Here is a 144,179-nt window from a genome sequence, read left to right on the forward strand (position 1 = left end):
TATATGTCATATATTTTCTTGCTACCATTGCCTGTTTTTACATTTCCTTGCTCCCTTTGCCTATTTGTAATATTTCCTTGCACCTTTGCCTTTGTGTTAAATTCCCTTGCTCCCTTTGCCTATGTTTAATATTTCCACGCTCTCTTTGCCTATGTGTTATATATTTCCTTGCTCCGTTTGCCTATGTGTAATATTTCCTTGCTCTCTTTGCCTATGTGTTATATATTTCCTTGCTCCCTATGCCTAAGTGTAATATTTACTTGCTCCCTTTGCCTATGTGTGATATATTTCCTTGCTCCCTTTGCCTATGTGTTATATATTTCGTTGCTCTCTTTGCCTATGTGTTATATATTTCCTTGCTCCCTATGCCTAAATGTAATATTTACTTGCTCCCTTTGCCTATGTGTGATATATTTCCTTGCTCTCTTTGCCTATGTGTTATATATTTCCTTGCTCCCTATGCCTAAGTGTAATATTTACTTGCTCCCCTTACCTATGTGTGATATATTTACTTGCTCCCTTTGCCTATGTGTTACATTTTTTTGCCCACTTTGCCTATGTGTTATATATATCCTTGCTCCCTTTGCCTATGTGTTATATTTCCTAACACCCTTTGACTGCGTGTTATATTTTCTTGCAACCTTTGACTATCTGTTATCTCTCCTTGCACCCTTTGACTGCGTGTAAATCTCCTAACACCATTTGACTGCGTGTTATATTTTCTCTGTTATGTCTTCTTGCACCCTTTGACTACGCGTTTTATATCATTGAACTCTTTGACTGTGTGGTATATATTTCCTTGCAACCTTGGGCTATGTCTTTTATTTCCTTGCACATTTGATTGTGTGTCATATATCCTTACCGCCTTTAAGTATGTGTTATATTTCCTTACACCTTTTGACATTGTTTTATATTTCCTTGCACTTTTCGACTGTGCGCTTTATATCCTTGCACCTTTTGATTGTGTGCTATATATATATTTGTGCCTTTTGACTGTGTGCTATTCTCCTTGCTTCCTTTGACTGTGTGTTATATATCCATGCATTCTTTGACTTTGCGTTATATTTTCTTGCAGCCTTCGACTATGTGTTATATTTCCTTGCACACTTTAAATATGTGTAACATTTCCTTGCATCAATTGACTGTCATACATTTCCTTGCAACGCTAAACAGTGTCTGAAAAATTCTTGCACGCTTTTACTTTGTGTTGTGTTTTCTTGCCCCCTTTGACTGTGTGCTATATATCATGGCACCCTTTAAATATGTGTTATATGTCATTGCCCTCTTTGATAATGCGTATATTTCCCTGCAAACTTTGGCCATATGATATTGTTTCTTGCATCCATTGACTCTCTTTGCAACGCCGGTCTGTTTCTTAAAATGTCTTGCACGATTTGACTTAGTGTTATATAAAAAAAAATCCTTACACCATTTGATTATATTTAATGTTCCTTGAACCCGTTCTCTGTGAAATTCACCAAAGATGTAGACTTGGTGGTAATACAATGAAATGATTTCTTAATAGACCTAGTCTATAGGCATTTCTTATAAATTATTCAAATCCGTAAAACACGTATTTATGAAATTTTCGGCGACTGCACCGCAAAGGAATGTAAAGTAAAAATTGAAGCAAGAAGAGAAGCGATCAGCATCATTGTAGAAAATTGTAGTTCGCTAAATTGCACATATCTTCATCATATAACATTGAGCAAAAAAGAGAAGTAGACATCCATGTCTGGCATACATTTACCTTGTATATACTTAAACGTCAGAACTAAACTAAAAATAATGGATGATATTAACATAAACAAATATTTGACATTTTTATGTTACCACTAAAATGTCAAAAAACTAATGTGAAGCAATGGTAATAGTCTGGCTTAAATTCGTGTGGAGTAATGTCTTCGATCAAATGAGAACATATACTTTAATGATGTAAGTGATTTTCGGAATTTGGGGCTATTTATTCAAAGCGATTATATTTGTTCTGTATACGCACGTAAGTACCACGGGTAGTCCTTTGAAAACCACACAAGCACCAAGTGCACTTCTTGGAATACCATACAGACAACGTTTTTGCGGCAATAACAAAAATATTTGTCTCGTCGGTCAAATTTCGTACTCAGACTTGTCAATTGTAAAAAAACTAGTGGAATCTAATAAGCATTATACATGTGATAAAGATTGTATCAGATTCACGGAGTAATCATTGCCTCAAGTGCCGGGTGAATTTTCGAAAAAATGCAAAATTTGCGGGGTACAACTGCACCCCATCATTATTTCAGATTTTTGATGTTTCATTAAATATTCATTTTTTATTATGTGATAATGATTGAACAAAAAAAACATGTAAATAAGTTATCATAGCGTGCTCCATCCTATTATAACACTTATATACATTTATCAATAGAATTTGGTTTGAAATCCTATGAGCAGGCGAGTAGCCAGGGCCATTTTGGGAACACACAGATAGATGACGGACAGCATATTAACCACTTCACCCTCTCCCCCCTTCGGATTCAAATTCGGTGTATTTGGTATGACAAATACCTCAACCTGTCAAAATTTAATTGCCCAAATGCGTATTTGCGTACAGTCAGCTACACGCCTGTATGAATGTCTGTTAACAAAAAAGAATCCCTAAGGTAATGCAGCAAAGCAAGTAAAGCAAATATCTAACTTCTACGCATGCGCAACGAATAGCAATGGTATATACTCGCAATACCTCCCAATTCTGCGCATTTCACGAGCAAACGTTGCGCCATGTGGTCCCAAGATAATGTCGTGCGGTTGATTTTCTTGATCCTGCTAATGGACAAGAGAGTTAGTTCAAAGGAGCCTCAGTGTTCTTCCTTTCACTACGAAGAGCAGTTGTTGTCAAAAGTGATCCGGATGGAAATAGCGATGGAACAACAACAGCAACGAGTAAATGACGCTCTGGAAAAAGTGTCACAAACTATTGAAATATTTAAAACAGACGCAATTAAAAAAGAAAACCAAATGTTAGACAGAATAAGAGATGCTCTTGAAAGTGCTGATGCTACAATGGTGAATTTCTCTAATAGGACAATATTACTTGAGGACAACCTAAAGAACGCGGTCGATGACTTCGCTCAGGATTCTAAACTGCTGAGTTCGACATTGACTCAAAATGTATCTGAAGCAATCGGATATTTGCATACGTTAGAAGGTATGTCACTTTTTATCAAAAGTTAAATCCCCTATTCTATTTTACAAAAAGTGCGTTTTCTTGGAATTTACCGACGCTTGTATGTCGTAGAAGATATATATGGTAATTAAAACAAATTGCAATATGTACAGTAAAACTTTTATTCTCACTTTATTTATTTCTAAAGGGACACAAAACATGTTTATGCATGTTTTGTTAAATTTGATGCATTATTATAAGTTATTCGTTATATTACAATGTTCAAAACCAAGAAGGCATATAATTTGTGAACAGATGAATAAATATAAGCAATAGTTTGGCGCATATTTAGCCGGGGAATATTTGGCCACAAAGCAATTAAATACTTTTAGGCTAATTCTTATCTGTACAAAAAATATTTTCTTTTGTTAGTTTCGATCATTAAAATGAAATTAGTTACACCAAATACTACATTCAAATTTAAAAAAAAATTTTTTTATCCGTACGCCGTTTGTATATTTTCAGAGAAAGCTGGAACACCAACGATTGCATTTGAAGCAAAGGTCTTAAAGGATCTGAGTGTGTCACCCAATACAAATCTCGTATTCACAGAGGCCGTGTTCAACCATGGTAACGGATATGACGTCATAACTGGCGTGTTCACCTGCCCCCTCAACGGCACGTACTTGTTCACGTCACATCTCTGTAGTTACGGTAGCAAACTCTTTGGCTTCAGCTTAGTGGTGGACGACACTGCTCATACTAGTGGGCACGTTTATGGGAGCAGTTCTTCCCATTGTACGTCGTTTGATGCTATTGCGATATTGCAAGTTGCGAGCAGGGTGTGGGTTCAGACAAATGGTCATAGCGGTAATTTTTATCAAGACTCCAACATGGTGAACACATTTTCTGGTGTTCTTCTTCACCGTTAAACGTATCTATGGTGGTTTATACTAATTATAAAGGTTTGATAACACGTATTACCGTCATAGTATTACGGTGAATTTCATAAGGATCTGGCCGTGTTTGGTTTTGTAAATATACTTACAATGGTGTCAGTGCATGCATTGGCTAATCTCTGCACAAGGAAGATTAAAGTGTAAATGTCATCAATCAAAAGACGATAAAAAATCCTGTCATCAATATGTGTGTGGATGATTAAACTCGTTATAGCACCTAATTATACTTTAATGCGATATATGTTCATCAATATGTCTGTGTATGATTAAACTCGTTATAGCACCTAAATATACTTTAATGTGTTATATGTTCAAACTTCAAATTAAGGTTTCCGATAGATAAACAGCTTGTAATTTCATTGAGCCATGATTAGTAGTAATGTGTATTTGTGTTCCCTGGATAACACATATAAATTTGTTATGATTTGAAAGGGAATTGCGCACTGATTACTAATGTATGTTATATCAATTACTGACAACAATATAAAGATGATGTTATTACAGATAGTATATATGTTATTTATTTCGCCTGATATCGGATGTAATAAGACCTATATTGCATAATTTCAAGACCAAAACGTAATGTTTGTGATATTATTTTGGTATATATTTTATTGTTGCTCTATTCCTAAAACGCTTTGAATGATACAAAACTATTATAATATCATCAGGTTTTCAAAATTCTTATTGTGCGAAATTGAAATATTGAAACGAATGACAAATGAATCAGCTTACTATGATGGCTCATACTGCTCATGTCGCCCATAGGATTTTCAGAATGTTGATGTTTAATCTTACAAATTCGGTCCTTATATAGTATGTCGACAGGGTCATAAGGTGTTTCAATATTAGGTATTCAAATGGCAGCAGCCATTTACATGTATGTAACACCATTATTTAATGAAGGTACACTTTAATAATTCTTCCGCATTCTTTATAACAGTTATATTTCTGGGAAGAATAAAAATCGACAGACTTTTCAAAAAAATGAGCTAATAAAGATTTATTTACATAAGTATGTCTTTTGAATCGTAAAAAAACACATTCATCCGCTTTTCAGGGACACTAACCAATAAATGTTGTCATATACATTCAGCAACAAAAGAAAGTATACATTGTAGTGACATTAATGATTGTAGTGACATTAAGCAATAAATGTTATCATATGCACTCAGCAACAAGAGAAAGTATACATTGTAGTGACATTAAGCAATGAATGTTATCATATGCACTCAGCAACAAGAGAAAGTATACATTGTAGTGACATTAAGCAATAAATGTTATCATATGCACTCAGCAACAAGAGAAAGTATACATTGTAGTGACATTAAGCAATAAATGTTATCATATGCACTCAGCAACAAGAGAAAGTATACATTGTAGTGAACTTAAGCAATGATTGTTATCATATGCACTCAGCAACAAAAGAAAGTATACATTGTAGTGAACTTAAGCAATGATTGTTATCATATACACTCAGCAACAAGAGAAAGTATACATTGTAGTGACATTAAGCAATAAATGTTATCATATGCACTCAGCAACAAAAGAAAGTATACATTGTAGTGAACTTAAGCAATGATAGTTATCATATACACTCAGCAACAAGAGAAAGTATACATTGTAGTGACATTAAGCAATAAATGTTGCCATATACATTCAGCAACAAAAGAAAGTATACATTGTAGTGACATTAAGCAATAAATGTTATCATATGCACTCAGCAACAAGAGAAAGTATACATTGTAGTGACATTAAGCAATAAATGTTATCATATGCACTCAGCAACAAGAGAAAGTATACATTGTAGTGACATTAAGCAATAAATGTTATCATATGCACTCAGCAACAAGAGAAAGTATACATTGTAGTGACATTAAGCAATAAATGTTATCATATGCACTCAGCAACAAGAGAAAGTATACATTGTAGTGACATTAAGCAATGAATGTTATCATAGACACACAGCAACAAGAGAAAGTATACATTGTAGTGACATTAAGCAATGAATGTTATCATATGCACTCAGCAACAAGAGAAAGTATACATTGTAGTGACATTAAGCAATAAATGTTATCATATGCACTCAGCAACAAGAGAAAGTATACATTGTAGTGACATTAAGCAATGAATGTTATCATATGCACTCAGCAACAAGAGAAAGTATACATTGTAGTGACATTAAGCAATAAATGTTATCATATGCACTCAGCAACAAGAGAAAGTATACATTGTAGTGACATTAAGCAATAAATGTTATCATATGCACTCAGCAACAAGAGAAAGTATACATTGTAGTGACATTAAGCAACGAATGTTATCATATGCACTCAGCAACAAGAGAAAGTATACATTGTAGTGACATTAATGATTGTAGTGACATTAAGCAATGAATGTTATCATATGCACTCAGCAACAAGAGAAAGTACACATTGTAGTGACATTAAAAAATGTTTGCTCAAATATGCACTTAGCATCAAGAGAATGTATACATTGTAGTGGCATTGACCAATGAATGCTATCATATGCACTCAGCAACAAGAGAACGTGTACATTGTAGTGACATCAACCACGGAATGTTAAGATATTCTCTCAGCAACACAAATGATTATACATCGTAGTGACATCAAACATGGAATGTTAGGATATTCTCTCAGCATCAAAGAAAGCATACACTTATAAAGTTCCCAATATTTTTTTCAAAATTATGGATCTTTACAGTATGCTGGTTATTAAATATTAAAATGTCTTGGTTGTTATTCATTGTAGTGGACATTATATTGTCTTAAACACAGCTCTGATCATGTTTTATTTGAAATCTTATGAATAGGTTCGAAGGTGCAGTTAAATTATATGTTCACTAAGATTGGCGATCATTTTGGTAGTGAAAAGACATATTTTGAGCATCTCTGATTAAAAAGATGCCTTTAAATTTTAGAGTTTTAGGCAGCCCTTCTTTCACTAGGTAAATTTTCGTATCGTTATGTTTCATTTTCATACAGTTTTTTTTTCAAAAGACTTGGGGTAAAAAGAACGGAAAATATGCTGATACATTGAATATGGATAATCGTATATATATATAAACCGCTAAAAGAAAGAAATACAAGATATAAAATGAAAGGAGAAACCTTATACTTATTATTGTCGTTGAAGGTAAATCCCCTTGAAAAAAAAACATGTTTTAACTTTACCAATCAGTGTCACTATATCGGTTGAACTTGCAACACATACATTTTGACCTTGAGAATTAAAATATACTCAGTAATTTATATGAACATCCGTAAAATATCCTGAATATGTGATATCTTACAATTGCTGATTTTAAAACAGTTTCATACACGGGCTGAAATTCTTAAACCATCTTAAGTCATTTCTCAACGATTTCCTAAAATTGTCATAGTTGAATTCAAAGGAATGTACAAGTGCTTTAATATAAAACTTAAAGTATGTATATCTCATATAATTAAAAATAAATAAAATATTTGATATAGTATAGAACACATTGTAAGATAGTTTATCATATAACCAATGAGATACTTTTGTGGTCATAATCTGGTAACATAGACCACCAAGTCGAAACCATCGATTTGAAATACCACTTGACTATATATAATAAACAAAGTAGTTTGGCTTAAAAGAAAACGTCTTCAGTTCAAAAGAAAAGCTGGAGTAAAGGCTTACAAGACAACACTCAAAACTCGACATACAAACTGTTCAAGCTTTTAAACAAAACGATGACACGATGGAAACAATAGTTTCAGATGGACTCGTACGTTCCTAGTTCTGTATTTTTTTGAAGCTGGACCAACAGAATTATAGCATTCCCAAACATGAGCACTCCTCCAACAGCCGTAAGAATAAAGGACCATCCAAAATCGTACTCGTTCGGATCATGCCGACCTCCGAAGAAGCCCTGGTTTTTCTTTGCAGCATATAGAAATATGCCGGACATGGTGAAACAAACTGAAAGTATGTCAATAGGGTGGTTTATAAAGACAATGCACAATCGAGTTACCACCATGCAAACTCATTAAATAATATGTTAATAGAATTAAAACACGATAAACATTATTAAAGCACCGTTTTTGTAATGAAAAAAATAATGTATTTGGTGTATGAATACTTTGAACTAAAAGGGTAAATATGTTTGACAAATATATATGAACTTATAGTATTTAACGAAAAGCCTGAAGCGCCAAATGGCCTTGCTAGTTGACTAAGGATATAAGGGTGAATTCAATTATAAGTCCCTAATCGCTTAATCCCTTCCATCATCCCCAATCCCCGATTTAAATAAAGAGGATGAAAACCAAATCTTACAAGACACAACACAGAAGGCAATAATGTTTCGGATTCTGTAGAGACTCTGTGGGCCTTCATCTTGTCTCACGTAGTTTACCAACAGAATGAGGCCAACCAGTGAACTGAGAAAACCGAGAATGTCTAACACACGGACCGCCTGTAGCCACCCTGCAAAATCTGGAGAAAAAAACGTGATTCAGTAACTAAAATTCATATTCTCATTGAATTTTTAACATAGCTAGTTTTACGAACATATGAATTCATTATTTTAACTAAACGAATTACTTTAAACTATAATCTCTGACGTAGAGTCGATTTCACACATACATTTGAGATAAATATTGATATGCCCTATTAGCTTACTAATGTCAGGTAGCTATAGGTTTGCTTTTTTCTATTTGATCCTACAACTACGTTTTAACTCCCATGTATTCATTCCTTTATTTTTTTCATCCAATTCGCATAACCATAATAATATGCATATATTAATGTAACACGCTTAATAAACTAGTATACACGTATACCTGGTCCCCTCTCAAGCTTCAAGCAGGGGTTGTTATTGGCACAATACTTCCAGAGGCCCTGGTGGAACTGCCCAGAATTCCGGGTTATCCAATTAGGCGTAGCTAAACCAATCACGATGAATACTCCGCCCATCAACGTTAAAAATAAGGCTAACACAGGTAACGATTTAGACATTGTGAAGTTTTGGCCACTTTTACTGTTTCGTCGGAGTGGTATAACAATCACCTGATATAAATAAAGATTATCAGATTGACGTTTACTACTAAAGTAACTGTAATTTTATGTATATCATTGCATGTGTAACCATCGATTGCCCTTTATTATTGTGTAGCTACCAACTATTCAAAATCAGTATGACTAAAAAGTTAATTACTGTATATGTCATCAAATTAGTCATAATTTAGATCATTTTAGCACCAAACTTTCAATTTAGAGTCAGTTTTCTTTAATCTTCATAATTTATCCACTCTTGATTGATATAAACATCGTAATCGTCAGTCGTTTTTTGTTAAGAATTTACAAGTAAAATAACCAATATTTATACTTCCTGATTCTCTAATGTCATGAATATATATACCATGCTACAATACATGGATACTTAGAGATTACTACCTGCCATTCAATACAAATACACTTGTGCTATTGCACTTGATCGAAAAAGCAATATTCAATTATAATATTAACTACCAAATAATATAAAATCAGTTATTTACCTTACGACCTATTCAAGTCAGTCGAACAAGCAAATCGCAACTACGGTATCACGAAGGCATGGCGGTTATTTTAAGTGTTATAAAAATAGTTAATAACAAGTGTTTTCAAGGCCATCTGTGTTTGAATTTTCTATACTGTATGAACTGTGTTTATTTAAACGATAACCATTTGGCAAATAGATTATGCCCGAGTACTTATGCGTAACTGCATTTACTTCTCTCTTCCGTTATGCATGTATACATGACATGAGCGTTGAAACAATTACATAGGTTTATAGCCGCTTGCTCAATTTTATTAAATCGGGTTGATAAGGTTTAAGAGACTCGCTAATGTTTCATCACTAATTTTTGTTACTCCCGCTAACGCATTTGAAAGCATTAATTTATATTAAAATTATTTAACTCTTGAAGAAAATAATACAATCAAAGTTAAAAAAACCTGATTTACGCCAGTACGCGAATACGCCAGTACAGTAACAAATAGAAAACCGATACATTATCCACTCGCCCAAAAGGTGTCATAGCACCATGTTATAATGTCAATCAACCAAACACGCTGCAGCCTTTTCAAATCCGGTAAGTAACGCGTTTTAAAATTGAAAAGATGTCAAAGACAATATTTGAGCATATATCATCATTTATTGAAATATTCCAGCTGTCAGTATTTTAATTGTAACACTAATGTCATTTTTTTGTAATAAAATAAAACATTTCACAAAACACAAACTAATCTCTTTAAAAGGGATTATACACATTGCAAATTTACCGTTATATAATGCATAATAAACCTACATTGTATAGGAAGCGGCTGAATAACTGAACTTAAGAAATAAAATAGTTGTGGGCCACATGCAGTACTCATTGACGTCTAATAAGTTCCATCTCCTTTGTCTAGGTGATAAAACATTTTGAACTATTTTATTGTTAATGCCAGACGATCCAGTGGCGGATCCAGAATTTTCTAAGTGGGGGTGCACAACTTATTATAAACAAATCAAACTTTTTTTTGAATGCATTGTTTTTATCATATATATGACATGTAGTAAACATTTGTCTTCACTGTCAATGATGTTTGGCAGATCAATTGAATTAAAAAGATAGCATTAACTGATTTAAGATACACCTTTCAAAAATCAACAAAGGTATATCTAGCCGGGTTGGGGAATCGAACCAGGTTGGACTGATTAACAGGCTTAGTCGTCAACCACTCGTCCACCTGAGACACACATGTACATAACGTAGACTTAATGCTATATAAACCTACAGTATATTGCTTGCACTCAACGATACTGTAGGTAATTCGGATGTCATTGTTATTTAAGTTAACTGACAACAAATTCCAAAAACGGTTTGAAATAAAACATTATTACAAACTTTTGTTAGATGCATGTCATGCACCCGCATATCTTGTTGACACACAATGACATTATTAAAAGCAATGACGAACATATAATGTGCACATGTTAACAGTTTAAAATAACTTCTATTTCTGGTAAATGATATATTCTGAAAACAGTAAACTTACGCGTCTGTGTAAAATGCGGCGCCGATCTTTTTTGATCGAATGCTCTGGCCCCGATGTCATTTGAAATAAAGAGACTTTTTTCGTTTCGTATACTATATTATATTCGATAATCAGGTTCAATTGTTTATAGCTCAAACGTTTATATAAATATTAAATTGTGACCACACAACTTATTTGTACAGTTAAATCAATAAAGATGTGCCCCGAAAAAAATAACTTGCCGGCCCGCTGGGGGGGGGGGGGCAAGTTCCCTCTGTGCCCCCCGGTACAGCCGCCACTGTGATCATTGTTCCTAAATACGTATTTATCACGTGCTATGCCTTGTTTCATGTTCAATATAAATGACACTTTATAATGTTACTCTACGCGATTTTAAATAATAAAATTCGACACGATTATAGTTAATTGTTTATATTCCTGCATTATAATTTTTATTTTCGTTTTTTATGCAATATTTATTGAAATAAAGTAGTCCTCAATGTTTGTTTTTGATTTCATTAAAGTTCGTCATATTCTTTATTTAAAGCGGAAATGACGTTATGAACATAAGACATTCATTATGACGTAATATAACCGGGTGTTACCAGTTTTTCTTGTTAAAAGTATAATGTCTATGCTGTGATTCCTACTAGATATCATGTAACATCAGAAGAAACTAAACAAGAATGTGTAGTGCAAAGCATAATTTACAATTGTGTAAACTTAATCAAACGGAATGTAAACACACACTTGTTAAATATCTTATATAAAACTCCAGAATTGAACAATTACAAGTTGATCTCAAACTCTCTTTATAAAAAGTACCAATTTAAATTAATGATATATATGTATACTGCATCCGGAAATAACCTTTAGGTTGGAGTTATAACGCTCAACTTAAAACGACAACTGCTACAGATATTATTTTCCCGCTTTTACGTAGATAAATCAAGTAGTTTCATGCTTACTTGCAAACAATTACCTTAGTGTCTACGACACATTTTAAGGGCCTGTATTTGCATTTGATGCAAACAAGAGTTATCAGACGTGATTAATTAATGAGACTAGATGGTTGAATGCCGTTGTATAAAGTCTAAATGAACATCCCGAACTTGCTAGGATAATGACTTCAATTTGTTTACATGCAAAACCATAACCAAAATTTCCAAGTTGAATAATCAGGGCCATAATTTGCATTCAATGCAGATTAGAGGTATCTAACTTGATTAAGTACGGACGATGGATAGTTTGGAACACATGCCTAAACGACCAGTGCAATACATGATGCATTTGCTAAGATTTGAACTTAAATGTGGTAACATGAAAAACCTAAACCAGTTTTTTTAAGACGAGTTATTTGCAGTATATGCAGAATGCTGTTATCTAACTTGATAAAGTAGGTTCGATTGTTAAATATCGTTCACAGGTGATCGTCACATAGCTTGGTCACTACAATATGGCCCTTCAGTCCTTTGATATTGTTTAAAAAAATAAATGATGCCCTTATGTGACGATCACATGTGGTATCGTTGTATTACGTCTCAATGCAATACACCAGGTTATTGCTGAGTTATTAACCTATGTGCATATTCATGAAAACCCTTAAGTATGACGCCGGCAACGGCGCCGACGCCGAGTTGAATAGTATAGCTTCCCCTATTCTTCAAAAGTCCAGCTTAATACTATGTACAGTACATTATTGGCAGTTACAATGTATGCATTATGTAGATACCATGTCTATTAAATGGATTCATAAGTTCCAAGAATAAAATTTCTGTGTATTTCAAGTGTTTTAGGCCAATATGACAGAAGGTAAAGTGAACGGCAACAACTGTTACTATGAAGGACCAGAATTTTTAGTCACTTTCCGTCGAAATTTTCCGCGTTCTTTTAATGGCGCACAGGGTTATTCCCGAAAACCCTATGTCACCTGAAAAGAGAACGAGTAAACGAACCAATTGTAAGCATTAATGTTATGTTAAATGACCAAGCTTTTGAATCGCTTTATTTCTTTTAAACAGAAATACCAAGTATCTATCAATGTTATATAATATACAGATCTTAAAAGATCAATATATACACGTCTGCAAAATGTAAAATGTAATAGAAAAGGTATACATATCGTATATAAGAATAATATTATATAATATGCTTTCATATCAAACATAAACTAAATTAAACTTGTAAAGCATGCATAAGATTATTAAAAAGCTTAGAAAAATAAAACCGTTTCCTATTTAAAGAAGAACAACGTCTGAAATTCAACAAAACCACAGCAGTAAGCTGTATACTGATATTCACAATTCTTCCCCGCTGGAGGGACAAGCAAATCCCCACATCATGTTGAATCCAAATTGGCGTTTATACTTCTTGAATAATAAAAATGCAAAACGATGACACATTTAGATATTATTTCAGTACATACAGAAAATTTATACTTCCTTACTTCGAAATGCCTTACTCTCTGTAATTAAAAGTTTCTGTATTTTACGCGTTACAACAAGAATGTCGTCCAATCTTGTGACAAGAAAATCACGGCATATGAGTCTTGTGATCATTACTCTTTTGTTATTCATCAGGTATTTTTGTACTTCAAGGAAAATTATAAGTAATAGACAATTTTACATAAAACATATTCATTGATGAATACGCATCTAGCAATTTACAGACGGATGTATTATAGTCACGAATGTTATTATCTATTATATATTCCATTATCACTTTAAAATAGTATCTGAATTTGTGCACAATGATTTATTCATCGAGTGAAAACCAAATAAAGTATTGAATTTATGTTCACAGTATATAATCAAAATATTTACACAGTAAGGTTATTATGTGCGAGAATGACTTTATGATCATATCGATTACACCAAGTTAAACTAAGCTGTACAACTCTGTTTGTCCTGTTTATTAGATATTGAGTTATTATTGCAGTATTTCCCCATAACATCGATAAACACATTTTCATTTAGGACGGTTTATTTTTCTTATGAACTTCATACATGATACACAACGAAGCATAGTTTATATGCATTTTCTAGGGATGCAAACGAATGGCAAAATTGATATTCGAATATTCGGTAATTCTTTCGATCGAATATTGGAATATTCGAATACCAAAATGAACCTTTAAGTGTAGTAAACTATTATTCACTAACGTAATAGCCGGGGCCCTGTTACCCTTCTTTGTCGTATTCGGTACACGCGACGGACCCTTATTGTTCCACAAATAAGCCTCTGAATTTCCCCATTTTCAAAATATATATTATATAAGAAAAAGCGATATATCTTTATAAAAAAACGAATTGTACCAATTCCTCTGCGTTCATTTTTGTAAACAATGCAAAATAAGGTCAGGGAATTGCGTATTTCCTGGATTTGCAGCCTCGTTCTGGGATTGATGTTTACGAAATATATTTATAGAAAACGACACTATGGCAAAACGTCGATTTTGACTTATGTATTGTACAACAATACAGGACATATATCCTTAAACGTTAAACCATACATTTTTGTACGCAAGAGCGTTATATCGAAAACATGGAAAACAGTTTAAAGCACATAACTAGCACATGTCTTAATATCATCAAGGTGATTTTAGCAATATCGCCAAGCTTGATTAGCAGTGAAGATAACACATTGGTATCATTAAGGCCGATCACTTAAACCCTTAATTGGCATGGCCATTTAAATGTACCCAAAATAATTGGAATGTGTTTGATGTCACTTGTCTAACAGCCAGTAAATGCAAATTTACGGGGACTGTTTATAGTTCCCGGCGATATATCTGATATGACGCGTGTATAGAGTCATCAAGTTCAAACCTCTGGCATTAGGGGTCCATCGTTGTAAAAACAAGACAGGCAAAAACTTAATTAATTTATTAATTCAACAAAAACATCGAATATTCGAATACCTATTTTGACATTCGAATACCAAACCCTCGATCGAATATTCGAATATTCGTTTGCATTTTCCTTAGTATTTTCCAAAGATGCGATATACTACAGACATCCAAAGTGTAACATTACACGTAAATTGACAATGTCATCATTAAAATACATAGATTCAAGATCGAAAAGAAGCAAAGCATGCTCAACAACACTATTGATACACAACATTGTTATAACAAAGTGTTTAATATTGTCAGTGCCATGTGTTGTATCAACAGAGTTGTAGAATACTGTCCAAACAGGTTTATTTGTTAGGTATCGTTTTCAGCAATCTCCTGCGCAGTGATCTCCCCTATCAACTTGCATAGTAAGGGAAGTAACACTTCGTTGAATTTGTATTTTCAGTATACTAACATTGTGTCAATAGCTACACAACAGGAGTAAAACAATCGGGAAGCTCGCGTCAATTAATTCAAAGTGTATTAAAACTCAAAATGTTATGTATTGTACTGAAAAACGGCTTCGGATATATATGATCTGCAAACTCAAACAAACAGGTTATCAGGGCAAAGTTTATCTATAAAAGTTCATGTGTACCCAAAACCGTTAAAAAATCAATGACACACATAGAGTCGACATGCTTATGTACATTAGTGGTCATTTTTGCTTCTGTTTGTGCATGGCATTATTATGGTACTTCCGAATACCACTATTTTGTTAGTGCTTTCAAGATATGTGTAAATAAAACATCCTATCGGTCATATGTCTCATTTGAGTATGCATATTCTGTTATGAGTTTGGAAACATAATTATAAGGTCCATCCGACTGTTAACATACTGTGCCTATTGGATTCTTTGTATCGATAAATCGTGCTGTATTATATATCAAGACTTATCAAGATCGTATAACGAATTATAACGACAAGTTGAAATGAGAATGATACAATGATTAATCACATTCAAGAATAATCATATACCGCTACATCATTCTTCATCCATATCATCAGAGCCGTATATCTCGTATCGGATTTTGAGAAAAAAAGTACTTTTGTATCCATTGAATCTAAGAAAAACATGTGTTTGTCATAACGGGGAATTAAATTGTTCGTAATACAGAAAAAATCAAGTTTTTCGGAAAATGGTGATTTTGCAAAGCTTTTGGAATTTAATAAACTATGGAGGACTAATTAATTGATGAGATAAAATGTAACATTTTAAAGTTCCTTTTTAAATGTTAACGTTGCAAATTAAAATCTTTAATTGCCAGGAACTTGTCAGGATAATGGAGTTTATTTGCTATATTAGGTCGCTGTACGTTCACTTCACATCCTCTGCAGTAAGTGTTCCTCGATTCTGTGTAAGGGACAGCTAGCTTGGTCTGACTAGATTTAGATCGTAAGCAAAAGTACACATGTACCCAAAACCGTTTGTTTCTGAATTGGACCCATGATTTTTGCAGATACACTTTACTCTGTATTTCAGAAATTTTACTAATCCAGTGGATATTTGTTGATCTTATATTCACTACTTCATTACGTATGCTCTCCAGTACTGCTGATGTCACGGTGGTACACATATTATCGGCAATTTCATAATGCTCGTAGACAGCAGGGAGCAAATTATAGTCGGTAAACTGAATGTTAGTCATAATTCATGTTTAAGCGATAACTTTGTCATTTTTAATTATACACTTGACGAAAATTATGTGTGACAAGTTTAATTTTGATATTGTTTAGGAAAGAGTGAACGTATATCAATAAACATTTCAGGAGAGCTACATTGTAGAAGTACAAGTATATTTGAATAAATTGTATTGCGAAATAGGTATATTGTTTTTACATTACTGAAGTAAAAACAAAATTTATTATGTAACATGACTACCTTTGTGAGATTTTTTTACTCTGCTGGCTCTGTGAGGTATAAAGCGGTACCACTTTCGAACGGGTGAACCTTACATTAACGGTACAAAAGTGGTATGTTACGCATTAAAAAACTTTACAGGGTAGTAAGACAGTTTAAAACGTCAAATATCCAACTGCTACCCCTCTTTCTTGTAGCGACATCCGCACCATTTTGTGTTTTTATAAGGGTACGTAGATATACGGTTCATTTAGCCACGTGCTTTTATTTCACGCCACAGAACGATTTCTTCGCTCGTGCATTTGAAAGGTTTGCTATTTACGCACTGATGCAATTATTTGTCTAAATAATTAAAAATTAAATAGCGTATCATAATGGTATCGGTATACTGATTCTGTGTTCTAAATTGGGTTAAATACAATTGAGAAACAAGCTAAATAGTGAATATTTATTAGTGTCACATTTATAATTTGAGTGTATACGATTTAAACTTTACCTAACTGCACGTAATAATAAAATTATATTACACGTTGCATTCGTGCTCTCTAATTAAAGTTCAACCGGGGGGGGGGGGGGGGGGGGGGCTGGTATGGGATTTCATAGTTTGTGTCTTATCGGTAGCGTTGTCAATTTCAACCAGATTTTTATTCATACCTCACAGAATCTGAACACAGATAAGATAAGATCTTGACAAGAGATATTCTTGATCCTGGAACGTTCGCATGTTTATGAAACAGCCACCTATTTTAATGGCATAATGTAATCATTTCATTAACATACCCTCTAGATTCACCGCACTCTGCCAGCCTGGGGAGTCTAAAACATGTTTTAATCGGCCACACAAGTTGATAAAGTATATTTTAGTATTCTGTTATCTGTACTTGGAGTCTTTCATGCTGTGTTTCGTTGAGTATATATACGTGTTTAATTCGCGTACCTTAATTGCCTCCAACAGTGGAAAATTTGGTAAGGAAGGCCAACAATTAAAATGTTTTTTTGTGTTGTTTTTTCAAAATATCATGTTATTATGTTTTACAAAAAACATTCAGAAGTAGAACATACATCCTTTGCAATATGCTTTTGGTTAATAAGACGTTGAGCAAAATTTACTTATGACGATTTCATTAGATTTTTCATACATACGCATTCGGTCTTTATTACTTTTGCACTGTGGTGGGCACTTAAAAAGACCAAAGTATTTGCAGATTCCCATTGGCTGGTACCAGTTGTTTCAATTCATTTGAATAGTTCTTTGAAAATTGAATAAGATGATTTGACGGATAAGATGTTTTATTGAATTACTTAAACACAGCTGCATCTGATTCTTGTTTTAAACTAATTAGATTCATTGAAATTCGCTACGTATGATGCATGTTTGTCTTATCAAACTCTTTAGTACTCCTGTAATGACTTCAGAATCGGCCGACATTCATATTTTTGGGAGAAACGTGGCTATGTACCTTAAACACTCGGTTAAACTTAGTAGAGTCACTATCAAATTCGCTAAATCATGAAGACTTGGTAAATGAAAGAATTTCTAAAAAGCCCTAGCCCATAGGCATACCTTATGAACAATTCAAATACGTAAAACACGTAATAATTAAAACTTTTTACAGAAATAGTCGTCGACTGCACCATAAAAAATGTTAGTAAATAAAAAGCAAGGAAAGAAGAGACCAGCACCATTCTAGAAAACTGAAGTTTGCAAAATTTCACATATCTTCATTGTACGACATAAGCAAAACCTAAGAGTGCATTCATGTACGGCATACTGTTACCGTGCAAATACTTTAACGATCGAACTTATCTTAAATGTGTTGAATGCTATTAACATAAACAAAAGTGTATGCTACCATTAAAAGGTCAATAAATGTATTTGGAAGCAATTGTAATAGCTTAAAGTAGTCTTGGATAATGCCTTCCATCAGTTGAGAACATATTCATTCATAGTCCTTTTATCATTTAGCACTATTTGATTACTGCGAATCATTTTATTCAATATACGAACGCTAGTAACACGGACAGTTCTTTTAAAAAACATACTAGCACCAGGTGAAAACCGCACAGGCAAACATGATTTTATCAATGCAGGAATAAAGTATATTTGTAAGGTTTTGTCGGTATACGTTCGTACTCCTTATTATCAACTACTAAAAAAGCATATGCTTTAAAAAAATATTACTCATACGATTTAGATCGTATCAGAATAAAGAAATTATCATTTCACCAAGTGTCGGGTCAATTTTCGGTTAATGAATAAATGCGCGCTATGGCGGTGTGAAAATGCAATGCATGATCTCTTCACATTTTTCAAATGTTCATCAAAAATTATGTGATAAACATACTTGTAAAGAACTTTTCATGGCATACTCCGTCCAATAATAACACGTATACATGTTTATCAATATAATTTGGTTTGGAATTCAAGGCGTGTCGGTTAAACAGATAAAATCAACGGACGTAAAGCAGCAAAGCAAGTAATGCAAACATCTTTTTCTGCGCATGCGCGCCGAATGTCAAGGGTATATAGTCTCAGTACCTCATAAATTTTACGCATTTCACGAGCAAACGTTGCGCCATGTGGTCCCAAGATAATGTCGTGCGGCTGATTTTCTTGATCCTGCTAATGAGCAAGAGAGTAAGTTCAAAGGAGCCTCAGTGTTCCTCCTTTCATTACGAAGAGCAGTTGTTGTCAAAAATGATCCGAATGGAAATAGCGATGGAACAACAACAAAAACGAGTAAATGACGCTCTGGAGAAAATGTCACAAACTATTGAACTATTCAAAACGAACGCAATTGAAAAAGAAAACCAAATGTTTGACAGGATCAGGGATGCTCTTGAAAGTGCTGATACCAAAATGGTGAATTTCTCTAATAGGACACAATTACTTGAGGACAACCTAAAGAACGCGACCAACGACTTCGCTCAGGATTCTAAACTGCTGAGTACGACATTGACTCAAAATGTATCTGAAGCAATCGGATATCTGCATACGTTAGAAGGTATGTCACTTTTTATCAAAAGTAATATATTTTCTAAAAAAGCGCTTTCTTGGAATTTTCAGACACTTGGATGTCCTATGAGATAAATATGTTAGTTGATCTAAACAATTTGATGCAAAATGTGTACAGTTAAACTCCCATTCTCACTAATTATATTTCTAAAGGGGCACAACATATGTTTTTGAATGTATTTATTTTTAAATTATTATGAGTTATTCGTTGGACTCAAATGATCATAACCAAAAGGGCATAACATTTGTGAAAAGATGAATACATTTAAGCGAAAGTTTGGCGCGTATTTAACTTACGAATATTTGGCCACGTAGCAATTAAATGGTTGTTAACTCCATTTATATACTTTCGGGTCAGTTTATATCTGTACACTAATAATATGTTTCAGTGTCAAATGTGTTACACCAGATATTGCATTTACATTTTAAAAGAAATGCATCAACCTATATTGTGTCTCTTTAAAGCAAGCTGCTGTTTAGATGAAAGCACATATTTATGGGCGATAATTATTGCTTCTAAAATCAAAATATTCCAAACAAACCATTACATTTTACAAATAAGGTGTTGAAGGAAACAGATGTTGGTATTTCTCCGTACGCCTTTCGTATATTTTCAGAGAAAGCTGGAACACCAACGATTGCATTTGAAGCAAAGTCCTTAAAGGATCTGAGTGTGTCATCGAATATACATCTAGTATTCACAGAGGCCGTGTTCAACCATGGTAACGGATATGACGTCAGAACTGGCGTGTTCACCTGCCCCCTCAACGGCACGTACTTGTTCACGTCACATCTCTGTAGTGCCACTAGCAAAAACATTGGCTTCAGCTTAGTGGTGGACGACACTGCTCATACTAGTGGGACTGTTTATGGGAGCAGTACTAACCATTGTACGTCGTTTGATATTATTGCGGTATTGCAAGTTGCGAGCAGGGTGTGGGTTCAGACAAATAGTTATGGCAGTAATTTTTATCAAGACTCCAACATGGTGAACACATTTTCTGGTGTTCTTCTTCATCGTTAAAAGTATCTATGGTGGTTTTAACTAATTATAAGGGTTTGATATCATGTATTACCGTCATAGTATTACGGTGAATTTCATAAGGATCTGACCGTGTTTGGTTGTTGTAAATCTACTTACAATGGTGTCAGAGCATGCTTTGGCTAATCTCTGCACAACGAAGATTAAAACTGCACTCTCACAGATTTACCATTTTTACAACGTTTTTATTTTTTGTATTGGAAAGAGCACATTTTTGCATAAATATCTGCAACCCAATGATATAAGATTGTTGACAAAAAATCAGATCGTAGTTTTTCATATTTCCATTTAAAAATTAATGTTTTATAGCTTAAACCTTACTAACGGTTTAAGAAAAATGCATAAGACATCAATTTTTGAACTTAAATATAAAAATCTGCGGTCTCATTTTTTGTTAGCAGTCTTATATAATTGGATTCCATGGATGTTTGCAAAAATTGGCTCGTTCCAAGACAAAAAAATAAAAAAAAGTTGTCAAAACGTGTAATCTGTGAGAGTGCAGCTTTAAAGTAATAATGTCATTGAATCAAAGAAACCAGTGACAATAGAAAATCCCGTTATCAATATATGTGTGTATGATTAAACTCGTTTATGCACCTAAATATACTTTAATGCGTATAATAATAATAATATGTTCAAACTTCAAATTAAGGTTTCCGATGGATTAACAGCTTGTAATTTCATTGAGTCATGATAAGTAGTAATGTTAATTTGTGTTGCCTGGATAACATATCTAAATTTTTTATGATTTGAAAGGAAATTGCTTACTGATTACTAATGTATGTTATATCAATTACTGACAACAAAATAAATATGATGTTATTACAGATGGTATGTTCGTTATTTATTTCGCCTGAAATCGGATGTAATAAGACCTATATTGCATAATTTCAAGACCAAAACGTTATGTTTGTGATATTATTTTGGTATATATTTTATTGTTGCTCTATTCCTAAAACTCTTTGAACGATACAAAAATATTATAGGATCATCAGGTTTTCAAAATTCTTATTGTGCGAAACTTGAATATTGAAACGAATGACAAATGAGTCAGCTTACTATGATGGCTCATACTGCCCATGCCGCCCATAGGATTTTCAGAATGTTGATGTTTAATCTTACAAATTCGAAGTACCTGTCTATACTCAGCAGTCCTTATATAGTATGTCGACAGGGTCATTTGGTGTTTAAATATAAGTATTCAAATGGCACAACAGCAGCCATTTACATGTATGTAACACCATTATTTAATGAAGGTACACTAAAGTTTAATAATTATTCCGCATTCGTTATAACAGTTATATAACTGGGATAAATTAAAATCGACATACCTTTCAAAAAATATCAAATAAAGATTTATTTACATAAGTATGGCTTTAAAGTTGTAAAAAAACACATTCATCCGCTTTGTAATGACACTAGCCAATTAATGTTGTCATATACACTTAGCAACAAAAGAAAGTATACATCGAAGTGACATTAACCAATGAATGTTATCATATGCACTATGCAGCAAAAGAAAGTATACATCGAAGTGACATTAAGCAATGAATGTTATCATATGCACTCAGCAACAAGAGAAAGTATACATTGTAGTGACATTAGCAATGAATGTTATCATATGTACTCAGCAACAAGAGAAAGTTTACATTGAAGTGATACAAAGCAATGAATGTTATCATATGCACTCAGCAACAAGAGAAAGTATACATTGTAGTGACATTAAGCAATGAATGTTATCATATGCACTCAGCAACAAGAGAAAGTATACATTGTAGTGACATTAAGCAATAAATGTTATCATATACACTCAGCAACAAGAGAAAGTATACATTGTAGTGACATTAAGCAATAAATGTTATCATATGCACTCAGCAACAAGAGAAAGCATACATTGTAGTGACATTAACCAATGAATGTTATCATATACACTCAGCAACAAGAGAAAGTATACATTGTAGTGACATTAACCAATGGATGTTATCATATACACTCAGCAACAAGAGAAAGTATACATTGAAGTGACATTAACCAATGAATGTTATCATATACATTCAGTAACAAGAGAAAGTATACATTGAAGTGACATTAAGCAATGAATGTTATCATATGTACTCAGCAACAAAAAAAGTATACATTGTAGTGACATTAAGCAATAAATGTTATCATATGCACTCAGTAACAAGAGAAAGTATACATTGTAGTGACATTAACCAATGGATGTTATCATATACACTCAGTAACAAGAGAAAGTATACATTGTAGTGACATTAACCAATGGATGTTATCATATACATTCAGTAACAAGAGAAAGTATACATTGTAGTGACATTAACCAATGGATGTTATCATATACACTCAGTAACAAGAGAAAGTATACATTGTAGTGACATTAACCAATGAATGTTATCATATACACTCAGCAACAAGAGAAAGTATACATTGTAGTGACATTAAGCAATGAATGTTATCATATGCACTCAGCAACAAGAGAAAGTATACATTGTAGTGACATTAAGCAATAAATGTTATCATATGCACTCAGCAACAAGAGAAAGTATACATTGTAGTGACATTAAGCAATAAATGTTATCATATGCACTCAGCAACAAGAGAAAGTATACATTGTAGTGACATTAACCAATGGATGTTATCATATACATTCAGTAACAAGAGAAAGTATACATAGTAGTAACATTAACCAATGGATGTTATCATATACACTCAGTAACAAGAGAAAGTATGTGACATTAGCAATGAATGTTATCATATGTACTATGCAACAATAAAAAGTATACATTGTAGTGACATTAAGCAATGAATGTTATCATATACATTCAGTAACAAGAGAAAGTATACATTGAAGTGACATTAAGCAATGAATGTTATCATATGTACTCAGCAACAAGAGAAAGTATACATTGTAGTGACATTAAGCAATAAATGTTATCATATGCACTCAGCAACAATAAAAAGTATACATTGTAGTGACATTAGCAATGAATGTTATCATATGCACTCAGCAACAATAAAAAGTATACATTGTAGTGACATTAAGCAATGAATGTTATCATATGTACTCAGCAACAAGAGAAAATATACATTGTAGTGACATTAGCAATGAATGTTATCATATACATTCAGTAACAAGAGAAAGTATACATTGTAGTGACATTAAGCAATGAATGTTATCATATGCACTCAGCAACAAGAGAAAGTATACATTGTAGTGACATTAACCACTGAATGTTATCATGTATACTCAGCAACAAGAGAAAGTATACATTGTAGTGACATTAAGCAATGAATGTTATCATATGCACTCAGCAACAAGAGAAAGTATACATTGTAGTGACATTAAGCAATAAATGTTATCATATGCACTCAGCAACAAGAGAAAGTATACATTGTAGTGACATTAAGCAATAAATGTTATCATATACACTCAGCAACAAGAGAAAGTATACATTGTAGTGACATTAAGCAATAAATGTTATCATATGCACTCAGCAACAAGAGAAAGCATACATTGTAGTGACATTAAGCAATGAATGTTATCATATACATTCAGTAACAAGAGAAAGTATACATTGTAGTGACATTAGCAATGAATGTTATCATATGTACTATGCAACAATAAAAAGTATACATTGTAGTGACATTAGCAATGAATGTTATCATATGCACTCAGCAACAAAAGAAAGTATACATTGTAGTGACATTAGCAATGAATGTTATCATATGTACTATGCAACAATAAAAAGTATACATTGTAGTGACATCAGCAATGAATGTTATTATATGCATTATGCAACAATAAAAAGTATACATTGTAGTGACATTAGCAATGAATGTTATTATATGCATTATGCAACAATAGAAAGTATACATTGTAGTGACATTAGCAATGAATGTTATCATATGCACTCAGCAACAATAAAAAGTATACATTGTAGTGACATTAAGCAATGAATGTTATCATATGTACTCAGCAACAAGAGAAAGCATACATTGTAGTGACATTAAGCAATGAATGTTATCATATACATTCAGTAACAAGAGAAAGTATACATTGTAGTGACATTAAGCAATGAATGTTATCATATGTACTATGCAACAATAAAAAGTATACATTGTAGTGACATTAGCAATGAATGTTATCATATGTACTATGCAACAAGAGAAAGCATACATTGTAGTGACATTAAGCAATGAATGTTATCATATACATTATGCAACAATAAAAAGTATACATTGTAGTGACATTAAGCAATGAATGTTATCATATGTACTATGCAACAATAGAAAGTATACATTGTAGTGACATTAAGCAATGAATGTTATCATATGTACTATGCAACAAGAGAAAGTATACATTGTAGTGACATTAAGCAATGAATGTTATCATATACACTATGCAACAAGAGAAAGTATACATTGTAGTGACATTAACCAATGGATGTTATCATATACATTCAGTAACAAGAGAAAGTATACATTGTAGTGACATTAACCAATGGATGTTATCATATACATTCAGTAACAAGAGAAAGTATACATTGTAGTGACATTAACCAATGAATGTTATCATATGTACTATGCAACAATAAAAAGTATACATTGTAGTGACATTAGCAATGAATGTTATCATATGCACTCAGCAACAATAGAAAGTATACATTGTAGTGACATTAGCAATGAATGTTATCATATGTACTATGCAACAAGAGAAAGCATACATTGTAGTGACATTAAGCAATGAATGTTATCATATACATTCAGTAACAAGAGAAAGTATACATTGTAGTGACATTAAGCAATGAATGTTATCATATGTACTATGCAACAATAAAAAGTATACATTGTAGTGACATTAGCAATGAATGTTATCATATGCACTCAGCAACAAGAGAAAGCATACATTGTAGTGACATTAAGCAATGAATGTTATCATATGTACTATGCAACAATAAAAAGTATACATTGTAGTGACATTAGCAATGAATGTTATCATATGTACTATGCAACAAGAGAAAGCATACATTGTAGTGACATTAAGCAATGAATGTTATCATATACATTCAGTAACAAGAGAAAGTATACATTGTAGTGACATTAAGCAATGAATGTTATCATATGTACTATGCAACAATAAAAAGTATACATTGTAGTGACATTAGCAATGAATGTTATCATATGCACTCAGCAACAATAGAAAGTATACATTGTAGTGACATTAGCAATGAATGTTATCATATGCACTCAGCAACAATAAAAAGTATACATTGTAGTGACATTAAGCAATGAATGTTATCATATGTACTATGCAACAATAAAAAGTATACATTGTAGTGACATTAAGCAATGAATGTTATCATATACATTCAGTAACAAGAGAAAGTATACATTGTAGTGACATTAGCAATGAATGTTATTATATGCATTATGCAACAATAAAAAGTATACATTGTAGTGACATTAGCAATGAATGTTATCATATGTACTATGCAACAATAAAAAGTATACATAGCAGTGACATTAGCAATGAATGTTATCATATGCACTCAGCAACAATAAAAAGTATACATTGTAGTGACATTAAGCAATGAATGTTATCATATACATTCAGTAACAAGAGAAAGTATACATTGTAGTGACATTAGCAATGAATGTTATTATATGCATTATGCAACAAGAGAAAGTATACATTGTAGTGACATTAGCAATGAATGTTATCATATGTACTATGCAACAATAAAAAGTATACATTGTAGTGACATCAGCAATGAATGTTATTATATGCATTATGCAACAAGAGAAAGTATACATTGTAGTGACATTAGCAATGAATGTTATCATATGCACTCAGCAACAATAAAAAGTATACATTGTAGTGACATTAGCAATGAATGTTATCATATGCACTCAGCAACAATAAAAAGTATACATTGTAGTGACATTAGCAATGAATGTTATCATATGCACTCAGCAACAAGAGAAAGTATACATTGTAGTGACATTAAGCAATAAATGTTATCATATGCACTCAGCAACAAGAGAAAATATACATTGTAGTGACATTAGCAATGAATGTTATCATATACATTCAGTAACAAGAGAAAGTATACATTGTAGTGACATTAGCAATGAATGTTATCATATACATTCAGTAACAAGAGAAAGTATGTGACATTAGCAATGAATGTTATCATATAGAGTCAGTAACAAGAGAAAGTATACATAGTAGTGACATTAAGCAATAAATGTTATCATATGCACTCAGCAACAAGAGAAAGCATACATTGTAGTGACATTAAGCAATAAATGTTATCATATACACTCAGCAACAAGAGAAAGTATACATTGTAGTGACATTAAGCAATAAATGTTATCATATGCACTCAGCAACAAGAGAAAGAATACATTGTTGTGACATTAACCACTAAATGTTATCATATACACAACAAGAGAAATAATAGATTGTAGTGACATTAGCCACTGGATGTTATCATATACACAACAAGAGAAATAATACATTGTAGTGACATTAAGCAATAAATGTTATCATATGCACTCAGCAACAAGAGAAAGCATACATTGTAGTGACATTAAGCAATAAATGTTATCATATACACTCAGCAACAAGAGAAAGTATACATAGCAGTGACATTAGCAATGAATGTTATCATATGTACTATGCAACAATAAAAAGTATACATTGTAGTGACATTAAGCAATGAATGTTATCATATGTACTCAGCAACAAGAGAAAGTATACATTGTAGTGACATTAGCAATGAATGTTATCATATGCACTCAGCAACAATAAAAAGTATACATTGTAGTGACATTAGCAATGAATGTTATCATATGCACTCAGCAACAATAAAAAGTATACATTGTAGTGACATTAAGCAATGAATGTTATCATATGTACTCAGCAACAAGAGAAAATATACATTGTAGTGACATTAGCAATGAATGTTATCATATACATTCAGTAACAAGAGAAAGTATACATTGTAGTGACATTAAGCAATGAATGTTATCATATGCACTCAGCAACAAGAGAAAGTATACATTGTAGTGACATTAAGCAATGAATGTTATCATATGTACTCAGCAACAAGAGAAAGTATACATTGTAGTGACATTAAGCAATGAATGTTATCATATGCACTCAGCAACAAGAGAAAGTATACATTGTAGTGACATTAGCAATGAATGTTATCATATGTACTATGCAACAATAAAAAGTATACATTGTAGTGACATTAGCAATGAATGTTATCATATGCACTCAGCAACAATAGAAAGTATACATTGTAGTGACATTAAGCAATGAATGTTATCATATGTACTCAGCAACAAGAGAAAATATTAACGAAAAGCCTGAAGCGTCAAATGACCTTACTAGTTGATTAAGGCTTAATATGTAGGGTGAATTTAATTATTATTAGTGTATCGTGTCACATGAAGTCCCTAATCGCTTAACCCCAACCATCCACGCCCACCCCTGGTTTAAATAAAGAGTATGAAATCTTACAAGACACAACGCAGATAGCAATAATGTTTCGGTTCATTCGAGTCTGTGGGCCTTCATCTTGTCTTATGTAGTTTACCAACAAAATGAGGTTAACCAGTGAACTAAGAAAGCCGAGAATGTCTAACACACGGACTACGTGTAGCCATCCTGCAAAATCTGAAGGAAAAAAAAAACGTTATTCAGTAAATAACATTTATATTCACTTTGTAATTTTAACGAAACGCAGCTCGTTTTTTGAACATTTTTATTTTTATTTTAAACTAGACGAATTATTTAAATCTATATTCTCTGACCTTAAGGACCTTTCACATTGCAAACGCCGCTGTCATAACCCAATCATAAACTGTTCAAAAATGATATTTTATATAGCTTTGAGAATAAATATTTAGCAAGCACAATACATATATTAGTTGCAACATGTGTAGCTGTAATTAGGAGTTGAGCAAATTTTAAGAAGGAAGATTCTATCAGATTTCTGGTCAGATCAAATGCTTAACAACAAAAATCTGATAAAATATTCTTTCGTAAAATTTGGTCAACTCCTTATTAACCCTAAGCAAGTCACAAAGGATGTTTGTTTTACTCAATCGAAGCTAAATAAAACTTTTGACACGTTTTAATTTTTGGCGATTCCAACCCACTTTTCTACTTATGGGAGGCACTTAATTAGGTTTCACACATAGAGCTGAGATGAATATAAAATGTGCCATGATCACATTAACGTCAGATAACTATATGTTTTCTTGTTTGATCCAAAAACTATATTTTACCTACCATATATTCGTTATTTCGATAGTTGGCTCTCAATACGCATCAGCATATTAATTATCTTCTATTAACGTAACACTCTTATTAAACTACCGACTCAGAAGCCTACACGTTTATCTTGAACTGCCCAAAATTCCGGTTATCAAATAGGGGTAAATAAACCAATCACGATGCAGAATCCGCCCACCAACGTTAAAAATAAGGCTAACACAGGTAATGGTATATTGAATACGCCCCAGCACTGATGAAAACAAATAAAAGGACAAAATGATAAAATGTAGCAAATATTTATTAACTGGTTGTTTTCTGTATTCTTATAATTTAATAAAGATTCATCCGTACCATCACATTACAAATATATCTAACAAAAGGCATACAATACATTATATGAATTCAAAATATTAATTTTAGTCCAACATGTCCAGTCATAGACGCCTACCCACTCATATTGGTACAATTTATATGAACTGCAACTTATCGTGAACACATAAGTGATACTGATACAATACAAATGAAAGGGGACTCAGTGTGTCAAACTTACAGATGTTGTACAATGCAACTCGGTATATCAAACAAAGTGGTTACACCTTAAATGAACTGCAACTGGCTGAAATTATATGTTTTAATCTAGTCAACGTGAAGGGATACCTGCAATTCGTCCACAGCCATTGAGGGAAACTTGGGTCAGCCAGTAGGAAAGGACTTGCTCCAGGACACAGCACACCACGCCGACTACACTGATCAGTACAGACACCGCATACCGACATGGGAAACCGCGAAACAATCAAGTACAACTAAGATCAAATATATTAAAGTTCAAACAGTCTTATATTATGTTAGTTATCCGCAATAGCTAGCGGGTTGTTAACGGGTCGCCTTTATCTCTACGTAATATATCTCCGTAGCAAATGTATTTTGTTTCAAATTAAAAGAACAACAACGTCTGAAATGCAATAAACACAATGCTGTATGCTGATATTCGCATTCCTTCCTCGGCGGAGGGACACCGTACCTACCACAATATGTCGAAGCCAACTTGGCATATAAACTTTTTTAATATATAATGCCATTTTCAGCAAACTCCTACGCAGTGATGTCCCCTGAAAATACATACTGAAAGGGATGTTACACTGCGTCGAATTTGCATTTGCAATATAAAATTGTAATGCATTTTTCATAAATGGCCACATATATATAATATGCATTCTCAAAAGAATATTCTCCGAGAAAAATGTCTACACAAAGGTAACGTGTACCCTAAACCGCGACATAAATCAATACCAAACATAGCGTCGACACATCACATGTACAAAAGTCATGACAGCGTCTACATTTTCACAAACGGAATCAAATCCATCAGTATCATGAGGCGTATTTGAATCTTCTGATCCTACATTTAAGTGAAATTTTTATCTCAGATAACGTTGTCTGAAAGTGCGAATACAAACCAACTGAATACTATTTGCATTTGACCTACCAGTATTCATCAAATACATCGAAAATTCATTCCCAGCCTGAACGACCGTTTGCAATTTTTAAGGAAGTAGCCTTACACAATCTAATAATTTGATCCATGCTAGTCACTTCCCTTGACGAAAAGGTCTTGGCAATGGGCTCATCTAGCTCGAGATTTCCTGCATACATTGAAAGGAATATAATGCCGATAGACGTGAAATGACATTTATCAGTTTGAAGACTATCGAATAAATCAGAATATCTAAAATTAGAAATACTCGAGATGCCACACCATAACTTTGCAGATGTAATACAGAGATCCTGAATTAGGGAAACCGTGTTCATTTAATTACCATATTATTGAATAGTGTAGAATTTTCACTAACGATATACCATTTTGATAGTTGATCGAACACAAATAACAATTCTACCTTCTAAATGATGCTTGGCAGATCAGTGTCTATATGGTATGCTATGTTAAAACAGTCATGGCCTGAAATATTTACCTATCTTGTTCTACTAGTCTATGAATACAAATGAATGACTACGTCATTTTCCGTTTATAAAGATGCACAGTTTGTATCATCAAGTTCACAACAATTCCAAACACACAATTTTTACACGTCCAATGTGCCCGTCGTTTGCAGCCCGCATCGGTCTCCCGTTCACTTACAAAGTGGTATACGACAGGAATTCTCTTCCTTCATTTTTCCAAATATTTGAATGTTCTTGCTCAATTTCCGATGAGAATAGATTGGAAACACTGAAATTTTGATTTGCACACGGACCACTTCATTGTCATTGAATAAAAACAAAATAGCAAAAGTTGCGCTCTCTAGGCTTTAACACTTCCGGTCCTGATGATACAGTTGCTATTCTGTTTTCCGTTCCTTTTCCGATTGCTATTGACCTCCTGTTTGCTCCTTGGTTAGCCTATTCTTCATGGAGCGATGGCGCGGCCCAAATACGATGTACCCGTTCCAGTTTTAGGTTGTCCACGACATCCTGAGGCATATTTTGCTTCTCCTCCAAATATGTTCGAACCACACCCTCTCTTTCTGCAGCCCTACCAATACTAGTTTCCCAAAATCAGTTTAGTTCTCATACTAAGAGATTTTGTATTCTATTGGTTTAAATCTTTTCAGGTCGGCTTTTGTCTTTTTTGTCTACGTTATTTCTACATATTTTATTTTGTTCTTCTCCCTTGATGACCTTTCCCCATACTTTCCCTCGCTACCGCGTCAATATTCGTCCATAGCCGCATAAGTTCAATATCAAAGTAGTCTACTTCCTACATCCATCTAGCCTTTTTAGTTGTTGCTCAATATCGTTTGAACAGTTTGTTACGAGCTTTAGATTACTCATCAAAGAATGTGGTTATCCAAAGGACATTCTTCTCAAATTCCGGGATCTCATTGTATTTGGTGTTCGATCCGTGAAACTCCGAGAAAAGTTCATAAGCGAAGGGAACGGTTTACCATTACAGAAATCTTTGGACATTCCTAGAACGTATGAACTTACAAAATCAACATTCAACAAATGGACAATAATAAGAGTGCAAATGCCGTTTCACCAAGAACATATCACCACCAAGAGGCAAAGAGGAATCCAAAACAAAGGTCGAGAGGCAAACTGAAGTATGCTAACGCTAGCACAAAGAAGCCTACGTGTTCCAATTGTGGATCAAAACACGAGACCAAGGACGTATACCCAGCAAGAGGGTACTTAACTACTGTGAAAAAAGAAATCACTTTGCTAGTGTATGCTTAAAACGCAAAAGGAACAGAACAAATCACGAGTGCATGACGTAAATTATTTGTCTTCCTCAGATGTAAGTGACAACTGTGATGGTTATTTTGTTACTACTGTTACTCTTAACACAAAAATCAAGCTTTTGTCAATATTTCAGTTGGTAACGAAAGCACCCAATTCAAATTCATGATCGGCTCTGGTGCACAAGCAAATATCACACCATACCACATGTACAAATCACCTGGTAGCAAAATTCAGATGACAGCAAATTGACAGTTTACAATGGCACATCACTCAAAGTACACGGTGTAGTTAGTCTTCAATGCTTGTACAATGGTTAAAATTCAAGAAACGAATTTTACATTGTAGATACACCCTTATGTCAAATTTTAGGTCTTGACACTTGCCATGCAATGAATCTACTCAAATTTGTATCAGCAGTAGAACCTGACGTTTCTTACACAAAAGACCAAGTTATTTCAAAATACCATGATGTATTTACTGGTCTGGGAAAATTTATCCCAGCTGTCCGGGAAATCCGGTCTCCTAATTCAAAGTCTGAGCTAGAGACTACATTAGGAATGTTAAATTATCTGCAACGATTTGCACCCTATCTTGCAGAAATGACTAGTCTGTTAAGACAGTTACTTAAGAGAGACAGTATTTTCCAGTGGGACCCGGAACATGAAATTGCCCTGAACAAAATAAAAAGGGTAATAACTCAAAACTCAGGACAGGTACTTTCGTACTTTAATCCAAATATTGATGTTGTGCTGCAAGTAGACACATCACAAAATGGACTTGGTTGTGTTTTGCTTCAAAACGACAAACACGTTTTCTTTGCTTTTAAGCATTGACGTCTGCAGAAAGAAACTATGCCCAGATTACAAAAGATCTCTATGCTGTATTGTATGGCATTACCAAGTTTCATCAACTGACATAGGGACGACATGCTGTAGACCAAAGTGATCACAAGCCACTTGTGAGTATAACACGCAAAAGTTTGCATGTTGTTCCGCCACGATTGCAAAATTAATGACGATTTTGCAATTACAGCAATATGATTATCAAATTGTTCATGTACCTGGAAAGGACATTCCAGTAGCTGATACGCTAAGTCGGAACTATTTGTAAGATGGACATATTGATATATGCACAGACATAGATGTTCATGTACATTCTGTCATTGAAAACATTGCTATGAGTGATCAGAAAATGACCCTGGTCAAAAGCAAAATAGAGACTGATCAAGAGATGAAGACTCTGAAAAACACAATATTAACAGATATTCCTGATAAGAGAAAGAACTGTCCAAATAGTATTTTACAATATTGGAATTTTAGAGACGAACTGATAGTCATTCACGATTTGTTGTTAAAAAGATACAATGTCATAATTCCCAATGATTAGATATATATGATGCTGGACAAAGTTCATGATACACACTTAGACATAGAGAAATGTACTCAGCGTACAAGAAGTGTTATGTTTTGGCCCAATATGACCAGAGACATTAACAAAGTACTCAATTGTCCCATATGTCATGAAAACAGAAACTCCAATGTCAAAGAACCATTGAATCCTAATCAGATTACCAGCAGGCCATGGGAAGTTGTGGTCACTGAAATTTTTATACTGGAATGAGAGCAACTATATTGTTGTAGTTGAGCTTTAAAGTAGATACTTTGAACGCGGGTTACTCAGAAAATCGAGAACTGACACAGTTATGCACAAATTGAAGGACAATTTTGCTACACATGGAATACCCTCAAAAGTCATTAGTGACAATGCAGAACAATATTGAAGTCAGGAATTTGACAAATTTGTCAGAGAATGGGATTTTGAACATGTTACGTCATCGCCGTAACACTCAAAAGGCAACGGTGTTGCTGAAAGATGTATTTAAACAATCAAAAAGATTTTCACAAATCCCTACAAGATAACAAAGATTCTTGTTTTGCAGTTTTCGAAAACAGAAATGAATCTTTTTCATGAGACAAATTACCATGGTTTGATTAATCTCCCAAACCACTCACACAATTGTCACAAGGAAAAACAATTATAATCAAACGAGGTAAACGCTGGAAACAAACAATTGTTAAAAAACAAGTGCATGACAGATCATACATTGTTAAAACTAATGATGGTGGTGTCTATAGACGAAACAAAAATCATTTGTTGAAAACAAATAAAAAAAAAACATTTCATATTTCCTTGATCCCGGTCGGAACCCAACCGGGTTCCCCCTCTGACACTTAATTATATATCATTCGAAGTACGCCTGGAAATATTCTCCACACGGAACTTATAGTTAAATTACGTGTCAATTCCGGGCGAAAGATTTCGTACAGGAACGTTTTGGTCATTCCTATGGAAGCGTCCTATGGAAGCGTCCAGGTGCCAAAGTGAAAAATATTTTCCAGTATACTATCTCCTAATTAGGAGATACTAACTCATAACTATGAATTACTAAGTCCTAATTATGAGATACTTTCTCATAATTATGACTTACTAAGTCCTAATTACGAGATACTATCTCATAATTAGGAGATACTATTTCCTAATTACGACATATTAACTCATAATTATGACTTACTAAGTCCTTATTACGAGATACTATCTCATAATTAGGAGATACTATCTCCTAATTACGACTTATTTAGTCCTAATTAGGAGATACTAACTCATAATTATGACTTACTAAGTCCTTTTTGCGAGATACTATCTCATAATTAGGAGATACTATTTCCTAATTACGACATATTAACTCATAATTATGACTTACTAAGTCCTTATTACGAGATACTATCTCATAATTAGGAGATACTATCTCCTAATTACGACTTATTAAGTCCTAATTAGGAGATACTAACTCATAATTATGACTTACTAAGTCATTTTTACGAGATACTATCTTATAATTAGGAGATACTAACTCATAATTAGGACTTACAAACTGCTAATTAGGAGATACTAACGCATAATTAGGACTTACTATCTCCTAATTAGGAGATACTAACTCATAATTTGGAGATGCTAACTCATAATTATGACTTACTAAGTTCTAATTACGAGATACTATCTCATAATTAGGAGATGCTATCTCCTAATTATGACTTACTATCTCATAATTAGGAGATACTAACTCATAATTATGACAAAAAAGATGGTGATGACGTTGATGATGATGATGATGATGGTTGTGGTGGTGGTGGTGGTAATGATGATGATGATGACGATGATGATGATGATGATGATGATGATGATGATGATGATGATGATGATGGTTGTGGGGATGATTGTGGAGATCATAATGGTGGTAGTGGTTATGATTGTGGTGATGATGATGTTGGTTGTGATGATGTTGTTGATAATGGTGATGATTAAAATTAGGGCTTTGCATATTACTGTCATTTTTAAGAAAATATTGGACAAGTTGGCAGCCAAGTTGAGCCAAAATGGCAGTTAAAAAAAACCTTGGAGTGTTCAAATGACTAGTGCATAGAAACACAATCAATGAAAGAAAGAAGTCCATGATGACCCTATCATTAGTTTGAAATGGCGTTGAAAGTATGTACGTGAAGTTAGCGGCCTAGCGGCCCATCGGCGTGAAGTTAGCGTCCTCGCGTCCTAGCGGCCTAGCGGCGTGAAGTTAGCGGCCTAGCGGCATGGCGGCCCAAAATGCTATCCTATTTTCTTAAAAAAAAAACAAAGAAATATCAACTGAGTTTTAAGCACACACTATCACTCTGAGGCGATTTTCAACATTTTAAAAAATAATCGAACAAGCAGTCAGCTTTTCAAAGCATGTGAACATGCCTCTCCTTCTATTTTTTTATATGTATATTCCTTTTTTATGCCCAAATTATCACTCTTAAGCAATTATAAACTCTTTTTTTTAAAAGTCGATGGAGCACTTAAGCGGCCTAGCGGCGTGAAGTTAGCGGCTTGGCGGCCTAGCAGCCTAAATGGTTTCCTATTTCAAAGTATGTATACATGCGTTTTCTTCCAAAACTGTAATAATCGCGAGTTAGTATCTCATAATTAGCACTTAGTAAGTCCTAATTATGAGTTAGAATCTCCTAATTAGGAGATAGTAAGTCCTAATTATGAGTTAGTATCTCCTAATTAGCAGTTTGTAAGTCATTATTATGAGTTAGTATCTCCTAATTATGAGATACTTAGTAGTATCTCGTAATTAGGACTAAGTAACTCATAATTATGAGTTAGTATCTCCTAATTAGGACTTAATGAGTCGTAATTAGGAGATAGTATCTCCTAATTAGGAGATAGTATCTCCTAATTAGGACTTATGAAGTCCTACTTAGGAGATACTAACTCATAATTATGACTAACTAAGTCCTAATTACGAGATACTATCTCATAATTATGAGATACTAACTCATAATTAGGACTTACTAACTGCTAATTAGGAGATACTAACTCATAATTAGGACTTACTATCTCCTAATTAGGAGATACTCACTCATAATTAGGACTTACTAAGTGGCAATTACGCCGCTAACTTCACGTACAAACTTTCAAGGTCATTTCAAACTAATAATAGGGTCATCATGGACTTCTTTCTTTCATTGATTGTGTTTCTATGCACTAGTCATTTGAACACTCCAAGGGTTTTTTTAAACTGCCATTTTTGGCTCAACTTGGCTGCCAACTTGTCCAATATTTTCATAAAAATGACAGTAATATGCAAAGCCCTAATTTTAATCATCACCATTATCAACAACATCCTCACAACCAACATCATCATCACCACAATCATAACCACTACCACCATTATGATCTCCACAATCATCCCCACAACCATCATCATCATCATCATCATCATCATCATCATCATCACCACCATTACCACCACCACCACCACCACCATCATCATCATCATCATCATCATCACTACCACCACCACCACCACCACAACCATCATCATCATCATCAACGTCATCACCATTGTTTTTGTCATAATTATGAGTTAGTATCTCCTAATTATGAGATAGTATGTCATAATTAGGAGATAGTATCTCCTAAGTATGAGATAGTTTCTCGTAATTAGGACTTAGTAGTTCATAATTATGAGTTAGTATCTCCTAATTATGAGATAGTATCTCGTAATTAGGACTTAGTAAGTTATAATTATGAGTTAATAAGTCGTAATTAGGAGATAGTATCTCCTAGTTATGAGATATTATCTCGTAATTAGGACTTAGTAAGTCATAATTATGAGTTAGCATCTCCTAATTAGGACTTAATAAGTCGTAATAAGGAGATAGTATCTCCTTATTATGAGATAGTATCTCATAATTAGGACTTATTAAGTCATAATTATGAGTTAATATCTCCTAATTAGGAGATAGTATACTGGAAAATATTGTTCACTTTGGCACCTGGACGCTTCCATACATTCCCGATCATCAGCGGTTCTGTTAAATGCCTACTATACGCTCTGGAGTACGATGATAACGTTACAGCTGACTCAGACATCACTTTGACTTTGAGAGAAGAGAACGGATGTAATGCTCAACAATTATTTCCACACTGCTTCTTTTACGTGATGTTTGTTTGACATCCGATAAAATCATTGATGACAACTACGCGGGCAATGGAGGCCAAATAGGGATTTGTAGTGAAGATTTGTAACTAAGCGGTAGCGTTGACAATATTAACTTGACTTTATTAAAACATCACAAAACCTGAACACTGACGGAATAATATTTTGACAAAAGCTTTTTTTGATCCTGGAACATACGCAGTTGTTTCACACAGACTCCAATTTCAATGGCATTATGCCAGCATTCCGTTGTCCTACCTTCCAAATACACGGCCCTCTGCAAGCCAGAAGAGGCTAGTATTACCGTTATGTATTTTTGCTGTCTGTAATGCTCCGTGTTTTTCAGCGACTGCCATCTGTTTACCTTAGACAAGATCAAAATAGTTTAGCTGTTGTTGTTTTTTGGCTTATCGAAGTAGTTTGCACTGAATGTTTACAATTCTCGGAACGATGCCGGAGAACTTGGATTAGTTGACTTGACGGATCAAATTAGAAGTTTCATTGAATTACTTATACACAGCTGCATATGTTATCCAGCCCATTGTTTAAATGCTTAGGATTCAGTATGCATGTTGGTATGCAAGATGCATGTTCGTCTAATCAAACTCAATAGATTTTCTGCAATTATTTCAGCACTTGTTTTGCATTCAAAAGCTCAACAATCTTATAACTGCAGACTAAAAAAGTCGAGTATACATTTATACAGTCCAAATAATACAAAGGACGAGCTGTAACCTTTCAGTATAGATTAAGGTCAAACGAGTCCTTAATTTTGCGCAAAAGGTGTTCAACGTGTAATTGTATCAATAAGTTCTAATTGATTTCAAGTGAAGTGTACAATTGCATAAATCATTCCCAAGAGTAAAGTGCTTAGGTTTATTTGCTTTATTGAAATTACTTCATGGTTTACTTGCAGCGTAGATAAATACAAAGTAATCTTCCTGGTTTCAAGGAGTGAACTAAACATCACCTAAAACATGCCATATGGTAGAAACATGAGCATAATCGTTTTTATATAAACGCCCTCTTATTAATCAACCAAGATTAAATACAAATGGAAGGTAGGTGTGACACGGTAGTACTGATACACATGTATCATACATTAAGTGCTTCCACAAATCATTCCGCTTATTGCTTGTTTAGGTCATGCTTAGCACTTCTTATTGTAACCGCGTAGTATACTTTGTTGGTGTGTAAGAATGTTCCGGAATAAACGAAACGCGCAGCGAAGGACAGCATTAACCTTTTATTAAGAAATTTATTTTTAACACGAGAACAAAGGTGCGACAAAACTTTTTATGTTGAGCTTCAACTCTATATTGTTTTACTGAAATCATATTAATAGTTTAAAGCTAAGCCTGAGTAAACACTGTCATACTTATGAAAACCCTATCAGATTTATATAATTGGGCTTTGATGGGAGAGCACGAATGCAGTGTGCAACACATCTATTGCTTTGTGGAGTAGAAATGAAAGATTATTGAAAAAATACAAAGTTATAGCTTATACGAGAATTATTGCTATGAAATAACTATCGGGCTCCATTGAACACTATCTCATAATACCAACATTAAATGTGATATAACGATGTTATGTGCGACATACCTTCCAATGCAACTTGACTATTTTGTGGAGTTTTATTGAAATTCAATTAATAGCGGCTCAGTTACAGCCATTCTAATTCATCAATGATTCTATTGTTCGCATAGCATTATCGGCGATAAGGTGACATTGCTGATCACTACGTGAGCATTCCAGCACAGACAGGTTTTTCATACTAAATATTTGTATCTGAGGGGAACCGATGACAATTTTAATCGGAATGTATTTTAACCTCCGAAATATAAAAAAAGACGAAATAATATAATTACAAGACCTATTCTGTTCCTGGCAAGTTCGCAGTTTTATCACACTGACACCGATTGTAAATGAAATAATGTAAGCCTTTCGTTGAACAATCCCCAAAAAACACGGCCCTCTGCCAGCATAGGGCGTCTCAAATATGTTGTAATTGGCAATGCTATTTCATAATGGATATTTCAGTATCTTTGGTATGTGTACTTGGCGTCTGTTTTGCTATGTTTTTCTCGTTAACTGTCTCTAAGGCTTTGATCATTGTACCTTAGACAAGATCAAAGAAGTTTTGCCTGTTTGTGTTGGCTTTTCAGAGAAGTTTGCATTGAATTTGTATATATCTCGGAAAGATACCAGGAAAATGGAAATGTTGATTGACAGATGAGATCTGAGGAATCTCTCAATTACTTATACACACCTGTATCTGTCATCAAGTTAACTGTTTAAATGCTTAGGATACGGCATAATGCTGTTTCGTCTATTCAAACACAGTATAACTCGTGCAACTACTTTAGATCTTGGTTGGCATTCCAAGGTTCAATAATATTTTATTCATATGACGGCAGACTAAAACACTCTGCAAAGACGCACAATGTCTATACATGTGAACATTAAACCTGTGTAATCTTTGAGTCGTATAATTGCAGAATATAAAATTAGCTTAAACATACGCAAAAAAGGCAAGCCTCTATTCTTTTTAGACAGAATGAAGTTAATATCCTCCTTGATCGATGTAGCTCAGGTAAATTCCAAACGATCTGGACAAGGGTAGTGCAAGAATCAATGTATAAAAGAACATAGCTGGGATTGTCAAGGAAACAAAATATATGTAGCAATATGTATAACAACAAATGCAGTTGCAAGTTTGTACATACATGTACATGAATAAATAGTCAATTAAATTGGGCATACAATAAGACAAAATAAATCTAATTTGAGGCTTGCTGAAAGGGATAATGACATCAATAAGTGCATGTATTCGGTGATAGGGGACCAGTTTAGCGAGCGCGGATCAAGTGCGGTCCGGTGATGTAGACACAAGCAAGGCGACAAACGAAATATTGGTCAATGGTTATAGGCCAGCTAACAATAGCCGGGAACACTACTTTTGTTACGAGAAATTTATTATGGCTAACCGAGATACAGGCCTTATAAAAACGTTGCAACGATACGAGCTCCTACGGCTGTGGCACACTAGCAAGTAGCCATGGATTACTATGCCGTTGGCCACCTTACTCTTATACATATTTAATGTTGGAACAAAGCAATGACAGTCTTATGAAATTGGACAAACTGATACTTGGTAGTCGATTTAATAATTAATTTATTACAAGAAACAGTCGCAATGATTACGAGATAAATGTAAGACTTGCGTGGTACTAAGGAAACGTACAAAGGATCCAAAGAACCCAATAAGAGTAGCGCAAATATGTGCGGAATGATGTGAATGTTTCTGCAAAATGAATTAACATACATTGGTAATAAGGTAGATCTCTAAGTAGCTAACTTTCATCGGTTGAAATATATGCTTCAGAAGATTTCAAACATTAGGAAGCCTAAATTGCATTATGACGAACGAAATGAATATTGGTAATATGTGTTTGTTAGTTTTAGATTTTGACTTCCATTTCATTACTTTTTTTGTTCCATTTCTCCTTGTTTTAACACTTTGTCAATACGATTGCTTTGCCTTCTTGTAAAGCCTGTCTGAGTCAACATTCTATTAATTGTATTTTTTTAATAATACCGTGACCATTAACAAATGCCATTTAACAAAATTTTAAATCGAATGCAAACGAAAACTAACAGTTATCTCCTTAAACCGAAAGCTTTAAGCTAGAGTTTCTGTGAATAAAGAGTAATATGAGTTATCAGAAAAGGTACTTTTCAAAAATTTAGACTTATCATTTTTCATTATTTTTATTGTTGTTATAAATAGAAGCGTTAAGGGTTTTAATCAATTCAACTCACAAACGAAAGTAGACATGTACTATATAGGCGAGAATAGAGGTGTACTATATAGGCAAAGAGTTCGTGGGTTCGGTCCCACTCTTGTCCACTCATAGAGGACATCGATACTGTTTTGGAACCATAGAATGGACTCGAGAAGAATTCTATAAGCTGTCAGCTTTAAAAAAATCAGTAAAAAATAAATAAAAGGCCCGAATGAGAATTGGTTTCTAAGCAGAGTTCCCTTTAAACGATTATTTCAAAATTGGTTGACAGCCTTAGATATTGAGGTATGTTATCATTAAAAGGTATCGTACAAACTGATCTTCGTTTATATTCAGTCGTAGGTGAAGAAAAGAATACATAGATGGATTTGACACTTGTTCAGGTATATGTTCGTCTATTAACCTGTTAATAAATGTCTTATTGACATTAAAAAATGTACAATGTGTTAGGTATTTCGGACATTTTCAGACTGACATGTAAAATGTTTGACTGTGTCAAAAAACTCCTTCCACCCTTTGAATGTGTGTTATATTTCCTTTCATCCTTTAAAATTGTGTAATACTTGCTCGAGACCTTTTACAATGTAGTGTCATTCCTAGCAGCCTATGACTGTATGTAAAACTTAATTTCAGCCTTTGACTATGTGTTATATTAACTGCATCATTTCACTTTGTGTTATATTTCCCCGCACTATTTTACCATGTGTTATATTTATCCTACCATTTGACCATGTATATTATTCAGGGAACCTTTGACAATGCGCTATATTTCCAACACACTTTGACTTTTCCTTTTTTCTGCACCCTTCAACTTTGTCTTACATCTTTTTGCCCCCTTTGACAAGTTGTTCTTTATATTATTTCCTTGATTCCTTTCAGCATGTCTTTCATTTTTTGCATCCGATGATAATTTGTGATACCCCTGCATTCTATGACTGCGTGAACACTATCATTATCTGTAACATTTCCTTGCAATCTATAATTTTATATAATTGCGTTATATTTCCAACACCTTTTAACTTTGGGTTTTATTTCCTTGCACCCTTTGATTATATTTTATATTCCTCGAACCTGTTCTCCGTCAAATTTGCCAAACATGTAGACTGGGTGGTAATACAATACAAGCATTTTCTAAAATCTAATAAACTTTAAGCATAATGTATAAACAATCCAAAGCGGTAAAACACGCAATTATTAAAACTTATTAGAACATATAGAGAAATGTTCGGCGAGTGTACCGCAAAGAAATGTAAAGTAAATAAGAAGCAAGAAGAGAAATGATCAGCATCATTCTATACAAGATATGTCCGCAGAATTGAACATATCTTTTTTATAAAGCATTTAGCAAAAACTAAGAAGACAATCATGTACATAATGATGTTACCATGTAAATACTTTAATGTTCAAACTAACTAAACAACATTGAATGCTACTAACACAAATAAATGTTTAACAAGTTAATGTTACCAATACAAAGTCAATTAATGTAATGAGAAGCAACGGTAGTCTGGCTTAAATTCGTGTAGAGTGATGCCTTCGATCAATCGAGAACATATACATTCATGGTTTAAGTGTGTTCCATCAGTTAGCACTATTTGACCAAAGAGAATCGTTGGTTTTATGCACGCACGTTAGTAACACGGACAATTCATTGATAAAGCATATGTGCAACATGTGCACTTCTCGGAATTTCTATACACCCAAAACTTCCATTATCAATGCATGAATAATAATCATTTGTATTGACGGTATTCCTTCGTACTCCGACATATCAACCATTGAAAAAAAACAAGTCTAATGCTTTTAAAACACTAACATTAAAACTCGTGTGATTAAGATACAATCAGAATAAAGAGTTATCATTTGACCGAGTGTCGGGTTCATTTTCGGTAAATGCGCTCAATGGCGGGGTAAAATACGCAGCATCATTAGTTCACATTTTTTCATGTTTATATAATGTACATTCGTATTCATGTGATAAAGATTGTATCAGAAAACATGTAAAAATGTTATCATAGTGTACTCCGTCCTATAATAACACGTAAAAAGTTTATCAATATAATTTGGTATGGGTTCAAGGCATGTCTATTGAAGAGATAAAATCGCCTAACGTAAAGCAGCAAAGCAAGTAATGCAAACTGTTTTTTTTTTATTTCTGCGCATGCGTGCCGAAGACAAGGGTATATAAGCTCAATACCTCTTGAATTCTGCGCATTTAACGAACAAAAGTTGCGCTATGTGGTCCAGGAATATTGTCTTGCGGTTCATTTTCTTTATCCTGCTAATGGGCAAGAGAGTCAGTTCAAAGGAGCCTCAGTGTTCCTCCTTTCACTATGAAGAGCAGTTATTGTCAAAAATGATCCGTATGGAAATAGCGATGGAACAACAACAACAACGAGTTAATGACGCTTTGGAGAAAATGTCAAAAACTATTGACTTATTTGAAATGGGGGCAATTAAAAAAGAAAGCCACATGCTAGATAGAATCAAAGATGCTCTGGAAAGTGTTAATGCTACAATGGTGAATTTCTATAATAGGACACTCTTACTCGAGGACAACTTAAAGAACGCGGTCGATGACTTCGCTCAGGATTCTAAACTGCTGAGTTCAACATTGACTCAAAATGTATCTGAAACAATCGGATATTTGCACACGTTAGAAGGTATATATTTTTTATTAAAGGTTAAATTTCGTTATTATATTTTACAGAAAGTGCGCTTTCTTGGAAGTTATCGATGCATGATATTTCCGTTTGGGTATAAATGTTGTTTTAATCACTTTGACGTATGTGCACAGTACTCATTTTATCCATTTAATATTTAAAGCAGAATGCTATTAAGATTAAAGCATAGCTTTATAGGTTGCAATTCTTGCTTCTAAAAGCAAAATATCCACATCAAACAATCACATTTTTAAAACAAGGTTTTACAGAGAGAGATGTTGGTTTTTCTACGTACGCCTTTTATATATTTTCAGAAAAAGCTGGAACACCAACAATTGCATTTGAAGCAAAGGGCTTAAAGGATCTGAGTGTGCCACCCAATACAAATCTCGTATTCACAGAGGCCGTGTTCAACCATGGGAATGGATATGACGTCAAAACGAGCGTGTTTACCTGCCCCCTCAATGGCACGTACTTGTTTACGTCACATCTCTGTAGTGCCTATAACAAACACTTTGGCTACCGCTTAGTTGTGGACGACATTGTTTATTCTAGTGGGACCGTTGATGATAGCAATAGTTACCATTGTACGTCGTTTGATGCTATTGCGATATTGCAATTAGCAAGCAGGGTGTGGGTTCAGACGAATGGCAATACCGGTAATTTTTATCAAAGCTCCAATATGGTAAACACATTTTCTGGTGTTCTTCTTCATCGTTAAACGTATTTATGGCGGTATAAACTATAAAAGAAATTAATTTAACGTAAAACCGTCATAGCATTATGGATAACTCCATGCGGACCTGATTGTGTTTGGTTATTGTATATCTATTTAAGAGGATATTCGTGTATAGCAAACTGTGTATGTTTTATCAGATTATGCAAGAAAATCGTATTATAAATGTGTTAGTTACTATTTGAACATTACTCTGACAATATGAAATGTGATGATTAAACGCATTAAAACATCTAGATATATGTTTATGCTTTATATGCACAAACTTCAAATTAAGACGATACATGGATATACAGCTTGGATTTGCATTGAGCCATACTAAGATGTAATGCTTATTTGTGTCAGTATTGATATAAATTTGTCATAATTTGAAAGGGATTGTGTACTGACTACTTGTGTATGTAATAACTTACATCAAAATAAAGACGACGTTATCATAGATGCTATGCTTGTTATTGATTTCGTCCGAAAATGGAGGGTATTATACCTATTTTGCAAAATGTCAAGACTACACAGGTTTTTTTTTGTTGTTTTTTGGTATATATTTTACGTATTGTCTCTCTACTTCTAATTCTCTTTGACAGTGACAAAGATATTATGGGATCAACAGTCAAAAATGCTAATTGTTTGAAATTTGAAATAATGAAACTAGAGTCACAAGAGTCAGCCGACCATGAATTTCATTTGCCGATGTTAATAAAATGGTCTGAGTGTAGATGCTTTCATCATACAAACTCATAGTACTTGTGTCGTCAGCAGACCTTATTAAGAATGTTGGCATGTATAATATTTGCCCATATTACCATTTTTATAAATGTCTGATACAACTAATACAACCTATACTCTACCATTAATTTAAAATGGAAAACATTACAAGTACGTGTACGTAGTTATATTGAGCTAACACCTCGGTCAATATTCATCTCTAACTTTTAATACCTCAACGAAAGCATTAGAAATAAGTAAATTTATGTAACCGAATATTTTTGTATGATGCAGATAGCTAGAAACTAAGTCTACAGTAATCTTAACGTTTTTGGACCACACACAACCATTTCGCAACCATAAGCATGTATGACAAATCATTTATAAATGCGTTATTGAACGTACCAAGTAGTTTAATTACTCGTCCACCTAACAAAATATGCATCCGCTCTTTGTGAAATAAACAATTAAATGTTATCATATACAGCAAGAAAAGAAAGAATACTTTTTTTGATTTTCCCAATATTCTCAAATGATCTATAAAGTTTCAAGATTCAAGCAGGGTTTGTTATTGGCACAATACTTCCAGAGGGTGGAATTTCCCAGAATTCCGGGTATTCCAAAAGAGCGTAGCTAAACCAACCACGATAAATAAACATTAAAACATTGAACCGATCAAGGTTAAAAATAGACTAACACCGGTAATGTCTTTGTCATTGTACAGTTTTTGTCACGTTTACTGTTTGTTGGATTGCTATAATAATCACCTGATAAAGAAAAAGATCATCAAATTAAATGTTTCTACTTAAGAACACATCAGTAAATACATCATTGTATGTGGAACCAACAAATTTCCTGAATTATTGTCAGCATCACTACCATTATTGTTTACATCACTACCATAATTGTTTACATCACTACCATAATTGTTTACATTACAACCATTATTGTTTACATTACAACCATTATTGTTTGCATATCTTCCAAATATCCTGACAAAGGATTGTATCACTGTATTGTCATTACATTAGTCATAATACAGATCATTTTTCCACCAAACTTTTATTTTAGAATCATTTTTCTTTTATCTTCATAATTTATTTACACATAATATAAAAATCGTATATGTCAGTCGTATGTGGTTAGGTATTTACACGTTAAAATAAAGAGTATTTTAATTTTATTTTATACTTCTTGATCTACCGTGTAATGAATAAATATACCATGTAACAATACATACGATATTTACGGATTTCTATCTGTCTTTCAATGCAGGAAGTTGTGATTTTAGCACACGATGGCAAAACCAATATTCATTTATAATGATAACTACCAAAGAATATAAGGAGCAGCTGAACAACTGGCCATAGATAAGAGCAATTTGTCATATTAAATACTTATTGGCGATTATTAAGTTCCATCTCCTTCATCGTGGTGGTTAAAAGTAAATAAAAGTGTTAATAAAGACAATCGATCTACCATTTATCATATACATTATTGCGTGCGCAGGAGAAGCTGGAGGCTAGGTTTTATACTTAATTTTTGTGGAAGGAATAAGGGATGCTAGGGTTCATACTATGCTGTATGAGATTGGGGTATGTCATGTATGAGGTGGGGGGAAGTTGACAAGTACTGAGAGCTAGAAAGAAGTCTTAAATTATGGAACTTGAGCTGACAGGGCATTGGAAAGCGACAGGAGGGGGAGGGTAAAAAATATCTTAAATACTAAAGCTTATTACACTTTCATTGTTTTACATTTACACAATTGTGTGCGCGAGGGAAGAGGGAGGCTAGGTTTAACAACCAAATTGCAATGGAGGGCGGCAGGGAGGCTTAGATTCTTGCTTTGTTGTATTGTATTGGGGTATGTCGTATGTGAGTTGTTGGGGAAGCGACAAGTACCGTCAGCTAGAAAGAGGTCTTAAATACTTTCATTTACATGATCATATACAGTATGGCATGCGCGGGAAAGGCTAGGGTTCATAATATATTGTGTGGATGAGGAGGATTTCGCTCGGTGGGAGGGCTTGTAAAGCCGAATTTGAGGAGGGAATATAAAAAGGTCGCAAATGCTACAGCTAATTACCGGAAACACTTCATTTTCAATATTATATACAGTATTGCGTGCGCAGGGGTAGGGGTTGGCTATGGTTCATACAATATGATGGTATGATGGTATGTCGTCTGTGAGGTGTGGGGAAGGGGGTGGGGAAGCTGGACAGGGATAGGGCTATACAAATGTCTCAAATGGCACACCAGTATACTTGACAACAGTTTAATTTTGTTATATATATCATATTTATGGGCCAGGAGGCTGAGGCACATTCTTTATTGTATGGGAGGGAGGTATGTTATGTATGGGCGGGGTTTGGGAAGGTAGTGGGGAAGGCGGAGTTGGGAGTGGGGTTCTATGATAGGACTCAAATGCTACAGCTAAATTCCGAAAACACTAGCATTTCCATTAAAATATACGAAATTGCGGGCGCGGGGGCTTCGTTTGATATCATGTGGTATGGGAGGGGAGTATATCGTGAGAAGTGTATGTTCTAGAAGAAAAGGGAAGCCAGAAAGGGGTGTGGGGCTATACTAAGGTCTCAAATGCTACAGCAAAATTTCTCATTATCTTGAACAGTATTGCCTGCAAGGGGGCTGGGGGCATTAAATATATCCGGTTTTTGTGTCGATTTTTGCGGTATTTTGGCGTAATATGAAAGTACTTTAAACGAGTGAACACGTGTTCCCAGTATTTTTACCTTTATGGGGTGGTAGGTGTAGGTGTCCCTACAATACCTTCAAGGTGATAATCCACCCATATTTCTCTAGTAAGTACCAACCCAGCCGGAAAGTAGATTTTGCGTCGATTTTCATGGAATTTTAGCAAATATTAAAAGTGCTTTAAATGATTAAATGGGTTTTCCCTATGTGGTGACTGTATGTTTATAGTAATTTAAAAGTCAACCTGTCAACCACGCCTAGCTATATTGATACCGCCTCAAGATATTATAATTAAATACACTTCTCTGCTGATAGCATCAGAGCAAGCATGTAACTTCAGAAGTATTAAAATATATAAAGTCCTATAGCGTGTTGAATCTTCATTCCTTAAAACCCTTAGATGTTACAGTGACCAAAATGGGTTTATAGATTTTCGTGACCTCTACAACACATACTAAATGATACTCCGCATAAATTTGCTCAGGGAGTACCAGACCAAGCTGAAATGTTCCAAAACAATACTAGACCAGACCAAGCACGAAAACGGTTTTGGAATCGATTTTGGACCAACTTTAAAAATGCTTTAAGGGATTAACGAGTTTCCCCAATTTGGCGGTCTATATGGAGTGGTAGGTGTACGTTTCCCATGCAATATCTTCTGAGCCTTACTTCTCCTAAACCTCTCTAGTTACCAGACCAAGCTGGAAATGGTTTCCTGTGTAAATATTTGTCGAAAATTGAGCGTGTACGTAAAGCAAGATATCCCAGAGTATTGGCCTGTATTGTCTGGTATATGGGCGATTCAACTTCCAAACAAAAACAATGTTTGCGTGTTCATAAACTATACGGCGAGAAAACTATTCCGGCATTCCGTTTGTCGGGAAACTTGACGCACCTTTTTAGTAAACTGAGCATTACAATGTTATGTTATGGAGACGTACGCGATTGCAAAGAACGACAAACGTGATGTTATCCTTACTTTTTACTGTATGACTACTGAACTACTTATACACAGAATGGCAGATGCAAGCGGAATTTATGACATCAATGGCAGAGCTATAAGAATGGCATACTAGAGTACGCTACATACGCTAAGAGCTATACTTATACCATGTGTTCGTTAAACTTGGGTATGCGAGTACGTAAATATTTTGCGACGTTCAAGCACAGTGCTTTCCCTTGATATGACATATATAAATTACCACTGTGTTTGATTGACGACCTGTAATAATGAAAGGAAGCGAAATATATGTTGATGAAATGGCAGCAGATGAAGCGCTAGAGTATACCGATGTCGTCCAGATTATTTAAGAAACACTTAAAGAAATACTCTTTGTTCTTTGGTTATATTAATATGTTTGTTTAGTAGACTATGGGTGTTTTCTACTTTTGATGCGATTCATACACAGGCGACAGTAACGTTGACAGGACCCACCATATGACCACGCCAAAATCGCCTCCGTAAAAAATCATTTTTCAAAACTAAAAATGATTGGAACACGATCATTTATCACAAAAAAACAAATATCAACATTAAAATCCATGTAAACATATCTTGACAATATGTACTATTACAGCTCTGTATTTTCAACAAAACAAAACATAACTTTTCTGTGATAAATGTTATTGTTCTTTAAAAGAAAATTCCGCCTGTGGGATATGTACGGTCTGAATATTTGATAAAACTCCAATAAGGTTAATCGGTTAAGTACATATCATTTTACAAATCTGTCTGTCGCTTTGTTTTAAAAACGAACAGTTTTAAGCCAATAATGTTTGAACAATGAATATATCGACAATGTATAATTTGGAAAAAACAATCTTTGCTTTTGACAAAGACTGGCGTGGAGTGATATCTTCACAATAATTTGTGCCTTACTAGGTCATTTAAACTGGAAAAAAAGACAGAAACAGTTTCATTTATTGATGACAAGCAATGGCGTTAGAAAATAAACACCAAAAACCTTACTTTATTGATATAACCTTTTCCGGCTTAGAGAACTATATTGGGCAAACGAACTGAATACTTAAGTAATGCGGCGTAACCAGCCAGCTCAAATTTCCATGTAGTCATAACAAAAGCGGCATAGCCTCAAAAGTGAATAAAATGAAATGATTCAATAAAACAGGCAGTATTTCACAAAATGGATCAGAACCTTGCAGGTGGGGATGTTGGCGGAAAAAAGGTAATTACTTTCACATTGTTTTATAAGTTTTGAGTAAATTAAATAGAAATGACTTGGATAAATAGCTGCGGAATAGGACAACTGACTTACTTTGCCGTAAACATTGAAATAATTGTACATTGATTGTGTTATAGTTGAGAATTGCTCCTCCATTGTAGTCCGAAATAACGTTTATTGTTTGAATCTTTAATCCAGATAACGCATAATATATTTGTTTATGTTTTGCTTTATATTTGCGTTTGTTATCTTATGGAAACCATTTTTTTTCTATCGCGTTGAACCGGCGGTATCCGGGATATGGCCTAAATTGGCTTGAATCTGTCATTCCATAAGTTCACAATGGTATGCATCTGATGATGTTTAGTGTGTGTTCAAAAACATTTACTTATTTATTTGAACTCATTTGGAAAAACGTTTAGGTAAAAAGTGAGAAAGTTCCTCAAATTACTGTGGTAAGAGTTTTATAGGAAACACAATTCCGCTCGCCCGATTAATTGTTTAGACAATCAACAGAATGGTACCACCATTTTACTGCTATATTCTCCAAAATCAAAGCCGCCATGACAGTTAAGTAGCCATGTCATTTAAGTTCAATCTGATTAACTCCATTTAAATTAATTTAGAAGACTGATTTAAAATACAAGGTATACATATCATAACATATCAATTCACATGGCGCAGAACCTGTATCGTTGTAAAGGCTCTTAATAAATCTAATAAATATATCAGCTATTTAGAATCAGAATTTCACAAAAGTGAGTATCGGATATCCGAAAGTGGGAAAGACAATGGTTATATAAACAATAGCTACGGTTAATCAAATCAATCACAATTCGAAAATTTTAAAATTCATATACGAGCGTGACTGATTGACAATTGAGTCAATAATGTGTAACAGGTGTTTTGTAACACAATGCACACTGTTTATGATTATCGGAATTCGTCAAGACTGCAGTAAAGTATGTCTTAATATATATATATATATATATATATATATATATATATATATATATATATATATTTATGTTTACTTTTGGCAGGGTAATTGATAATACTTCAGAAACAAAGTTATATTTTGCGGCAGCTCAAAAAAGACAACAGCCCTGGTTTCTATTCACGAAACGTAATCAAGATTGTTTCAATATGCTTTCAGCTTAATGTCGTAAATTCAGCTAAATAAAGAACAAATAGAATATACTAACAAAATGTCATATGGTTTAACAGAAATAGATCGTTGGTGTAGTCACCTTCGGTTTACCAGCGAAAGCACACTAGTGTCATGAATTTTGTGGATTTGGCTCGAACATTTCCATGTACAAAAAGGTAACGTACTGTGTGTGATTTGTCCAGAAACCAATTCAAGCACAAATGTTTGTACACTCATTGTTTCATTTCAGGCACCCGTGACACCAAAAGGCGCAGATGGATATGAGTCATCCTCAACAGGTAAGATCCAACCACATATGCATTTTTTTGTTTCAGTACATATTGCAATAATTTTAAAATAGTAATTGCGTTGCAAAAACAACATGAAGTGCGCAACTCATAAGTGTATTGCACTTTTGGTTTATACTCATTTATATTTGCTGGATTGTAAAGCTGAAAGCTGATGTGAAACAGTCCGTTTCCTGGGCTGAATCCAGTGTTGTGTTCTTTTTGAGTGGCCATAAAAACGAACCACTGATGGGGCTCGAACTCGCAAGCTCTTTGGTGAGAGGTGGACAAACATGCCACTACACTTTATCACCCTCAATTCTTTCTTGCATGAGTGTGACGAAGTAAAGCATGACTAGTACGGCTATATGTAAAATAAATGGGGGGTTTTGCGGTGGTCTGTATAATGTTATCATTAAAATATAATTGATATATCTCTGTTCATGGACAGTAAACTCGCATTTAGATATCTCCCAATGTTTTGCAAGTGCGTTGTAGTTTTCTTTTTAAGCGCGTACGAAGCTTAGGCCAAATATCAATGAGATTATTTCTGGATTGGATTGACGTCGTCATTCGTTCAGCGCACTTTTGAAATTAAATATGGCATACTTTCGGTGCTCTTGGTTTAAAACAACATTTATCTATAAAATCGATAGTCCACTAAAATTACGCGTATTATGATCTACATTCAAAAGTGAGGTTGTCATCTGTTCTTATGGAACTAGTTATCAATTAAATTCAGTTATCGATCATTTTATCATCATTTATCAATTGTCAGCAAAAATGTGTTTAATTAAGGTCATTGGAAATAATGTATTTAATATTCCGACAAATCATGAAGTCTGCAACAGGGAGAACAAGTCTTAGACTCCGCCTGGACAAATTGCTGGTTTATCTTAACGAAACAGGACATAATTGTATTCCAGTTCAAACATTCGGTATATCAACAAGGACAAAACTACATATACAACGCAATCCATTTGTTAAATATTCCATATTCCAAATTGGTACAATAAATGACTTGTGTAAGTCTATTCCGATATGTAAAAAGCAAAGTCTGTCCAATCCAAAAGGTAAGATATATTTTCGCTTTCAAAAGCCCGTCAAATGAAACATTATGGGTACCAATTAACGAAATACAATTACGCAATTATTCCATTACATGTTTAAAAAATAATGTTAGGTACCGAAAACAATCTTTACAAAATGCAATGTAAAACTGTTTAAGCTCATTTAAAACATGAAACATTTCCAATATCAGTTACGGCCCTTTCCCAATACGTCACATAATAAACAAGCATTGTAAAGTATTCACACATGCTAGGAGAACAGTGGTTCATAATTAACTAATTTATTAAACAAGTAGTATAACGAAATGACAAAACAGATGCATGTTAACCTAACTCGATGAGACCTTTTCATGTCGATACACTTGAATAATTCATCAGCATTCTAAGCGTATATAAACTTGTATAAAGTCTAAAGAACACATACATATTTTCCTGATTACTGTTTTGGCCACACATGAATGTTACCATAGGAATAACAGTGTTATTTTTGTTTTAATTTGCCATGGAATCGTTGGTGTCTAATATCTGAAAATATCTGAAACAGCTTAAGAGTAATTTATTTAAGTGTACGTTAAAAGGTAAGAATGTTTAAAATCATTAATAATACAAGGCAAACTACGGGGCCTTGCCCGATAGTCAATTATAAAAAATGATAAATGATGAATTTACCGTGTTGGAGCGGTCACGGTAGACAACGAGTTCTAACCCACATGAGTTCATTGAATGTTTAAAATAGTTTATAAATACTTTACCTCAAACTTGTGCAAACATGTTTTTAAAAATACAAATAAAAAATGTGTACCTGATTGTAATAAAATTAAACATTCATATAATAATGACTTTTGACGACCGGATACAGACAATACCTGGAAACAAATATATCAAGCCGGGGCAACAATGTTAATCTTAAAGGGCATAAACATTAGATCGTTTAAAAATAAGAGTATACAATATGTCCTCAAAACAAGTCTAGAAGTGTGGCCGCTCGTACAGCATTTAAAATGAATTAAAATATTCGCCGTATTTCGTCTCAGCCTAGTATCCAAATTTAAAAATAGCGTTCCGAGCACCTTGCAAATTGTCCTTCATTTGGGATTTTTAGTGGTTTTGAGTTGATCAATACTCGCACTCTTGCAATGCCCATTCGGCGATTTTTGCGACAGGTTGTTAGACATAAGGTGTCTGGAGCATAGGTTATAGACAAAATAAAACGTTGGTTAGAGCTACCCAGTGTACTGGCACTGTCACACAGGACCCCTAATTAACGTCCCTCCAATAAGACAAATGGTATGTCTTAGTGGTGCAGTGGAGAATCGAAACTGTGACACTTGGATTGACAGTCATTAGCGTGACAACTGGACTACAGATCCGCTTCTTTTGTGAATCCATGAATGTTGTGTTGATAATTAGCATGCGGAAGTCACGTGATCAGTGTCAATAAATAATTTTTTAAATGGAATAAAAAACACAATAGCCGCGAAAGATAAATGAGTAGTAAGCGCGGGGGCATATCAATTAATACGATTGTACACAACGATACCAATTTGATGTATGTTTGTGACAAGAAATTATCTTGTAATTGTATCGTACTGTTTATAGTCCCTTTTTAAGTCTTTCAATACAGCAATTTAAAATAGCTCGCCTTAGCAACTTCATAACCCTATATATGATATCAGTCTCATAATGAATTCATCATTGTACAAACCAGAAGGTTAAACAAAAAAGAAATATTACCAAGCAAAATTGATAACAAAATTAATAGAAAGTAAAAACAGAGATTAACGGTCGAGGCAAAAGTCGAATCAAAATATATTTAAAATGAAAATTTTACCCGAAGAAGTTAGACAGCTTGATAAAAGCCTGATTCACAGTATTTGAAATGTAAACTTTTAAGTCTTAAACTTTTGTTATTGATCGTTGCAAAACTGTCTAGTGAGTGATATAAGGTGGATATAGTGTATTAACATTGCTGAACATTATCGAAGATATCTTTGAAATCTAAAAACATAATATGTAACCTTATAGTCGCGTTTCAATACGGAATTCATGCTACATTAAACAAACGTCAGATTAGTTTACAAAACTGTCAACGGAATCATGTCGTCTGCTTAGTATGTTTGAAACATACACCGCTCTTTTTTAAATTATAGACATATCCCATTGCAAAACTTTAACCGATGTATTATCGTTTTTGCTCTAAACGTTTTGATATTGAAAACAAATTACGCGGTTTAAAGGAAGACTTTTTGTTTAGTTAACTGATTAAATCAACCTGTTATTCAATCTTCTTTTCATTGGTTGTTTAGCGATTGAATTTCTCCCGTTTTTTTCTCCGGGGTTGTACGAGTTTTAAATGTATCTTCAATTTGTTATTAGATGTCCTCCGAAATATGAACACAAGGACTATTGTAAAAAACAAAATGATTTATATTGAATTAATGCATGAACTATATATCTATATCTATACCTGTATATAAACACACAACCTTTAGTTCTATATTTTAGCATTAGAAACATCCTTTTTTTAATAAAACAAATATATCGTCTAATCGTCAATCATGCGAATTTTTCTGGTAAATTATTAATTTAATTCCTACGGAGAAGATTTCTACAAACTATGCTTTTGTTCCAATCCATTTCAATATTATAGACAACTTGTGTGTGTGCATATTCTGTGTAGTTTGTTTGTATATGTTGAACAAAATATTTTTAAATCAAATAAGGGCCGGGTCTAAGCAAGTTGGGTTTTGGAAAACGGCAGTTGATGGGGATTTGCCTAAATGGAAATCATTAATTTTACCAATGGAGTTTGCGCTTTCAGCAGGTGAGATTTCCTTCCAAAGAAATACTTTTTAGTAGTTGTTATAAGGACAAGAGCAGGCCATGATGTTGCTGGTTGCAAAATGGTTGAAGTTTCTGAAACATAGCTGCGAGGAACTGACTAATTTGCCTTTTACACTGTCCCTTCGAACCAAATATATATATATATATGTATGTATAAATACGATAGTCCATTTTAACAATACGGCTCTGTACATCACCGCTGGCGTCACGTCATTGAGCGTTTTTAAAATGACGTCATTAAACAAGATAATCCGTAATACAATATATATAATAATAACAATACATTGATATTTTAATGCGATTTGTCGTTTTAGTAATCTAAAGCATTTATGAATGTAAGAAAAGGGTCATAACTTCTTTATCCGGATTTCATATTCGACACTCGTTGATTTTTGCAGATTTTGATTTCCTTCAGCTAGCGCCCCGTGAAATCCAAAGCTCATAAATCCACTCGAGTTGAATACAACACCCCGTGTCAAAACGCAGTCGTAATAACCCTACTGTATTGCATCATGTCCAGATTGAGTTAACAGCTGTAAAACCCCGTTCAAATATCATCGGCGATTGTTCTAGATTAAAATTAGTGTTGCTATGGAAACACACTATGTCGGCAAATATTATATTTCTAGCAATATTCTGTTACCCGTTTCATTTTTTTATTTCATGTCTCTAGAAGAAGAGTATGAACAGGCATCGGAAGAATTTTCAGCAGATGTTTTAGAGCAAATGTAAGTTTTCAAATCTGTGGTGTTAAACTGTAAAATAGTTACGTTAATAGCGTTAATGTGTAATAGATAAATATCAGTTTCTTTCAGAGAGCTTTCAACAATACAAAGTAGTTGGGACAGCCAAAAGATTGAATAATTGTCGTTTAAATTTGTGGTACAAAAGTAAAGCATGATATGCCTTATTCTTCTTTTATTCGAACGGAAAAGTATTTAAACAATGTCAATGTGTTTAATGACAACATCATTCCTCCTATAAAGTGTTCTTTTGCTAACGTCTCTTAAAACTGCCATGCAACTGTACAATAAAGGTTGAGGCATCTTTTGTTTAATTTTATCATATTTGAGTTAGAGTTAAATGGTCAGAACAAAACAAGCAATATATGTGTACATATATAAGCGATATTTTGGTGTGTGTTTTTTAAATGGGCCATTGCGGCCACGTAGCGCTATCAATTAATACAAAAAAATATTTATAAAGGCTTATAGTTTCTTTTAACAAATAGTGTGCGCCTTTACCGTATTGAAGTTATCAAAAAACCAAATATTTTCAAAAATGTATCTATCATCAATATGGAACCGTTCTTCTCTTACTGATCCGCTTTATCTAGAATGGTGTACCTCAGCAGCGCTCGATCGACCGAGAGTCAATAAACAGTTTTATTTACATCAAATGTCCAAATGTTTACATTCTAAATTTCGTAAATAATGCTACGTCGGAAGGCAATAGTTACTTAAAAAAACTTAAAACAAAATAGGTTTGATTTTTCTTCACCGTTTTACATTATACAACGGGCACTCTATGCTGCTAGAAGAGCCTCGGATCCTTTTTATTTCCGGTCTATGATGGGTACTTTCCCGAAACACTTCGACAAACCAATTTTCTTAAAAAAAGTTTTGACAGTGCTCATTCAGGCGGCGGTTTTCGGAAAGTTTTAAGAACTTAAACAATCAAACTCTGGTGAAAGACCGAAGGCGGGGCCATGTAAGCGGGGTAGACTGCGCTAGGTTTCATTAAAAAAGGTGAAGAAATAGTGGTATACACATACTGAGTGTGCAAGGCGTAGTTTTTTTTATAAGAAACTGAAAACAGTTTGATACATTTTGGTCTGTAGGCCTTTGTAAGTCGTCTATCTTCAACGGTCTTCAAAACCTCCCGAACAACTACGACATGTCCAGGTGGTCCTCCGTCAAAAAAGCTAGTAATATATTTGGTGCGAGTTGTCGACATATAAACAGTGAAATTATATCCAAAATCATTGCCCATGGGTATGCGGTTGACCCACCAAGAAAAGTATTTGTTTGCCATATGATTATATACGAATGTCTTTTGTGGTCAAGGTTAAGCATTTATGATTTGGCAATCTTTACAGTTTTGCCTATTTTAATAATGTCACCACTAGTTGCTTTGTGCCAAGAGGTTTATGCATTCGAAACCCGACGGCGTCATACCGATAAACGTTAAATTATCGTAACTGTACTTCTGTTGTCAGTCGCTTGGCATCAAAAGGATAGTACTGTGAAAATGGTGTACTCAATCCTAGTTTTACCCAAGAGATTTGTATCCCATGTTTCGGTACCGAAATGTACTAAGATGTGTTATCTAAAATAGCTACGATGTCGCACCTGGATCTCACTCTGGGTATTCAAATTTTAAATTAAAAAAAATAAAAGTTCTAACATTTTACTTCGAACAGTAATGCAGGATTGGCTTGGCTCTCTTTATTGTTTATTTGCAGATCTCAGGCGTCGCACGAATACGACAAATTGCAAGTGTTTAATCAGTCAATGTGCCTGATATATACGGACGAAAACGACATTCTGCAAGTCGAAAAAAACGTTGTCGCGGAATTTGAGACGATTGCTCTGCCCATGGTCGTTGTTGGTGTCGCTGGCTTGTATCGCACAGGAAAGTCATATTTGCTGAACATAATTGCACAGGGAAAAGGTCAGTCAAAGAGTACTTTTTAATGATGATGATATACTTAAACAGGAATGATACACATTCTTGTTCATTACCTTCATGATGTTCAGCTCTGATAATTTTATGTTATGGCCCTTTGAATATCAACATCCAGTGCACAAAGCGATATTTTTCTGAATGACAACTAATGAAGAGATTAAAATAGAACTGCAAATGAGTGATGAGTACCAAACTCTTCTGCGTTGCAAAAAAACGTTTCAATTGCTCCAAAGATGGCTGACTTGCGGCAGTATTGGATTTTGTCATACTTTTGTCAAGTGATCTACTTTTACGATTTATGTTGCATCTACTTGATATTCACTATGGATAGGTGTGGTGTGGTGCTTCAAGATGGCTGATTGGGTTGGTTTCAACGCAACGTCAACCATTTGCTAAAATGGTGATTATCCTGCGCGATTGTCCTGTATAACCTTGTATTATTTATTTATATAAAATATCATTAATGATGAATGAATAATACAGGAGAGAAAAGGTGAGGTCGAGTGCTATACAAAGTGTCTTTTTTTTGCCTCCCTGGTTAACCCCTTTTTTTCCTTTTCTCAGTCTGATTTATGCTCGATGAAGGAAACTGCTGAAGCATTCGTTAAAAATTATCCATTGCACTTTCCGTTCTAGTAATCAGAATTTAAGTTAAGCACTAGTTAAAGGAATATTTTGCATAATCATTCCCTGCTGTGCATCCTGTGTTTATTGCACTTTTTTACAACACGGGTGAAATTTTCTGGGTATCTTTTTATTGGATCAGGATCGATTAGAGTACATAATCTTTTGTCTCAATAATACAATATATGGTTTATAGGTTCATGCTTATACATATAAACACTATGCGTAGACAATGTATTTATTAATTTGACCGCAAATGTTCTGACGAAATCAAAGCAAAGTCTTATTGTCTGGAATTCACATATTTGTTTAAAATTGTTTAAAAATTGACTTTAAGAGAGTCAAAATCTGGATTTTAACGCAAAGGGTAATTTTTCTGTACGTGCAAGCCTTTATCTATCATAAGCCGGGCTTTGTTATGGACAAACGGTTGCTTATATCAAAAATGTAAGTCTGTATTCAATATTTTTGTTTCGGTTTACTCGATGTTTGTGAACTGTGCAAAGTCATTGATAGGTTTTTTTGCATTATCATGACTTTGCCTTACGTGAAATTAGCACCTAGTCTTAACATAGCTATCCCTAACGTTTTAATGTTTTACAATAATTACATATATTGAATGATAATATTTTGTTTAATTTCTAATAGGGCAATTTTTGCAAAAAAAAATATTTTTTCGTTTCGAACATGCCACGTCAATATCTTAATATCCAGTTGAAACGAATACATTCAATACATGTTAACGTACTTAATTCAATATTTGCGACACGTGTCTTAAACGTTTTTAGGAACATTATACATTAAACATTATTGTGCAACACCTTGAACCAACCTCTAATATCCTGTTGATAAAGTTTGTAAATAAATTTGGATTAGCTAAAATCACGATGGACTAACTTGTTTTTCGTGGACACACACATGCGCATTTTTTGAATGATTTAATAGCGCTATTTCAGTTTCTAATATGTCTGAACAGTACGTTAATATTGGTGCAATTTGTGTATCAACTATTTAAAGTTCTGATTAAGTTGTCCACAGTTGCACTGATACATACGAAACAAGTACAGGCTTTCAAAACCTGTTTACTAACCCTAGGGAATGATATCTGTCACGAAACTAATAGAAGCACGTATTTATATCGTGTCTACTCTTTCGTTATTGGAATGTACCATTTCTGTCTTTCTCTCCATTTTTATAAATCATGATCTTGGATTAAGCAATTCTAAATCATATACATTTACAGGTCCATACATCGAGAGATAATATGTTTCTCCCTTTAAAAGATATAGCTATTGACTAAGATAATTTGTCTTGTAATTATCAAGCTCTAGAAAGTTATATTTCGTTGCTGAATTTTGATTTTATAAATGAGTTGATGTTGTTGTTGTGTTGTTTTTAATTCTGAAGGGCGAAAAATTGTCCGTCCGATGAGAAGCTGAACATATTATCAATTTGAAATGACCCAGTATCCCATTTTAGCAGATTTTGGTTTATTTTTTTTATGTTTTTCTGTTTTGAAGGTTTCCAAACAGGGCACTCTGTAAGGTCAACAACAAAGGGAATATGGGTGTGGTGCATGATGCACCCTAGGCAAAAGGATACAGTCTTAGTGCTGTTAGACTCAGAAGGACTTGGGGACGTAGACAAGGTATATAAATCTGGGCTACTCTTCACTAAAGTCTAAATCCCGGCCTTGATACTCACGAATGAAATGAGTCATTTTTCCCGTACATTTCTCCATTATATTTTAATTGGGTTGTTATATTGCTCTTGCAATATTAATCATGAAAAAAAGATATGCTATTGTTGAAATAGCTGCTTTGCAAACATTTAAATACTTTTTGTCACAAATATGTGTATTAAACCTATTTTTTAAACTTTTATGAGTTTGATTTTAAACTCAAACTCAATGCGCCAGTGTGAATATGGGCCAAGTTTATATTGTATTCATTTTGCAATTAAGATGTATACTTTTACAACTGTTATATATGTAATGTATGTATGAATGTAAATATATGTTTTCAATGACCTTTATAATACATAATGTATTCTAAAAATAATTTTCGCATCTATATTTAAAAGTATTATGGTCCGTCTCACACTATGTGAGACTCAAAGTATGTTTCTTTCAAACAAACACATTGTTTGAACAACCAGATACTAAACATTACTGTTAGAAGCCTAAGAAGCGGCCTTTTTTAGCTTTTCATCAAATTTTTAAATACTTAATTGTATTTAATTTTTAACTCTTTTTAACAAAATGGTATTGATTATGCTGATAGGAGTGTGTTGATATCAACAAAACTCAATGTTGATTAAAATGGGATTGTGATTTTGGCAGCCCATCTTAAAATGGCACAAACAATTTCATAAAATTTGTAAAAATCATTTATTTTATTGTATTTTAACGGGATAATGCACCGTAATGACAATAGCTCAAATGTAATTGTGGAAGATGCGTTTATGGAATTTTGAATATGGGTATTCGATATATGGCTAAAAGTATATAAAAACTATGAGGTTAAAACCAGTATTCATTGATTTGGAAAATAATGTACAATACGTAAAGTCAAACATGTGCGTCTATGACCTGATTTTTTTATTGTTCCATTTTGTTTTAAAAATGAGTCGTATACAGCGGATACACGTTTACGTATTAATAAATGACAGGGGCTCAAACTAATTAGTTCATACATCAAGTAAAGCTAAAACGAATATCATTTTCCTAACGTCCCTCCGCACAAAAAACAAACACATGTTTGCATGGGGCAAGACGTCGATATTTATTTTGGCAACTGTTGAAGCAGTGTGGCACACACAAACGCATACAAACAAAAAACAATTACTCTACATAATTACGTTTACAACACTTGTTAAAATCAAATATCAGTACACATTCAACACCTTTAACTAATATTATCTCTTCCTCCATCTAGGACAACATCTCCTTCCTTCTGTTCCTTTATGTAAATATTGCCTGCCCCTCCGGCACTGATCAAACCTGTATACAACCAGGCGTCAACAATTAATGATTACAAAGTTTTAAAGAGTCTTAATTGCGCCTCTTAATCTTACTAACGATGATACAGATTTGATCATATATCCTGCATAGGAATGACAGCCGCACACGAAAAACACGCGGTGGATGAAACGTGTTACCGTAGCGATGCTCGTAGGGCTTAACTACAACAGATAATCCCTAATTATTTCCTCGGAAAATAGTATCTACGGAATCCATCGTATATGTATAAACACATATCAAACTTGTATATAATCATCCTTTTTCGAGCTTTAAAGAAATAGATGTTCGCTATTAGAAGTGAAGCCTAGAACTGATTTGCCCGCCAATATAAACAACCCTCTTGATGGAATACCACGTGACTTTGACGCTCAAATGACCCGCGCATTGCGCTTATTACACGTTAAGACATTCATTCAGCCCTTTTCTTCGTAACGGCAGAACTATCAATCTTAACGTCCCTCTGCACAAAAGACAAACTCATGTTTGCATGGGAAAAGACTTCGACAGAACCAAATTCAAAGGTTAGAGAAGCAGATTATCATTCCAATTCTAAATAATAGTACAAAACTGCATATATCGAATTATCCATACCTATTTACAAATCAATTGCGTTGAATCATTTTACTTGTTTTGAACTGAATCATCAATATAAGAATCTTGTGCTAGGTCCGATTTCCATCTGACATGTCGTTAAAAACAAATAGCACTTACAGCGCCGGAATTAACCGCCTTAGTTGCCTCACTAGCGCGCAAACGAGTGCGTACACAAATTTAAACCCGGAGCCACTTACTTAAGTTTTCTTACAATGCATTCCCTAGCTCAGGTGTAACTAAGCTTCTTATCTTTTTAAAGGAAACACTTTGAACATGAACGACAAGCAGGACTAAACAAATATATTTCTGAATCTTAATTGAAACCAGCACAATACATTAGCATTTCTAAGGGGCACGCACTAGTGACGCCTTTGCAACGTATACATCTCTAGCTTCGCGATAAACGTCGGTTTTACTAAAACGCGTGTATTATCACATAATCAGACAAAAAACTTACATCTTAACATCACAACTCACTGACTTTAATAAATCTAAAAAGCCTGCGTAACTAAGAAGTATAAATGAAACACACGTAAAGAAATTACATCAGCGCAATCTATATACATGTCACATAGTTTTATAATATGCTCTATAGACAAAACATCCTATTTACAATAGGTTTAGAGTTATGTCGCTTTACACATTTAACATGCTTTTCACAATGGAATGCTCTGTTTGAGCAGGAATAGCATTGATGCTGTTAAACCACTTTACAGCGTAAAATGAAGCTGAAATAACTGCATCTGATTTGCCCGAGTCTATCAAATTCGACAAAAACATTGCAACGTGAATGGATTGTGCAGGGATCATAATAAATCCGTAAGTACCACAAAATAATAACACTGACATCGGGTATTACTACGCTTACTGGTTAGGGACCAAATTGGCGCAATTCCATTAGGATTTTGATTTTATCAAAATGATTGAACGTGTTAAATTCAAATACAAATATTAGTTTCTCTCAAAAGGAGAAAACCATTCACAGTTTTCAAATTCCGTTTGGTTGCTCCATTTTCCTAACAGTGTTGATTATCGATTATACCACTCAACAACATGGAAAATTTTGAATATTCACTTTAACAAAGAAGCATGTTTATCTTTATAGAAAACAAACAGAAATAACATATTATCTTGTCAATCAGGAACATATTTTTTGAAAAGAGAAATATAGAAATGAGACTGAAAGCGAACTATTGAAAAAAAATGAATAACAAATAATAACGGATTGTATAATCAATAACAATTATTGATTAATCGAACCGTTATTATACGCAGATACACTCAGCACATAGGCACAATTGATTCCTCAACAATAACGTTTTTGATATTCAGAATTCGATTTCAAGGCACTGCCTGGGGTGGTATTCAATATGCTACTTAAATTATTCTTAGGGTCATACATCATTTACTTCATTCACAGTAAAGGTCAGTAATTAATAACAAATAATACGATTGCCTACATCGTTCTTAGATCCAATTAAGATCAATATTGAATATCAGCCCTGATTTCGTTATTTCTGTTGGGGTTTTTTTTTCGATCACATACACTATAGTTTATTTCATGGCAACTAATTACCTTTTGCAAAACCATCATTTTTATGCGACATGTGAATGTATGCTATTTTGATTTTAGAATTCTAACGTCCATGACCTGAAGATTTTCACACTTGTCACGCTTCTCTGCAATGTTCTGATTTACAACATGCAGGGTGTGTTTGACCGACAAGCCCTGGAAACTTGGAGTATCCTTTTCTTTAATGCATAAAATAAATACTATTCGGTAATTAACAGATTGAGAGTAAGGACCACGCTTCGTTGTTAACATTTAACGTTCATTGGGGGGTAATTCAGTGTATTTACCAATTAATAGTTGTCCTTATTCATTTTCCGTGAAGCTCGTAAAATAAAGTCAGAAAGTTTGAATTAAACATAAAAGAGTGTCTATATCTTTTTTTAAAATAGTCCATGTTACGAAAACAACTGCAATTATAATCTAGTTGAAACATAATTATTCAGATGTAAATTTTGCACGTCATTTCAATGATGTACTTTCTTTATGCCATTATGTGCGTGACGTCAAATTTAATACTCAAAATGCACTATTCATTGTCAACATATAACCATAGAACCATACAAGGACATTGTCATTAATACTGGTGATATATACCGATAAAAAACAGTTTTAATGTCATTAATACATTGATTGGAGTTGCATTTACAATCCCTTTTCAAAAAATAGTATTATATCATTGATAACGCCTACCAATTCAAACCTCACAACGGTGATGCCACTCCCTTTAAGTATTATTATCCCTGTACATCGAAGTAATAATCGCACATTGGTTTTCGATATTTTAAAATTAATTTAGATTACTTTCAAATAACGTAATAATATGTGCAGTCGAGGCCCGTTGGCTCGAAATCCGGGGGACCGACGAAATATCTAAAGCCTCGGGGAGCCAAGCGGGAATGCCTACCTTCAGTATAAACATGACATTGCATTTTGTTCAAGCCAATGGGGAAGTAGAGCCAAGCGAGTTTGGGCTAACGGGATTCAACTTTAATTTTTTAAACGTTTTTGAACCCAAGCTTTATTCATCGATGTCATGAATTTGTTTAAATTATTTTATTTTGTCAGTCTTCAATCAATACAACATTCTATATATCTATCTTACAAAAAATCGTTATAAATTCACTGTTTATATTGACCTTCCTTCCTTTCATTAGTGTTTGAAATTGCCATTGAACCGGTTACAATTAACTTCCCAAAATGATGATTTTGCTGTTTTCAATAAGAATTGTTATCGAATTTGTATTGATCTGAAGTTGTCCAAAATAGTCCAATTATTGCAACATGATATGAGCATAGCCTTATGTATGCGTATGAAACATATTTGAAATCCTTAAAAACATTCAGATTGGTTTCAAAAATGTTGGACAAAGTTAAATTTAATGGAAAATGCAATGATGGAAATTTACACATTGTTTTGCCATCATTTGCTTTAGTTCTGCGAGATTTTACAAAGAAATTGGAAGGGAAAAACGGTAAGGTAATCACAGCTGATGAATACTTGGAAAACGCATTGGAGAACAAAAAAGAAAGTCATGAACAATACAACAATACAAGAGAATGTATCAAAAGAAGTTTTCAAAAACGTAGATGTTTTGCTATGCCTCCCCCCGGGGACTACGAATTGATTCAAAATCTTGAAAACATTTCGATTTCTACAACATGCAAACATTTTCGAACATCAATGGATCAGATGCTGAAATACGTCTACAAAGAACAACCAAAGCGGCTTTTGACTAGTAAACCCATAAAGGGTTCAGGTAAGGTATCTGACTCACTTGCTATGAATAAGATATATAATGAACTAGCTGTAGTCGGTTCTCATTTATTCACATCGATTCGTTAGAAACAGTGTTATTCAAAATAGCTACCAATTTTGAAACCAGCTGTAGAATAAAATGATTTTTAAAAGTTTTAACATTACAAGTGTTTCTATTTATATAAATGTTTTTCATAGTTTTTGCAAATCTAGTCCGTGATTTGTAAAGAGCATTTCCAAAGAAGGCGTTTCTGATGTTGATGCTACGTTCACAAGGGTGGCCGTTGAAGAAAACGAACAAATCGGCATAGCTGCATCCAAAATATTCCAAAGGCACATGGAATATTTAAGTCTGCCAATTAAAAGAAGAGAACTACATCAACAATGCACTGTTGCGAAAGATGCTGCGTATCAACATGTCTTTGAACATTCCATTTTGGACGGAATAAATGGAAACGTGGGCTTAAACTTTGCAAGGGTACATAGTTATAAAATAAAGTATGGCTTCAGACAAGATTAATAATTACAACATAAACTATAACTTTAATATGTGTCTTTAATACAGCATGGACTGTTTAAGTCCATAAATGTGAGTAAATGCACTTTTATGATTAGAATTTTTCGGCGGCTGCAGATATGGATAAACCTATTCCAACTCAATTCGTTCTCTGGCCCTTTGTTTTCTGTTTTATTATTGCTATCATTATTTTTCGCAAATGTCTCTGTAGTCTTTATCATATCTCCCACAACTAATGAAATTCATCAAAACAACTAAGCCGAAAATACCTTGTATGCTTAATTACCTGCCAGTAACTATATTGAAGAAAATGACCGTTGCTTCGTTTTAAATGTGCGTCCTTAAGTTTAAGAATAACTATTTAATGTCATTCCGCACAAATACTGAGGTTTTATTGTATGGTTTTAATCATTGACACTATTATGTAAAAAAAACCTACAGAAACAAGCTCAATAGCCAAAAGTATAAACATAATCCCCGTTTAATGGCAAAGGGTGAACACCAAAGACAAAGAACACAAAAACAAACAAAAAAACAACAACAAGAAACATGGAACAACAGCACAAAACTCCATAAACAACACACTGCATATATATTCACATATATATATATATATATATATATATATATATATATATATATATATATATATATATATATATATATATAAAACAAAGTACGTGTGTTTATCAAGGATTGTTAGTTAACGCCTTGGAACCTTAAAGTTATTTGTAAATGTGTTGGTTTTTTAACCAGTTTGCGTGCACAACCTCACTCATATCTCTACAATCCAGAAGAAAGTAAAAACTTGTAAGTAAAATCTTATCAATGTACACATTAATCTATAAATATAGACGTCAACTTTACCTTTTTTCGACCAATACGCGCTGTAAGACTCACTGTCAATACATCTTATAGTGCTGAATGTAGTGTAAGGGATTTGTATCCGATGATTGACAGTTCCAAACACAGTTCATTCTGAACCTGAAATTACTGTTCATCATGAATGAACTGTCGCCGTAGGTACTTGTATTACGCGTTAACATTAGAAAAACTGTTCTTTAACAATGTATATAAAAAAAATAAGACCAATATTAACAGTAAATTAAATAATTTAAAAATATATACATGTCGTATATAACATTTGGTCTGAATTTGTTTTAATTAACATTGAAATACATCATTTTTGTTACATGTTTGAAACAGCTTATACAATACCTGTAACTCGTTCAGTATGTCATTCTGTTATCATTTATTGTTTTGTGCTGCTGTCTGAGATAAAATTGCAAGCGAATGTATACTGAAAAGCAACATTATAAATGCATTCTTCCATTAAATCTTTTAGGAGAAAATTGAAGTAATCTGGAAAGGAACTGAGGAAAGAAATGAAAAACAGATTGAAGAGAAATGTATAAAAATCCTTGAGGGATGCAGTAAATACAGGCAGCTCAAAGAACATGTCGAATCTAAAGAGTGTTGGAAGGGAGATGGCATTCGTGATTTTCGCAAAATATGCAGTGATATTGAGGATGAGTACAACGAAAAGCTGGCTTCTTTCGAAGATCATGAGGTAGAAGAACTGCAAAGGAAACAGTTTGAATTATGAATACATCTATCTAATGGCCTATCAGTAATCGTCCACGATAATGATTTAATCTGTTATATTTACACAACTTTCATTCCCTAAATGAACGGCCTTGCTATTGCAAATATTGTAAGATGAACGCAACTTCTTTAGATAAGTTCATATCGCATCTTTCACGTTTTAATATAAATTGAAAATTGTTTATCTTGAAATTGTTGGGGTTAACAAGAAATAAGGAACTTTAATAACATGTTAAAGGTTAATGTAGTATTTGCAAAATGAATTGCTGTCATTAGCGTTTCGATTTAATGATATATCCTGTTTTGTGATGATAAAAGCATTTACGTGTTGTTGTGACGTCAAATGATTACTGTTTTGAGTTCTTCGGACATTATACATTTTAACATGACCAACTGCGGTCATACCCCGATAATGACATCAATCACGTACTACCTTCCTTAAATAAATGATTAAGTTGCGTTTTAATTTTTACGCTGCATGTTTAAGGCAAATTTACATAAAACAACATTTCAGAGGCTTCCTGTATGGCAGAAATTTGCAAAAGAAATATTGAAGACAGAGGCAGAAATGCTTGAGTTCGAGCAGTCCTGGAAACGTGAGCATTTTTTTAATTAATTTTTTTATTTCCTAGATAACGTTCAAAAGATAAAATAACATTTATGACATGTGTACCTTTAATTTTTTTCAATAAACTGCTGGGACAAGTGTGAAATTATGGCCTTATGAACTATTTTAGTCCCCCAGTAGACTCGCGTGCAAGGGAACTCGTGTTTCACTGGCCGCTCCAAGGTGGAAATCCAATCTTTTATCGTTAACGCTATGGCTATTTGGTTGTCTCTGTCATTTTCATTGGATTTTTCATCAAAGTCCGATATATATATATATATATATATATATATATATATATATATATATATATATATAAGCCTGTATGTATGTATATATATATATATATATATATATATATATATATATATATATATATATATATATATATATATATATATATATATATATATATATATATACATACAGGCTTATGGTGAACTTAATGTATATACGGTTATTTTGCCAGTGAACGAAGCACGTTTTAAATACGAATGCCTACAAATGGAACAACAATCAGAAAGAGAATTTGCAGCGCGTCGAGAGCAGATATTACTAGAAGAAATCTCCCACATTGCAAAGAATATAAACATGCGTGAACGGGAGAAAATGTGCGAAAGAGCCAAGAAAGCCAATGAAGAGAACGCGAAGATGTGCTGGTTAATGTGAATATTACTGCAGTAGCTTTGACAAACATCTGTAATCAAACGGATTTGTGTATAGCTAACTTAGATTTTACTTAATCTACGTAATACCTGTTATTTTTGATTATGCATTTTTTCTTTAAATATCTTGTTTTAGCTTTGCCACTATTTGTTATTTTTTTAAATCTGTTTGTTTCTTTATAAGAGCTTTGTTATTTGTCGATATTACTGTTTTTCTTTGTTTTGAAGCTGATCCGTGTCAACATATATTTTTATTTAATATCTATCAGTACCCTCTTTGACAGTTTGTATCTAGTTCTCCTGTTTTTATATCTCATGAATTAACACACATGAGAAGAAAACATGACATTTTTAACCACCTATGTATTACATGTATCTGTCATTTACCAATATGTTTACGAATATGCTTGTGTGTATGGGCGTTATCACTGTATGGTTTGTTTGAGTGTGCATGAAAATGAATAAATTTGAAATTGATGCTGTTTATACAAGTTATATGATGACACTAATTTATTGTTCTAGGTACTCAAGGTATCATTAAGCTAATCCTTAATTTCCAAGCCCCTAATATTCGTCATAATTACACATGTTAATAAATGGTAAACCAAAGCAGAACAGCAGGATTTTGCTGAAAATGACTGCAAGTGTACAGGTAACACGCTACAAATGATATATCCTATGTAAGAAAAAGGCATCTTTCTTTGAAGCGTATGCCGACTACAAAACCGTTACGTTATAATTCAAATTATTTCTAATAAATGAGTTAGGTTTTCAACATGGACATATATTTCAGTGGTTTTTCTACATGGACATATACTTCAGTGGTCTAACGAAAATCAGTCAAAATACAATAAAAACCGCACGAGGAAATTTGTTTCTAAACATAGTACCCTTAAAAATATGCTTTTAAAATTAGATGACAACCTTAAATATCGCAGTTTACAAATAATCTAACAAGTTACGAGCATATTGACTGAACTCCGTGAATAGTCAGTCGTAGGTGAAAGAAAAACATCTATTTTTTGTTATTATATACGAGGTATTTCTGATGAACAAGGGCGTGCTTTAAAATTCGATCAAAATATCACTTTGACAGATAAGGGCCGTAAATAACGCGTCGCTTCTCATTTTGACTGTGTACTTCATTGAAAGATAATCATTACATTCCAATAGAACTTTAATGTGTAACATGAAAACTGAAAATGAATATTTTTAAAAAAAGTGGTCTTTCGAGGAACTACGCGTCATGATCAGTAATCAAAATTGCAATAAATGTTCGAGGAATTGTACAAACGTTCTTTTCCTACCTCAGTTCTCCCACAAAATGATTGTTGTATCCGCTCATCCGATCATTTATGTTAAAGATTTATACTGTACCGGATGTTGTTAACTAGTGTTGATTATAACATGACGTAATAGTCCTAAATAAAGAATCAATAGCCAGAAATCTATCACACATTTTATCGGCCACCATCCATGCAGAATATAAAAGGATGTGTGACAGAATAAACATTCATAAACGGTAACAATCATGGCACTGCCGTCATTTCAATCGTTCGACGTTGATATTGACAAAACCAATAAAGGTTACGCGATGGGAAAAAAATCTCTCCCGCCAGGAAAATAATCTTGTCGGAAAGAACATCACCAATGATGGACGGAAGAGAGCTTTACTTCTTTAATGTTGCTGACCGGGTGTTTGATATATGTGATGCATAATAAGGTGTAACAGAAGCATCATACGAAGCTACGACGAAGGTTTTAACCGACTACCTTCTGCAGAAAAAACACACGAAAATCTCAATATAAAAGTTTAGGGAGTACAAGCAGATGGAAACAAAGACACTCGATGAGTTTGTAATATAATTACAAAGTCTAGCTAAGACGTGTGAGTACGCTGATGCTGAAATTATATTGCAATTATCCAAAACTGCAGATCAAACAGGCTAAGAAGGCGAGCTCTGCGAGAACCAGACAAGAAACTGTCTGACATATTAACACTTGGTCTTGAATTATCAGACGAACAAGCTAATGCTATGGAAAAAGATCGACCTGTCAACGCCATAAAAACAGGCAGGAATGGCCAAAGTTACATAGGTGCACAAAGGGGAAACCGTCCATCCTAAAATTCTCATAGAACCAGGGGCTACCTCAAGGAAAGGTTACATCAACCCCCTTCTATGAACAGTACAAAATGCAGAAATTGTGGTGGAAACAGCCCACACACATTCGAATGTCCAGGGAACGTGAAAACATGCAACTATTGTATGAAACCAAATCATTTCTTGAAGGTCTGCAAACAAAAACATGAAAAGGTCAATCCGCCTCATTTGATGAAGAATACTGCTGCGTAGACCGAACCACGAAATTTAACGCCACCTTTGTCAGTACTTATTAATTTGAAGAGAATGACGGTCATGATTGACAGTGGCGCATTTGTCAACATACTAGATGAAAAATCCTACGTCCAAATTGGCAGCCGGAAATTGTCAACAAAACACTTCCCAAAACTCTTGCCATATGTGGGAAATGAATCACTATGAAAGGCAAATGCAACTTGCCAACTGAAAAAAGATGAAAAGATTGAAATAGCTACCTTTCATATTATTAAAGGAAACAATCGCTCATTGTTGAAATACCAAACATCTTGTGCATTACACATAGTTGAAATTAGCCACAATATAGACACTGAACATGAACTATTTCCAGAACTTTTCAATGGTATAGGAAAACTAAAATCTAAGACTACACATAGACACAACAGTGAACCCTGTTAAACAAACACAGAGACGGACACCGTTTCATCTGAGCGAAAAAGTAGAAAATGAAATAAACAAACTTCTAAACGGAGACATTATCGAAAAAGTTACGGACAAGCCAACACCTTGGATCTCGCCAATAGTTACACACCAAAAATGTATCTTGATGAAATACGCCTCTGTGTTGACATGCGTGAAGCAAACAACGCCATCAAATGTGAAAGACATTTATTATATTGAGAATCAAGATTATCATACATAACTACAATCAACACACACCTGGTACTTTTCAGATATAAACGTTTACATTTTTGTATATCATCTGCATCAATCGTGTTCCACGTAACCACACGTAATGTCATTAAAGGAATCAAAGGAACGAAGAACATATCTGATGTCATCAAAGTCTACGGTGAAACCCATGCAGATCATGATAATGCACTACAACAGGTGTTTGAAAGACTTGCTTCTCATGGTCTCACACTAAACAAGCAAAATTGTGAGTACAACAAGACATCTATCACATTCTTTGGATAAGTATTTAGTGGTAAAGGTGTATCAGCAGACCCAATAAAGGTAGGGCCATAAAAGCCATGCAAGCAACTAAAGACGCATCAGAAATCAGAAGCTTCCTCGGGATGACGGATTACTGCTCGCGGTTCATTCTGGACTTTGCTCATACAACAGAACCACTACGCAGATTAACTAAATAACCGACTGAATGGAAATGGGAAAATGAACAAGACGAAGCATTCCAGAAACTCAAAATTTAACTATCGAGTGAAACTGTCAAGAATTACCACGATCAGAAAAAGAAAACAAAACTGATCAGTGAAGCGATACCTGTTGGTTAATCCGGAATATTGACACAGGAGAACAAAGTTGTCGCGAATGCAAGCCACGCGCTTACAGATACCGAAAGCAGGTATAGCCAAATGGAAAGGGAGGCACTTTCAATAGAATGGGCCTGCGAACAATTGACATATATTGGAGGGGATAACCTCATTTAACTGTCTTGACCGATCACAAACCATTGGAATGCATATACCAAAAGTCCAAACCTCAACTACGCATTGAAAGATAGGGCTTACGGTTACAATGATTCGAACTGACAATCAAATACACACCTGGATCCTTTGGACTACATGTCGCTTCATCCAACAATCGAGTTAAATCAAAAACCAAACCAGGAAGAAGAATATGTAAAATTTGTGGCTAGTGAGTCAATTCTAAAAGCATTGGCTCTATATGAAGTCAAACAAAGAACACTTAATGACAAAACATTAATGAAAGCAATAGAGTTTGCGAAGAAAGGCCGCTGGCATAAAGTAAAAACCATTAATGATGGGGAAATATCAGCCGAACGTTTGACTGCTTGAAAAAGCATTAAAGATGAACTGGCCGTTCACAATAACACTGTATTACTACGAGAAGATAAAATTGTGTTACCAATATCGCTTTTTATGAAAGCGATCAAAATCGGTGACGAAGACCATCAATTAATTACAAGGACAAAATCTTTACTTCGTTCAAAATTATGGTTTCCTGGAATGAATGAGTATGTGGAAAAGGAAATACAAAACTGTATGTCTTGCCAGGCCACAACAACAACAAAAAAACATACAACCACACAACATGTCGTAAATGCCCACAAATGCGTGGCAAAACCTCAGCGCTGTTTTTTGGACCGTTACCCAGCAGCGAATATTTATTTGTCACAGACGAATATTCTAGATACCCAATAGTGGAAATCGTTAAATCGGTTTCTGAAAGACGTGCAATTCCAGCACTGGGTAAAGATAAAAAAAAATCAAAACCGACAATGGAAGTCCATTCAATTCGGCAGACATTCGACAGTTCGCAGAATACAGTGGTTTCGTTCACCCTAAAGTCCCACTGTGATATCCCCGCACGAACGCTCAGGTGGAATCATTAGATAAGCCGCTGATGAAATGTGTGATATCAGCACATGTCGAAGGGAAAAATTGGGAACAGAAGTTGTACTGTTTTCCAGGCAGTACAGGACAACATCACATACCTGAACTATGTTTACACCTTACCGCCTACTGTTCCAACGTGAACCGAACACGTGACTTCCTCTAGTCAGCAAATTTAAACTCAAACCGAAAAGTAATTGGACGTAATCGCAAGGCGGAATTATGACATGATGAAATCCAAAAGTAAATTGTTCCGGACCAATAGAAACAATGCTAAAGATCACACAATACAAAGGGTGGGATGAGAGCCGTGAGAGCCGTTTGGTGACCAGGGATGTATCATCTTTCAAGAAAATAGAGCCAACTTTGAAAGCAGCAGGTGGTGAGCATCGCATCGATGAAGAGGACCAAGACGATGTCGAAGGAGATATTGATGTATCAGAGAACCAACTTACCTCAACAATTTTGTTTGTAAATAAATATGGTCAGTGTTAAAGGGCATACTAATCCCTATAAAACCATTATAGTGTTAAGTACGTCTGCATCCATTTAACTAAATATTTAAAATGTAAACAGCGGAAACGATATGATATACCCAATATGCCAATTTGATAATAGTTTAGTCAATATTTATAAACTGTTAACAACACTAATCAATCTCATTATATGATTTCAAATTTATTCTTACATGTATTTTATTTAGTAATATTAAGTTGTGGTAGTTCTTTTTTTATAAACTACCATGTTAATCACTTGAAACTTTGGATTAAAAAATTTAAAGAGCGATGTTGTATCCGTTCATCCGAGCATTGATGATAAAGACTTATTTCGTACCGGATGTTGTTAACAGGTATAGATAATAAACTGACCATTCCGTTAGAGTCCTAAAAATAGAAACAACAGCACAAATCCATTTCACATCCCTGTAGATTATAACAATGATAATTAAAGGTATGCAAGAAATACTGATCATGTATCGTTCTTTATCAAAGTATCCGATCTTCGGGCACACTGCAAGGCCGGTAATTCAGTGAGGTTAGTTACAGGCTAATAAAAGATGTAAGTGTTAACTTTCAATGATATGAAGCATTTCAGTTTGATAAATGAATTAACACGGTATACATACCACGTGATTTTTCGTCATGTGTAAACACAATCCTGACAGGTATTTAAGACATTTCGCAGTCGGACGTGAATGTTTTCACTCATAATTTCCCCAAAAATGCTCAGTACTCCATTATCAAGCAGAGGATGACCGTGTAAGCAAACAATATTGTCTAAGAAAATTCCCAATAAGAAAGAAACTGTTCGTTCAAGCAAGAAAGAAGATGCAAGAAAGCAATATATATATCACACATAAGCTTGTGAAAAGTTTAATGTTTTTTAGTAAGGATGATGTTATACCAACATTGAACTAATATCACTTCGATCATAATGCATTTCCTTAACTCGTATTGCACATTTTCGGAACAATGAAATTTAGTGGAAATCGAAAATATCCTGCTGAAAAATGTCCGAAATACTCCGAAAAGTTTAAAATAAGAACTATATATACCGCGCTTTTAACAAACGACTTACACAAAGTTACACGTATTTAAATATGTTTTATAATGAATTCATTAATGGTATTACTTTGTTGAGATATAACATATTTGTTTCTGTAAAATGCCTTTTAATATAAGTATATTGAACTAATGCTACTTTGATATTCAAGTTTGTCTGAATATTTATGCGAAAAGCTACAGAAACAAGTTCAGTGGCAAAATGTTAAACATAAACCCGTTTAATGGCACTGGGTAAACGCCAAAGACATAGAACGTAAATTACAAAAAGAAACTTGGAAGAACAGCACAAAACTCCACAAGTAGCACAGTGCATACATACCATATTTTTATTGCTTAAATCGACAAAGTGAGTTATTATTTAGTATAGATACTCCTACCTTGATCAGAATAAAATGTTTATAATATAATTTTCCTATAATTTGATAGAAAATTGTGTACTGACTATTTATGTATGTAAGTAGAATTACTAAAATCAAAATGAAGATGACGTTATTACAGATGGTATGTTTGTTATTTCTTTAGTGTGAGATCTACGATATCAGGCATATTTTGCAATATATATATCAAGACCACAAAGGTATGTTTGTGATATTATTTTGGTGTATATTTTACTATTGTTTTTCTATTCTTAAAACTCTTTGATATTGACAAAGATATCATGGGGAAAAGAGGACTTCAAAATGCTCATTGTTCGAAATTTGAAATAATATAATGAGAGTCACAAGAGTCAGCTGACTGTGATATTTCATTCTGCTCATGTTGGTATAATTGTAGATGTTTTATACTACAAATTCGCAGTACCGCAATACCTGAGTATCCTCAGCAGACCTTATTTAGTATCCCGTCATGTACATTATTTGCCTTACATTACAATTGTTATCAATTAAGGAACACGTCTGATACAACTAATACAAATTATACTTGCCAAATAGATAACCTTTAAGTTTCAAATAGAAAACATTAGACCTAAGTATACATAGATAGATTAAGCTAACACCTCGGAACCATTTGATATCAGTAAATTAAAGTATAAAACAGTTTTGTGCGATGCAGATAGCTAACAACTAAGTCTACAATCAAATAATAAATCTACAAACATCATTTGTGCTTGTCATACGTTGTTTCGAACGCAAAACGACGGTTTTACAGTAGGTTTCCTACAATAAAGGTGTTTGGAATTCAAACAACAAAACCACAATCATTTACATGTATGATAAACCAAATATCCATGTGTTTTTGAACGAACCCTGAAGTTAAATTTCTCGTCCACTTCGTACTCATTATAACACTATGATAAATACGATCGATAAACATTTGGAATAATTAAAAATTAAGGATTTATTTATCTTGGCATGCCTTTTGAATTGCTAAGTCAATAACAAAAGATGCATTAGTTTTTTGTGACATAAACCAATGAATGTTATGCCCTTCTGTTTAAAAGGTTACCTTTCAATAATTAAAGAGTTAAAGGCAACTCTTTTCTTACTGGGCAAGTGTTTGCATCCAAATGTTATATGTTCATACACAGAAAAATAACAAAAACATGTGTTTCCAAAACGTTTGCAAAAACAAGACCAGAAAATAGGCTGATAAATTGAAAATGGATAATGCAATGAACAAACAAGCCCCTAAAATTCCCATCTATTAAATAAAAGGAAAATAAATGTATATTTTCCTCTTTCTATGGGTGTAACATCCGTTGAAATATATGTTCTGTATCTCTAATAAATTGTTGAGCTAAGAGAAAATATATCGGTTGAACTTGCAATACATACAAACGTATAAATTTTGACAGCAAAAATCTAATTAACATGCACATCCATACCTTAACATACCCGATCATTTCACGATGTTAAATATGATATATTTGAATCGCTATTCGTAAAACAGGTAATACTAGGGCCGGTATTTAAAAAATTCAAAAACAAACAAACAGCTTAGGTCATAAAACAAACATAAAACGTATGTTTATCTCATATTAGAAGTGAAGTATTTTATGTAGTATAATTCATATAGCAAAAAATAATGACTTACGCTTAAAAATAATTTAAGATGTTTAAAATTTTACAAATACCAGCACAGGTCATTTTATGGTCATGATCTGGTAGTAGAGACCACCAATCAGATGTCAATGGTTTGAAATACCTCTAAATAAGGTATATAATGGGTCATAATTTAGTTTCATTACCTACAAAATAGAATTTACAGATCGATTGCTGAGTTTCGCTGAATAAAGTCTCAATGCAATACATCAGGCTATTGCTGACACATGAACTTATGTGTGCTTACATGCGAACGAACCGCCGCTAGGGTGAATAGTCTAACTCTGCTTGCACTTCAAGTAGTCGAGCTAAATACTATGTATAACAGTAAACAAGTACTCTTACTGCAGTTACAATGTATGCATTCGCAATGAAGTATGAATACCACTGAGATTTATGCCTGTATAGTTACACTTCATGTAAATATCTATTACACCACCAAAAATTAAGCTGCGCAACTCTGTTTGCTCCTTATATTACGTATTGGGTGATTATTGTGGTATTTCTCCATTTCATGTAGAAGAGCTTGAATATAAGCATTGAATTATTTCGTTAAGCATTATATTTCACCTAATTTGACGATGGCAATAACAAATACATAGATTACAGTTTCAGAAATAGATCATGCTCAAAACACTGTTGTTACAAAACATGACGCTAACAATAGAGATTCGAAGATAAGATTTACATTGTGGGGATACCGCAAGTCAATGAAAATACACTAAAACTCATTATGTAATGCATGTTTAAAGTGGTGTATCATGCATTATCCGCATACACAAAATAATGCTCTCTTTTTCAATATATTTCAGCAAAAGTACACATGTAAACACATGTAAACAACACAGAGTTAAAGATTGTTTCATTTCATTTGTTTCTTAACTTTGCCCATGATAATAATTGTTGATGGACTTTGCTTTATTTATTTTTATCATTCACTTCTTTATTACATATGCTCTCCGCTACTGCCGAGGTCACCATGGTACATTCGTTGTCGTCAACTGCATCAAGATCGTCGTCAGCACGGATCGAAAGCCTGTTGACAGACCTGAGTTAATTCGTGTCATAGCTAAAACTAATGTGTTTTAATAATATAAATTTATATTTCGCATAACTGGAGATATGTCGCACATAACATTCGTTTTTAACATCAAAGTTAAACCATTGCGATCCGATATGGGATTTTATAGAAACAGTATATGTCTGAGCGGTAATGTCGTAAATTTTAATCTTCCTTTTTTCAAACATTACAGAATCTTATAACAGACAGAATAAATCTGGAGAAGAGCTATTCTTGTTCCTGGAAAGTCCGCATTTGTATCAAATATCCACCTATTTTATTGGCATAATGTAAACCTTCCATTAACATACCCTCTAAATTCACAACCCTCTGTCAGCCTGAAGAATCTGGAATATGCTTCAATCGGCCATTCAGTTTAAGAATAGATATTTTAGTGTTTCTGCAATATGGACTTGGCGTCTGTAATGTTGTGTTTCTCGTTGGGTATCTTTATTTTTTGATCTGCGTACATTAAGGGTATTCCACAGTGCATAAGTGGGTTGGAAAGGCCAACAATTGAAATGTATCATAATATCATGTTATAATGTATTATCTAATTTTGATAATCAATCTCTTGTAAGAGAAAACCATACACCCTTTCAAAATGCTTTGAGGTAATAAGAGGTTGGGCCAAATATACGAACGAACATTTTATCAGATTTTGATTTAAAAAAAAACATTTTGTCTTTCTAACGAACCTTTGCATTGTGGAAGGCCCTTAAACACGACCAAAGCAAGTGCAGCTGTTTATCGGCTTGTTCTTGTTTTTTTGTAATCAATTTGAATTGTTATCGTAAAGATACCGTGGAAATTTGATAAGAGGACTTGACGGATAAGAGATTTAATTGAATAAGTATACACAGCTACATCTGATTCCTTTTAAATTATTTTTATTCCTAGGATTCAGGGATTTAGGGTTAAACCTGTCCTTGATCTTGTGATCGCTGTAGCTCAGGTAAATACCAAATAAACTCGACAAGCTTATTGCAAAAGTCTGTGTCTGAATAAACATAACTAGGGTTTTTCAAAGAAACCAAATATGTAATACAACAATTTTTTCACTTGCAGTGGTTAGTACATACATGTACATAAATAAAATCGTGTATATAAAAATAAGATGCAGCCTAATTTGAATCTGGCATAAAATCGGCGACAACATGCCGATTTTTAAAACAGCAAACAAAGCGGTTCCGGTCCAGAAACGTACACACGAACAAGGAGTAAATCGACCAAGTTGTCAATGGTAGCAGGCTAATGTGCCAATAGCCGGAAATACTATTTTTGTTATAAGGAATTCATTCGGGCTACCAGACGTACTGGCATGCATGTCCCAATAAAAAACACAGTTCTAGTGTTGGATGAGCTCGTCCCGTTACGTGAATTTTAGTCTGTTTTCAGTTCGGGGCATGAACATTATCAATGTCTACAGTTCTTGCCGAACAGAATAATACGTTTAGTGTTCGTACTTGTGACCATGGGCAATGAGACGTTATTGACCTGAACTATGCTCTACGCTATACCTGCCCTGGCACATATAAATATCATAGGATTTTATTATCCATTTCGGTGCACGAACATTCAGTTCTCACAAAAAACACTATTTAATGACAATTCAGTAATGATCCAAGATAACGAATTATTTATGTTTATGTCAAAATATGCAATTATATCATTCGGAGGCTTCCGATGTGACAGATAATCGCAAAAGAAATAGCAAAGCAAGAGTCATAAATATGTCTTAAAGAAATGGCCAGGCAACGTCAGTATCTTAATAGTTATTTCAGATGTATTATTTCATTATCTATCTAGAATGTGTACTAAATTTAAAACTATTGACTTTGATCTACGTCCGATAAACATAAGCGGTACGTTGTACTATATTACTATCAGGTTATATTGTAAGAGAACGAAGCACGTTTTGTGAAAAAATATTACAAACAGAACATCAGCAGAAATTAAACTTAACAATCCTATAATAAACAAGTACACGATTATGATGTTGAAATTCACATACAAATGGGTGGCATGCATTATCATGAAGAAAAGCACGAATAATAGCCACAAAGACGAACGCCAGGCTGTGCTGATTATTACTGCATAATGAATTTACACACATTGGTATCAGATGAACCAGTAAGAAGTTAACTTTCATAAGTTCCAATTTTTGCCTTCAGACGATAATCGTTGACAATTCGTATTGAGATAACCCGTTTATTTTTATATCGTATACATTACCAGACACAACATTTAAAATAAGTGTTAACCTTATTATCTTAAACAAATAACGTATATATTGGTGCATATACTTACCTTATCTTAATACGAATATGATTTTGTGTATGGGTATTATTATGATATATGGTTTTATTATTTTTCTACCATATATATATTAAGAAAAGAAATAAAATCAGACTCTTCGCGCATAACTTAACTATGAAATTAAGGCAAAATAAAAATAATCCAAACATCTAATAGCCTGTTACAAAATGTACTATGTGTCACTCGAATAATATGAATACACCACGTAATTTTTTGGTATATGAAAAAGACTGTCAATTGGTATTTCGGTCACTTTTCATTTCGCTTGCTCAATTTGATTACATGTATGTGCTACATTTGCCATTCCCTTTAACTATGTGTTACTTTTCAACCACCATTTGACTATATGGTATGTTTCATACACACTTTGTCTATAATTCTATGTGTTATAACTCATTGCACCCTTTGGCTATGTGTTATATCTCATTTTACCCTGTGACTGTGTGGTATATCTCCTTGCAACCTTTTACTATGTGTTTGATCTCATTTCACCATCTGACTGTGTGTTATATCTCTTGCAACCTTTGACTATGTCTTATATTTCCTTGAATCTTTTGAGTATATGTTATACCTCCATGCGCCCTTTGACATTGTGTTATATTACCTCGCACCCTTTGATTGTTTGTTATATTACCTTGAACCCGAAGACTATGTGTTATATTACCTCGCACCCTTTGACGATGTGTTATATTTCCTTGCACCCTTTGACTATGTGTTATATTTCCTTGCACCCTTTGACTATGTGTTATATTACCTTGCACCCTTTGACTATGTGTTATGTTACCTTGCACCCTTTGACTATGTGTTATATTACCTTGCACCCTTTGACTGTGTGCTATATTATCTCGCACCCTTTGACTGTGTGTTATATTACCTCGCACCCTTTGACGATGTGTTATAATTCCCTGCACCCTTTGACATTGTGTTAAATTACCTCGCATCCGTTGACTATGTGTTATATTACCTCGCACTCTTTGACTGTGTGTTATATTTCCTTGCACCCTTTGACTATGTGCTATATATATTTCCTTGCACCCTTTGACTATGTGTTATATATATTTCCTTGCACCCTTTGACTATGTGTTATATTTCCTTGCACCCTTTGACTGTGTGTTATATTACCTCGCACCCTTTGACTGTGTGTTATATTACCTCGCACCCTTTGACTGTGTGTTATATTACCTTGCACCCTTTGACTGTGTGTTATATTACCTCGCACCCTTTGACTGTGTGTTATATTTCCTTGCACCCTTTGACTGTGTGTTATATTACCTTGCACCCTTTGACTATGTGTTATATTTCCTTGCACCCTTTGACTGTGTGTTATATTTCCTTGCACCTTTTGACTGTGTGTTATATTTCCTTGCACCCTTTGACAGTGTGTTATATTACCTTGCACCCTTTAACGATGTGTTATATTACCTCGCACCCTTTGAGTGTGTGTTATATTTCCTTGCACCTTTTGACTGTGTGTTATATTACCTTGCACCCTTTGTTGATGTGTTATATTACCTCGCACCCTTTGAGTGTGTGTTATATTTCCCCACACCTTTTGACTGTGTGTTATATTACCTTGCACCCTTTGACTGTGTATTATATTACCTCGCACCCTTTGAGTGTGTGTTATATTACCCCGCACCCTTTAACGATGTGTTATATTACCTTGCACCCTTTGACAGTGTGTTATATTACCTTGCACCCTTTGACTGTGTGTTATATTACCTTGCACCCTTTGACTGTGTGTTATATTACCCCGCACCCTTTAACGATGTGTTATATTTCCTTGCACCTTTTGACTGTGTGTTATATTTCCTTGCACCCTTTGACTATGTGTTATATATATTTCCTTGCACCCTTTGACTATGTGTTATATTTCCTTGCACCCTTTGACTGTGTGTTATATTTCCTTGCACCCTTTGACTGTGTTTTTGTATAACCTCGGACCCTTTGACTGTGTGTTATATTTCCTTGCACCCTTTGACTGTGTGTTATATTTCCTTGCACCCTTTGACTGTGTGTTATATTTCCTTGCACCCTTTGACTGTGTGTTATATTACCTTGCACCCTTTGACTGTGTGTTATACTACCTTGCACCTTTTGACTGTGTGTTATATTACCTCGCACCCTTTGACTGTGTGTTATATTACCTTGCACCCTTTGACTGTGTGTTATATTACCTTGCACCCTTTGACTGTGTGTTATACTACCTTGCACCCTTTGACTGTGTGTCCTATTACCTTGCACCCTTTGACTGTGTGTTATATTACTTTGTACCCTTTGAGTGTGTGTTATATTACTTTGTACCCTTTGAGTGTGTGTTATATTTCCTTGCACTCTTAACTGTTTGTTATATTACCTTGCACCTCTTGACTGTGTGTTATATTTCCTCGCACCCTTTGACTTTATACTTTTTCCTTGAAACCGTCCTCCGTCAAATGCGCCAAACTTTTAGACTAGCCTGTCACTGCATTAAAAACATTTCTAAATAAATAACCTTTTGGCTTATTCTATGGAAACAATAAAATCGTACTGCACGTAATGATTAAAACTTTAAAGCATCTAACGACAAGATCGGCAACTGCATCGCAAGTAATTATAAAGAACATTAGAATCAGGAAAAAATAGAGATCACTTTAGAAAAAAAAATGAATTTTATCAAATTGCACATATCTGTATTATAAAACATTAAACAAAAGAAAATGACATCCATGTACGGCAAACTGTTACTGTGCAAATGCAAACGTTCGAGCTATAAAGCCTTCAAAGCTATAAACATAAACGCATATTTGGCAAGTGTATGTTACAAATAAAAAGTCTAAAAATATGATAAGAAGCATTGACAATGATCTAGGTTAAATAAGTGTGGTATTATCAACTGACAACATATAGTTTCATGGTTTAAGGGTTTTCCGAAATTAATCGCTATTTGATCCAAGCGAATCGTTTCGTTCTATATATGCACGTAAGCAACACGGACAGTTATTTAGTTTATACTAACTTTTTTTAGCACAATTGTGAAGAAAACTGATAGAACACTCTCAATTCCATTTCCTGGGAAGAAATCAGAACTGATGACCATTTTGAGAGGACATGAGAAAGTACCCCTGGTCGGGATCGAATCAGCAACTTCTTTGGTAAAAAGGGGAGACCTATACCACTAGACTACTATCACTCCTGTGATAGTGCTTTGCCACACACACATGTACCAGGTGAATTTTAATTTAGTTTAGTTTAGTATAACATTATTTTTAACAACGATTCTGAAGACATTTATGGTAACTTATACTAAGTCACTCTCGTTGGTACGATGTTGTGCGAGACTCAGGTCTTGTGTTGTGGGGGAATCCGGAGTACCGAAGAAAAACCACTGTCCGGATTGGTGATCACGAACCAAACTTACATGCGCCCAAGCTGGGAATCGAACAAGGGTCGCGCTCATCGGATAACCGAAAGGATTTGGTATTTCTTCGTACTTTGACTTCTCAACTGTAAGAACTACAAATTAAATGTTTTATTTAATAAGCATTTAATGAGGTTGTATATGGAGTTTATATTATATGAACTATTATTCATAAGATTAAGATTGTATTATAATAAATGTAAATAAGTTATCATGGCGTACTCCGTCATATAATAACACGTATAAACGTTAATCAATAAAACTTGGTTTGGGATTCAAGGCATGTCGGTTAAAGAGATACAATCACTTGACGTAAAGAAGCAAAGCAAGTAATGCAAACATCTCATTTAAACGCATGTGCGAAAATTGGCAATAGTATATTAGCCAATACCTCCTTAATTATGCACATTTTACGAACACACGTTGCGCTATGTGGTCCCAGGGTAATGTCTTGCAGTTCATTTTCTTGATCCTTCTAATGAGCAAGAGTGTAAGTTCAAAGGAGCCTCAGTGTTTCTTCTTTCACTACGAAGAGCAGTTGTTTTCAAAAATGATCCGGATGGAAATAACGATGGATCGGGAACAACAACGAGTAAATGACGCTCTGGAAAAAATGTTATAGATTATTGAACTGTTTAAAGTGGATGCAATTGAAAGAGAAAGCAAAATACTAGAGGATTCTAAACTGCTGAGTTCGACATTGAATCAAAATGTATCTGAGGCAATGGGATATATGCATACGTTCGAAGGTATATCACTCTTTATCAAACGTTTCACTCCGTTTTTTAATTCGTTTGATTCAAATGATCAAAACCAACATGGCATATAATTTGTGAAAAGATGAATAAACATAAGCGATTGTTTGGCGCGTATTTAACTGAGGAATATTTGGCGACGTAGCAAATAAATGAAAAACTCCATTATTATACTCTCAGGCCATTTTTTTATCTGTACAAAACTCATATTTTTGTTCGATCATTTAAGTCAAATGAGTTACTACAAATATTGCATTTACATTTAAAAAGAAATGCATCCACCTATATTGTGCCTCTTTAAAGCAAGCTGCTATTAAGATGAAAGCACATATTGATGGGAGATAATTCTTGCTTCTAAAATCAAAATATTCCAAACAAACCATTACATTTTACAAATAAGGTGTTTAAGGAAACAGATGTTGGTATTTCTCCGTACGCCTTTCGTATATTTTCAGAGAAAGCCGGAACACCAACGATTGCATTTGAAGCAAAGGTCTTAAAGGATCTGAGTGTGTCATCGAATATACATCTAGTATTCACAGAGGCCGTGTTCAACCATGGTAACGGATATGACGTCAGAACTGGCGTGTTCACCTGCCCCCTCAACGGCACGTACTTGTTCACGTCACATCTCTGTAGTGCCTCTAGCAATGGCATTGGCTTCAGCTTAGTGGTGGACGACACTGCTCATACTAGTGGGCACGTTTATGGGAGCAGTTCTTACCATTGTACGTCGTTTGATGTTATTGCGATATTGCAAGTTGCGAGCAGGGTGTGGATTCAGATAAATGGTTATGGGGGTAGTTTTCCAACATGGTGAACACATTTTCTGGTGTTCTTCTTCACCGTTGAACGTATCTATGGTGGTTTAAACTAATTATAAGGGTTTGATAACACGTATTACCGTCATAGTATTACGGTGAATTTCATAAGGATCTGACCGTGTTTGGTTGTTGTAAATCTACTTACAATGGTGTCAGTGCATGCATTGGCTAATCTCCGCACTTCGAAGATTAAAGTATATATAGTATTACGGTGAATTTCATACGGATCTGACCGTGTTTGGTTGTTGTAAATCTACTTACAATGGTGTCAGTGCATGCATTGGCTAATCTCTGCACAAGGAAGATTAAAGTGTAAATGTCATCAATCAAAAGAAACCAGTGACAATAGAAAATCCCGTCATCAATATGTGTGTGTATGATTAAACTCGTTAAAGCACCTAAATATACTTAAATGCGTTATATGTTCAAACTTCAAATTAAGGTTTCCGATGGATTAAGAACTTGTAATTTCATTGAGCCATGATTAGTAGTAATGTTAATTTGTGTTGCCTGGATAACACATATAAATTTGTTATGATTTGAAAGGGAATTGCGTACTGATTACTAATGTATGTTATATCAATTACTGACAACAAAATAAAGATGATGTTATTACAGATGGTATGTTTGTTATTTATTTCGCCTGAAATCGGATGTAATAAGACCTATATTGCATAATTTCAAGACCAAAACGTTATGTTTGTGATATTATTTTTGTATATATTTTATTGTTGCTCTATTCCTAAAACTCTTTGAACGATACAAAGATATTATAGGATCATCAGGTTTTCAAAATTCTTATTGTGCGAAACTGGAATATTGAAACGAATGACAAATGAGTCAGCTTACTATGATGGCTCATACTGCCCATGTCGTCCATAGGATTTTCAGAATGTTGATGTTTAATCATACAAATTCTAAGTACCTGTCTATACTCAGCAGTCCTTATATAGTAAGTCGACAGGGTCATTACGTTTTTCAATATTAGGTATTCAAATGGCATAACAACAGCCATTTACATGTATGTAACACCATTAATTAATGAAGGTACACTTTAGTTTAATAATTCTTCCGCATTCGTTATAACAGTTATACATTGGGATAAATTAAAATCGACATACCTTTCAAAAAATGATCTAATAAAGATTTATTTACATAAGTATGTCTTTTGAATCGTAAAAAAACACATTCATCCGCTTTGTAGTGACACTAGCAAATGAATGTTGTCATATGCACTATGCAACAAGAGAAAGTATACATAGAAGTGACATTAGCAATGAATGTTATTATATACAATTAGCAACAAAAGAAAGTATACATTGAAGTGACATTAGCAATGAATGTTATCATATATAATTAGCAACAAAAGAAAGTATACATCAAAGTGACATTAGCAATGAATGTTATCATATATAATTAGCAACAAAAGAAAGTATACATCAAAGTGACATTAGCAATGAATGTTATCATATGCACTATGCAACAAGAGAAAGTATACATAGTAGTGACATTAGCAATGAATGTTATCATATATAATTAGCAACAAAAGAAAGTATACATCAAAGTGACATTAGCAATGAATGTTATCATATATAATTAGCAACAAAAGAAAGTATACATCAAAGTGACATAAGCAATGAATGTTATCATATTTAATTAGCAACAAAAGAAAGTATACATCAAAGTGACATTAGCAATGAATGTTATCATATGCACTATGCAACAATAAAAAGTATACATTGAAGTGACATTAACAATGAATGTAATCATATGCACTATGCAACAATAGAAAGTATACATAGTAGTGACATTATTAATAAATGTTATCATATGCACTATGCAACAAGAGAAAGTATACATTGAAGTGACATTAGCAATGAATGTTATCATATGCACTATGCAACAAGAGAAAGTATACATAGTAGTGACATTAGCAATGAATGTTATCATATACACTCAGCAACAAGAGAAAGTATACATAGTAGTGACATTAGCAATGAATGTTATCATATGCACTATTCAACTAGAGAAAGTATACATAGCAGTGACATTAGCAATGAATGTTATCATATGCACTATTCAACTAGAGAAAGTATACATAGCAGTGACATAAGCAATGAATGTTATCATATACACTCAGCAACAAGAGAAAGTATACATAGTAGTGACATAAGCAATGAATGTTATCATATACACTATTCAACTAGAGAAAGTATACATAGCAGTGACATTAGCAATGAATGTTATCATATGCACTATTCAACTAGAGAAAGTATACATAGTAGTGACATTAGCAATGAATGTTATCATATGCACTATTCAACTAGAGAAAGTATACATAGCAGTGACATTAGCAATGAATGTTATCATATGCACTATTCAACTAGAGAAAGTATACATAGTAGTGACATTAGCAATGAATGTTATCATATGCACTATTCAACTAGAGAAAGTATACATAGCAGTGACATTAGCAATGAATGCTATCATATGCACTATTCAACTAGAGAAAGTATACATAGCAGTGACATAAGCAATGAATGTTATCATATACACTCAGCAACAAGAGAAAGTATACATAGTAGTGACATAAGCAATGAATGTTATCATATGCACTATTCAACTAGAGAAAGTATACATAGCAGTGACATTAGCAATGAATGTTATCATATGCACTATTCAACTAGAGAAAGTATACATAGTAGTGACATTAGCAATGAATGTTATCATATGCACTCAGCAACAAGAGAAAGTATACATAGTAGTGACATAAGCAATGAATGTTATCATATGCACTATTCAACTAGAGAAAGTATACATAGCAGTGACATTAGCAATGAATGTTATCATATGCACTATTCAACTAGAGAAAGTATACATAGTAGTGACATTAGCAATGAATGTTATCATATACACTCAGCAACAAGAGAAAGTATACATAGTAGTGACATAAGCAATGAATGTTATCATATGCACTATTCAACTAGAGAAAGTATACATAGCAGTGACATTAGCAATGAATGTTATCATATGCACTATTCAACTAGAGAAAGTATACATAGCAGTGACATAAGCAATGAATGTTATCATATACACTCAGCAACAAGAGAAAGTATACATAGTAGTGACATAAGCAATGAATGTTATCATATGCACTATTCAACTAGAGAAAGTATACATAGTAGTGACATTAGCAATGAATGTTATCATATGCACTATTCAACTAGAGAAAGTATACATAGCAGTGACATTAGCAATGAATGTTATCATATGCACTATTCAACTAGAGAAAGTATACATAGTAGTGACATTAGCAATGAATGTTATCATATGCACTATTCAACTAGAGAAAGTATACATAGCAGTGACATTAGCAATGAATGCTATCATATGCACTATGCAACAAGAGAAAGTATACATTGAAGTGAAACTAAGCAATGAATATTATCATATGCACTATGCAACAAGAGAAAGTATACATTGAAGTGACACTAAGCAATGAATGTATCATATGCACTATGCAACAAGAGAAAGTATACATTGAAGTGAAACTAAGCAATGAATATTATCATATGCACTATGCAACAAGAGAAAGTATACATTGAAGTGTCACTAAGCAATGAATGTTATCATATACACTCTGCAACAAGAGAAAGTATACATTGAAGTGACACTAAGCAATGAACGTATCATATGCACCCTGCAACAAGAGAAAGTATACATTGAAGTGACACTAAGCAATGAATATTATCATATGCACTATGCAACAAGAGAAAGTATACATTGAAGTGACACTAAGCAATGAAAGTTATCATATACACTATGCAACAAGAGAAAGTATACATTGAAGTGACATCAACAATGATTGTAATCATATGCACTATGCAACAAGAGAAAGTATACATTGAAGTGACATCAACAATGATTGCAATCATATGCACTATGCAACAAGAGAAAGTATACATTGAAGTAACATTAACAATGAATGTTATCATATACATTCAGCAACAAAAGAAAGTATACATCGAAGTGACATTAGCAATGAATGTTATCATATGCACTATGCAACAATAGAAAGTATACATTGAAGTGACATTAGCAATGAATGTTATCATATACACTATGCAACAATAGAAAGTATACATAGTAGTGTCATTAGCATGAATGTTATTATATACACTATGCAACAAGAGAAAGTATACATTGAAGTGACAGTAAGCAATGAATGTTATCATATGCACTATGCAGCAAAAGAAAGTATACATCGAAGTGACATTAGCAATGAATGTTATCATATACACTCTGCAACAAAAGAAAGTATACATTGAAGTGACACAAAGCAATGAATGTTATCATATGCACTCAGCAACAAAATAATGTATATATTGTAGTGACATTAACCAATGAGCGTTATCATATACACTCAGCAGCAATAGAAAATATACATTGAAGTGACATTAACCAATGAATGCTAAGAAAGCTCAGCATCAAAAGAAAGTATACACCGTAGTGACATCAATCACTGAGTATATACTCAGCAAGAACAGAAAGCAAACAATTTTGATTTTCCCAATATTTTTTTCAAAATTATGGATCTTTACCATAATATGTTGCATATCAAATATTCAAATGTCTTGGTTATTATTCATTGTAGTGGACATTATATTGTCTTAAACACAGCTCTGATCATGTTTTATTTGAAAGCTTATGAATAAGTTCGAAAGTGCAGTTAAATTATATTTTCACTAAGAATGGCGATCATGTTGGTAGTGTAAAAGACATATTTTAAGCACGTCTGATTAAAAAGTAGCCTTTACATTTCAGAGTTTTAGGTAGCCCTTTTCTTACTAGGCAAGTTTTTGTATCGCTATGTTTTATACACAGTTGTTGTTTTTCAATAACTGGGGAAAAAGAACGGAAAATGTGCTGATACATTGAATATGGATAATCGTTTATAGACATAAACCCCTTAAAGAAATAAAATACAAAATAGAAATGAAAGGAGAAAACTTATACTTATTTCTGTCGTTAAAGGTAAATCCCCTTGAACAAATATGTTTTTTAATTTTACTAATAAGTGTCACTATAACGGTTGAACTTGAAACACATATATACGTATACATTTTGACCTTGAGAATTTAATTATACTCAATAATTTATATGAACATCCATAACGTAATATATCCTAAATATGTGATATCTTACAACGGTTGGTTATAAAACAGTTTCATACACGGGCTGGTATTCTTAAACCATATTAAGTCATTTCTACACGATTTCCAAAAATTGTCACGGTTGAATTCAAAGGTAAGTACAAGGGCTTTAACATAAAAGTAATGTATATCTCATACAATTATGAAAATAAAGTGTTTGATATAGTATAGTACACATAGAAAGTAAATTTATCATATAACCAATGAAATACTTAAATTAGGAAAAAAGGCTACGAAATAATATAAGATATTTTATTTATACCACATCAGGACATTTTGTGGTCATGATCTGGTAGTAGAGACCACCATGCAGAAACCATCGGTTTGAAATACCACTTGACTTAGTTTAATAAACAAAGTAGTTTGGCTTTAAAGAAAATGTATTCGGTTCCAAACGGAAGATAGAGTAAAGGCTTACAACACAACACTCATAATTCGACATACAAACTGTTTAAGCTCTTAAACAAAACGATGGCACGATGGAAACAATAGTTTCAGATGGACTCGTACGTTCCTAGTTTTGTATTTTTGCGAAGCTGGATCGCCAGAATCACAGCATTTCCGAACATGAGCACTCCTCCAACAGCCGTAAGACTAAAGGACCATCCAAAATCGTACTCGTTCGGATCATACCGACCCCCGAAGAAGCCTTGGTTTTTCTTTGCAGCGTATAGTAATATACCGGACATGGTGAAACAAACTGAAAGTATATCAATAGGGCGGTTTTTATAGACACTGCATAGCCGAGTTACCACCATGCAAACTTATTATATAAAATGTAATTAGAATTAAAACACGATATACATTATTTAAGCACCGTTTTTGTAATGAAAAAAAATGTATTTGGTATATGGTTATTTTGAACTAAAAGGGTAAATATGTTTGACAAAAATATATGAACTTTTTAATAATTTTAACAAAAAGCTTGAAACGCCAAATGGCCTTACTAGTTGACTAAGGGTTTAAGGGTGAATTCAATTATAAGTCCCTAACCCCTCCCATCCTCCCCAAATCCCCGGTTTAAATAAAGAGGATGAAAACTCCAATCTTACAAGACACAACACAGAAGGCAATAATGTTTCGGATTCTGTAGAGACTCTGTGGGCCTTCATCTTGTCTCACGTAATTGACCAACAGAATGAGGCCAACCAGTAAATTTAGAAAACCAAGAATGTCTAACACACGGACTGCCTGTAGCCACCCTGCAAAATCTGGAGGAAAAAGACTTGATCCAGTACTTAAATTTAAAATTCACATTGTATTTTAAACATAATGTAGCTAGTTTAACGAACATATGAATGCATTGTTTTACCTAAACGAATTACTTTAAACTATATTCTCTGACGTAGAGTCGGTTTCACACATACATTTGAGATAAATATTAATGATGCCCTATTAGCTTACTAATATCAGGTAGCTGTAGGTTAGCTTTTTTATATTTGATCCTTAAAATACATTTTAACCATCCGTTTTTTCCATCCAATTCGCATAACCATAATAACATTCATACATTAATGTAACACGTCTAGTACATATATACACGTATACCTGGTCCCCTCTCAAGCTTCAAGCAGGGATTGTTATTGGCACAATACTTCCAGAGGCCCTGGTGGAACTGCCCAGAATTCCGGGTTATCCAATTGGGCGTAGCTAAACCAATCACGATGAATACTCCGCCCATCAACGTTAAAAATAAGGCTAACACAGGTAACGATTTTGACATTGTGAAGTTTTGGTCACTTTCACTGTTTCGTCGAAGTGGTATAACAATCACCTGATATAAATAAAGATAATTTATCAAAATGACTTTGACTACTTTACTAACTGTAGTTTATATATATATATATATATATATATATATCATTGCATGTGTAACCACCAAATGTTATTTTATATTGTGTAGCTACCAGCTTATCAAAATTTGTATGACTAAAAAGTGAATCACTGTTTATGTGATTAAATTAGTTATAATTTAGATCATTTTAGCAGCAAACTTTCATTTTAAAGTCAGTTTTCTTTCATCTTTATAATTTATTCACTCTTGATTTATATAAACATCGTAGTCGTCAGTCGTTTGTGGATACGAATTTACAAGTAAAATGACCAATATTTATACTTCCTGATTCTCCAATGTCATGAATATATATACCATGCTACAGTACATGGATATTAAGAGATTGCTACCCGCCATTCAATACAAAACCTTGTGCTATTGCACTTGATCGAAAAAGCAATATTCAATTATAATATTAACTACCAAATAATATAAAATCAGTTATTTACCTTACGACCTATTCAAGTCAATCGAACAAGCAAATCGCAACTACGGTATCACGAAGGCATGGCGGTTATCTTAAGTGTTATAAAAAGAGATAATAACAAGTGTTTTCAAGGCCATCCGTGTATGAATTTTCTATACTGTAGCCCTGTGTTTATTTAAACGATAACGTTTTGGCAAATAGATTTTGCCCGAGTACTTATGCGTAACTGCATTTACTTCTCTTTTCCGTATTGCATGTGTACATGACAGGAGCGTTGTAACACTTTAATAGGTCTATAGCCGCTTGCTCAATTTTATTGAAGGTTTAAGAGACTCACTCATGTTTTGTCATCAATTTTTGTTACTCCCGCTAACGCATTTGAAAGCATTAATTTATATTAAATTTATTTAACTCTTGGATATCGAAATTGAAGAAAATAATACAATCAAAGTTTAAAACAACTTGGTTGTAGTGGGGAGCTAACCCACCAGTACAGTAACAAATAGAAAACCGATATATTATCCACTCGCCCACAAGGTGTCATTGCACCATGTGATAATGTCAATCAACCAAACACGCTGCAGCCTTTTTAAATCCGGTAAGTAACGCGTTTTAAAATTGAAAAGATGTCAAAGACAATATTTGAGCATGTATTATTATTTATTGAAATATTCCAGCTGTAAATATTGTAATTGTAACACTAATGATATTCGACACTTTTTTGTAATAAAATAAAACATTTCACAAAGCACAAACTAATCGTTTTAAAAGGGATTATTCACATTGCAAATTTACCGTTATTTAATGTATAATAAACCTACATTGTATAGGAAGCGGTTGAATAACTGAACTTAAGAAATAAAATAGTTGTGGGCCACATGCAGTACTCATCGACGTCTTATAAGTTCCACTTCCTTTGTCTAGGTGATAAAACATTTTAAACTATTTTATTTTCAATGCCAGACAATCATTTTGCCAATATACTTATTTATCACGTGCTGTGCCATGTTTCATTTTCAATATAAATGACACTTTATAATATAACTCCGCGCGATTTTAAACAATATAATTGGACACGATTATTGTTAATTGGTTATGATCCTGCATTATTATTTCTATTTTCGTTTTTATGATATATTTATTGAAATAAAATTGTCCTCAATGTTTGTTTTTGATTTCATGAAAGTTCGTCATATTCGTTATTTAAAGCGGAAATGACGTAATGAACATAAGACATTCATTATTATGTGATATAACCGTGTGTTACCAATTTTTCTTGTTAAAAGTATAATGTCTATGCTGTGATTCCTACTAGATATTATGTAACATCAGAAGAAACTAAACAAGAATGTGTAGTGCAAAGCATAATTTACAATTACAAGTTCATCTCAAACTCTCATTATAAAAACTACCGATGTAAATTAATGACATATATGTATACTGCACCCGGAAATAAACTTTAGGTTGGAGTTATAATGCTCAAATTAAAACAACAACTGCTACTGTGTACAGATATTATTTTCCCGCTTTCACTTAGATAAATCAAGTAGTTTCATGCTTACTTGCAAACAATTACCTTAGTGTCTACGACACATTTTAGGGACCTGTATTTGTATTTGATGCAAACAAGAGTTATCAGACGTGATTAATTAATGAGACTGGATGGTTGAATGCCGTTGTATAAAGTCTAAATGAACATCCCGAACTTGCTAAGATAATGACTTCAATTTGAATGTTTACATGCAAAACCATAACCAAATTTTCCAAGTTGAATAATAAGGGTCATAATTTGCATTGAATGCAGATTAGAGGTATCTAACTTGATTAAGTACGGACGATAGATAGTTTGGAACACATGTCTAAACAACCAAGATATGGACTTAAATGTGGTAACATGAAAGACCTAAACCAGTTCTTCTATGACGAATTATTTGCAGTATATGCAGAATGCTGTTATCTAACTTGATAAAGTAGGTTCGATTGTTAAATATCGTTCACAGGTGATAGTCAAATAGCTTGGTCACTAAAATATGGCCCTTCAGTCCTTTGATATTGTTTAAAAAAATAAATGTGGCCCTTATGTGGCGATTACCTGTGGTATCGCTGTATTACGTCTCAATGCAATACACCAGGTTATTGCTGAGTTATTCACCTATGTTTATTTTCATGAAAACCTTAACCAAAGTATGACGCCGGCACCGGCGCCGATGCCGAGGTGAATAGTATAGCTTCCCTTATTCTTCAAAAGTCCAGCTTATTACTATGGACAGTACATTATTGGCAGTTACATTGTATGCATTCGTTATGTAGATTCCATGTCTATTAAATCATTCATAAGTTCCAAGAATATAATTTCTGCGTATTTCAAGTGTTTAAGGCCGATATGACAGAATGTAAAGTGAACGGCAACAACTGTTACTATGAAGGACCAGCCAAAATTATACTTGATTTGTAGTCACTCTTTCCGTCGAAATTTGCCGCGTTCTTTTAATGGCGTACATGGTAATTCCCGCCAAACTTGAAAAGAGAGCGAGTAAACGAACCAATTGTAAGCATTAATGTTATGTTAAATGACCAAACTTTTGAAAAGCTTTATTTCTTTTAAACAGAAATGCAAGTATCTATCAATGTAAATATACAGATCTTTAAAGAACAAAAAATATATCTGCAAAAGGTAAAATGTAATAGAAAATATATACAAACGTTTTTAAGAGTAATATTATATAAAAAAGTGTGCTGCAAACTAAACGGCATGCACACTGCTGAACTATAATATGCTTTCATATCAAACATAAACTAAATTAAACTTAAACTTAAACACCGAAATCCCCACATTATGTTGAATCCAAGTTGGCGTTCATATTTCTTTAATAATAGAAATGCAAAACGATGACCCATTTAGATATTATATCTGTACATAACATAGATAATATACTACCTGTTCGAAAATCCTAACTCTCTGTATTTAAAAGTTCCTGTATTTTTCGCGTTACAAAAAGAATGTCGTCCAATCTCTAGACAAGAAAATCACTCCATATGAGTCTTGTACTCATTACTCTTTTGTAATTTATCAGGTTTTTTGTACTTTAAATAAATTATAAGTAATGGACAATTTTACAAAAAACATATTCATTGATGAATACGCATCTAGCAATTGATAGACGGATGTATTATTTTCACGAATGTCATTATCTATTATATATTCCATTATCACTTTAAAATAGTATCTGAATTTGTGCGCAATTATTTTATTCATCGAGTGAAAAAAAAGTATTGAATTTATTTTTACAGTATATAATCCTAATATTTACACAGTAGGGTTATTTTGTGCGCGATTGACTTTATGATCTATCGATTACACCAAGTTAAACTTAGCTGCACAACTCTGTTAGTCCTGTTTACTAGATTTTGAGTTATTATTGCAGTATTTCCCCAAAACATCGATAAACACATTGTCATTAAGGACGGTTTATTTTTCTTATAAACTTCATACATGATACACAATGAAGCAAAGTTTATTTGTATTTTTCAAAGATGCGATATACCACAGACATCCAAAGTGTAACATTACACGTAAATTAACAATGTCATCAAAAAAACCACCATAGATTCCAGATCGAAATAAATATTGTCAGCGTCATGTTTTGTATCAACAGAGTTTTAGAATTCTGTCCAAATAGGTTTATTGGTTAGGCATTGTTTTCAGCAATCTCCTGCGCAGTGAACTCACCTATCAACATGTACTGTAAAGGAAGCAATACTTCGTGGAATTTGTATTTTAAGTATACTAACATTCAATATTTCAAGACCAGAAAGGTATTTTGTAATACTATTTTGGTACAGATTGTATGTATTGCTTTGTCTACTTCCATAAAAACTTTCAAAGATATTATGGGATTACGATTACTCAAAATGTCTCATTATTCGAAATTGTAATTAATAAAACAAACGCCGAAAGATTCAGCTGACGGCTTATCATGTCCATGTTAGTATTATTGTTAGAGTGTGTTTGTTTTCACACTACAAACTTGCAGAACCTGCTTATCTTAAGCGGTACAAATTATGAACGTAGATTTATGAACCTCGTGACATTTTATGATGCCGACTGCTTACCCCTCGGTCAACATGCATTTCTAACTTTAATTTCTCATGGTATTCACAAGAAATAAGTAGAAACCTAATTATACCGAAGAGTTCTGTATGATGCAGATAGTTAACAATTAAGTCTACAATCATATCGAATAATAAATCTACAAAAATCAGTTTTGCTTGTTTTACGTTATATCGAACGCAAAACGACGGTTCCACAGTGAGTCTAAGCTATAATACACTTTTTATTGACTTCAGAAACAAAACGGCAACTGTTAACATGTATGTTAAACCATAAAAAATGTGTTATTGAACGCACCCAGCAGTATAATTACTCGACCACTTCGTATTCGGTTTAACGGGTATGAAATTTGAATAAAATACGATCGACAAGCTTTTGAGTGAATGGAATAATAAGGGTTCATTTACATTAATATGCCTTATGAATTGCTAAGTAAATAACACTGTATGAATTCGCTTTTAATGACATAGACTAAGGAATGCTATCATATACACTTAGAAACAAAAAATAGAATACATTTTTGGATTTTCACAAAATTTCTCAAATGATCGTTACCGTATCTTGCATATTAAGTATTTAAATGAGTCTTATTTTTCATTGCAGTGGACATTATATTAATATTGTAAACACATATATTATCAAGTTTTATTTGAAAGATCAAGAACAATTAGAAAAATTGACTTAAGCTCGGACATAATTTAAGATGTTTAAATACCAGCACAGGTCAGGATCTAGTAGTAATGACCACAAAGCAGATGTCCTCCTCACTTCTTTAAAAAAGAGTGCTTTGGCTTTAAGAAAACATCTTCGGTTCTAAAAGGGACTTGAGTAAAGGCTTACAACAAAACACACAGAACTGTTCAAGCTTTAAAACTAAACGAAATCACGATGAAAACAATAGTTTCAGATGGACTCGTACGTTCCTAGTTCTGATTTTTTCCGAATCTGGGCAACAAGAATCACAGCATTCCCAAACATAAGCACTCCTGCAACGTCCGTAAGAATGAAGGACCATCCAAAATCGTACTCGTTCGGATCAAGCCAACCGCCGAAGAAGCCTTGGTTTTTCTTTGCGGCGTATAGAAATATGCAGGGCATGGTTAAACAAACTGAAAAAAATATATAAATAGCGTGGTTTGCATATACATTGCTTAAATCGGGTAACCATCATGCAAACCCTTTAATCTATCGCTAGGAAACTAATTGGAGCTACGTCATTAAATAATGTGTTACTAAAATTAAAACATGATAGGCATTATTAAAGCGCCCTTTTTGTAATGAAAAAGTAATATATTTGGTGTGTGGATACTTTGAATTAAAAGGGTAAATATGTTTGACAAGAAGATATACTTTTAATAACCTTTAACAAAAAGCCTGAAGCGCCAAATGGCCTTACTAATTAACTAAAACTTTATATGTAGGGTTAATATAATTGATATTAGTTAATCATGTCACCAGGAGACCCTTCAATTAGTCCCTTATCGCTTTACCCCTCCCATCCACCCCAAACCCCGGTTTAAATAAAGAGAATGAAAACTCCAATCTTACAAGACACAACACAGAAGGCAATAATGTTTCGGATCCTGTAGAGACTCTGTGGGCCTTCATCTTGTCTCACGTAGTTTGCCAACAGAATGAGGCCAACCAGTGAACTGAAAAAAAAACGAGAATGTCTAGCACACGGACCGCCTGTAGCCACCCTGCAAAATCTTGAGAGAAAAAGTTGATCCAGTTATTAAAATTCATATTCACTTTGTATTTTTATCATAACGTAGCTCGTTTTACGAATATTTTATTTTGATTATTTTTAACTAGAGGAATTACTTTAAACTATTTTCTATGACGTAGAGTCAGTGTCACACATACATTTGAGATAAATCATTATATGCCCTTATTTTAAGTATTAGCTCATTAACCTCAGGTAGCTATAGATTCGCTTTTTTTTTCTTTTTGATCCTTAAACTACATTTTAACTCCAATATATTCATTCCTTCAATATTGTTCAGCCAATTCGCATAATAATAATAATAATAATACTAATAATACTACTACTACTACTACTACTACTAATAATAATAATAATAATAATAATAATAATAATAATAATAATAATAATAATAATAATAATATCTATATGTTAATGTAACACGTCTGATAAATTAGTATACCTGATCCCCTCTCAAGCTTCAAGCAGGGGTTGTTATTGACACAATACTTCCAGAGGCCCTGGTGAAACTGCCCAGATTTCCGGGTTATCCAAAAGGGCGTAGCTGAACCAATTACGATGGGGACCCCGCTCATCAACGTAAAAATAAGGTAAAATAAGGCTTACACCGGTAACGGTATATTGAATACGCCCCGAACAAGTAAAATGTATGATATTGTATTTAACGTGCCGGTAAAAGCACTGCAAAACGTTCGCGGACAAGGTTTCGCCGACCGTCGTTTTGTCAACAAACGAGATACGAAGTATGCAGCAAAAGGTAATATTAACACGTTTGTTAAGACAAAAGTACGAATGAAACAATATAAACTACAGGGACAAGCCCTTTAGTCCGAAATGTAAAAACGATAAAATGACACAGATTGTGTATTGATTGATATGAGTCTGAGTTGGCTTCCCAGTACACGTTTAGAAACAAGTTTTAATCTTCATTTTCTAAATATGCATGACCTTTCCATCCACTTAATTCCATTTACCATGCGTAAGGATCTCGTATCGGCAAATATAGTTATAACCGTTCATTCATCAATCATCCGTGCATTCAATATTATTAAATGAAACAAGTACAATATGATAAAAGTTATCTAGTATTTAATACATTGGTTGTTTTATGAATTCGTACTGTTGAATAATGATTTATTTGTGCATCACATTACAACTATATCTAACAAAAGACATTTAATACATGCTATAAATCCAAAATATTCAATTCAGTCAGACAAAATCATACTCGCATCCCCATTAGTAGAGAATAGTAGTAAAATGCATCCGCATTTTCATGAAGTCCAAGACAATGAAATAAGTATGGTCCAACGGACTTTTGTCACTACTTGTATATCTTACCGATATTGATAATTCGATAGTTCATATTTAATGCAACTTTACTTGTCAAACTAGCTCATATTGTCACTACTTGTATAACTGCGAATCATCAAGTTACAAATATTATATGATATATCAAAGATCTAACAGTCTTAGATTATCGTTGCTACGAGCAAATGCTAGCGGATAGTTAACGGATCGCCATTTTTTTCAACTTATTGTATTTCCGTAGCAAACCTAATTTTTAAATTTAAAGGACTACAACGTCTGAAATGCAACAAAACACAGTTGTATGCTGATATTTGCATTACTTTATCGACGGTGGAACACCATGTCGAAGACAAATTGGCATTTATACTTTTTTTAATATTTAATGAAAAACTTTGACAAAGTTAAATATTATATCAGTATGTTACTATACAGAAAGTGTATACTACCTGTTCGAATCTCTTTGCACAAGAATTTATGTTAACATTCTGATATGAGTCACAAGAATATAACCTAAATATTAACGCAGTAGGATTACTCTGTGAGCGAACGACTTTATGTTCAGGTTCAGGATAAACAAAGCTGCACAACTCTGCTTGTCCTGTTTAATAAGTATTGGGTTATTATTGTGGTTATTTCCCCGTTATATCGATAAACACATCGTGGGTAAGGACGGTATATATTTCCGTAACACTCCATATATAATACACATCAAAGCATATCGTAGTAGTGTATCTGGGGTTTCCGACAGAATACTATCTGCATTTGAGCTACCATTATTCATAAAATACATCCCAAAACCACTCGGGCTCTTTATTGTTATTTGTTGATGTCTCAAAATCGCTTACATTAAATTGCATTCTGTTTTACAATCTTTTAACACTTGATGCAGATGAATTATTGATATACATCATCTCTTTCCATTTGCTTTGCGTGTGTACATTGATTATGTCATCGAACAATAAAAGACAAGAGTCAAGTTATGATTAATGTTTTCAACGTGATTGTTATAATTGTTTCCAACAAATATTTTTTTCGGGGAGTTTCTTTACTAATGTCGATCTATAGTCTATCTTTTTATCAATATTCAATATTTTTATCTATAACTTTAACATTTCATGGCCACTGTACTCGATAAACCCAAGAAATAAAGTAATAAGGAAAATAAAAAATAAAGACAAATTAAAACGTATTATTGCATAAAATGTGTGTTTTCGGTCGGTCCATTATCGTGGTGTGTTATAACGCAAAACTGGGCGACATCGGTAGACAACATGCATTACTAAGTAAATTCACGTGCCGGAAATGACCGAGTTTTACATTAGTACGAAAGTGCGTCAACGATGAAAACTGTTGCACAAAAACATATTTCAGCATATAAAGCTGTATACAAATATTAAAGAAATGAAATAAACCACATTAAACTTACATATATTATTTCTTGTGTTTTTCCTGGCTGGCTGATGTGTGTTTACTTGATAATACTTTCTGCAGTTGTTTGACTTTTTGTTTGTTTTAAAAGTCTAAAACGTTTAACTCTCTCGACTTAACTTATTTATGTCGTTTTATTCAGAACAATCGACTAATATAGACATGATAACATTACATCTTCGGTAATGAACAAAGTACGCCTTGAAAAAAGGTCCACATGGAACTTATAGTTAAATTACGTGTCAATTCCGGGCGAAAATTTTCGTACAGGAACGTTTTGGCCGTTCCCACTCATCAGCGGTTCTGTTATAAGCCTGTTATATGCTCTGGAGTGCAAGGATAAAGTTACAACTGACTCAGACATTATCACTATGAGTTTGAGAGAAGAGAACGGATACTGCTCTTTTTATGTGATGTTTTTTGACATTCGATAAAAACAAACTAGGATATCATTGATGCCATCTACGCGGAGAATGGAGGCCAGATAGTGATTCACATGTACAGGAAAGTGTGTATCTAATCGGTAGCGTTGGCAATATTGATTAGACTTTATTCAAACATCACAAAACCTGAACACGGGCGGAATAAGTTCTTGACAATAGCTCTTTTTGATCCTGGAACATACGCAGTTGTTTCCCACAGACTCCAATTTTAATGGCATTATGCCAGCATTCCGTTGTCCTACCCTCCAAATACACGGCCCTCTCAAGCAAGAAGAGGCTAGTATTACCGTTGTTTACTTTCGCTGTCTGTAATGCTCCGTGTTTTTCATCGACTGCCATCTGTTTACCTTAGAAAATATCAAAATAGTTTAGCTGTTGTTGGTTTTTTAGATTATCGAAGTAGTTTGCACTAAATGTTTACACTTCTCGGAACGATACCGGAGAACTTGGATTAGTTGATTTGACGAATCAGATTAGAAGTTTCATTGAATTACTTATACACAGCTGCATATGTTATCCAGTTAAATGTTTAAATGCCTAGGATTCGGTGTGCATGTTGGTATGCAAGATGCATGTTCGTCTAATCAAACTCAATAGATCTTCTGCAATTATTTCAGCACTTGTTTTGCATTCAAAAGCTCAACAATCTTATAACTGCAGACTAAAAAAGTCAGGTATACATTTATACAGTCCAAATAATACAAAGGACGAGCTGTAACCTTTTAGTACAGAATAAGGTCAAACGTGTCCTTAATTTTGCGCAAAATGTGTTAAACGTGTAATTGTATCAAAAAGTTCAAATTGATTTCATTCCTAAGAGTAAAGTGCTTAGGTTTATCTGCTTTATTGAAATTCATGGTATACTTGCAGCGTTGTTAAATACAAAGTAATCTTCCTGGTTTCAAGGAGTGAACTAAACATCACCTAAAACATTCCATATGGTAGAAACATGAGCATAAACATTTTTATATAAACGCCCTATTATTAATCAACCAAGAATAAATACAAATGGAAGGTAGGTGTGACTCGGTAGTACTGATACACATGTTTCATACTTTAAGTGCTTCTTCAAATCATTCCGCTTATTGCTTTATAAGGTCATGCTTAGCACTACTAATTGTAACCGCGTAGTAAACTTTGTAAGTGTGTAAGCATGTTCCGGAAAAATTGAAACGCGCTTCTGAAAATAGGTTTACCTCAATGGACAGCATTAACCTTTTATTCTGGCGTTAATTTATAACACGAGAACAAAGGTGTGATCAAATTTTCTATGTTTGACTGAAATCATATAAATAGTTTAAAGCTGAGCCTGAGTAGACACTGTTATTTTTAACAATTATGAAAACCCTATCAGATTTATATAATTGGACTTTGATGGGAGAGCACGAATGCAGTGTGCAACACATCTTCAGTTATGTGGAGTATAAATGAAATATTATTAAAGAAATTAAAAAGTTATAGCTTATACGAGAATTATTACAATGGAATAACTATCAGGCTCCATTGATCACTTTAACATAATACCAACATTAAATGTGACATTCCGTGCACTCTTTGACTTTTTGTTATATTTCCCTCACCTTTCGACTATGTATTATATTTCTTTGCACCCTATGACTATATTTTATATTCCTTCAAACCTTTTTACGTCAAATTTGCCAAACATTTAGACTGGGTTGCTACTTCAATAAAAAAAAAATTCTAAATAGAGCTAACCTATTGGCTTATTCTAAAAACACATAAAAATAGTAATACACGAAATGATTAAAACTTAAAATGCATGTAAAGGAAAACCATCGCAAAGAAATTAAATGAAAAATACAGTCAGAAGACCAGAGATTAGCATCATTGTAGAAAAATGAAATATAAATAGACATCCATATACGTCAAACTGTTTCCGTGCAAATATTTTAACGTTCGAACATGAAAGTTATCAACATGAACTCATTTCTAACAGTTGTATAGTCAATTAATATAATGAGAAGCAATTGTAATAATGTTGCTTAAAAAGTATTTCATGGTTTAAGTGTTTGCCGAAATTTAGCGCTTTTTGATCAAAGCAATGCGCTTCGTTCTATACTCGCTGGTAAGCAACACGGACAGAGATGAAATTACTAAGTCTTATACTTATTGGTTTAAAAATCAAAGCATGTCTGCTAAAAGATAATATTACATGACGTAAATCAGCAAAGCAAGTAATGCAAACATTTTATTACTGCGCATGCGCGCCGAATGACAAGGGTTAATAAGCTAAATACCTCCTTCCTTCTACGCATTTCACGAACAGACATTGCACTATGTGGTTCCAGGATAATATTTTGCGGTTGATTTTCTTGAGCCTTCTAATGAGCAAGAGAGTAAGTTCAAGGGAGCCTTATTGTTCTTCCTTTCACTACGAAGAGCAGTTGTTGTCAAAAATGATACGGATGGAAATAGCGATGGAACAACAACAACAACGAGTAAATGACGCTCTGGAAAAAATGTCACAAACTGTTGAATTATTTAAATTGGAGGCAATCAAAAAAGAAAATCAAATGCTTGACAGAATAAGAGATGCTCTTGAAAGTGCTAATGCTACAATGGTGAATTTCTATAAAAGGACATCATTACTTGAGGACAACCTAAAGAACGCGGTCGATGACTTCGATTATGATTCTAAACTGCTGAGTTCGACTCTGACTCAAAATGTATCTGAAGCAATCGGATATTTACACACGTTAGAAGGTAAATCACTTTTAATCTAAAGTATCATTCCGTAATTTAATTTCTAAAAAAGCGCTTCCTTGAAATATTCAAACCCTTTTATGTCCTATGCGATATATATGTAAATTAATTTAAACAACTTGATGTAAAGTGTGTACAGTTAAACTCACATCCTCACTATTTATATTTCTAAAGTGGCTCAAATTATGTTAATGCATTTCTTTATATTTTAATGCATTACTATGAGTAATTTGTTTGATTTAAATGAACAAAACCAAAAGGCCATTTAATTTGTGAACAGATGAATAAATATAAGCGGAAGTTTGGCGCGTATTTAACCGGGAATTATTAGGCCACGTAGCAATTTAACGCAAAACTCCATGTATATACTTTCAGGCTAATTTTTATCGGTACACAAATTGTTTTATTTTGTATTTTCGATCATTAAAGTCAAATGAGTTACACCAAATACTACATTCATTTATTTTTTTATCTGTACGCCTTTTGTATATTTTCAGAGAAAGCTGGAACACCAACGATTGCATTTGAAGCAAAGGTCTTAAAGGATCTGAGTGTGTCACCCAAAACAACTCTCGTATTCACAGAGGCCGTGTTCAACCATGGTAACGGATATGACGTCAAAACGGGCGTGTTCACCTGCCCACTCAACGGCACGTACTTGTTCACGTCACATCTTTGTAGTAACTATAACAGCTTCGTTTGTTATAGCTTTGTTGTGGACAAAATTATGCATACTAGTGGCCGGTTATATGTGAAGAACGACTACCATTGTACGTCGATTGATGTTATAGCGATTTTGAAAGATGCAAGCAAGGTGTGGGTCCAGTCTTATGCAAGCAGCAACTTCTATCAAGAATCCACGAATTGGTTAAACACATTCTCTGGTGTTCTTCTTCATCGCTAAAAGTATTAATGGCGGAACGACCTTATAATAATGTTTTGATAACACGTAGTACGTTGATTAGTTTCTCATTATGTTTGTTTTTTTGTAAATTTACATGAAATGATGTACGTTTAAGACAAACTGTGTTTACCAATTAGCCTGACCTCCGCGCTAGAAAAGCAGACCATAAATATTACCAAACAAATCAGGTCAGAGAGGATTTTAGAATTCCTGTAATCAATATGTAAGTTTATGATTAAACTCATTAAAATATATGAATATATTTTCTTGTGTTATATGCTCAGACTTAAAATTTAGGTTTTCGATGTATTCAAAGTACTATTTAGACTTATTATCAGTTAGGTTTCAAAGTTCACTAGCTTAATTAAGATGTTCTCCACATAATTTAGAAAATGAATACGGAAGATATTCAAACACTCCATTGACACAAATATTTTGTAAACAAAGTTTAAGTGCTATATAATCATTGTTATTAAATGATCTGTATATTCTGATCTACGAGAACGAGAAAAATATTAACGGATGAATATTTAGAAGGCCAAAGTATACAGAAGTTCTATATTCTGCTTAATACAAAAACAGAAAGCCTCTTTCAATTAATTTAGGTGCATCTGACATCGAGGAAAAGGTATTGTGTATAAGATGTATAAAATATATATGTGTTGAAAACTATAAAACTGAATTGTGAAGTTTAAATCAAAGTAATATAAATTTAAGTAAATTATCAATCTTCTATAAAATGGAATAAAATGTTTAGTATTTGTTCATCAAATTTAAGAAATAACTCTATATAATTTCAGCAAAATGCAATTTATGTATTGATGACCAACTACTACGCTTCATTAATACTATATTTGTTCTTTACTGTACATATGTTTTGTTATAGGCCAGTGGTCTTCCTCAAATAAACTTATGAAATAGAACTGAAATTGATGTTATTATGTTAATTTGTGTTGCCTGGCGACCCAATATTTTTTTGCCATTCTTTGAAAGGGAATTACGTACTATTTACTAATGAAAGTAACATACATGACGTATGTATTCATTGATGACGTTGTTACAGTTGGTATTTATTTGCAATTTTTGTTCCAAAAATCTTAATTATAAGGGAGATAACTCTAGTACCTTTAATCCCTTTTCGGTAATTCTACGTTTGATTTATTTTATTTGGTGCTCAAATTGATTGTTAGAATCTAAGTCGTGGGAACGGTCGTCTAATATTTTTACATGGCGGATTTGGGAGCTCGTCCAATACTTCACGTTCGAAGAGGCCATCGTCGTTGGACGAACAAATTTCGGAGTTGAAAAGTGATGAGAATGTTTTAAAAAGGGACTTGGAACTGTTGAGACCCAGACAGAATCCTATTCCGCAGGACATTGAAGCTCTAAAGGAAGAAAGGGCTACCCTCCAACGTTTGGTTGAGAAGCGTCGTACATCTTCCGAGGCCAAAACAAAATGAAACAATTGCACGATGAAAACAATACTTTCAGATGGACTCGTAGTTCCTAGTTCTGTATTTTTCCGAAGCTGGATAACCAAAATGGAAGCATTCACAAACAAAAGCACTCGTTTAATGGTCGCAAGAATTTAGGACTTTCCAAGATCGTACTCGTTCGGATCAGCACGACCGCCAAAGAAGCCTTTTTCTTATGATATATGTCGGACCTGGCTAAAAAACCCTGCCAATATATGAATTGTATGCATTGCACTAGTATTGTGTGAATCAGCTTACACCTTTTCACATTCTATAGTTCAACGCTAGGGAACAAAATAAAACACGGCCAAAATAATATAACATAATGCATAATTGAAGAATTTTATTGTGTCATCAACTATAAAATCTTAGAGTTGGGGATATTTTGCATTAAAAGGCTAAACGTTTGGACAGATGAATATGACCTGTTATTGTACCGAACCTGTAATAAATATCCTGAAGCGCCAAAACTTTTCTAAAGCTTTCGGCATAGGGATTTAAACTGAACTGAATGTATATATGCCATATGTCGTGTCACCAGGGGATTTTACAACTAAAAATAAAATGCCCCCCCCCCCCCTTCCCATCCGCCTGCGTTTACGAAATATGATGAAACGCCAATTTTACAAGACGGAAGGTAATAATGTTTCTGATCGTGTAGACATTTAATGACCCTTCATCTTTTCTCACGTATATCACCAACATGATGAGGCCCACCAGTGTAATCGGAATACATCGGTCAATATCCAACAGAATTGATCTGGGAAATTGTTGGGTTATTAGAAAATAGTCCATCATGGCCGACCAATGATATGTTCGAACACGAAAGTGATATGTCAGACCAAGTACAGAACAATGGGCTATAACCATAGGTGTTATTTTCATACTGAGTGTTTTATAGAAATATAAAAATGGTATCAAAAGGGGCCTTGAGAGAAACAAAATAGAAATGACATTTAATTTCAGTTGGTGAAATAAGGCTGCCTGCCATTTGACAGATGCTAATAGAATAACATTAACTTCTCCAGTGTTCAGGGCAAATACTAAGAACACATTTTTTTTAAATGCAAATCAATCTAAATCTGACTCTATAGATAATAATAATATGTGATACATGTTTTAGTTCTTAACTGGATTATAGGTCCGTGATATTTATAAACGTCATTATACATTCTTACTAATAGTATATGTCTTAAACAATAGACATATGGTTAATAATATACTTATAGGCTTCATTATGTATCATAAGATGTCTTAATCCACAGACATATAGACGACACATCTGTGCTGAAACATACCTTATCTCTGTGATTGACCTAGTAAGTTAAATATATTTATTCATCAATATTGTAGTGTGTGTTCGTCGCAAATGAGCTGCGATGTCTGCACAATTTGTTTCTAGTTTTCTATGAAAGCTTCCTGTGACAAGTGTCATATTGGGCCTGAACATGCCACCAAGCACACATTTCGTTCAAGGTTAAATTCTATATTATCAACTAGTGGTGGTGGTGCAGGAAAAATGCTATTATTTTTGGTGCGCTCAAGAATGGCAGACAAATTCAATCTTATTGTTATTTTTAGAGGGCATTATTGTACCGAAAGGTCAAAATTGTCCGCGTTCTGTTTAATGGCGTACAGGGTAATTCCCGCAATTCCAATGACATCTGGAAAGGGAATGTGTAAGTCATGCGAGGTTAACGAACCAATTACAAGTGATATATCAAATATCCACTCTATTGAAACACTTTATCTCTTTTAAACAGTCGACAAAAGACATATCAACTATCAACAATCGTAAATATGATTGTATTCCATATATATATATATATATATATATATATATATATATATATATATATATATATATATATATATATATATCATGTCAAAATATTGTCATACCAATATTTAAAGTTAAGTATCTGTTTTGCATGAACACATTTACGTATGCTTTTTATGCATACCGGTTAAAATCGTGTGCTCCTTACGCTCAGAGTAAGGTCATTGTCATTCAAAGAATAAGACACCAGGCGATGCATTCAATAACCATCAATTTAACTTAATTTTAAGATTAAAATATATTGTTTTATTTTGATTGGACTTCAAAATGAATGACCAATGAAGTGAACGAATGACAAAGGATAATAATTATATTTAATACGCCTTAGTTTAAGAGAAATGTAAACTATCGTTTTGAACGCACCGATACAAATTAATAACATACGGCCGTCCGAATGCGAACCAGGTTTCGCCGACCGTCGTTCTGTCTGATCTAGACAAGAAGAAGAGCAATATTTACAAACGAACTGACCACTGATATAATCCCAAATACCCTCACCGCATAACAAACCTTCAGCCTGAAATGTAATTAAGATTCTACTTAAAGACAAACATTACAACCGATTTATCACAAACTAGGTTAAGAGGTTACGTTATGTTCATCTTAAGTATTTCATTAAGCCAGTCAGAATCTTAGTCGCTTGACTTCCGAATAAAGACAGAAGAGTAATACAACGCATAAACATTTTGCCGGAGCCTGAGACAGCACCGACAAACGCAGCTTCGTTTGTTCTTGTATACCTTACCCATATTGATACTTTACACAGACATTGTAACTCAGCGTGGCAATCTAACCAATATTGACATACTTCACATTTTGAATGCAATTTACAGACTTTGACTTATTGATACAACTCACACGAACTGCAGCTCATTGCGTTAGCCCAACACTTATACAATAAACATGAATTACAATTCAGCGTGACAAATTAACTCATATTGATACAGAACACATAAACAGCAACCCAGCGTGTAAAACGAACCGATGTTATATAAATGTGTGGTTATGGTAAAATCGTGTCCAAAAACAGGTAGGACAGGTAGGTTTTATTTCCATTATTTTTAAACAGGCTTTATGTAGAAACGTAATTATCATTATTGGGTACGGCGTTAAAGTAATCAGTTTATCAGTGTTAATCAGTATAAAACTTTTAAAACTACATATTTAATCAAAGACAAAAACAACAACAACACTTTTTAACCAACGGACTATAAAAGGGATAGGTGTTGGTGTCTATAAGTAGCAATCAGCCCGAATTTTGCAGAAGAGGTACCACAGTCCGTTGTTGAAACTAAGACTTGACTGCCAATTGGTAGAAACAAGTCCAAGGTCATAGCACACGGCCACGGCCACACTGATCAGTACATACAGCTTGACCGGCAGCTTCCGCATGATGACCTTGGAAGCTTGGAAATATTTTAGTTCAAATCAAAGTAAATTTGATTTAAGTCAAGGCAGCTTAATCTTAGCGTGTTTTTATCAAACAAAATCGTTATAACCAAGACCCAGCTTTAATAGAGTGTTAGAGCGTCGCCAATTTATCTCATTATTGTTTTATTCCGTAAACTTTGTTTTGTCGGATTTAGAGAAGAAACACTTATTGAAACAAAATACACAGCTGTATACTGATATTTGGATTTCTTAAGGGTCAACGACCACTACCCCCCGCCAACATCATTTTGAAGCCAAATTGACATTTATTCTTAGTTAATGTATAATGCAAAGTGGTGATAAAAGTTGCCTGCTATATCAATTTACCGCCGCATCATTAGTTACATTTTTCATTTTTTTATATAATATGCAAAATTCTTTCATGCTTTACGATGAAATATGGGGTTTTAACAGTGAAATAACAACAGTGAAAATATCAATTTGATATTTTCACTGCAAAATAAGGAGTGAATATATCAACTTTCAGAACTACTTTTAAATTCCTTAATTTGTTGTTACATGTACTTGCCTTGATCAAAACAGAACACTGGACTTAAGTAAATTATGTCGAAAAATGTTTAAAAAAAATAAAGAAATGTTTAATAAATTTGAATATAATTGGAAATTAACAACTTACCTTTTATTACCGGTTATCCCGTTTATCAAACATTTTACTGATCTTTGAAGCTGAATGTTCGAACATTTGCTTTCATACCAAACAAATTACAGACAAAAACAACTGTTCGAACATAAATAAAATTTTATATCATCGTTCAAATGTATTTTGAACTGTTAACCGTTGTAGTACGTAAAATGAGCTTCCTGGAGAATTCACAAAACAATTAACAGATAGATCCGATATTTTTTACCCCACCCACACCTCAAAATGTGTCAACAAACTAGCGTGGCATTTACTCTTTATCTGGAAAACAAACATTTTAAAGCGAAACAGACTGGTCTCTGACAATAAGATGACTGAATATTAACTTACTATAAAAACACGCGTACATGCAGTCTTAAACTAAGAAAAATGGTTAAAATCCAATGAGTATCCACATTTGTTTTGCTAATACATTTGACCTTCCACATTTTCATTCTTTAAATAGCGGCGTAGCAATTTGGTTATGTATTCATACCCATCTTAAAATAAAAAGTGTTTTCATTATTTTTTGGAACATATGTGTACTAATTATACTTCATTGTTTACTGTTCATAAAACTTTGCAATAAAAAACGAGCGAATATTAAGCTATAAGAATGAATAGCAGAGACCTTTTTTCAGCAAACCGAAAGTAGAAAAGTTGACAGCTATAATTATGCATGAGGGGCGCCCCACGGGTAGCGGCGTAAAGCCCACCCTTTTCAAAAAAGGGGGTAATTTAGAAATAAATAAAAAACAAATAAAACTCCGAAAATAAGCATAAAAGAAACAGAAAATTTGTTTATTTCAGTGTAAGATCGTATTTAATTTCACTCGTGATCATAAAAAACTACATTTTCTATGACACTCGTGAAATAAAATACGATCTTACACTGAAATAAACAAATATCCTCTATTTATTCATGTGAGAGTACATGTGAAGAACCTATCATAGCATACTCCTTCCTAGAATAGCATGTATAAATGATTATTAATATAATATGGTTTGAAATTCAAGGCATCTCTTTTTAAAAGTTAGAATACCATGAAGAAAAGCAGCAAAGCAAATAATGCAAACAACTTTTTTCGGCGCATGCGCGCAGAATGGCAAGGGTAAATAAGCCCAATACCTCCTATGTTCTGCACATTTCACGAACAAATATTGCACTATGTGGTCCCAGGATAATGTCTTGCGGTTGATTTTCTTGATCCTGCTAATGAGCAAGAGAGTAAGTTCAAAGGAGCCTCAGTGTTCATCCTTTCACTACGAAGAGCAGTTGTTGTCAAAAGTGATCCGCATGGAAATAGCGATGGAACAACAACAACAACGAGTAAATGACGCTCTGGAAAAAGTGTCACAGACTATTGAAATATTTAAAACGGATGCAACTGAAAATGAAAACAAAATACTTGAGGATTCTAAACTGCTGAGTTCGACATTGACTAAAAATGTATCTGAGGCAATGGGATATATGCATACGTTAGCAGGTATGTCACTTTCGATCAATAGTATTATTCCGTTATTTATTTTACAAAAAGTGCGCTTTCTTGGAAATTTTGACGCTTGTATGTCCTATGAGATTTATATGTTCATTTAAACAACTTGATGTGCAATGTGTACAGTGAAACTCATATCCTAAATATTATTATTTCTAAACGTGCAAAAATTGTGGATGAAATATTTTGATTAATTACGATGTGTTATTTGTTTGATTTAAATGATCAAAACAAAGGCATATTATTTGTGAACAGATAAATAAATACAAACGATATATTGGCGCCTAGTAAATCGGGGAATATTTGGCCACGTAGCAACTGAATGCAAAACTCCACTTGTAAACTTGAAGGCCTTATCTGTACACAAATCACGTTGTTTTTGTTTTGATCATTAAAGTCAATTCTGTTACACTAAATAATGCATTTAAGTTTTTAAAAAAAGTGTTTGCATCAACCTATATTTCCCCCCTTTAAAGCATTATTTTGTTGTATATGCTGAAAACAAACATTTATGGGTCAAATCAAACCATTAGGTTTAAAAAAAAAGGTGTTGAAGGACACAGATGTTGGTATTTCTCCGTACGCCTTTTGTATATTTTCAGAGAAAGCTGGAACACCAACGATTGCATTTGAAGCAAAGGTCTTAAAGGATCTGAGTGTGTCATCCAATACAAATCTCGTATTCAAAGAGGCCTCGTTCAACCATGGGAACGGATATGATGTCATAACAGGCGTGTTCACCTGCCCCCTCAACGACATGTACTTTTTCACGTCACATCTCTGTAGTGCCTCTAGCAAATACATTGGATACAACATAGTTGTTGACGACGCTGTTCATACAAATGGGATTGTTTATGGGACGAATGTTCAGCATTGCACGTCGTTTGATGCTATTGCGACATTGCAAGTTGCAAGCAGGGTGTTGGTTAAGACAAATGGTTATGGCAGTAATTTTTATCAAGACTCCTACATGTTCAACACATTTCCTGGTGTTCTTCTTCATCGCTAAACGTATTTTTGGTGGTTTAAATTAATTTAAAGGGTTTGATAACACGTATTGCCGTCATAGTATTACGGTGAACGTCATAGGGATCTGACCGTGTTTGGTTGTTGTAAATGTACTTGCAATGATGTATGTTTACATGAAACTGTTTATATTTAATCAGACCATGCATTGGCTAACCTCTGCACAAGGAAGATTTAAGTATAAATTATATCAATCAAAAGAAACCAATGACAATAAAAAATCCTGTCATCAATATGTGTGTGTATGATTAAACTCGTTAAAGCACCTAAATATACTTAAATGCGTTATATGTTCAAACTTCAAATTAAGGTTTGCGATGGATTAAGAACTTGTAATTTCATTCAGCCATGATTAGTAGTAATGTTAATTTGTGTTGCCTGGATAACACATATATATTTGTTATGATTTGAAAGGGAATTGCGTACTGATTACTAATGTATGTTATATCAATTACTGACAACAAAATAAAGATGATGTTATTACAGATGGTATGTTTGTTATTTATTTCGCCTGAAATCGGATGTAATAAGACCTATATTGCATAATTTCAAGACCAAAACGGTATGTTTGTGATATTATTTTGGTATATATTTTATTGTTGCTCTATTCCTAAAACTCTTTGAACGATACAAAAATATTATAGGATCTTCAGGTTTTCAAAATTCTTATTGTGCGAAACTGGAATATTGAAACGAATGACAAATGAGTCAGCTTACTATGATGGCTCATACTGCCCATGTCGCCCATAGGATTTTCAGAATGTTGATGTTTAATTTTACAAATTCGAAATACCTGTCTATACTCAGCAGTCCTTATATAGTATGTCGACAGGGTCATAAGGTGTTTCAATATTAGGTATTCAAATGGCAGCAGCCATTTACATGTATGTAACACCATTATTTAATGAAGGTACACTAAAGTTTAATAATTCTTCCGCATTCGTTATAACAGTTATATAACTGGGATAAATTAAAATCGACATACCTTTCAAAAAAAATATCAAATAAAGATTTATTTACATAAGTATGGCTTTTGAATTGTAAAAAAAACCCACATTCATCCGCTTTGCAGGTACACTAACCAATAAATGTTGTCATATACATTCAGCAACAAAAGAAAGTATACATTGTAGTGACATTAATGATTGTAGTGACATTAAGCAATGAATGTTATCATATGCACTCAGCAACAAAAGAAAGTATACATTGTAGTGACATTAACCAATGAATGTTATCATATGCACTCAGCAACAAGAGAAAGTATACATTGTAGTGACATTAACCAATGTTTGCTCAAATATGCACTTAGCATCAAGAGAATGTATACATTGTAGTGGCATTGACCAATGAATGCTATCATATGCACTCAGCAACAAGAGAACGTGTACATTGTAGTGACATCAACCACGGAATGTTAAGATATTCTCTCAGCAACACAAATGATTATACATCGTAGTGACATCAAACATGGAATGTTAGGATATTCTCTCAGCATCAAAGAAAGCATACACTTATAAAGTTCCCAATATTTTTTTCAAAATTATGGATCTTTACCGTATGCTGGTTATTAAATATTAAAATGTCTTGGTTGTTATTCATTGTAGTGGACATTATATTGTCTTAAACACAGCTCTGATCATGTTTTATTTGAAATCTTATGAATAGGTTCGAAGGTGCAGTTAAATTATATGTTCACTAAGATTGGCGATCATTTTGGTAGTGGAAAGACATATTTTGAGCATCTCTGATTAAAAAGATGCCTTTAAATTTTAGAGTTTTAGGCAGCCCTTCTTTCACTAGGTAAATTTTCGTATCGTTATGTTTCATTTTCATACAGTTTTTTTTTCAAAAGACTTGGGGTAAAAAGAACGGAAAATATGCTGATACATTGAATATGGATAATCGTATATAGATATAAACCGCTAAAAGAAAGAAATACAAGATATAAAATGAAAGGAGAAACCTTATACTTATTATTGTCGTTGAAGGTAAATCCCCTTGAAAAAAAAACATGTTTTAACTTTACCAATCAGTGTCACTATATCGGTTGAACTTGCAACACATACATTTTGACCTGAGAATTAAAATATACTCAGTAATTTATATGAACATCCGTAAAATATCCTGAATATGTGATATCTTACAATTGCTGATTTTAAAACAGTTTCATACACGGGCTGAAATTCTTAAACCATCTTAAGTCATTTCTCAACGATTTCCTAAAATTGTCATAGTTGAATTCAAAGGAATGTACAAGTGCTTTAATATAAAACTTAAAGTATGTATATCTCATATAATTAAAAATAAATAAAAATTTGCTATAGTATAGAACACATTGTAAGATAGTTTATCATATAACCAATGAGATACTTTTGTGGTCATAATCTGGTAATAGAGACCACCAAGTCGAAACCATCGATTTGAAATACCACTTGACTATATATAATAAACAAAGTAGTTTGGCTTAAAAGAAAACGTCTTCAGTTCAAAAGAAAAGCTGGAGTAAAGGCTTACAAGACAACACTCAAAACTTGACATATAAACTGTTCAAGCTTCAAAACAAAACGATGGCACGATGGCAACAATAGTTTCAGATGGACTCGTACGTTCCTAGTTCTGTATTTTTGCGAAGCTGAATCACCAGAATCACAGCATTTCCGAACATGAGCACTCCTCCAACAGCCGTAAGAATAAAGGACCATCCAAAATCGTACTCGTTCGGATCATGCCGACCTCCGAAGAAGCCCTGGTTTTTCTTTGCAGCATATAGAAATATGCCGGACATGGTGAAACAAACTGAAAGTATGTCAATAGGGTGGTTTATAAAGACAATGCACAATCGAGTTACCACCATGCAAACTCATTAAATAATATGTTAATAGAATTAAAACAAGATAAACATTATTAAAGCACCGTTTTTGTAATGAAAATAATAATGTATTTTGTGTATAGATACTTTGAACTAAAAGGGTAAATATGTTTGACAAATATATATGAACTTATAGTATTTAACGAAAAGCCTGAAGTGCCAAATGGCCTTGCTAGTTGACTAAGGGTTTAAGGGTGAATTCAATTATAAGTCCCTAATCGCTTAATCCCTCCCATCATCCCCAATCCCCGATTTAAATAAAGAGGATGAAAACCAAATCTTACAAGACACAACACAGAAGGCAATAATGTTTCGGATTCTGTAGAGACTCTGTGGGCCTTCATCTTGTCTCACGTAGTTTACCAACAGAATGAGGCCAACCAGTAAACTGAGAAAACCGAGAATGTCTAACACACGGACCGCCTGTAGCCACCCTGCAAAATCTGGAGAGAAAAAAACGTGATTCAGTAACTAAAATTCATATTCTCAGTGAATTTTTAACATAGCTAGTTTTACGAACATATGAATTCATTATTTTAACTAAACGAATTACTTTAAACTATGTTCTCTGACGTAGAGTCGATTCCACACATAAATTTGAGACAAATCAATATTTGTCTCAAATTTATGTGTGGAATCGCCCTATTAGCTCATTATGTCAGGTAGCTATAGGTTTGTTTTTTCTATTTGATCCTACAACTACGTTTTAACTCCCATGTATTCATTCCTTTTGTTTTTTTCATCCAATTCGCATAACCATAATAATATTCATACATGAATGTACGTCGGATAAACTAGTGCATGTATACACGTATACCTGGTCCCCTCTCAAGCTTCAAGCAGGGGTTGTTATTGGCACAATACTTCCAGAGGCCCTGGTGGAACTGCCCAGAATTCCGGGTTATCCAATTAGGCGTAGCTAAACCAATCACGATGAATACTCCGCCCATCAACGTTAAAAATAAGGCTAACACAGGTAACGATTTAGACATTGTGGAGTTTTGGTCACTTTTACTGTTTCGTCGGAGTGGTAGAACAATCACCTGATATAAATAAAGATTATCAGATTGACTTTTACTACTAAAGTAATTGTAATTTTATGTATATCATTGCATGTGTAACCATCGAATGCCCTTTATTATTGTGTAGCTACCAACTATTCAAAATCAGTATGACTAAAAAGTTAATTACTGTATATGTCATTAAATTAGTCATAATTTAGATCATTTTAGCACCAAACTTTCAATTTAGAGTCAGTTTTCTTTAATCTTCATAATTTATCCACTCTTGATTGATATAAACATCGTAATCGTCAGTCGTTTGTGGTTAAGAATTTACAAGTTAAATGACTAATATTTATACTTCCTGATTCTCTAATGTCATGTATATATTACCATGCTACAATACATGTATACTTTATGTGATTACTTCCTGCCATTCAATACAAAAGCTTGTGCTATTGCACTCGATCGCAAAACCAATATTCATTTATAATATTAACTACCAAGGTATACAATCAGCTATTTACCTTACATCCTATTCAAGTCAGTCCAACAAGCAACTCGCTGCTTTGAAATCACGAAGGCATGACGGTAATGCGGCCGGTAGTTATAAAAAGAGTTGTTTACAACTGTGTTCAAGGTCATCAGTGTATGAATATTCTGTACTGTAACTCTGTGTTTATTTAAACGACGAGCTATTGGCAAACGGATTTTGTTAAGAGTACTTTTTCGTAACTGTATTTACTTCTCTCTTCCGTTAAGCATGTACAAATGACAGGAGCGTTCTAAAACTTTAATAGGTTTATAGCCGTTCGCTCAATTTTATAAAACCAAGTTAATAAGGTTAAAGAGACTCACTCATGTCTTTTGTCACCAATTTTTGTTACTCCCGCTGATGTATTTGAAAGCATTTATATTATAATTATTTAACTCTTGGATATCAAAATTGCAGAAAAAAATACAATTAAAATATAACAACCTGGTTGTGTTGGGGAGCGAACCAACGCCAGTACAGTAACAAAAAAATAGAAAACCAATACATTATCCTCTCGCCCACAAGGTGTCACTTTTAAAGCTAATGGCCATTAAAACCTTTCCTTAAAACAGCCTTTTAAATCCGGTTAGTAACGCGTTTCAAAATTAAGGATTTCAAAGACAATATTTCACTCTTCGGCCTTTTAAAATCCGGTAAGTAACGCGTTTCAAAGGGTGTCAAAGAAAATATTTGAGCATATATCAGCATTTGTTGAAGGATTGCAGCTTACACATTGAGAATTGACCGTTATATTATAATGAATACAAAACCTACATTGTACAAGAACCAGCTAAATAAATGGACTTAAGAAAGAAATAGCTATGGATCACATGTAGTACTTATCGACGTCTAATAAGTTTCATCTCCTTGATCTTGGTGGTGAAACATTTTAAACTAATTTAGTGTTAATATAAGACGACCAATGTTCCAATATACGTATTTATCACATGCTATGCCTTGTTTCCCACTAGCGGATTTAGAGGGGGGGGGCGCTTCCGGCGCGCGCCCCCTCTAAAATCGTCAAAGTTTACTTTTTATGCCATTTTAGGAGATAAAAAATAATAAAATACGCCTATAATGCATCATTTCCAACTACAAATTGTTAATTTTTCTTGATTGCTTAACCCCCAATCCTTATGCAAACAGTTTATGCCATACACTTTCGGTTCAGAGGGAGGGGTGCATGTCAAAAGGTTGCGCCCCCTTAGTTACGCCCCCTCTAACGTTGATTCCTGGATCCGCCCCTGTTTCCGGTCCAATATAAATAACATCATTCCGCGTGATATTAAACAATTTAATTGGAAACGATAATTGCTTAATTGGTTATATTCCAGCATGTCGTCCGATTACTTCTTATTTGTTTTATGATATATTTATAGAAATAAAGTAGTTCAGTTTACCTTTATGCCATTTGAGGAAACTGAATGTTTGTATTTAATTTCATGAAAAATAGTCTCAAAAGTTCGTCATTTTTTATTTAAAGCGGAAAAGACGTAATGAGCATAAAACATTGATTTTGACGTCAAATAACAGGGTGTCACCAATTATTTTGTTAAAAGTAAAGTGTTTATGTTGTGATTATTACTGGATATCATGTGAATATTCATTTTACTTATAAACGGAATAAAAACGATCGGATATATGTCTGTTTTTAAATTATTTCGGGTACATTCTTGCATTGTATCAAGAACGGGGCATGTCATGGCTTTGTCGATTTGTGGTGTCCGGCTGGAACAGGTAGGTATATTTGTTAAGATTAACCAATTGAGAACAGTCTGGCACTCTACATCATATAATGCACCATTTCATTCAATGAGCTCAGGACATATGTAAGAAAGCTCGCAATTAGATCGCTCTTTAACTTGTTGAATACGATTTAATATTATGATGACTAATCGTGGTAGATCCTATATGAAATGTATACTTTCCTAAAATATACAGAATTTGATCAGCGAATACAACTGAGAGTTCAGCATATTTTAAGATATTTATGTTTGTTGACAATTCATACCCGATAGTGTTGCGGACTTCCGCCTTAAAACTGACACTAGGTCACATGTATACGGGGCACAAAATAAGGCTTGGCCCTGTTTGTTTGTTCTCACTATCAGAAAAAAAATGATTAAGGACTTTTTAACATGATAATGCCATAAGTTGTAATGGACAATAATAAAATTGGTCAGTTATTCATCATAGTTGGTCACCGCTCCTTAGCCCTATTCAGATAAAAATTGGTAAGTTATTCATCAGAGTTGGTCTCCGCTCCTTAGCCCTATTCAGATAAAAATTGGTCAGTTTTTCATCATAGTTGGTCTCCGCTCCTTAGCCTTATTCAGATAAAAATTGGTCAGTTATTCTTTATAGTTGGTAACCGCTGCTTAGCCCTATTCAGATTAAGAGGTCCATTGTCATTAGAAGAGAGCTGTCAACGTACTTCAAACAATTCAAGTTTATGTCCGCTTAGTTAATGCATTGTATGGACTGAGTGAAATGTGTTCGATGATCTGTTAACGATGTACATACTCTTAGCAAACGGATGTTCCAAACTTGAACTTAGAATGATATCTATCTAAACATCACTTTCATAGTTCATTGGCTTGCCTTGGAATATGTTTACAATTAAGTAGAACAACACAATAAACAAACTCGTTTTATAAAGATATGGAAAAACTTGTTTTATCAAAATATGAAATAATATCAGAAGAAACTAAACAAGAAAGTGTAGTGCAAACATAATTTACAAAAGTTTAAACTGTATAAAAAACGGAATGTAAATACGCAATAATTTAACATCCAATGAGTTTTCTTATATAGACAAAAATGCAGCATTGATCACTTACAAATTAGTCTCAAACTCTCATTTATAAAGCACTTACACTGTCAGTTGATTCTCATTTGAAGCTATGCTATAATAGTTCATACCACATATAAATCTGTGCCTTCAAGCAAAAATATATACATACATATATAGTAGTTTCAAGCTAACATAAGCAAAAATAACCTGATTTTCTAAATTAAATTATGAAGGGGCAGAAATTGCATTATATGCAAAATACAATTATCAGACTTGGTAAGGTTGATAAGGTTGAATGGACATGCAAAAACATAACAAAACATTCTAAATTGAATAATAATGGCCATAATTTGCATTAAATGCAAAGCTGAGTTGTCTCCCTTACATAATAACGTACACTGAAGAGTCGGGAGCTCTCGTCCAAAATTTCAATGCAATACCAGAATTTCTAAGACGAGTAACAAAGGGCCATAATTTGCATTACCTACAAAATAGAGTTATCTAACTTGATAAAGTAGGTCCAATTGTAGATTATCGTTGGATTAAGTCTCAATGCACTAGTCAGATTATTGCTGAGATTAACTTATCACATGCAAAAGTTTTACCATGGTGTGACGCCGGCGCCGACGCCAGGGTTAATAGTAAAGCTCTGCTTATTCTTCGAAAAGTCCAGCTTAATACTATGTAGAACAATATACAAGTACATTAATTTTAGTTGCAATGTAAGCTTTCGCAATGTAGATACTTTGTTCATTAAATGGATTCATAAGTTCCTAGAATATAATTTCTGCGTATTTCAAGTGTTAAAGGCCAAGATGACAAAATGTTGAGTGATCCGCCGACAACTGTTACTATGAAGGACCAGCCAAAATTATACTTGTTTTTTGAGTCACTTTTTCCGTCAAAATGTCCCACGTTCTTTTGAATGGCGTACAGGGTAATTCCCGCCAAACATAGGACGCCTGAAAAGAGAACGAGTATTATGACGTATCATCGATCGTAAGCATAATTCGTTACCATTTAAGATGGGATAAGATTATAAGTATCTGCCATGGCCGAGAGTGTAAGATACATTCATTCCGACCCGAGCCTAGGCTGTTTTGTGGAAACGATGTTTACCGAGTTTCCGAAAAATACCCTGCGCGAGGTTCGGGATGAACCTATCGTACACGAGCGGCTATGGTAAATGCTTTTACTCCCACCTCAGTTTTTACGAAATTTAGTAAAAAGTATTTTTTCTCTTGAACTTTTTTGTGCGTAGTAAAAATAAATACGTATGGATTTTTGATAATTCGTGGTTGTCATGGATATGCGTGCAGTGATTCAGCTTATGTTAATATTCAAATCGGTGTTTAAATGGTTCTGAGGAGAGTGAAGCATTATTTCTTGAAAGGTATATGAAAACTTTTATATGGTGACATTTGAAACGAGAAATAATTAATAAACATTCTAAATATTGCCACAATACAAGGTATCTATGATGCTACAGACGACCGTCTTTAACAAGGGAGGTAATTACAATGTGATGACAATAAAAAAAGGAGTTCCATACGGGTACTTGTTATATCTTTGTCCGTGAAAACAGCTGAACTAAAATATGCTTTCATATCAAACATAAACTAAATTAAATTTAAACTTGATAGCATGCATAAGCATATCAAAAAGCTACGAAAAATATAACTGTTGCTTAAAAACATGGAATATGATGAACGTAAAAAGGTGCATTTTAAAACAAAACTATAATAGTCATGCAGATTAAACAGGCAGAACATATATACAAACTATTGGATCTACAAGAGTTTGCAGTAAAACAAATTAAGAAAATGGTATGGACAATGAATAAAGCCAGGGCATACACACATTAATAATTTAAAACAGTAGTTGAAACTATTAATGAATTAATTGCGTGGTTGATGTCATTATCGGGATATGAACGCAATTGGGCTGGCTAAAGTGTTTACTATTGTATTGTACGTACCGGAAAAAATAATAAGCATACGGCAATCCGTATGCGGACAAGGTTTCGCCGACCATCGTTCTGTCTGATGTAGACAAGTAGGAGGACAATACTGACCAACGCACTGACCACTGGTATGATCTCCAATACCCTCACCGCCTGCATCCAGCCTTCAAAATCTGAACAAACAAACGGATACGCAATAAGCAGCAAGGTTTGACACGTTTGTTTAGACAAAAGTATGTGTGAAACAATACAAAATGAAGGGACAAGCCCTTTAGCCTGAAATGTAATTAAGATTCGGCTTATAGGCACCATGAACAAGTCCAAACAAAAACTAAACAAGAAACACAACGTTACAACATACACAAATCTCACAAAGAATATCAATATTGATGTGAGTATGAGTGGGCTTTCTATGACACGTATACAACTTAATGTTCTACATATACACAATGTGACATACCTTGCTGTTTGTAAAGTTCAAGGCATATCCATTTACCATCCGTATGAATCTCGTATCTGCAAATGTAATTCTAACTTAATCCTAATGCATCCGTTAATTCATTATTGTTAAGTTTAACAAGTAAAATACGATAAAGTTGAGCAAAGATACAGACTATGCGAATGTCCGTCGGACAGTCGGACATGTCCGGTATATTTCCATTTTGACCGGCGAAACTTTTGTTTTGGTCGGTCACAATGTCCGGTGAAAAAATACAGTCAGCACCGTTTAATTTTCGGAAAATTTACTTTCAGTTTCTAAATAAATGTTCAGAGTTATTTTTAACTATTATATCATGATTATTCAGCGTGTTAATCCGTGTATCACTATTTGTAAACCCCGTTTCGACATGTTTCCGTAAAAGCCGATAAAACGCGTAAGGTTCCGATTTCAGCTCGTACTCTAATACTTTTATTTTACGGAAATGTTCGGAAATTACAAAATTCCGTATGTATTTATTTTCGGCGAAGTGGTTCCCGGCAATCGTTTTAATTTAGATATGATGATTAATATACCGAGCTGACTTTCTTTCCGCTCTGTTTAACTTTGCCAATAACAAGAAATCTACTTTCGTTTTTGCATAAATGTTGTGCCTGAGTTTGACTTGTAGTACAATTCGTTACATTTTATAACCGTGCTGTATCTTTAAAGATGAATTAAAAGAGTAAGATCTAGCTGTTCCATGGGTAGACGAACCAGATATGAGTTTTTTTTGGGAGGCAAGGGAAGAAAAAAATTATGACATAAGATCCGAATATTGATTTTTTACATGATATTTAGCTTTTTTGTAATTTATTATAGAACTGTAAGACAAGTCTAACCAAAACTTATTTAAAACAGAGGCTTAAAATCAAGGTTTAAGCTGATGTAACCGAATACTGTTTGTAACATTGCGACAGGTTAAAATTTGTTGCGACAGGTAAACTTAAGGTGTTTACCTGTCGCAATGTCCTGTGAAGAAGAAAAAGTTTTCGCGTTGTCTGAAGATATTTAATTTATTTGTTGTTTTCTGTGTTCTTGAAATTTAGCATATAAATTTGCCTGCAGCCTGATACAATATAACCAATATTGACAATCGGAGCTTCGTATCTACTTGTATAACTATAACCAACTCATACTGATACAATACATGAACTGGAACTCAGTGTGTCAAACTAACTCATATTGATACAATACACATTAACTGCAACTCAGTGTGTCAAACTAACTCATATTGATACAATACATGAACTGCAACTCAGTGTGTCAAACTATCTCATATTGATACAATACATGAACTGCAACTCAGTGTGTCAAACTAACTCATATTGATGCAACACACATGAACTGCAACTCAGTGTGTCAAACTAACTCATATTGATACAACACACATGAACTGCAACTCAGTGTGTCAAACTAACTCATATTGATACAACACACATGAACTGTACATCAGTGTGTCAAACTAACTCATATGATACAACACACATGAACTGCAACTCAGTGTGTCAAAATAACTCATATTGATACAATACATGAACTGCAACTCAGTCTATCAAAATAACTCATATTAATACAATACACACAAACTGAAAGTCAGTGTGTCAAACTAACTCATATTGATACAACACACATGAACTGCAACTCAGTGTGTCAAACTAACTCCTACTGATACAATACATGAACTGCAACTAAGTGTGTCAAACTAACTCATATTGATGCAACACACATGAACTGCAACTCAGTGTGTCAAACTAACTCATATTGATACAACACACATGAACTGCAACTCAGTGTGTCAAACTAACTCATATTGATACAACACACATGAACTGCAACTCAGTGTGTCAAACTAACTCGTACTGATACAATACATGAACTGCAACTCAGTGTGTCAAACTAACTCGTACTGATACAATACACATGAACTGCAACTCAGTGTGTCAAACTAACTCGTACTGATACAATACACATGGACTGCAACTCAGTGTGTCAAACTAACTCGTACTGATACAATACATGAACTGCAACTCAGTGTGTCAAACTAACTCATACTGATACAACACATGAACTGCAACTCAGTGTGTCAAACTAACTCATATTGATACAACACATGAACTGGAACTCAGTGTGTCAAACTAACTCATATTGATACAATCCACATGGACTGTACCTCAGTATTTCAAACTTAATCATATTGATACAATACACATGAACTGCAACTCAGTGTGTCAAACTAACTCATATTGATACAATACATGAACTGCAACTCAGTGTGTCAAACTAACTCATATTGATACAATACACATGAACTGCAACTCAGTGTGTCAAACTAACTCATATTGATACAACACATGAACTGCAACTCAGTGTGTCAAACTAACTCATATTGATACAATACATGAACTGCAACTCAGTGTGTCAAACTAACTCATATTGATACAATACATGAACTGCAACTCAGTGTGTCAAACTAGCTCATATTGATACAATACACATGAACTGCAACTCAGTGTGTCAAACTAACTCATATTGATACAAAACACATGAACTGCAACTCAGTGTGAAAAACTAACTCATATTGATACAATACACATGAACTGCAACTCAGTGTGTCAAACTAACTCATATTGATACAATACACATGAACTGCAACTCAGTGTGTCAAACTAACACATACTGATACAATACACATGAACTGCAACTCAGTGTGTCAAACTAACTCGTACTGATACAATACATGAACTGCAACTCAGTGTGTCAAACTAACTCCTACTGATACAATACATGAACTGCAACTCAGTGTGTCAAACTAACTCGTACTGATACAATACACATGAACTGCAACTCAGTGTGTCAAACTAACTTGTACTGATACAATACACATGAACTGCAACTCAGTGTGTCAAACTAACTCGTACTGATACAATACACATGAACTGCAACTCAGTGTATCAAACTAACTCGTACTGATACAATACACATGAACTGCAACTCAGTGTGTCAAACTAACTCGTACTGATACAATACACATGAACTGCAACGCAATGTGTGAAACTAACTCGTACTGATACAATACACATGAACTGCAACTCAGTGTGTCAAACTAACTCGTACTGATACAATACACATGAACTGCAACTCAGTGTGTCAAACTAACTCATATTGATACAATACACATGAACTGCAACTCAGTGTGTCAAACTAACTCGTACTGATACAATACACATGAACTGCAACTCAGTGTGTCAAACTAACTCGTACTGATACAATACACATGAACTGCAACTCAGTGTGTCAAACTAACTCGTACTGATACAATACTTATTAGCTGCAACTCAGTGTGTCAAACTAACTCGTACTGATACCATACTTATAAACTAACTCGTACTGATGCAATACACATGAACTGCAACTCAGTGTGTCAAACTAACTCGTACTGATGCAATACACATGAACTGCAACTCAGTGTGTCAAACTAACTCGTACTGATACAATACACATGAACTGCAACTCAGTGTGTCAAACTAACTCGTACTGATACAATACACATGAACTGCAGCTCAGTGTGTCAAACTAACTCATACTGATACAATACACATTAACTGCAACTCAGTGTGTCAAACTAACTCATATTGATACAATACACATTAACTGCAACTCAGTATGTCAAATTAACTCGTACTGATACAATACACATTAACTGCAACTCAGTGTGTCAAACTAACTCATATTGATACAATACACATTAACTGCAACTCAGTGTGTCAAACTAACTCATATTGATACAATACATGAACTGCAACTCAGTGTGTCAAACTAACTCATATTGATACAATACATGAACTGCAACTCAGTGTGTCAAACTAGCACATACTGATACAACACACATGAACTGCAACTCAGAGTGTCAAACTAACTCGTACTGATACAACACACATGAACTGCAACTCAGTGTGTCAAACTAACTCATATTGATACAATACATGAACTGCAACTCAGTGTGTCAAACTAACTCATATTGATACAATACATGAACTGCAACTCAGTGTGTCAAACTAACTCATATTGATACAATACATGAACTGCAACTCAGTGTGTCAAACTAGCACATACTGATACAATACATATGAACTGCAACTCAGTGTGTCAAACTAACTCGTACTGATACAATACACATGAACTGCAACTCAGTGTGTCAAATTAACTCGTACTGATACAATACACATGAACTGCAACTCAGTGTGTCAAACTAACTCGTACTGATACAATACACATGGACTGCAACTCAGTGTGTCAAACTAACTCATATTGATACAATACACATGAACTGCAACTCAGTGTGTCAAACTAACTCATATTGATACAATACATGAACTGCAACTCAGTGTGTCAAACTAACTCGTACTGATACAATACTTATGAGCTGCAACTCAGTGTGTCAAACTAACTCGTACTGATACAATACTTATGAGCTGCAACTCAGTGTGTCAAACTAACTCATACTGATACAATACACATGAACTGCAACTCAGTGTGTCAAACTAACTCATATTGATACAATACATGAACTGCAACTCAGTGTGTCAAACTAACTTATATTGATACAATACATGAACTGCAACTCAGTGTGTCAAACTAACTCATATTGATACAATACACATGATGTGCAACTCAGTGTGTCAAACTAACTCATATTGATACAATACATGAACTGCAACTCAGTGTGTCAAACTAACTTATATTGATACAATACATGAACTGCAACTCAGTGTGTCAAACTAACTCATATCGATACAATACATGAACTGCAACTCAGTGTGTCAAACTAACTCATATTGATACAATACATGAACTGCAACTCAGTGTGTCAAACTAACTCATATTGATGCAAAACACATGAACTGCAACTCAGTGTGTCAAACTAACTCATATTGATACAACACACATGATGTGCAACTCAGTGTGTCAAACTAACTCCTACTGATACAATACATGAACTGCAACTCAGTGTGTCAAACTAACTCATATTGATACAATACATGAACTGCAACTCAGTGTGTCAAACTAACTCATATTGATACAATACATGAACTGCAACTCAGTGTGTCAAACTAACTCATATTGATACAATACATGAACTGCAACTCAGTGTGTCAAACTAACTCATATTGATACAATACATGAACTGCAACTCAGTGTGTCAAACTAACTCATATCGATACAATACATGAACTGCAACTCAGTGTGTCAAACTAACTCATATTGATACAATACATGAACTGCAACTCAGTGTGTCAAACTAACTCATATTGATGCAAAACACATGAACTGCAACTCAGTGTGTCAAACTAACTCATATTGATACGATACACATGAACTGCAACTTAGTGTGTCAAACTAACTCATATTGATACAATACACATGAACTGCAACTCAGTGTGTCAAACTAGCACATACTGATACAATACATATGAACTGCAACTCAGTGTGTCAAACTAACTCGTACTGATACCATACACATGAACTGCAACTCAGTGTGTCAAATTAACTCGTACTGATACAATACACATGAACTGCAACTCAGTGTGTCAAACTAACTCGTACTGATACAATACACATGAACTGCAACTCAGTGTGTCAAACTAACTCATATTGATACAATACATGAACTGCAACTCAGTGTGTCAAACTAACTCGTACTGATACCATACACATGAACTGCGACTCAGTGTGTCAAACTAACTCGTACTGATACCATACACATGAACTGCGACTCAGTGTGTCAAACTAACTCGTACTGATACCATACACATGAACTGCAACTCAGTGTGTCAAACTAACTCGTACTGATACAATACTTATTAGCTGCAACTCAGTGTGTCAAACTAGCACATACTGATACAATACATATGAACTGCAACTCAGTGTGTCAAACTAACTCGTACTGATACAATACACATGAACTGCAACTCAGTGTGTCAAATTAACTCGGACTGATACAATACACATGAACTCAGTGTGTCAAACTAACTCATATTGATACAATACATGAACTGCAACTCAGTGTGTCAAACTAACTCATATTGATACAATACATGAACTGCAACTCAGTGTGTCAAACTAACTCATATTGATACAATACATGAACTGCAACTCAGTGTGTCAAACTAACTCATATCGATACAATACATGAACTGCAACTCAGTGTGTCAAACTAACTCATATTGATGCAAAACACATGAACTGCAACTCAGTGTGTCAAACTAACTCATATTGATACAATACACATGAACTGCAACTTAGTGTGTCAAACTAACTCATATTGATACAATACACATGAACTGCAACTCATTGTGTCAAACTAGCACATACTGATACAATACTTATGAACTGCAACTCAGTGTGTCAAACTAACTCGTACTGATACCATACACATGAACTGCGACTCAGTGTGTCAAACTAACTCGTACTGATACCATACACATGAACTGCGACTCAGTGTGTCAAACTAACTCGTACTGATACCATACACATGAACTGCAACTCAGTGTGTCAAACTAACTCGTACTGATACCATACACATGAACTGCGACTCAGTGTGTCAAACTAACTCGTACTGATACAATACACATGAACTGCAACTCAGTGTGTCAAACTAACTCGTACTGATACAATACACATGAGCTGCAACTCAGTGTGTCAAACTAACTCGTACTGATACCATACTTATGAGCTGCAACTCAGTGTGTCAAACTAACTCGTACTGATACAATACTTATGAGCTGCAACTCAGTGTGTCAAACTAACTCATATTGATACCATACTTATGAGCTGCAACTCAGTGTGTCAAACTAACTCGTACTGATACAATACTTATGAGCTGCAACTCAGTGTGTCAAACTAACTCATATTGATACCATACACATGAACTGCAACTCAGTGTGTCAAACTAACTCGTACTGATACCATACACATGAACTGCAACTCAGTGTGTCAAACTAACTCGTACTGATACAATACACATGAACTGCAACTCAGTGTGTCAAACTAACTCGTACTGATACAATACACATGAACTGCAACTCAGTGTGTCAAACTAACTCGTACTGATACCATACACATGAACTGCAACTCAGTGTGTCAAACTAACTCGTACTGATACCATACACATGAACTGCAACTCAGTGTGTCAAACTAACTCGTACTGATACAATACACATGAACTGCAACTCAGTGTGTCAAACTAACTCGTACTGATACAATACTTATGAATTACAACTCAGTTAGTCAAACTTACGGATATATTAAAAAAAACACACATGAATTGCAAATCAACATGTGAACTGCAACTCAGTGTGTCAAACTTACGGATATTATACATTGCACAGTAACTGCAAATCAACGTGACAACCTAACTGATATCATTAGACTACACATGAACTGCAACTCAGCGTGTAAATTTTGATACACTGCAAGTAGGTATGTCAAACAAACTGATATTGGTACACCTATCAAGAACTGCAACTGGCTGGAAATATATTTTATAATCTTGTCAACGTAACGAGATACCTGCAGTACGTCCACAGTCCTTGGTGGAAACTTAGACGGGACAGCCAGTAGGAGGTGGCCAGCCCCAGGACACAACACACCACCCCGGCAACACTGATCAATACAGACACCTTGACCGGCAACTTCTGCATGCTGACCTAGGAGAGTGCGAACATTTAAAGCTGCACTCTCACAGATTGAACGTTTTGACATTTTTTAATTTTTTTTGTCTTGGAACGAGCCAATTTTGTGAAAATGCATGGAAACCAGTTATATAAGACTGCTGACAAAACATTACATCACGGATTTTTATATTCAAGTTCAAGAATTGATGTTTTATGCATTTTTTTAAACCATTTAAGCCACAGAACATTAATTTTCGAACGGAAATATGAAAATCTGCGATCTAATCTTTTGTCAACAATCTTTTACCATTGGTTTGCAGATATTTACGCAAAAAATTGCTCTTTTCAAGACAAAAATTAAAAAGGTGTAAAAACGGTAAATCTGTGAGAGTGCAGCTTTAAGTTCAAATAAGATCACGTGTATGTTCAGATGACAAGGCAGCACTAGCTAAGAGCGTGTTTTATAATTCCAAAGTTATATAGCCAACACACAGATTTCGATTAGCCATTTTATGTGCAATAACTGGCGAATTGTTGAGGGGTCACCCATTTCTTCGTTAAATGCTTTTCAGTAGCAAAATAAATTTGTCAAAATAAAAAATATAAAAAATAGCCACGTCTAGATTGCAATAACATACACTACTGTATTCAGGTATTCGACTCCCCCCCCCCCCCACACACATCATTTTTTTATAAAAGCCAAAGTGACGTTAAAAACTTAATACTTCTTTAATAAATACTGCAAAGCGATCATTCAATGTGTATCCTACATCAATATAAATATAGACTATACAGAAAATAGTACACTACCTTTTCAAATACCCTTCACTTATATATAAATGTAGTTTAAATGTGTCTGTATGTTTCGTGTTTCAGCAAGCATATCGTCCTACCATGTGAAGAGAAAATCACGACGTATTAATCTTTTTTCTTATTGCTCCGTAATCCACCATATTTTGTGTATTTCAAATGTCATAATAAGTAATAAACACTATTAAAACACTTACAAGTATATCAATTGCATTCGTGTACTACTATAAGCACTCATCTAGCTATTTTCAAAATGTATGTTCATAAATAGTCACGGATGTCATAATCAGCTGATCAATATTTTCGTATTCTAGTATCACTTCAAACACAGTATCCTGATTGTTCGTATACTTCTAATCATTGAGTGCATTTTTAAACGAAATATACGAAATTATGCATTTGCACAAGTTGTTAAGTTGTTGTGGTTACAATGTGACCTGAGTCACAGGTGAATATTCTACCGAGTTTTAACACAGTATGGTTATACTTCATGTAAATATCGATTACACCACCTTAAACTAAGCTGCGCTACTCTGCTTGAACTGTTTATTAAGTATTGGGTAATTAGTGTGGTATTTCTACATAACATGTCGAGGGGTGAAAGCGAAACGGTTCTATCGTCTTCTTTATTCAATGTCACTGAGGACCTTTTCGCATTCACCCCTTTAAAGTGGCACTCTTATTCAAAATCAATACATACACATATGTTACAAACACCATTTTTGAGTGATAAAGCTTTTACTTCTTACTCAATAATATATTTATGGAAAACATGTATTACTGATAACAAGATTGTACCCGTGTATTTAATTGCAGAAAGCGCAAAAATATTAAATGGTTGGTGAATGCTAAAATGATTATATACCGTGATCGACTATAGTCTCATAAGGTAGAAATAATGTAATTTATGCAAATTTCTTTCAAATTGAACTCGGTACCCTTCATAAGAACCATTGTTTATGACGTTTATTCATCCTTTTTGGAATATTAAAACAATAAAATTAATTGTGGTAAATCTTATATGGGAGTAAGAGTGCATCTTCAATTCAGGTTATTTGACGATGACATTAGCAAACATCATAGATTATAATTCAAGAATAAGTAGTCATTATGCTCAACAATACTGTTGATATAAAAACGAGGCGCTGACAACATAATGCACCAGTCAGTTGTACCCCCCCCCCCCCCAGGTCCGGGGGGTATTTCGGGGATAGCCGGGGAAATGGGCCGTGTTTTTACCTTTCAGGTGGCTCCGCAGTGCCATGAGAATGCGGTGGTTTTGACTTTGCTTTAAATATAGCGGGTAACGGGCCTTACCTAGGGTCCCTGGGGTGCGGTGACATTTGGCGGGGATTTTACCATTTGTTCTTCCCCGCAGGGCGGGGATTTTAGCCGGGGTAGGCTGGACCGAAAGTCAAAGTCCCCGGACAAGGTTACAATTGGCTGGTGCATAAGAAAAACAGATTAATAGATTGGGCATTATTTTTTTACGATTTACATGATGGAAATAGAGCTCTATATACACTGAGAGTAAATTAAAAAGAAAGAGCACGCCATTCAAACTCAATAGTTCAGGAATTGTTCCTTTCATATGGTTACGCATACATTTTTCTTTATAAATATCATCACTAAAAAGTGGAAATAAAGCGTTTATAAAAGAGTGTTGAATCAGGGCGCTACACTTACTTATTTGTCAGGTTACCGACAGAATCACCCACGTTTTCATGATTTTAAATGTTTAAAGAGCCATATAATTTCCGGGGTCACATCTGATGAATAATGGCGGAGGTGTTCTGATTTAGTTATGGTTTGCATCTGAACGGTAACGTTGTCGATTTTAATCGGACTTTATTTGAACCTCACAGAATCTGAACACAGACGTAATTATATATTGACAAGCTTTATTCTTGATCCTGGAACGTTCGCAGGTGTATCAAACAACCGCGTATTTTTAAAACATTCCGTTACTTATTTTAGAGGCAGTATGTTTACTTTATTGTGTAAGCCTTTTCGTTGACCTACCCTAAAAAACACGGCCCTGTGTCAACCTGGAATACATTTTATTGACCAAGCAACGTGATAATGAATATTTAAGCATTTCTGGTATTTGTTGTTGGCATCTGCAATGTTAGGTGTTTCTCGTTGAATGCGTGGTTACAATTGACTGGTGCATTAGACTTCATTGGATCACAATAGTTTTATTTGTGTTCTGGCTTGTCCATGACATTGTCGTTTGCGTTGAATTGCTATAATTCTCGGAAATATACTGGGTAAATTTGAAAAAAAATTATCTGACGAATCAGGTAATAGGTTTCGCTAAATTACTTATACACAGCTGCATTTATTATCTAGTTACTAGTAACTGTTTTATGCCTAGGGTTCGGTATGCATGTTGGTATGCATGATCAATGCATGTTCGTTTAATCCAACTCTTGAACTCCTGCAACTTCTTCACTCCTTGGTTGGCATTCCAAAAATAAACAATCACTGATCTCTCCATAATATAGGAGACCTTAAAACCTTGATCAAAACTCCGCAGACTCACATCGACTATATATTATGCCTTAAACTTTAACGATCTTTGAGTCATGCAATTGCAGAAGAAAAAAAAGTTCAACTTCGAAGACTAACAATGAGCTCTTTTGAACAAGTAGTTGGCCTTCCATGTTGCCTAATGTCTTCCATGACCGTGGTGGTGTTAGTAGTTTATACTCCGGGTCCCGGCGTGAGCACATTGAAGGGTTCAACCACCGCACACCTATCCTGGGCGATTAACCAGTACTAGGTGCCTTCACTTCTGCAAGGAACTGACAACTTCTGTTCATGCCAGGGGCAGTGGTACAGTGCGAATGGTCGTAGAAAGGATTTCACAACCAATCACAACAGAAGTGACCTGGTCCGCCCGGGAATCGAACCCGGGTTGTCCGATTAACAGTCCAACGCTCTACCGACTGAGCTAACCGGGCGGACCATCTTGGTGAATCATTGATATAGGTTCTACTGTTTACAGGCACGCCGATACTTTTGGTTGCGTCGTGAAAAGCTTAGTTGTACTCGCACTCTGGCCTTGCCCATTCGGCGAGTGCTCCGATAAGATTGTCCGTGATTTTAGTGTTTTGTTTTGAGTGTAGTGCACAGACAAAACGTAACCCTGTTTAGAGCTACCCTTGTTCTTTAACGTGCACCAGTGTATAACACTGGCACACGGGACCCCCATTTTACGTCCCTCGTCGAAAACGATTTGTATTTGTTTAGTGTTCGGCGGGGAATCGAACCTGCGCTCCCTGGATTGATAGTAAAACTCGGAGCCGCCACCGGTACTTTCGGCAGTACCAACTTTCATTTTTATCCTTATCATAACACATGCTTCACTGAATTTATTTTCTCTTCATTGGTCAGTTATTTATACAGCCCAATTAAAATTAATACTTGGATTGTAATCTTAGAATTAATTGGAATCTTTGGTGGTTATTAAATACAGCCCAAGGTAAATACAAAATGAACTGGACACATTAAGTGTAAGAACGTATGTCTAAAATAACATGGCTGGGGTTATCAAAGAAACCAAATATGTAATAATATGTATATAACATTTTTTTCTTTCACTTGCAATAGTTTGTACATACATGTACACGAATAAACAGTCTATAAAATTGGGCATATGAAAATAAGATGAAGCTTACATAGTCATATAAATATCCAAATCATAACAATAATTATCAACAAATATCAAATGAGAAATAAACAGAGTGGCATTAAAAATTGATAACAAAGCATTACAAATATGTGCAAATTAACAATTTCATTTTTTAAAGTTCAACGACAATCATGCATTTTGGCAAACCTTAATTGACTTTCGTGTTCCCAGTGACAGGAGTCAGACTGAAAACTTATATTCTGATGTGTGTGTTCACAGTGGCCTGAGGGCAAACCAGTAAAACATATAACCCACGGGGAGAAGGCAATTATTGGGTGTCTTTTTTGTTAATTTGGACCCCAAAAGGGTAAATTTGCTCCTGTGGGGGGGGGGGTATTATTTTTAGTGCCTCCCCCCCCCCGGGATTTTATGTTTAAATGGAATAGCACTGAGCAAGAGAAAAAAACATATATGTTTGAATCATGGCCTTAGGTTTTCTTACATATACGAAACAAGAGGCCCATGAGGGCCAATGCTCTACTGGCATAGCTCTTGTGGTCATTTTCAATCCAGAGCATGTATGTATGGTGTTCACAAGCAATTGTTTACAGACCCATTGACACTGATGCACACACAGACGCACATACTACGTACACATTACCATCGCAAAAGCACTTCTGGCTTTTGGCCAGTAGAGCTAAAAATGTCTCAAAATGATATAATTTGAGCAATAAAACCCTATATGTAAAAATAATATATGGAAGCAATATGGCAGCGTTGGTGTTGATGGTACTATATTACAGTATTTGCACTTTGCATGGCAAATGAAAATCATAAGTTTGAAATGAATTACATTGGTATATAAACTGTCTAAAAAATATTGCAGAAGAAAAAAAGTATGCGATATCAAACAAACATGCTTTTTATCATACATTATTTTCAAATCTTAGCATCATCTAGCTTAATATAAACAATATTATTTAGAAATAAAAATTAATTACCAATAAAGTAAATTTTTCTAGTTGTTATAAATATTAACAGGCAAGTTGGTACTTTTGGTTGTGGTGTGTAAGCTTATTTGTACTCGCCCTCTGACCTTGCCCATTCGGCGAGTGCTCTGATAAGATTTTAGTGTTTTGTTTGGAGCATAGGCACAAACAAAATGTAGCCCTGGTTAGAGCTAAATATAAAAGCAAAGACAGATATTGGCATATTGCAGATATATTGGCATCATATTGATCAGAGAAACAATGGGAAATTGCGATACAGGCATTTGAATGTTTGTGCTTCCCTTCTCACTTCCATATCACAATATTCCTGAACCACCAATCATACAGCTTTAGATTTCAACCTAGTCGGCTGTGACAGTGTAAACCATTAATGCTTGTTCCTTTAAAGGCGCACAATATAGGTTAAAGAAAATAATTATTTGAAAAAAGATGAAACTTAAAGGTGCACTCTCACAGATTTACCATTTCTACAAATTTTTGTCTTGGAAAGAGGAAAATTTTGCATAAATATCTGCAAACCAATGATATAAGATTGCTGACAAAAAATAAGATCGCAGATTTTCATATTTTCTTTTGAAAATTAATGATTTATCAAATAAAGCGTTACTAACGGTTTAAGAAAAATGCATAAAACATCAATTTTTGAACTTAGATATGAAAATCTGCGATCTTATTTTTGGTCAGCAGTCTTATATAACTGGTTTGCAAGTATTTTCACATAAATTGGCTCATTCCAAGACAAAAAAATGTCAAAACCTTCAATCTGTGAGAGTGCAGCTTTAAAATAAGATTATCACTTTGAACATGCATATAACTCAACATTCATCCACAGCAGATTTCTTGACATAATTTATGATTGAATTCAAGTTAAAAAAAACCCTGATTTTATTAACAATTTAACAAGTGAATAAACAAATGATTATGAATTTACAGTTTTATACAATTTATCTACAGAACAAACAAATCTTCAACTCATTACAAGTTAACACATTATTAAAACAGTAAAACTTAAATATATTAATTATGGATATTTTAATCAAACTTGTTGTCTTTAAACACAAAAATATGGCAGTTAAAGATTAACCGCTGCAACTGGGGATTGAACTGGGTCCACGATTAAGAAGAATCTCAAGTCCTTTGGGTCTCAAGTCCTTTGAGTCTCAGGTCTCTTGAGTCTCAAGTCCTTTGAGTCTCAAGTCTCTTGAGTCTCAAGTCTCTTATTTCTCAAATCTTTAATTCAATGTTACTTCCATTCTAGCTAAGTAATGATGATGAAACTTTGCTTACTGGTAGTTTTATCATTTGGAATTGCACAGCTGTAACAAGTACATGTTACATGTAAAGAAAGATGTTTCTTTGTGATAAAGTTTAAGCACTTTTCTTGAACTTGGACTTAAGGCCGTTCATAATCATGGCACCTGGAGTTGGTCGATTTCTGGTCCATAATGCTAACTGATACACAACTGCAGACAGATGTTTACATGGTAAAGCAATATGATGGTGTAGCGGTTAGCATACTGAACAGGCAATCCAGCTACCTGTATTCTATCCCCGCGGAGGAGACAGATATTTTTTCCCTGTGATTTTCCTATTATATTTTATGGAATATGTTTGTTTCCGGTAAGCCTTCAAACACATATATATTTTCATATATGTATGTTAAATCACCAATTAAATGTTTTAATGGCATTTTGTGAGTATCAGTGTCATTTCTCTCATGCGGTGACCATCATCTGAGGACTGAACAAAACCCTTGTACACATATAATATATACATAAACTCTTTGTGTTTATCAAGGAACAATGATTTCTTATGACATATGTTTTCAAAAACATATTAGTTGAACATGCACCTAATACAGAAAGATATCCATTTTCAGCACTGTATTCCCAGCTTCAGGGGCAAAGCCTGACTCTTTTCAACCCCCTTTGCCACAAATTTTTACCATTTTCAAAAGTTTTAATAATGCATTTATTTTCACAACTTGGCTGATAAGCCACAGTTCTGCTAACAATGATCATCCGTCTCATTTACTTCCAACATCTTTCATAATCATAAGGATTCACATTTCACAACTTTTTCATAGCTCCTGACTTTCATAATTTATAACTTTCATAATGCTTTTCACCATTCATAACTCTCATAAGATTCCAAAAAACGTTTCCGCACTTAGTAACTTTCACAAATAACTTTCTCAGTCCCTAACATTCACAATAAATTGAGACTAACTCTGCAGAGCATACACTAACACTTGTCTGTTGTTGTTTTTTGCCATCAAACAAGGGGCATAACTCCACAATTATTAAAGCCAGATTTATGGGTGTAATTTGTCTGTGCCAACATGTGTACAAAGTTTCATTTCAATATCTTGAAACAGTTTGTGAGTTATTGACAGGCAATCGTAACAACTCGACCATCTCCAGCGAGCTTGGGATAGACCTGATAATCAGGCCTCAAGATATACAAAAATGTGATGAGGCCACGAGCAATTTACTCCTCTATCATTATACCAAGGAGACCCATTCGCTAACGAAAACAATTAATTAAAATGAATATTTATGTTTCGTGTCTTATTTATGCTTTGAAGAAACTTGAAAATGAACTTTCAGGACCAGTATAATGTTACTACTTCTATTCCCTAAAACACAAATAACATTTATTATAAAAGACCCGTATTATTTCCAAGGTCATATCTGTTTGAAAAATGGCCGAGGTGTTCCGATTGGTTGACAAGGTTAAATATTTTGCACAACGACATCACTAAGCCCATAACAAAAATACCCCATTTGTTTTCTTGGAAAAACATTTGAGCTAAAAATAAATTCACACAAAAAAGGTCACAGTTCAATGCACCTCGAATACATTCTCCCGACCCTCAAGGTCCTTCTTTTACACCATTTATTGCAACGTCCCCGTTTTCCAACACTTTTTTGTTTCTCAATGCAAACACGTCCTCAATTCCTTGCCGGAAGTTCCAGAAGTTAAAGTCTATTAGGCCTGAAATGAAAGAAATTTATATGTTCATTCAAAGTCTTAAGTGAATACTAGAACACTTTTTATAAATTAATATTGCATTTAACTGTATAGGAACAGATACATTTATTTTCCTAGTACAGTTTTCCTGGCAAAAACATGTAATGGGTTGCAAACAGTTTCAAAAACTTCTGCATACTTTTCTTTGATTCAATTTTTTTTTTGTTTGTTAAGTTTTTCTGCTGTTTCTGTTTAAACAATCTTGATTTTTTTTTTACCAAACTATAACTTCTGTATGCGTTGCCTGTCGGCAAAGCGTTTTTTCTAGTAAAAGTCACCATAACCTTGACCTTTGACCAATAATCACAAACATCAACAGGTAACATCTACTGTAATTGACCAGTGTGCATACCAAGTTTGAAGACTCTACACCAAGTTGGTCAAAATTGATAGATTGGAAATGAAAGTGTAATGCTGACAAGGCAGCAACAACGCCAGCAGTCCCTTTGTGTCCGTTGTACTTGGCATGCAACACAAAAATAGTCATTCTAATTCAAACAAAATTGACTCAATTCCTATAACATAAAGTAATGATAAAAAAACTCCATAGTATTGACATCCTTTTGATAAGCCATGTAAACTTTCAAATGCAGGTTTCTCAATAAGTTTCGGCTGAACTCTCTCAAATAGTAAAGTAACTTACCACCTGCTAGTAATTCTACTTAATTTCCATTTTTACTGAGAACACTGGAAGCGTCCTAAAAACCCATATCTATTGGATCAAGTTAATGCTTACCCCGTTTATCGAAGCTATCCTCGCGTAGTATACAAACAAGTGCAAGAAACTTGGTAACCTCTCGTAGATACATGACCGTACCATTGTTCAGTTTGATGACCGAACTCATCTGGCTTGAACCATTGTCCTCCTTTATTCTGAAGGATAATTATAAATATCAGTTGATGCAAAAAAAAGATTGTTTTTTCCTTTTTCATTTCAATGTACTTTCGTGTTTCACTTGTTGGTCAAGTGGTTTAGGTATATGCCTTTCATCCAAGAGTTTGTGGGTTCGATCCCGACCAGCGTGAGAGTGGTCTAGTGGAATAGGTGCTGCCTTTCACCTAAGAGATCGTGGGTTCAATCCCCACCAGGGTGAGAATTGTTTAGGGGTATCGGTGTCTGCCTCTCGCCCAAGAGGTTGTGGGCCCGATCCCCATCAGGGAGTACTTATTCAAACAGACTAGAGAGTAATTATTTAGCTATCAACTTTCGTCCCAATCAAGCTACATGTATAACTAAACTAAACTTACTTGTCCGGGGGGTATGTATGTGAGAGCTAGAATAAATTTCTAAAAAATTATAGAATTGTTTTTATGCCTTACTAACAAATGGCTATGTATGTGTTGATTTGAACTCTATGTGAAAAATAAATAAGAAAACAAATCACTTACCTGTCTGTTGAAAGCTGTACTTCTTCGTCCTCACTGAAATGAGTAGAAAAGAAACTCTGTTAAGAGTATATCCCAATTTCAAAACTATTGTTAAAAAAACTTAAATTGAAAAAATAAAATAAGCCTGTGTGTTGCTTCTTTCAGGAATGATAACATGTACATTGTACTATAACTATAACCATGTACACAACAACACACTTAAACAAGAAATAACATACATAAAAAATATTTATTTTTCAGATTTTTGCTTATTAAAATGTTTTCAATAAGTCAATATAACATGATTAAACCTGAGGAATTATATCAATTTCAAAACAATGGACTGATTGTTCAAAACTTTTTAAAAATAATGATGTTGTTTACAGCATCATTGTTAACTTTCAAATCTTTACTGCTCTGGAAGTTTAATGGATACACTTATGATCTTCAGTACTTGACACAAGTTTTTATTTAAATATATATCAGAGCACATCATCCACTATTTGATGTTTAAAAGTTAACAACGATGTCATAAATCACATTGATAACTTTGATAAAGTTCTGAACAATCAGGCCAATATATGTTCAACAAAACCTGATTCTTAAATATTTATTTTTTCGTCTAATCTTGTTTGCAAGCATAGTTATTTTATACTAATTTCTTTTAGCTTGATTGTGATGAAGCTGATAGCTTATACTCTTGAGTCTGTTTCCTGGGTAAAAACCAGTACTGGTGTCCTTTTGGAGAGGCTGTGAGAGATTTTCCCTGGTGGGGATCAAATCCACGTCCTCTTGGGTGATAGATAGACACCTATACCACTAGAACACTCTCACCCTCGCAAACATAGTTATGAGATGACAGAAACAGTTGGGCAAAGAAAGGGAAGCAACACAGAAAAACACATCATTTTTTTGTTAACAGTTTTCATGAAAATACTTACTTCCAGTGACATTACACTTTATTTGTTTTTAGCTTTCTTGAATGATATACATAATATATATATCTTTACATACTCCACCTCCAACAAAGCTATAATCAAACATTAATAATTAATCATGATTAATAACTGAATAACTGCATCACTCACGGCTATTCTATTTAAATATATACCCCCCCCCCCCCAGGGAAGGCACTTTTAAAATATACCACCCCCCTACAGAAGCAAATTTACCAATTGAGGGTCCAATATAGCGAAAAAAGACACCCACCCAATGGCATATACTATTCGAATAACTGCCTTCCCCTGTGGGTTTTATGTTTTACTGGAAAAGCTTTAAGAGAATCCTTCAAACTTGGTATAAAAATTAAAGAACGCCTTGCTTAGAAAATGCAAATACATCGAGCAAGATGCCAACCATTACTCAACATGCATTCTACAATTCTTGAGTAACAGTTCCCTGCAGCTTGTTTTATTAGTAAAATGAAACAGATGCCATATAACTTGAAAAGAAAGAAATTGTTCAGTCGAAACCCGATATCGCAGGGACTGACCAAAATACCTTGAGCCTCATAAACAACGAGCAGGCTTGCTTACAATGAATAAAACGAAAACGGTCCTTAACATTCAGTTTGAGCCAAACGAGCAAATCGAGTCAAGTGATATTGAGCCAACAGGTTTCGACTGTTTATGAATTGATTATGTAGTATTTCACATTTTCCAATGAACACAAGAGTTTTTTTACACAAGAGCGGAGCTTTTTACATATTTGTTGCATGATATCAAAGAATGGTTGCCCATATTTCCAGATTTTCATGCAAGATGCACAGACCTTTTGGATCATAAGAGCATACAGTCTGCAATTCCAAACTTTTTCTATATATTAAAACTCATATCTGTTATTTTTGTTTTTCAATATTGTTACTGGTTGATAAGTTATAGTGCTGTGTAACCATTTCTTGTCAGCAGTAAATTATTTATCTTTTCTGCCAAAAGACAAACAGGCAAACATATTTAATGCATTTCAGACTTCTGTTAGTTCTTAAGTCATCAATTTTATTTCATTATCCTTTAAAAAATTCAGACGTTTGGATGCAGACGGGGTCAGATCGTTATAGAATATCACCTATCGTCACTATGGAAACTAATCGGGCTAATTCTTCCGGAGCTGAGGCCATGGTATTCCATTTCATCTATTTCTCTTCAAACAAAAACGCAACATTGTTATACAGCTACGAGACCTTTACATAATTTCCCTTGTATCATTTCATTCTCCTGCTATAAGTCTTGAAATCTAATGTCTAGACTCATTGCCAATACGGATATTAAAGCTGCACTCTCATAGCTTGATTGTTTTGACAACTATTTTACTTTTTGTCTTGGAATGCGCCATTTATTTCCGTAAATGTCTTGAAACAAGTGATTTAAGACTGCTCATAAAATATCAGCTTGCAGTTTTTTATACTTGCGTAAGAAAATTAATGTAATATGGCTAAAAGCGTTACTAAC

The 144,179-nt window shown here is 34.0% G+C and overlaps 9 protein-coding genes across 16 annotated transcripts in view; 5 read left to right on the top strand and 4 right to left on the bottom strand.

Annotated features, from left to right (window-relative positions):
• Window positions 1–2,785: 2,785 nt before the first annotated feature.
• Window positions 2,786–4,258, top strand: LOC128205508 (otolin-1-like). Its single transcript, XM_052907208.1, has 2 exons — window positions 2,786–3,190; window positions 3,674–4,258. The coding sequence occupies exons 1-2, from the start codon at window positions 2,812–2,814 to the stop codon at window positions 4,078–4,080; spliced, it is 786 nt and encodes a 261-aa protein (XP_052763168.1). The 5' UTR covers window positions 2,786–2,811; the 3' UTR covers window positions 4,081–4,258.
• A 15,222-nt stretch (window positions 4,259–19,480) lies between these two features.
• LOC128204540 (uncharacterized) lies at window positions 19,481–86,525 on the top strand. Its single transcript, XM_052905952.1, has 2 exons — window positions 19,481–19,912; window positions 86,161–86,525. The coding sequence occupies exons 1-2, from the start codon at window positions 19,486–19,488 to the stop codon at window positions 86,523–86,525; spliced, it is 792 nt and encodes a 263-aa protein (XP_052761912.1). The 5' UTR covers window positions 19,481–19,485.
• Window positions 44,094–45,704, top strand: LOC128205507 (uncharacterized). Its single transcript, XM_052907207.1, has 2 exons — window positions 44,094–44,527; window positions 44,842–45,704. The coding sequence occupies exons 1-2, from the start codon at window positions 44,101–44,103 to the stop codon at window positions 45,246–45,248; spliced, it is 834 nt and encodes a 277-aa protein (XP_052763167.1). The 5' UTR covers window positions 44,094–44,100; the 3' UTR covers window positions 45,249–45,704.
• On the top strand, window positions 50,776–70,345 carry LOC128205510 (guanylate-binding protein 3-like). 7 transcript variants are annotated; one of them, XM_052907212.1, is made up of 10 exons: window positions 50,776–50,869; window positions 52,267–52,315; window positions 56,891–56,945; window positions 58,682–58,890; window positions 61,050–61,177; window positions 64,779–66,475; window positions 66,673–66,972; window positions 68,337–68,561; window positions 69,111–69,192; window positions 69,673–70,345. In XM_052907212.1, exons 1-6 carry the CDS (start codon window positions 50,828–50,830, stop codon window positions 64,908–64,910), a joined length of 615 nt encoding a protein of 204 aa, XP_052763172.1. In that variant the 5' UTR covers window positions 50,776–50,827; the 3' UTR covers window positions 64,911–66,475; window positions 66,673–66,972; window positions 68,337–68,561; window positions 69,111–69,192; window positions 69,673–70,345. The 7 variants fall into 7 exon arrangements, with proteins under 7 accessions (XP_052763172.1, XP_052763171.1, XP_052763174.1 ...); XM_052907211.1 differs by having other exon boundaries at window positions 66,673–66,952; XM_052907214.1 differs by lacking the exons at window positions 66,673–66,972; window positions 68,337–68,561; window positions 69,111–69,192; window positions 69,673–70,345 and adding an exon at window positions 63,862–63,964 and having other exon boundaries at window positions 64,779–64,896.
• Window positions 86,526–92,162: 5,637 nt separating the features above from the next.
• LOC128205512 (uncharacterized) lies at window positions 92,163–94,156 on the bottom strand. The gene is made up of 4 exons (XM_052907219.1): window positions 94,026–94,156; window positions 93,291–93,516; window positions 92,795–92,953; window positions 92,163–92,442 (listed from the first exon to the last, which is right to left on the bottom strand). Exons 2-4 carry the CDS (start codon window positions 93,463–93,465, stop codon window positions 92,237–92,239), a joined length of 540 nt encoding a protein of 179 aa, XP_052763179.1. The 5' UTR covers window positions 93,466–93,516; window positions 94,026–94,156; the 3' UTR covers window positions 92,163–92,236.
• An 11,240-nt stretch (window positions 94,157–105,396) lies between these two features.
• LOC128205509 (adiponectin-like) lies at window positions 105,397–107,445 on the top strand. The gene is made up of 2 exons (XM_052907209.1): window positions 105,397–105,746; window positions 106,244–107,445. The coding sequence occupies exons 1-2, from the start codon at window positions 105,440–105,442 to the stop codon at window positions 106,648–106,650; spliced, it is 714 nt and encodes a 237-aa protein (XP_052763169.1). The 5' UTR covers window positions 105,397–105,439; the 3' UTR covers window positions 106,651–107,445.
• Window positions 107,446–116,188: 8,743 nt separating this feature from the next.
• On the bottom strand, window positions 116,189–119,093 carry LOC128205511 (uncharacterized). Its single transcript, XM_052907218.1, has 4 exons — window positions 118,956–119,093; window positions 118,245–118,470; window positions 117,712–117,870; window positions 116,189–117,354 (listed from the first exon to the last, which is right to left on the bottom strand). The coding sequence occupies exons 2-4, from the start codon at window positions 118,417–118,419 to the stop codon at window positions 117,149–117,151; spliced, it is 540 nt and encodes a 179-aa protein (XP_052763178.1). The 5' UTR covers window positions 118,420–118,470; window positions 118,956–119,093; the 3' UTR covers window positions 116,189–117,148.
• A 2,507-nt stretch (window positions 119,094–121,600) lies between these two features.
• On the bottom strand, window positions 121,601–133,187 carry LOC128204541 (uncharacterized). The gene is made up of 5 exons (XM_052905953.1): window positions 132,882–133,187; window positions 131,771–131,902; window positions 124,186–124,236; window positions 123,736–123,884; window positions 121,601–122,719 (listed from the first exon to the last, which is right to left on the bottom strand). The coding sequence occupies exons 1-5, from the start codon at window positions 132,920–132,922 to the stop codon at window positions 122,511–122,513; spliced, it is 582 nt and encodes a 193-aa protein (XP_052761913.1). The 5' UTR covers window positions 132,923–133,187; the 3' UTR covers window positions 121,601–122,510.
• Window positions 133,188–136,363: 3,176 nt separating this feature from the next.
• Window positions 136,364–144,179, bottom strand: part of LOC128205506 (ras-related GTP-binding protein C-like) — a 17,899-nt gene continuing 10,083 nt past the window's right edge. Inside the window, exons 9-12 of one of the 2 annotated variants that reach the window (XM_052907205.1) lie at window positions 143,797–143,871; window positions 141,754–141,786; window positions 141,101–141,237; window positions 136,364–140,328 (exon numbers count right to left, since the gene is read on the bottom strand). In XM_052907205.1, coding sequence (XP_052763165.1) covers window positions 140,207–140,328; window positions 141,101–141,237; window positions 141,754–141,786; window positions 143,797–143,871 — 367 coding nt within the window. In that variant the 3' untranslated portion in view covers window positions 136,364–140,206. The remainder of the gene's footprint in view (window positions 140,329–141,100; window positions 141,238–141,753; window positions 141,787–143,796; window positions 143,872–144,179) is intronic. The other variant, XM_052907206.1, reaches the window with a different exon arrangement.

This window comes from Mya arenaria, chromosome 10 (genome assembly GCF_026914265.1).
Source record: "Mya arenaria isolate MELC-2E11 chromosome 10, ASM2691426v1".
Classification (NCBI taxonomy): Eukaryota; Metazoa; Mollusca; class Bivalvia; order Myida; family Myidae; genus Mya; species Mya arenaria.

Excerpts from the sequence above, each read along its gene's own strand:
- LOC128205508 (XM_052907208.1), top strand. The coding sequence starts at position 2,812 with ATGGACAAGAGAGTTAGTTCAAAGGAGCCTCAGTGTTCTTCCTTTCAC. Across the intron at positions 3,191-3,673 it reads ATATTTGCATACGTTAGAAG|AGAAAGCTGGAACACCAACG; the intron begins GTATGTCACTTT and ends GTATATTTTCAG.
- LOC128204540 (XM_052905952.1), top strand. The coding sequence starts at position 19,486 with ATGTGGTCCCAAGATAATGTCGTGCGGCTGATTTTCTTGATCCTGCTA. Across the intron at positions 19,913-86,160 it reads ATATCTGCATACGTTAGAAG|AGAAAGCCGGAACACCAACG; the intron begins GTATGTCACTTT and ends GTATATTTTCAG.
- LOC128205507 (XM_052907207.1), top strand. The coding sequence starts at position 44,101 with ATGTGGTCCAGGAATATTGTCTTGCGGTTCATTTTCTTTATCCTGCTA. Across the intron at positions 44,528-44,841 it reads ATATTTGCACACGTTAGAAG|AAAAAGCTGGAACACCAACA; the intron begins GTATATATTTTT and ends ATATATTTTCAG.
- LOC128205510 (XM_052907210.1), top strand. The coding sequence starts at position 66,812 with ATGGAATATTTAAGTCTGCCAATTAAAAGAAGAGAACTACATCAACAA. Across the intron at positions 66,953-68,336 it reads TGGGCTTAAACTTTGCAAGG|GAGAAAATTGAAGTAATCTG; the intron begins GTACATAGTTAT and ends TAAATCTTTTAG. Across the intron at positions 69,193-69,672 it reads GTTCGAGCAGTCCTGGAAAC|TGAACGAAGCACGTTTTAAA; the intron begins GTGAGCATTTTT and ends TTATTTTGCCAG.
- LOC128205512 (XM_052907219.1), bottom strand. The coding sequence starts at position 93,465 with ATGTCAAAATCGTTACCTGTGTTAGCCTTATTTTTAACGTTGATGGGC. Across the intron at positions 92,954-93,290 it reads GAAGCTTGAGAGGGGACCAG|ATTTTGCAGGGTGGCTACAG; the intron begins GTATACGTGTAT and ends TTTTTCCTCCAG. Across the intron at positions 92,443-92,794 it reads TGCCTTCTGTGTTGTGTCTT|TTTGTTTCACCATGTCCGGT; the intron begins GTAAGATTGGAG and ends ATATACTTTCAG.
- LOC128205509 (XM_052907209.1), top strand. The coding sequence starts at position 105,440 with ATGATACGGATGGAAATAGCGATGGAACAACAACAACAACGAGTAAAT. Across the intron at positions 105,747-106,243 it reads ATATTTACACACGTTAGAAG|AGAAAGCTGGAACACCAACG; the intron begins GTAAATCACTTT and ends GTATATTTTCAG.
- LOC128205511 (XM_052907218.1), bottom strand. The coding sequence starts at position 118,419 with ATGTCTAAATCGTTACCTGTGTTAGCCTTATTTTTAACGTTGATGGGC. Across the intron at positions 117,871-118,244 it reads GAAGCTTGAGAGGGGACCAG|ATTTTGCAGGGTGGCTACAG; the intron begins GTATACGTGTAT and ends TTTTCTCTCCAG. Across the intron at positions 117,355-117,711 it reads TGCCTTCTGTGTTGTGTCTT|TTTGTTTCACCATGTCCGGC; the intron begins GTAAGATTTGGT and ends ACATACTTTCAG.
- LOC128204541 (XM_052905953.1), bottom strand. The coding sequence starts at position 132,922 with ATGAGTGCTTATAGTAGTACACGAATGCAATTGATATACTT. Across the intron at positions 124,237-131,770 it reads GGACTGTGGACGTACTGCAG|ATACGAGATTCATACGGATG; the intron begins GTATCTCGTTAC and ends TTACATTTGCAG. Across the intron at positions 122,720-123,735 it reads TATGCTTATTATTTTTTCCG|GCGTCCTATGTTTGGCGGGA; the intron begins GTACGTACAATA and ends TTCTCTTTTCAG.